The sequence below is a fragment of the Lepisma saccharinum genome, chromosome 7, assembly GCF_977018435.1.
Source record: "Lepisma saccharinum chromosome 7, izLepSacc3.1, whole genome shotgun sequence".
Lineage (NCBI taxonomy): Eukaryota > Metazoa > Arthropoda > Insecta > Zygentoma > Lepismatidae > Lepisma > Lepisma saccharinum.
The window spans coordinates 22,341,910-22,486,088 of NC_139235.1; the positions used below are offsets into that span (position 1 = coordinate 22,341,910).

At 37.4% G+C, this 144,179-nt stretch overlaps 1 protein-coding gene across 3 annotated transcripts; it reads right to left on the bottom strand.

Moving 5' to 3' along the window:
• Positions 1-4,814: 4,814 nt before the first annotated feature.
• LOC145989765 (MBT domain-containing protein 1-like) lies at positions 4,815-70,706 on the bottom strand. Of its 3 annotated transcripts, none has more exons than XM_083125075.1 (16): positions 70,585-70,706; positions 65,464-65,600; positions 52,103-52,307; positions 47,472-47,617; positions 37,586-37,798; positions 36,423-36,552; positions 32,905-33,039; positions 32,533-32,650; positions 29,372-29,496; positions 27,837-28,096; positions 25,134-25,364; positions 20,725-20,959; positions 18,034-18,213; positions 10,348-10,508; positions 9,032-9,190; positions 4,815-5,886 (listed from the first exon to the last, which is right to left on the bottom strand). In XM_083125075.1, exons 1-16 carry the CDS (start codon positions 70,655-70,657, stop codon positions 5,716-5,718), a joined length of 2,679 nt encoding a protein of 892 aa, XP_082981201.1. In that variant the 5' UTR covers positions 70,658-70,706; the 3' UTR covers positions 4,815-5,715. The 3 variants fall into 3 exon arrangements, with proteins under 3 accessions (XP_082981201.1, XP_082981200.1, XP_082981202.1); XM_083125074.1 differs by having other exon boundaries at positions 20,680-20,959; XM_083125076.1 differs by lacking the exon at positions 70,585-70,706 and adding an exon at positions 70,246-70,467 and having other exon boundaries at positions 4,816-5,886; positions 20,680-20,959.
• Between the last annotated feature and the right edge of the window lie 73,473 nt (positions 70,707-144,179).

Sequence of the window (144,179 nt, forward strand, 5' to 3'; positions counted from 1 at the left end):
AATGAGGGGAGGGGAGGGGGATGCCTGTGGGGCAATCAACATAATTTTTCCGAAGCCGAGGTGTGCACTTCCTTCAGTCCTTGTTGCATGTACTGAGAAAGATGGGCACATAATGGAGTGAGCACGTTAAGACAGTTGCAAGATGAATCCAAGAATTGGTCTTTTCAAACATGAAATTAATTTACACATGGATATTTCAGTTTGCAAAAGCAAATTTCCTGACTTTTCTAGGTATTCTTAGGGAGCTTCCAGACTGACATGGCAAGCAACATAGGCCTTTCAGTCTGTCAAAAAGTATTCACTGCACTGTGCATGCGACAGCAGACAGAGGTGAGACACTGCACAGTATTGAGAAAAACAGCCTAGTCCGGGAGACATGCAGCTTGTAGTGTTTCATTTCCAAGTGACAAGTGTCGCTAGTTGCTTGAGACTTCAGTCTGAAAGCTTCCTTATGCAACAATTGTAATACATGTAGACTAGCATAAGCGCAAAATCATGTGAAGCCAGTTGCAGCTCGGTTGGTTAAGCCCGAGGCTTCAGTTCGAGACTGTAACTTCTCACCATGTTTCAATTTATTTAAACCATAATCAAGGTTCACACACAAACTCTAAAACAGACAGAAAATAGTAATTATAAAAGATCACACATGACATTTTTCTTATAGTTCTGGTACATACTTTTGTTTTTGTACAAAGTGTGTCATCATTAAGGCTCAACTGGATCATTAACCGATGCCAATGAAGTAGTTTTCAAAATTTCCCCATCTCTCAAACAACTGCTATGATATTCCAAAATCTAAAAAAATTACTTCTGCTTAGAATTCCTTGTAGAGCATTCACGTGAATCTTTTCTTGGTTTGCTTTAACTATCGTCTATATATTTGCAATAGTTTCATGGTTACATATGCCTTTCAAATTATTAAAAAAAATCTTAACAGCGAAAGCAAGCCATATGAAGATTCATGGAATTCTAAGGATGTGTAATTTTTATGAATTTGGAATATCAGTGAATTTTTGAAAGGAGGAAATTTCCAAAACAGCTTTGCTCACGGCAGCTGAAGGTCCAGCTGAGCCTTAAGGTGTGGATTTTTACCTTTTTAACTTCTTTTGCAATAAAATATATGCTCAAACATTTTACATTCTTTTAATGTTGTTTCAACATAAATAATAAAACAAGTTTTCCGTGCCTATACAGTCGTACCCTGATTTTGTGTTCCTGAATTTTACACTTTCCTGCATTATACGTGGGTTGGAAATTTAATAGCAGCAACTATTTATTCTCAAATGATACAAAAGAGATACCTCTGTGAAACTTTTTCAGCACTTCCATCTAGTCACCAGCATTGTGTCCAACCGTTGCTAGCGCTGTAGCAGTGCCTGTTTTGTTGAAGGTTTGAATGGAGATGTCTATTGCCTGAAGAATCTCTGGAACAGTTAGGAAGATTCATCTTAGGGATCAAATCAAAGTCACAGGGGTTGGTAGAGCATCTGCCAGCCCCATCGAGCTTACCAATCAGCCACAGGTTGCGCTACATCCGCCTGAGCATTGTCCTGCAAAATCATGTGAGGATTCAGCAGAAAGTGTCCCCTCTTCTTTCGCAACGCAGGTCGCAGGTTATGTTAAAAAAATGAACAGTAATACTGCACATTGACGGTCTGTCCTGGAGGTACGGCGAGAATCACCAGAACTCTCACATTAGTGGTGCTCTGACTGCACAACTTTAGACCGCCAACTCCCAACGATACTCTATTCCTCTAGTCACTGCGCATGCACCTAGTGTTGGAAGGAAGAGTCCATTTACTGGGCGGTAGCTTAGGTATTAAACTAACATGTGATATAAGTGAGAAGCACCGGTTCCGTTTCATGGCATATATACAGCAGTGTTGCCACTATTAGATTTCCAACCCACATACATTTAATCTTCATGGTCCTAATACAGCAAAATATCGTAACATTTATAGTTTTTTTAAAATTTTAATTTCTGTAATTTCCCCCCTTTGATACCACCCAAAATGTAGATGGACTAGGGTGGAAGGGTAACCACAGTTAACTAGGGCTTGATGTAAGTGTAGGTTGTAGTTGTCACAGAAAGGTGGGTGAAGTGTTGAGGCATTTGACCTCTGAGAATCGGGAAGAAAGGAATTGCTATCTTGGGGTGGAACGGGTTCTCTCAAAACAAATATCCTGAGCTGCCACATATACTCACACCAACCCTACTGAACTTGTCACCCAATATGACCCCACCTTAACAATATCAGGCACGGCTTACATTCTCTCCTCCCCATTTCCCACAGCAATCTCAACACCAAAAACTATTTCCTGACAAGCCCACAGTTGTTCTTCAACATCCTTCCAAACTGGTCCATAATACCCCTCCAGATTCACACTGCCACTGGCAAATTCACTGTCCACCCTAAAGGGACCTGCCACATGTCAAACCTCATCCCTATGTGCAACATCTGTGGTGGCTTTTACTTGGGGGAAACATACACAGTCCTCAACCTCAGGATCAACAACCAGCGCTCCTCCACCCAAAACCTGTACTTCACTGTTACCATCCACACCAAAAGTCACGACTGCTTACAGCCCTTAGCCTACTCAACTAACACCTCAGTACGGAAAAGATGGGAGGTTCCAGTGCAACTACACCCCTGGTCTGAAAAAAACCACTCGGTAAGTTTCCAAACTAAACCCATCTTCACCCCCAACCCTCTCTTTTCTTAACTTACAAATCCAAACCACCCTACTCCCCCCACCTTAGTTTTTCTACAAGTCTGGTGAGAGAACAAAGTTTTCCTGTACCAACTACGTCTTTTCTCTAGACCTGGTAACTCTGCACGTTGAACACTCGCTTGTTTCCACCATCTTTTTTGCTATTACTGACGATGCAGCTTGTGGCTACCAGATTCTGGTGTTTTTTTATGTTTGTACCAGAACTACAATAAAAGACTGATTAACTGCAGTCATCCAAAACAGAGAAGGCTTGAAGAACCAAGAAAAGTACCAGCTTGGAACCTGAGTGCATTTAGAGATGATTTGAGATCTTGCTTCTGATGGTTCTGGGTCCAATTCCTGGCCTTTTTGTTCCTTTCTAAGTGTCCCTCCAATAATTGAATCTAACAATCCTTCATCCTAATTGTGGTTAGCCAAAAGCAGCAGAAGAGCAACTCAAAATAGAAAAGAACAGATGAGCACATTGGTTGTAACAGGTGGAAGGTGTCATATCGCAAAAGACAGAAAAAGTGGAGTTGAGGCAATACTGATGCTGGTGCCAATATATGAACTGGCTAAGCATGATAAGCACATCAGAGATAGTGTCGAGGATGAATGTTTCCAAACATATTTTCATGCAGTGAAGCCCTTTTGCTTTTGCACTGCAAACTGATTGCAAAGGTGTGACATTTATTAGTCACAGCAGTTAGGAAACATTGATTGATTTGGTGTTTTAAGTCCACTTTATACACAGTAAGGCTAGTCGGGACTGGGAATACAGTTTAAAGTAGGATTTGAACCACTATGTGCCTCCACCGGGTATGGAACCCAGGACCCCTTGATTACAAGGCCACGATGGAACCACTGCACCATCGGGGATGCCCTGCAGTTAGGAAACAGAAAGATGATGTGTACCATACATCAACGTAAAGACTAGATTTTGGAGAATATCTGGATACTTTTACTCATTCCTCACAGATAAGGTTAGTGAAGAAATAACATTAGAAAATCAAGTAGTTTTTCAAGAAACACGTCAACAATTTACTACAGGAACATCAATATAATCTTTACACTGATATATGATAGACATCAGTATTTTGTTTCCTAACTTATGTCACAATAACAAATGATAACTTTCTACGATCAATTTTCACCACGTAAAATATCTTCATATTTTTTTAAAATATGGACAAAACTTATAATGCACCAAAAGCTTAAATTTGTCATGAGTTTCCTAAAAAATACCTGATTTTCTTATGTTATTTTTTAAATTAACCCCTCATCTGTAAGTAAATTGTAAAATATCTATATATTCACCAGAATCAAATCTTTACACTTGATGTGCAATACACTTCTCTATTTCACTTGCTAACTGCTGTCACTGTTAACAAAAGTTATCACTTTCCAATACACTTTCAATGCAAAAGCATAGGAGGAACTAGGTTGAAAGTTTTGTTTTGAAACATACATCCAGGACATCGGCTGCTAGTGATTGACTAGTATTGACCGGTATCGATACATCGATATCAATATCTGCTTGGCTCCAATAACTATAAAATAATTCTATACCTTTTGAAAGAAAAAACAAAAACTAATGGTCTTCAGTGACCTGGCAAAATTGATAGGTGAATGAAATAATTTTTCACAAAAGACATGGAATTATCATCTATTTGTGCTGCAATTTTAATATTCCAATTACCTCTTACGTAGTTCACCAAATATTTTAAAGCAAAACTCTGGTCTGCTTCACTGGCACAGGCTAACAACCCAGTGTGGCGATAATAATCCTCCTGGTTTCAATACAACACAATATTAAGTTGTTGTTTTTTTCAAGAATTTTAAGTAAATCCCTGTAGCGTTAATTTTTTATCGGCTCAAATTCAACTATTCCTACTTATTTTTAATTTAGATGATGGAAATTGACAAACAACACTTGCAAAGGAACACGATACCCAGGCTGGTCTGGGACTTCCAAACCTTCAATGGCAAGATCATGATTGGCCACTGAAAGAAGCATGTGATAAACTGAACCATTACCAACACATTCAGGAAAACATAGTCAAACCTATTTTATAAGGAAACTTATTACTGACCAAAGAGTACACTTTTTCAGTTCTTAGCAATAGAAAGACCTTACATTTCTGTGAAATGTAAAAGGCTGTAGAATGGTAAAAAAAAATTAAACATTTTACATATGGGGCTTCAAAATTTTTAATGCTATAGTACTTTGATACTTAATGACATGAGAATATCATCGCGTAAATCATTATGCAAAATGAACTTCCAATATACATTTACCAATTAAGTCACAGACTTCTTATAAAAACATTCTGCACTGTAATAAAAATATTAGACAACTCTTGTCTAAAAATCCATTTTTCTGGTTGCAGAATACTCATGGCTGATATTTATAGATTTGCAATTAATTGCAGAAAAATTTCAAACATTTTATGTAATGTTTTCTAAATATATAATAAAAGTGTCAAACTCTTATCATCACTCAATTACAAAAAAAAAAAGAAAAGAAAAATGCATTACAGAAATGCAACTCACCTTGTCACATCTAGCAAATCCCTAGCAGTAAATACAAAACCAAACTTATTATGCACATTATAGTGTTCTACATTTTCAACAATGTAAATCCACTATAACAATAATAATAAAAAAAAAGTCTTGGACTTAGCATTACGTAAGGTTATGTAAAACAGCTGTAGTGGTACGAAGTTGACACAGTCACAACACAAATAATTATTATAATTATCCTCACGAATACTTTACAAATGTGAAGAATTATATATATATATATATCGCTCCAATAAAAATTATCTCACTGTATCGTACAAATACAAGAAAGGATACCATCGCTAGCACATTATGCCAAATGGCATTCTACATGGGTAGCTTTACATATATGTAATCACTACGTACTCATTCACACAAACTTTCATACTGAAAAATACATACACGTACACTCAGAAAAGAACCACACACATTCTATAGGAATCAAGATAGAATCTTCTTCAAGTTAGCTTTCAATCTTTCTTGAGCAGGATTTACTTTGATCTTCAATTGTTGAATGAGATCGTATATTTTCAACGAGGGGCCAACCTTCATGCCCGTTAAGTCTATTATCTGGTCTTTGGATAGAGTGAGGAGAGTTTTCCCATCTATTTTCTGGAAGAAAAAAAATAAACATTATTTATATTCATAGCACAACAAAGTTAAATTCTTATATACATATGCAATTACATGTACGTCACGCTCAAATGTGTGTTTATACCAAATTTTGACCAATACTGATAAAGTACCGATACTAATTACCGATATTCTACCGATCCAAAATAAACTTCTAAATGGTCCTCGAAGAACCTGAGAAGTTAATTGACCTAATTAATAAACGTTTGTTTCCAGGTGACTGCAGTGCAAAAGAAGTTGCATATTTAGACATTTACTTTTTCAAAAAGTAGGGAATTGAGATTATTCATAAAAATTATAACAAAATGGCAGAATTTTGCACTAAATTATAAGATATTTATAGATATATCAGATTGGTAAAAAGATCGGTAATTTTACCGATACATCGATATGCCTATATGCAGAGCTTGAAAAATCCCAGTCGTCAGGTCGCCATGGCGACTAAAAATTTCAGCCTGGCGACTGTGATGTTTTGCTGTAATATGTATGAAATTTTGATGATTCTAAGTTCAAATTGCAGTACAGCGTAAGTTAGCAAATGATTATTTCTTTTATCAACGTTGTGAACATTCCGCAGAGTCAGTAACAATTTCTTACCACTTGTCCCCCAACACCCCATTTCCTGCTTTCTCAAATAATTTAGCGATGTTTTGAATACCGTGATGCTCAGCATCTTATACAGAGTGTTTCAAAAGTCGGACAACACAAACTTTGGAAATGTATATCATGAAAACCGTAAGAGATATTTACACCGGGTTTTCTGCATTATAAAGCTTCGTCCATTGAGATATTATTTAATGCTTAAAATTATCAGTTCACAGAAAGCAGCATTCACATTTTTCCAGAAATGAACTTCTGAGTAAGAAAAATATGTAAGAAATTATCGAAGGGTCATAATTAGCCATTTGATGACTGATGCCATGTCAGTCTGTGTTTTGCGACCAATGTTGGTCATGTGCAACATTTGATGAATTTTTAACTGGCGATTTTATGGGTTGAGTGAAAAGTGCCATTTTTGGGACATATCTCCAAATATGGCAACACTAGAAGGTCGAAATATTGCCAACAGTCACATGCAACATGTGTCTAAGTATTGGCTATACATCTACGTGAAAAATCAAGATTTTGTGCAGAAATTGGACTCTTGAGAGAATACTAGGCTGCCCCTGGTTACATTGAATTCTCTTCGGTCACTTTTACCGCTACTGTGCCTGTTTTTTAATTGAGTCAGCATGGCATATTCATTGGAGCAGTGCGTGTGCATTGCTGAAGAGTGTTTTACTACTCATTCTTACACTCATGTGCAAGAGGTATTCCAAGAAAAATGCCCTGCTTCTGCTGTACCTCACAAAGCAACGGTTTTACAACCAGTCAACCACCAACAAATGATCCCACAAATTGTTCAAGAGTTGGTATTTATTGTTGAAAATCAGTTCTCAAGATGTTTTCAGCAAATTAACAATGTATTTGAAAGTAATGTAATTGCTTTTATTTAGATAGATGCTAACATAAATTTATGAACCCACTGATAGCCTACAGGATTATTTTAGTGCATAAAACCCGGTGTAAATATCTCTTACGATTTTCATGATATACATTTTCAAAGTTAAGATTGCACAACTTTTGGAACATACTGTAGTATGCATAATAGCTAGTAGGTGGTTTCCTGGTGCCTGACTTTGAGAAAATTTTTCGAGCACTGCCTATATGTATAGGTGATATACATATAGAGTACCGATTAATCTGTCCAATCCCTTGTTTATACACATTATAAAACGTGAGAATAGTCCAAATCAAGTGAAATGAAAGCATATAATGTTTCCCCAAGGAAAAAATCATGCATGCATGTAAAAATCTGCCCCTATTTATTAGACAACACGTGATATCAGCACACAGATCAAGTGAACAGTGCAAGTGGCAGTCAGGCTTCTGAAATAGGTGTTTCTCAGGATGTGGCCTGAGGAAATTACAAAATTTCATCAGATCAAGTGGTTGACAACTAACTTAAACTTAATTTTATACTTGTCAACAAGTCTAGACATAATCAAACTAGAGTGGAACCTCAATTTTACGTTTTTCAGGGGACCAAGCCGGAAAACTTACAATGCGGGAAAATATAAAATCAAGGTAAATTTTCTAGCATTCTGTTATGTCGGGACCATCAAGATTGAATGTATAATGCAGGAAAATGTATAATCGGGAACAAAAAATCAGGGTTCCACTGTATTACCTTTGATGATTATGTCATAATTTATTTATTAATATTTAATTTCACATTAGACATTAATTAATGAATGAACTTAAATACATTAGAAAGGTATTTACTAGTAATAACTGTTGGGATCAGGGTATAGACTTTTAGGAAATGAATTTACCAGGCTGTGGTGGTCACATGAAGGTTGAAAACTACTGATCTATGCAATTTCAACCATGGCATGATAGTCAGCAGGTGACACCAGCTATTACTTTCACCATCATCGGGTTTTGGAGGCTTAGTATTTCACGATTGCACTGTGAATGGGTTAATGGAAGCCTCCAGGGATGACTGATGTAGTGTGCAAGCAAGCAGGACACCCATAAGGGTACGAATCGTCATATGAAAACCCAAGGGGTATACCTCCAATTTATCAAATTTACAGGAGAGGAAATAATGTATCCTTAGGAATAGCTATGTTATACTCTAAAAAAAATAGTAGATACTGTAAATTGGCGATACATGACTCCACCTTACTGTTAAGGATTAGAAGTAGATATATGTCAATCTGACTCCAAAAAGAGTTCGTCAGAGGAGATTATTTAAATGAAACTGAAAACAGCATTTCCCTTGGTCATCCTGAACCGCACGTCACAACTCATCATTTGTCAAACGTTATAGGAATGGAATATCTATCCCATTAACATCCTACCAGATATTGGTTGCTGTGCCTAAAAAAGTAGATGACCAGGGTGACCTAATTCATCTGATATGAGCAACCAAGTGTATTATTTTCACATTCTCCCAATGAAGTGTGATTCCGGGATTTCCAGAAACAACTTCTAACATTTTGATATCCTACCATAATCCAATTATATCCATAGTCAAAAGATAAACAAAGTAAATATCAAAATTTATTCTATAACTTACCCGTCGACTAAAACTGTCACAGTACGCAGCACAGTCATTGACACGAAGAAACTGAGCTACGTCAAATACATTCCAAGCCAGCGGAACTATTTCTCCAGTTTCAGAGCTTCCCGTGGCATCTATCAGTCTAGGAATGAACTTTCCTGTAGTGTTTGTACTCTGCAACACAAAAAAGGTACATGGTTTACAAAAAGTGTCTGTGGTTTACACATGTTTCAAAATTAACATTTAAAATTTCCGTTGCTTACCCACCCAGATTTTCATAATGAATAATTGCTGTAATTAGTTAATTACTTACCATTCCTTGAATGTTCGCACAACCGCTATTAAATTTACTGCAGCATTTTTAATGTTTTAAACTCCATAAAAGGTAAGTATGGTTTGACTTTATTTGTTTATGCAGTTAATTTAGTTTATCAGCAATGATATGCACATAAATTCATTTATACATTTACCCACTGTTTTAAATTGAAAATAATAATAATAATAATGATAGAATTATTTCTCTTGTAGTTTGTGGTTGTTACAGCATGTAAATTCATAAACCAATTCATTGTTGTAACATTTCGGGAGAATACTCTATCCATCAGACATTTATTTTTAGTTTGATTAATCAATATTCTGCCAAAACATTACGACAAAAATTGCGTTTATATTTTTTTTCTTGTATGTACGCATTGCTTGCATTATAGAATTATTTTCCTGTAGTTTACGGTTATTACAAGCATAAGAAAACAGTTTTTCTTTGTGACGTTTCAGGAGAACACACGCTCCTTTCATCAGACATTTATTTTCATTTTGACTTTTTTTTGTCTGATGAAAGGAGCGTGTGTTTTCCTGAAACGTCACAAAGAAAAACTTTTCTTATGCTTGTAATAACCGTAAACTACAGGAAAATAATTGTTTATATGCTTGTAACAATTTAAACTACAAGAAAAATACAGTAGCGTACAAATTAATTTGAACAAGATACACATTTTGTCATTTAATGCAATTGCTGAAATATACATAACTATACATGTATTTAGAAATAATACCCTTAGTACTTTAGGTGACCTTCCTTGTTCGTAATCACATCTTTTACACGTTTCGGCATGGATGACACTAAATTTGCACAAATGTTTTTAATTTCTTCATCATGGTACCACACGTTAACAAGGGCACAAAGCATTTTCTCCTTGGTTGAACAATCCACTTTTGACATCCTTCTCTTGCAGATTTACGTCAGGTGAGTTTCCTGGCCAGGAGAGTACTTGTACATTGTTATTATCAAAGAACTCATTGACAGAAATACCTACTTAGAATCTTGTACTTACATTAATGTAAGATGTGGCAGTTCGCTCACGAGGTAGACTAGGAGGTGGGGGAGGCTGGTTTGGCTCTGAAGGAACTGGCAGGGACTGATCCGGACCAGCCGGTTCCTGTCCCATTTCTGGTTCTCTGCTCGGAACTCCGTTTCCTTCAGGCAAAGACTCTCCTACAAGAGAAATTGTTATTAGGAACAAATTAACATCACTTTCTCACTATTCCTTTAATAGATGGTAAAATAATCGTAGCCAGACAACCCCAATCTTAAGATCTCAACATGGTCTATTTCTATTAAAAATGGTGTATAGGACTGACCAATACTGGTCATCAACTAGTAACGGCTAGGAACATGATACTTTCTGTTATCAGAACACGGCATGATAGATTAGACAATAAGTTGTTAACGGCATGGAATAAATTTTCATGAACACAAAATAGTGAAATTGATAGCTTGTTACAAAGAAGTGTAGAACTATGGTAAGTTATTAAGGATAGATTATTTTCCCCATAGGTTATTTCTTTACCACGGTGTCTACAATTTTGTAAAAAAAAATAATAATAATAAAAAAAAAAGAAATCCCTAACTCTTCCAAGTACAGGAAAACCTCGTTAATACGATATTGGTTAATACGAAGTACCCTTTAATCCGAAGTTCTTTCCATTCCCCAGCCGATAAGATAGGATTTATAATGTATTTCAGTACGGATAAATCGAAATACGGATAATTTTTAACACGAAGTTGTTTACAAGACCCTTCCGCAAAACTGGTTTCGCTTAATTCGAAGTAGACACCTGCGTAAGTCGACAAGAGAAGATCGAATGTGGAGAGAGCTTGGATGTTATTTTAACTTGACCTTGACATGTTTCCTTGTCCTAAGAGCTGCTGACAACTCTAGGGAAGCAGCCCGAAATGCCTGCTGGACATTGACATTCTTTGTCAATGTGTATGGCAGGTCAAGCTCTTTCCCCGCTGAATGCGCCACCTTGGAAATATTCACCAGTGCTAGATGAGAAATGCGAGATAAGATCGCACAAATGTTCCAAAATACAAGACGCATGACGCCTGGAAGTCTCACCCATCTGTCTACCTCTGAGCTCAAGATACAGCAATTTCCCGTGAGCGAGCAACTTTTGGCCTGGTAGCCGACAACTTCCGGTAACCACTTTAATTAAAAGCGTGGTCTTTGTGCCCTGTAGAACTTCATTAAAAAAAGGGAAACTGTTACAGATAATCAAAGCCGTATAGACAAACTAGAGATCGTCAACCCGCTTAATGCCTTGTCAACTAGGTTTCCCGCAAAAGTTGACGTCGATCTTACGTATGTTGCAACTCCCGTTTCCCGCTTCATACGTTTCCCAACTGTGCCGGTCATAAAATTTGCCAAAACAGTGTTTTGTTGTCTGAGTGACTTCTCCCCTTTATCAGCAAACCAAGGGGGGGGGTTCCATTGCTAATTGTTTCGGCCACGATTTTCTTGCTCGTGTGCACACACGGGCTCCTTTCCTTTGGCGTCTAAAGAAAATTTCCTTTGGCGTCTAAAGAAAAGCAAACAGTTCTGAATACCTTCTTTAAAACGAACAAAAACTGCATGATAAGTACAATAAATGTGACCCCCTTCCTTCCCCTACAACAGCTCATTATCCGCCACTGGTGTGCATGGTAATGTGATAATTTGCTGATAAAAGTTCCGTCTGCCTTATCTTTAAAATGACGATGATTTCCCTTCAGCCACCTGCTGCTCTAACTTCCAGCCGGTCTCATTGTGTTTAGGCTGCAGCTGGCGCCAGTGTTTAGTCTAGCGTCTGGAAAGCTCTCACTTGCCGATAACTGCAATGACTCATCTAGTGCGAAGGAATAAGCGTCATTGTTTTGAATCTCGCAAAGCCATATAATCCCCGCTTTTCTTCAGAACCATTAGCGTGCTGCTGTTAAAAAAAAAAACCCGCAATGCTCAATGTAGGAATACAGGAAAAGTTTTGGCGGAGCGAGTGTTTGACCTCCAGAATACTCCTGAAACCTACAATAAATTGTCGATTAATCTGAAAATACGCAAGTTTCGTAAAGCTTGTTTTTAGTTCTTTTTATGCTGATGAGCTAAGCGGGACTAAATATACAGTTTAAAGTGGGATCCAAACCAGAGTGATTATCGAGTGCGGCACTGTTTAATGTGTCCTAGGATACACATTCGGTGCAAACAGATCGCAAGTTGTGTGTTTACTTTTTCAGCGTGGATTACAATGCAAGTTGAGGAAGAGTTTGAACTGATCCCTGCAAAAGGGGAGGGGGGGGGGCGAATATGAAGTTAACTGAAGAAAAGAATACGTGACTTTTTTTTACGATGTGTTTTAGACAGCCGAACCAGAATGAAATTTACAGCCCCGATTTTTTTGTTTTGTTTTGTGCCAGGGAAAGGTTGTGTTCTCTCCCAAGAGAATCTTCTCATACCAGTTAATCCTGTAACGGACAATGTTAAATCCAATATTCATTCTGTCCGATTATCTCCCGTCTCTTGCTCGCGCCAGTGTGACTACTGTCAAGATTCTTCCGAGTTTCACTTCTTGCAATAAACGAGATTGTTTTCCTTTCCGTAGGTCTCCGTGCAAACGGGTTTCATATGAACTAAAATTGTACGAATTTCGGGGAAGAGCAATGACTTTGCACAATTAAAAGAAAATACCGTTTTTTATAAGACTTTTTGCCAGGACATGCATCCTGTGCATAACCGGTTGTATAACTAGGCAGGATAAATGGTGTTAACCGTCTCCTTGGAATCTTTGTGTCCGTGTTAAGCTCCGTGTTCTCATTTTGTGTAACATTTGTTACACTTTCTTTAAAATGTACAATATTATTATATAGTACATATAAAGCTTATTTTCTGAGCTACCACCAAGTATAAAACATCATTTGTGGGGGTAATTTATACTCTACTTTATTTACACCTGAAAACAGGTGCCACCTTGAAAAGTTTGGATAACTCGAAGTCGTTTAATACGAAGTTGACATTTTTTGGTCCCTTGAACTTCGTATTAACGAGGTTTTCCTGTATTCCAAACCATAAGCAAAAACTTTGTGGCCAGATAACTGGGTATCAATGTTCTTAAAAGTCTGCATAAGCAGTGTTGTAAATACAGGAAATGTTACTGTAAACATGCTCTATTATTCTTGTGTTGACTTTTCAAAACCTGAAATGGAAACGTTCAAACTTAACAAAATTAATCAGTGAAGGTATTATTTACATGCTTTAAAACAATTAAAATTCGGACTGATGAAACAATTTTGATTGTGGGTATTTTTTACCCAGCATGCATCCTTATGTCCTAGGGAAGAGCACACATCCTGCCAGGTTAACGCAGAGATTTTCTGTGTATTTGTAGCAGTGTCCCGACAAAATGTACCACTTGGTTTTCACGATGAAACATACCACCTGGGTTTTCGTGATGAAACGTACCACTTGGGTTTTTGTGACAAAACGTACCACTCAGATCCATTAAATAACTTCAAAATATTTACTCCGCGACAAAAAGTACTTCAAGGAAAAAGCTTGAAATTGCCCTTGACATGTCAGACATTACAACACGGTGCGCTATCCAGCACCCAGTTAGGTTATTCGTTTTACCTCATTAGTCATTACGACTATGATCTCTTAGGTTAGGTTAGGTTCGCTCCAGTACCGGGAGAATGAGGAAATCCATTTGAATATACGGATGGATGTGTGCCACTCTGGCCTTCTTAAAAATGGAGGAAGTTTATGATGAATGGCTGGAAATACACTCTCAAGCCCCAGAATCAGCGAAGCTATAACTCTTTTCTTAGATTACTTCGTGAATAGTTGGTTGCAAAATGCGGAAATTCCAATAACAGGGTGGAACTGTCTAAAGCCTAGATAAAGTGTGATGGAAATCAGGAAAACTAGGTAAAATCGTAATTTCAGTAAATGATTTTTGATGCCGTCCCATCAAGTGGTACGTTTTGTCGCATCGCAAATATTTTAAGACTCATTAGAAGACCCTTCGCAGGTAGCCACTCAGGTGGTAGGTACGTTTTGTCGCCTATTCATTTGTAGCCCATCTCGGTCTGGGGGGGGATTTTCTCTTAATTTACGCTGGGTGTGAACACCCGATGATTTACTTCATGTTATGCCACTGAATGTATGTATAATTATAATAATAATAATAATATAATAACCCATGGCTCAGCCCTCAAAGGGCTTTGGCCTATCTCCCGACTGCCAGTCTCCCTCCCACAATCCTACCTAAAGGTGTGGAGTTCTTCGACCAGTAATGAGGTGACACGGAGTCAGCACGTCAAACCACCAGCCGTTATATGAAATTCTTATGACCGGGTTACTCTACTCACTCATAGCTCCCCAATTTCCTCACGATGGTGGGTTGCCACCGGTCCTATACACAAGCCGAGAACCCAGGCGGACTCACACCAAAGCCCATGATCCAACAGGGTGTCCAAAAAGTCACTCAACCGAGACTGAACGTATGTAACATTTGTACAAAAAGTAACAGATATGAAACTTACACTGGGTATTAACTCTGTGTGGATATTTTTGAAACATTAAAAAGAAAAAAATCATGCTCAGCATGTGAAAAAAGATACTAAGATGTAAAAGTTTTGTACGAAGTAAAAACAAAATAAGAAGCTGTGGAGTCCCTTGCAATAATTTTCAATGCGTATTGATGATCTCTGTGGATATTCATCTAACTGATGAAAGAACAATAAATTTTTACACATTTGTGCGCTTATGACACACAAAAAAGTAGGCTTTTTCTTTTAGATTATGAGGTGTGCTGGCAATATTGGTCATGCCAGAGGGCATTACCAGGTGTGCCCAACACCTGGCTACGTTATTCAATCAATGTACAGATGAAATAAAAAGTCGAAATATTGTACAAAAACTAGCCTACTTACTGTACAAAAACTTAACCGACCTGTCTCTTTGTACGATTGAAAAATATAGCCAGATTTTGGGCACCTGGTACTGCCCTCTAACATGACCAATGCTGCCAGTACACGTCATCTCAAAAAAACACACCTTTTCATGAATATGTCATAATTAACTGCATACATTTTCTAATACATAAAATGCATAAAAAAATAGTTTTTTCATCAGTTTGATATACAGACCATTCCCTGACTTGGCGGCAAGTGGCCCAGTGTCACCGCTTGTCTTTCCCGGTGAAAGAGGTCCGCGACAGTCGCACGCTACAGTCTGTTTTTTTCGCTCTCCCTGCCTTCGCTCTCTTTCCCTTTCTGTTGACGTTGCAGACTGATGCCAGTATAATCCTCCCTCGGAAGTTGTGTTGTGTCATGTCCGTGTTTTGAAGATTGTGGCTTAATATGGCACCACAAACTTTTACATTACAACAAAGGATTTATCTCGTGTTACTTCGGAAAGCGGAATTGTGGAGAAGTGGGATGACGTTTTGCAACGAAATTTCCTGTAGTTTACGGTTATTACAAGCATAAGAAAACAATGTAACATTGACAACATCCATTATATAACAGATTATTTTTGTTTAAAAATTTACTAACCATTGTTATAACTGTATCTTTAGTCAAAATGAAAATAAATGTCTGATGAAAGGAGCGTGTGTTCTCCTGAAACGTCACAAAGAAAAACTGTTTTCTTATGCTTGTAATAACCGTAAACTACAGGAAAATAATTCTATAATGCAAGCAATGCGTACATACAAGAAAAACTAAAAAATAAAGTATACAAAGACAATCCGCACACCATCTGTCAGTTTAAAGAGAGTATTGTACGAGAAATCGGGAGAATTACAGTAGACGAACTTGCACTTGTAAATGCCAATTTCCTTGGGAGATGCCAGGAATGTGTTGCAGCAGAGGGACATCATTTTCAACACCTTCTGTAGTCAAGGTTAGTACACAATAATTTCAATAGCCGACTCTAGAGACTGTTGCGGACCCGTTCACCGACAAGCGCTGATGCCGGGCCGCTTGACGCCGAGTCTCGTAGCGAATGTCAGGGAATGCTCTGTATATATACAAACACACACAGACCATCAATACACATTTAAAATTATTGCAAGCGACTCCACACCGGTTTTTTTTATTCATGTTTGTTTTTACTTTGTACAAAAACTTCACACCTTAGTACTTTTTTCCGCATACTGAATGTTCAGAGTATAATTTTCTTACTTTCGTGAAATTTAGAAGATTTCGCACTTCCGCATTGCATGGCGTACCATTTTGTGAATGAATACAGTGGATCTTCGAAATTAATAGGATTGAACCATTAAATTGTGCAATGCGGAAGTGCGAAATCTTCTAAATTTCACGTAAGTAATTTTAAACCACGTTTACCGCAACCATCATGAATAATTTTCTTGTTTTATGTTTTAAAAACATCCAGATAGGCAAAGTTAATAACCAATGTTAGTTTCATGTCTCTATTGCTTCTTGTACAAAAGTTACATTCGTTCGAAGTCTTGGTTGCATAACTTGTTGGACACACTGTATATTATGACTACAGACAAAAAGACTTAACTCTCTCGCTGCGGTCGTCGCATTTATGCACAGCACGCCACGTGCCTTGCTCTGCGGAAGTCGCATTATTGCGAGTTCATACTTCCACTCGCTGCGGGTGTCGCATTTCTGAAGTACATCGCTTTTAGTAGCCTTCAGACATCTGTAGATACTATTTGGAACTATTTGAACTTGTAGTTTTGTTTATATCCGTATGATGTCCCTAATTACGCCCCCGTTTAGAATACGAGCGTTGAGTGCTCTGACATGTCAGTTTCAAATGCATGTTCGTATGTAAACAACATGGTTTCGTCAAGTCGTCAACACTTGTCTGATAATTATATTACTCAACAGTTGAATCAGAAGGTGAATTAAATTGTGACGATAATAGCGACAGTTTTTATGAGACTTCAATTGGTGACAGTGATTGTGTAGTGTCTGATGAAGAATTTGTACTGCCGTCCGTAACATAATGGAGCAAACTGCAAAGCAGCATTGATCTAGGTGCGGGAAGTTCGACACAGGCAAGTGCTAAGTTACTTGGTGACAGTACAGTATTTAGCACACCATTTTCTTGTTTTAGCAAATATTTCCCGCGCTCAGTATTTGAACACAAAGCAGAACAAACTGAAGTTTTCACCACCCAGTATCTTGATACTACTTACGAATTTCCACGCCGCTCCACCACTCTGTGTCATCCCGTGTTTTGAGAAATACCTTACCATCAGGGACTACAGAATGGTTTGCCAGTGCAAGGAATGACTTTTGTAATTTCTCTATAACATATTTTGCAATGTAATTTTTTAAAATCATTCTTTCTAAAAAAATTTTTTCAAAATTTCAAAATATTTCAAAATATCATACCACCAGGGACTACAGAATGGTATTCCAGTGCAAGAATGAATTTTGTAAGTTCTCTCTCATATATAACGCAATGTAATTGTGAAAACTATTTGTTTATAAAAAAAATATTTTTTCAAATGTAATTACGCAGCCAAGGGATATTGTGTGCCAGAGAATTCCGCAGCGAAAGAGTTAATGAATGGTTGAAGCTAAATGTGTCAGGCTGAAAACTTTCCAGTTACAATACTGGTTACTTGCAATCTCACAGCGATTAATTTCAGTTTAAAGAAATTCTTGCACGTATTTTGGCTAGCATTGTGTACAATTACATGAATTTGTCCACACTCACCTCCATGAAATTCCACTGAGAGTTTAGTTGCCTGTGGTGGGTCTCGGAGGATTCTGTCCGCAACTTTGACACTCCCAACACCGACACCTTTCTTCTTCAATAAAATTCCTACTCCTGCTACTTTCCCCTTTTTATGTCTTCTTCGAGGCTTTTTCTTTATTTTCTTCGCAGGTGCCATAGCTGTAAGGAAAAAATTTCATTCATTCTTTGGTATATACTTTTTTCATTTCTATGCATGCTCAAATTGAATGACAAATTTATATATATTGCAATTTTTTGTTTAACTTTACCCTTTGTACAAAAAAAAAATAATTAAATACAACAAACTTTATGGTGCAACAGCCCTCTGAAGGTCAGACCTGCCAAGCAGTTTTTCATTAGGTGATGCATGATGAGTGCACAGAGCATAGAGGTCATTGCCGATGTTATCTGCTTTTCTAGACTGGCGTCAGCTACTTCTTTTTAAGTAGCTCACAAAATGTTGTCGCAATGTTGGCTTAACACTGATATTTTTGGGCTCCCGCTGGGGATCAAACATGGCACCACTTATGATAAAGGAGCACTACACAGGAGCTCTACCCTTTCTACAGCACAGTGATATTCTCAAAATCTGGTTCAATCTTATAGGTTATTCATTGTGCCACGAATAAGTGTCCTTACCCCATCCCTCTCCATACGTAACACCACAAAGCATGCCATGGCTGATGGTCGAAAGCATTGCCACATCTACTTCCCTCTTCTCGCCTATCAGCAGCCAGCCATCCTCTGGGTACGGCCACTGCTCAAGGGAGCAAGGGAAGATTATCCATTCATGTTACTCTCTCCCTGTCTTGTTTTGGTGGAGGGGGTGGCAAGATGCTTGGCCACTCTGAACTATCATCTCTTTGTTGGTGTGTAATGCACACCTAGATTTATGGCTGTGGTTTTGTCTCCGATTGGGGGAACAGAGGACGTTTAAGAAGGCCAAATACAGCAAGAAGCTTAGAACATAGAACACATGTTGGTGCAGATAAAATTAGCAACAGTACATAAATGACACCATTCTACTACTTCTATTCATTCAAGTTATGTGGAAATTCAAGTAACAAAAATCTTATCTGCATTCTACAAACTGGCCATGAGCGACTATTGATTTGTTGTTTTAAGTCCACTTTATGCACAGGAAGGCTAATCAAGACTGGACCTACAGTTTAAAGTGGGACCCGAACCACTGTGCCATGTGCCTCCACCGGGTATCGAACCTGGGACCCCTTGATTACAAGGCGACGATGTTACCACTACGCCATCAGGGAGGATACCATGAGCGACTATAAATCCACTCCAATCAACCTACAGTTCCATGCAGTTTTTGTTTGCAATCAATTTCACCATCGGTCTGCTAGCTTCTTCAGACATGTACAAGCCAGTGCATGATGGCAAAGCTACCAGACAGGTGGCGAAATCGATCGTGAACAAAAAGTGTGCAGAAAAATTAAGCAAAGTTGATTGGAATGAATTAACTCTATCTGCATAACTGATATAGTTTAGATACTATATATTTTTCGGTATGTCTAAATTAGGTTTCTAACAATTGGTACAATGATTACTAGGGCTGAGCTGATATAATAATGAATATATTCTGATGCGTTTACAGATTTCCATACCGGGCCTCCCCCATGGCGAAGTGTCTTTGCCTTGTAATCAAGGGGTCCCGGGTTCGATACCCGGTGGAGGCACAAGTGGTTCGGATCCCACTTTAAACTGTAGGTCGTCCCGATTAGCCTTACTGTGCATAAAGTGGACTTAAAACAGCAACTCAAACCAAACAGATTCCATACCAAAGATTGGAACAATTTAGAGAAGTTTACAATACTTAGTTATTAATACAAGGGCTGCGTTAATACTGATACATCAATATCGGCAAATACCAGTGGTATTGGTGTCAAAGTATTGGTTGGAATTATTCACCAATATCGGCAGCTCATGTGTGAGTGTTTCATGGGGCAAATAACAGTTTTGCAGAATGCAATTGTCCTGGAAATTTTACGAAATTTTAAATTTAATTTATTTTGCACCAGCATTGGGTGAAAAAAATGCATTTTGTGGTAAAATGGCAGATATTTTATATTTTCCAATGTAATTCCTTGGATGTTTTAAAAGAAACTCTGGTAAATTGTTCCATATAATTTTCCGTGGAATACTTACTTATTAGTATTGATCAATATTTTGAATAACTTTATTCTTACAATCTTAACCAAGTGGTATGGATGAGAATCTAAGAGTATTGTCATTGGTATCCGTATTGGTTCAATCCTAGTTAATACATAAGCATTCCATTGCATCTACAGTGGAACCTTGATTTTACATTTTCCAGAGGACCAAGGAAGGGGGAAAAATACTTAAAACGTGGGAAAATGTAAAAATCAGGTTTCACTCTTAATAGTATCATCTCTGCTATACAGTCAAAATGCTACAATACTGTTCAATAACCAAATACAAATTCAAAACAAAAGAGTTACAAATCCCGAACCACACTACCTGTACGATGACAACCGCAAATTCCTCTTCCAACGTTCTACGATGCTCCAAATGACTACTTTCAGACTCAAGAAAAAAAAAGAACGAACTATGAAAACCGAACTACTGAAACATAGTCCCTACACTCACAAACACATTTGCCGATATTAGTGCGCTCCTGTCTTCTGAGCCCACCTGCACTCCGCGGACCTTCCAGTTTGTGTCCCACAAGGTGGCACCATCCGACCGGATACATGTCGGGACTTTCGCAGTCGAGCCACTGGTCGTACTCTTCCTCCCAGCCATCGAAGTGGATCTTGAGCAGCCGGCCGATCACCCTAGATACGGTCCCGACGCACACCAATCTTGGGTCCATGAGATCAGCTGCTTCCAACCGCATGCCTACTCGGAAACCATGAGGTGGGATATCCTGTAAGATAGAAGAGAAACAAGACTGAATATGTATATTGCAAAGGTACCAGTGTAGCTTCTATTGAATTAATCTGCTTACCTAGTCTTCTAATTAATATGCTCAAGTGTTAAATTATTGTAACTGATAGTAATTTTAGCATTTGGTATTATTAGGATTCAAGTTGATTATTTTGAACCGATACCAATGGTGATACCCTGAGATAGGGATGGGACAGATCAATCAGTACTCTATTGGTATCGACCAATAGGCAAATTTTTATACTGGTAATTATTACCGAAAATTTTACAGATTCAATATATCTATAATATCTTACAATTTAGTGCAATACCATTTTGTTTATATATATATATACTAATGATGAAGGAGACAGTAAACACTTACCACACGAAGAGAAATTATATTTCGCGATCTGAGTTGCATTTTCAAGTTAGGAGGAGAAAGATTGGCGTTACTTGGAGAAGAGGCACAGAATACTGACCGTAGCGTCTCTATGATCAGTGTTGCCAGAAACAGTTGATAGATGACGAGAAGTGCTTTAACCAGTGTTTACTGTAAGGTGGGTGGGTAATTTTGGGGAGGAGAGGAAAGGGTTCCTGGTTGGCTAGGTTGAGCCTGGGAGTATAGTGGCATGCATGCCTGTTATATAGGCCCTTTCCCATCGCCTGCGGAAAGATGTGTCAGAGCGGGGGGGGGGGGGGGGTAAAAGATGGATGATGGCAACACGGAAGCAGTTATTGAAGGTGGTGTTATGGCTGTTGGTGTGGAGGGTATGTCTGATTTTCGTAATGTGGGGGTGGTATTGGGTGATCTGAGCTGGAGGGTTGGTTTTGGGTTGTTTGGTGCAGTTGTGGGAGGTGGCTCTAGTGATCTGTTTGTTGATGAGGGTGGAGGGGTAGTCACGATTAGTTAGGGCTTGGTGCAGGCGTAGGTTGTAGTTTTGGTGGGATGAGGGGGATGATTTGAGGCGCTGGCCTCCGAGAGCTAGGGAAAATGGGATGGCTTTTTTGGTATGGTATGGGTGTGAGCTGGAGTAGTGGAGATACTGGAGGTGATTGGTCGGTTTGATGTGTATGGAGGTTTCCAAGTGGTCACCCGCAATGTGGATGTCCACATCTAGGAAGGTCACTTGGTCTGGAGTGGAACCAGGTGAATTTGAGGGTAGTGAAGTCGTTCAGTTGGTTTAGGAATGTAGTGAGGGACGGTTCGCCATGTGTCCAGAGGAGAAAATGTCCTCTATGAATCTTAGCCAGAGGAGTGGCTTCAGTTGCTGGGAGTCGAGGAATTCCTGTTCCAGCCTGCCCATAAGGTTGGCATAAGAGGGGGCCATGCGGGTACTCATAGCTATGCCACGTATCTGCAGGTAATGTTGGTCACCGAAGCAGAAGTTGTTGCAGGTAAGTACAAGGTTGGCTAGTTGAATCAAGAAGTGAGTGCTGGGATTGTGGGGTTTGGGTCGGCTATTAAGGAATGATTCCGTGGCATGGAGGCCATGGGCATGGAAAATACTGGTGTAGAGGGATGTGACCAACTGTTGTGAGGACAGTGTTTGGTGGTAGAGATGGTAAGTTGTGGTGTCACGGAGGTAGGAGAGCAGGGCTTGGAGGTGAGAGTCTGAAAGGCTAATATGCATTCAGTGGGTGAATTGTAGCTGGACACAATGGGTCTTCCGGGATTGTTCGGTTTGTGAATTTTCGGGAGGTAGAAAGTGGGAGTGCAGGGGTTGTCAGGTATGAGTGAGGAGATGGTGGAGTTGGATAGACCTTCAGTGGGTCCTTAGTAGACAAAATCCCGAATTTTATCCAGGTGTGTGGTGGATGAATCAACCGTGGTGGGCTTGTAGGTGGATGAATCGGATATAAACGTATCTTACCTCTTATTCCACATATTCTAAATGTCTCAAAATATGCAGCTTCTTTTACGCTGCAAAAGCTTGGTTCATATGGTAACATACGTTTATTAAGGTCGTCCAAGAACCAGTTGGAATTTTATATCAAATCAGTAAAATATCAGTTATTGGTAAATTTTATTTTGGTGCTTTATCGGTATTAACCAAAAATTCATATCAGTCCATCCTTACTCTTAGTGATTCCTACTGATACCAACACTTCAAAATTGTAACAATTCAAAGCAGTTCTGAATAAGTATAAATTTTAATATAAAAGTTTCTAATTGGAACTTTACACACCACAGTTCTACTTTAAAATATTCATAATTTTAAACGAGATGATAATTTAATCATAAAATCCATCTCTCTCTCCACAATGATTATGAAAAATAAGGAAAATTATGCCTTTTGCATAATTTCCACACTGAAAATGTTGAGTGACATTTTTGCAGACTCTCTGAGACTGACATGTATGGGTTACATGTTAACCAATACTTAAAAAAGACAGATGGTATCTTCTAAGCCCTAGTATTAATGGGTAGACTATGTTTAAATTAGCATAGACATTTTAACCTAAGCCTGGATTCCTATACTCACAAAAAAACTGTCCAAATAGGCATGCAAAAAGTGCACAATAATAAGCCTTAAAAATAAAGAAGCAAATAACAGACACTAAACTGCAACACTTAAATAACTAAGAGCCAAAATTTCAAATATTTCACTTCCATAACCATGATTTGAAAGTGTTGGCACAAAATTGCATAATTTTTGTATTACTAAACAAAAATTGTTTATTGGTTTCAAAACAGAACCCTTAAATCTCTGCTGTGTAATCTTCTGCAATAACAGAAGAGTTATTAAAACAACTGCTCAACATGCATGGAATGAACCACACTGAATCCAGTGGAACAATGTAACAGTATTACACAAACAACTAACCTGGAAAAGTCAAAACTCTATAAGTCATCCCAGTGTTGAAGTGAAGCAAAGATGACCCCCTCCCCTCAAAAATTAGAAATACCAGCACAAGTGGAGCAAAAATTAGCAGTTGGATAGCACCCTGGATTTGTAGTAAAACCACAGGTCTTTCAGTTTGATCCTCACCACAGATAAAAACAAATTTGTTCACCTGAAGACAAGAGAAAAGGTGATCTCTCAAAACATATGAGGGGGCGAGTCAAAAGTTAGTTCGTTTTTGCACAAGGACATTGAGACGGGAGACATAAGGCGTAACATTCGACTTATTCGGCAAAGTATAGATGATTCTGTTGTATGGTTTTCTGCCAACATTCAGTGAGAGCCACGATCCCACGACGATACCATTTGGCTGGTTTCCAGGCTGAAAACTCATGCACCTCTGTTTCCACAGCATCCAATGTGTCGTACTGTCATCCTTGCAGGAAATGCACGAGAGAGCGAAACAAATGGTAATAGGATTGCACGAGATCAGGGCTGCATGGGGGATGGGGCAACACATTAATTCCCTTCAAGTCCTGCAGTTTCTGGATAACATTTCGTGACCGGTGACATGGGTCGTTATTCACCTGAAACAATGCTCTCTTCTGATCAATCAATTTTGGATACTTCTGGAGCATAGCATCATGGACCCGCTGCAGTTGCACAGGGTAAAGGTTCCCATCAACAGCACGACTGTCTGGTACAAGTTCCCAGAACAATGGACCAACGATATTCCACCATATGCACAACATGACCTTCTTTCCAAACCATTCCCTTTGAACAAGTGGCATTGTTTCTTGCCATGGCCGCAACCACTGTTTACCACTGGCAGAATATCGTAGAAAGATCCACTTTTTGTCACCTGTGCACGTCACGTGCCCACCCCAAGGTGCTCGTTTGGCTTTCCAGGCTTTTTCTCCAGATTTACTGCTTCCCACATGAAAAGATGAACGAACTTTTGACTCAACCTGGTATTGTTTGAATAGGTATAGTTAAAAGCACTAAACATAAACAATGGATAATATCCAATTAACATTGCATGCTAAATTTAAATGTCTGCACTTCACTTGCTTATAATGAAGAAAGATAAAACTATTTTCTTTATTTTACCACCTGTTTTTATTTTGGTTATTTATGTTCTTTACCTCTTGGGTTAATTGTGATGAGGATAAATGATGAACTGGTGAAACCAGGGTTCAACCATGGGACCTTGACCTCTGGCTTCATATTAAGTTATGCTGACCACTCAAACTACATAATTCATTCTGACCATTGAATGCCTTGAAGGAGACATCAAATAGAAAAAAACAAGTACAAGCTCCTTCTTACCCTGTTGAACAAAGTGATGGGTGCCGTTATGGCACTCGTCTCCTGCAGGTACTTATTCCACTCAAAATCTACTTCATATCCTTTCGGGGGAGTCAGCGGGATGCTGTTGAGTTCGCAGAAGCCAGCTGGGAACACGCATGGAGACGAGGCATGGTAGCAGAACCAGTCTGATCCAGTCTCATCGGAGTCATAGCCGTCAATTCGGATCATGATGTAGCCATCACTCAGCACCTGGAATGTACGTAGTTCTTTGAGTTGAGTAATTACAATGAAAGGCAATAACTAAGTCTGATAGGTTAACATTTAAAAGTAGAGCTGAGCTGTTAAGACTGTTACTGGTTGTGATTTAATCACCGATGCCTGCCAATACTTTCCACAGTCTGGATGTCTTGGGGTCTGCAAAATTTATACATATTCTGAATTAATTTGAATTGTTACAATTTTCAACGATTGGTGTAATGCTATAGGCTCAGCTTTACTTAAAAGTATAAAAATCTCATATTTTTTATTGTTTTATTCTGTCTCTTTATACAATCAAATTTGGCAACTTGGTGTTAAAAATGTTCTGTCCTTATCTTAATTGTTAGGGACATTACAGATGCTAATGTATCATTATTGATTGATACCAGTGGTGTTGATATCGAAAATATACAGAGTTTCCAAGAATTAATGGTGAGGTTTGGTGAGGTTTCAGCAACTGAAAACAGTTTCCACAGTAAGAAAAGAGATGATTTAGGAACTAAAATGAATTCAGCACTAACTGAACAGTCTGTTGGCCATAAAGATTGTTCCTGACATCTAAATGGCTTTGCATCAGAATCACAGACTTGAGTTCCACCAACCACAGGACACAAGCAGCTTTATCTTGTATGTTCTATGTACATCCTGCTGTTATTCCGCTTTCTGTCCTCACTTCCCCCTTGTGCTGCTACTTCCAACCAGGGCGTCGGACTTTTCCAGGTTTTCCAGACTAAAGCCATTAGGGCAATTCATGTATTTAAACATGTCACTATATTTTAGCTAACTAGCTAACACCATACTTAGAACCAAGCTTTTAGAATATTCACTTCATATGTAAACTTGATAAGCAGTGACACTGAAGAGAAATTTACTGTTGGGAAGGGATATCTGAGGTGAGTTTTCATGTAATACTTGGCACATATTAACTTATCGTTAACAAATATTTTTTTTTTATGAAAATAGTAAACAATTATGGCATAAAAAATATAATTAAAATATCATTGCTAATAGATCAGCTTCCATAGTCTATTATCCCAGCAAAACTCTTGTCCTGTGGTTCTTAAAAAAATAAATAAATAAATAATGAAAAAAAAAAAACATTTAGTTGAAGAGGGTTTCATAAATATGTTCCTTAATAAGATTTTGCAGGTTCTTTGAACATGCTTTCAAATAAAGGAAACCTTAAGTCTCTACCATCTTTGGTTTTTGATTTATAGTGGTTTAAAAATTGCATAATTTTCCTTGCATAAATTTTTTTACCAAATAGTTTATTTCTTTGTGAGCTTGTAACACTAACAAATCAACATAAAAGGAAAATATTTCATTTTTGGACATGTCATGTGTTCCTTTAACATATATTTTTCCAGCTGCTTTTGTAATTCTAAGGTGACACATTTATTACTTACCTGTATGATTTGAGATGAAATGACCCATTTGTTGAGGCACATATTTTTGGTAAATGAAAAAGAAAAATTTTGGTACAAAACAGTCAATTTTGGGTTCAAAAGTGCTAGATAAAATAACATTTTGGTTTGAAAATTGTGAATATAATCCTAAATTTGATTTAAAAACTGCACTTATTACACAAAATAAACATAACCCTTCTAACAGCACATTTATGTAGTTAACAGAGTATTAAATTTATTCCTGTATAAAGGGTTCCATTTTTGCTTCTCAAATATTTACAGCAAAATTAATCAATATTCTGTGAATTGTATACCTTGCAGGATAATTCAAAATTCAGAAAGTGTCACATTGATAAGCACTAAATTTCGTATTTAAGAGTCTATTTTGCATATTGCGATTATTTCGCATTATTTCATGACAAAAGAGGGTAGAAAAATGAACCTCACACCTTTCTGAAACATTAAAAATTAACATTACAATGTGTTATTTCACATTTCATGTTTTCGTCAAAAACAAAATATCCATGCCTCTGCCCATTTGTATTAATAATAACATCTACTAAACACAACACAAAAATGTAAAAAGAAAGAGGAAATTCCAATAGCCACCTATTTTAGTAGATCCTACTGTAACTGCTGGTAATACTCAGTGTTAATGAAACTGAAGTATAGTTTGTCAACAATAAGTTTTATATTTCTTGCTAGTAATTTCTTTCTTTCATTGTTCAAAAAACCTACTTCCAGTACATTACTGCAAAAATGTTCATTTTTCAGAATAAGAGTAAATTTCCCTGACTTTTCCCGAATTTCCAAGTTCTCTAGATGGGTAGACCCCCTGAGACCACGTATTACAGGTGAGGTGTAGAATCTGAGCTGCTGAACATAATAAAACAAATGTGTAATGTATCCTTCAAAATAACCTCACAAAACATCCGCATTTAATTCTCGTTAACCCTGTATATAGGAAGTAGTTCCAAAAATAATTGACGAATACACTGGAACCAGTCAATTACCTAGAAACGAGAGCCACGCAAGACACCCAAGCCTTCCCACTAACCTTCATAATTGTAGCAACACATATCGCAGAGAGATTGAGGGGGTCGATGGCCTCCAGCTTCATTCCCTTCTTGAACTCCACGCCAGGCGGAAAATTCAGGGGTTTTGACTGAGCAAACAGTTCAGGCGTGGCGTCATCTTTGTCGTAAACATGGAGGCTGCACCTCTCCAAGTACTCCTCAGATGCTACGATATTATGGCCGACTTGAGTGGCCCACCCCACGGGGTGGATGAGAGGAGAATCCTCATGGCACCAAAATCCTGGAGAAGAAATCGTTCTAAGTTAACACTATCATTCCACACCAAGATATACTGTTCTGTTTGTGTATCAACTGGTGTCGATAAGTAGAAAGAGCTGTGAAACATTATTGAAAATCTGATAAATGGTAGCTTGGCACTGTATATGTAGTACGATTAACACTCAGAATTTTATGTACCAAAAACATGCAAAATGTACGCAGAACTAAGTTTCAATCACTGAAATACGTACAAAAATATACTATAAGTGTATACAGGGTGTCTGAGAAGTCCCTGTACCCCTAAATTATATTACATAGTGCATATTCTCACTTGATATATATAGATAGAAATGTGTGATATTACCTCAATATATATATAACATAAAATATCCCAATGTGTCATATTTTGCAATGTAAATGAGCTATAAAATTGTAACGTGTAATTCCATGATGTAATATAATGAGGGAAAATCATTCAACTGTTAAATGTTCACCATCCATTTTAGGCATGAAATTTTAAATGAAGTAGGCTATTAGTTTAAAAAAAAAAGGATGGAAGAGGATTCTTTTTTTACAAAAGACAACTTCAATATTGCTTTCGTTTTTAACTAATTAGACAAAACTGCATTGTTATATCTATGATTATTGATTGATTGATTTAGTTTATTTTACTTCGGGTTTTGTGCCTCTTGGCTAATTTGCGAAGATGGGGGATGAGTGATGAAATTGATGAATGGACATTCACAAACAACCAAGCCCAAGCGGGATTCGAACCTGGGAATCTATGATTATTATTTGTTGAGATTGATGATAACCACAGATGGAAAAATGCTTTTATATTTACATCAAAGTTCACTATATGAGTACTGCGGCCAATCACAAAGAATTTTTAACAGTTTGTAGTTTCATAGTACTTAGTGGGCAATGATAAATTATCCCCACACTGAAACAATGAGCAAGTGGATAACTACTACTTTATTATGGTTGCTTGTATGACAAGGTACAACCCTTAATCTTCACCATGGGAAACAAATGCTAAATAAATAAATACAAGCCCTTTCGGAACATGAAAACAATGGAGTTTGGGGAAAGGAAAAAAAGATTATTACAGCCTGTCAGATGACACATCATAACAATGAAAATCCATTACATATTTTGAAATTAACTAGTGAAATATGACAAAAACACCCAGGGCAAAGGGATATAGTGGGTTTGCATATTTATGTATCTACTTGTTTGGTACAAGTAACAGCTTAAAACTATCATAAAAGGAAATATTATACAAACATTTACTTACCATTGTCTTCAGGAATTGCATTATGATACCTGACGTGAAGCCTTTTGCCTACAATCTTCTGAACAGTGGCCACTTTAACCTGAGATATCCTATTCTTGTCCACAACCTCCAAATTCAGGCCACATCTGCAAAAAAGCCAGATACACAATAGCAGAAATGATGGATATATCAACAGTGATAGAGAGCTTCTGATTACAAAATTAATGATTAATGCCTGAGCAGATAGCAATGTACTGACATCAGGAGGGTAAATATTATGGATACTGTGCAAATTTTGCAATTCACATTCATTTTGCACCGGTATTGATAAAAGATAAAAACTAACTTTTTGGCCGATCCAAGCGATATTTTAAATAGATGGAAGAACTACTTTAATGACCTCTTAAATGTTCATGTAGGAGATAACTCAGAAGTAAATGAAGTACACATAGCAGAACCATTAGTTCCAGAACCTAACTTGACTGAAGTTAAAGATGCTATTAAAAGGCTAAAGAATAACAAAGCACCTGGCATTGATTTAATACCAGCTGAGTTAATTAAATATGGTGGAAATTCATTAATATGTCAAATTCATAAATTAATTTGTTTAATATGGAATAAAGAAGAGATCCCTCAACAGTGGAAAGAATCCATAATTGTTCCTGTGTTTAAAAAAGGTGATAAAATGAACTGCAATAATTACAGTGGAATTTCTCTATTCTCAACAACATATAAAATATTATCTAACATTCTTTAACAAGACTAACCCTATATGCTAATGAAATTATAGGTGATTATCAATGTGGATTTAAACGTAACAGATCAACTACAGATCAAATTTTTCTCATCAGACAGACACTTGAGAAAAAGCGGGAATATAATCAAAGTGTCCATCAGCTATTAATTGATTTCAAAATAGCGTATGATTCAGTCAAAAGAGATAAATTATATAATATATTAGTAGAGTTTGGAATACCTAAGAAGATTGTTACTATGATACAAGTATGCACCAGTGAAACAGAAAGTAAAATTCGTGTAGGTATTAATGTGCCTGACAAATATACAATTCATGATGGGTTAAAACAAGGAGATGCATTATCTCCATTGCTCTTTAATTTTGCCTTAGAATATGCTGTTAGGAAGGTAAAAGAAACTAACGAAGGACTAAAATTAAACGGTGTGACTCAGTTGTTAGGATATGCAGATGATGTAGACTTATTAGGGGATGATATAAATACAATTAAGAATAATGCTAAAATATTTTTCAAAACTGCTAAAGAGATAGGTTTGGAAGTTAACAAAGAGAAAACTAAATATATGCTTACAGGCCGAAACCAAGTGTTAGGTAATAATCAAAATCTAATTATTGATAACAACTCGTTTGAACCAGTTTCCAAATTCAAATACTTAGGAGTAATATTAACAAGTGAAAATTATATTAAAGAGGAAAAAAAATTAGGCTTAATTCAGGAAATGCATGTTACTTCTCTCTTCATAAACTTTTGTCTTCTCGTTTATTATCTAAGAAGCTAAAAGTTAAAATATACAAAACAGTAATTCCAGATATTATTAGAATGATTAAATCAAGAAGACTTAGGCCATGTGGCACGAATGGGAGAGGAAAGAGGAGTTTACAGGATTCTTGTTGGGAAACCTGATGGTAAGACACCTGTACGAAGGCCAAGATGAAGATGGAGGGATAACGTTGAGATGGACCTAAAGGAAATTGGTAGGGATGGAAAAGAGTACGAGTATATAGATCTTGCTCAGGATAGGGACAGATGGAAGGCCATTGTTGCTGCAGCCATGAACCTTCGGATTTGAGAAAGTTAGAGAGTTATAGTGCGCGTCAAATCTCCTGCATATGGCGATAGCCAATAGCAGCGCACTGCAGCGGTGCCATGTCGAAATCTCACACGGAAAAGAGACAGCGTGGTTGAGCGAAACGCCTTGTCACGGAGAGCACGGAACATTAGATAATATAACATATAATAAACTCAATGGGAGAAAAGAACATACCTGATTATGCCAGAGGGACTGCATAATTGTTTCAATATTCTCAAGGTGGAAGTTGTACAGCCTTTGTAAGATATTTTGTCCCGTAAAGAGTACGTTATCTTTTTGGCAGTAGAAAATTCGCCACAATCGTAAATTTCAAAGACGGTTCTACGAACTACGTCTTTTTCAAAGTTATCTAAGTTTGTCGTTCTTTTTTGGTACGTTAATGTGCTTTCTAGGTGATTGAAACATTGGAGCAGGCCCCGATCCACACTGTTTTGCCCCCGATCATATCCGAGAAACGGTAGCTTGATTCACCACACGCTCGAGCTGTTAGAGCCGGGCACTTCTTAAAGTCAATTTTCCTGCTCTCTTCTTCACTCGAACATTTTTTTTTTTTTAATTGTACACCTGAAAAATCACCTGTCGTGCCTGGCTTCGTACAACACTGTATTGTTCTCTCTTCTCTCGCTATCACTACCACTTGGTTTACTCAACGACATGCTGCACACACACACACACACACTAAAAACGTGGGAAAAACGAACAGTGACGGTATCCTCTTCGTCAATTTCTCCTTCTACCATCACTGGGAACGAACCTGCCCTGTTCCCTTCGCTAATCGGAAAGTTTCGGAATGCAACAGGAACGAAGGGAGAACAAAAACGATACAATGCAAATACGTTTATAATAACATTGCTTCTACAGAGGGAACGGTATAAGCTACAATCACGCTTGTTTTTCGTACATACTCGCAAATTCATTATCTTTCCATCTGTTGAACTACTGACACTTGAAATAATATATTTATATCCGAGCGCCAGGTACACGATTTAGTAGCGAGGTGAAACAGGTTCTGAACTAGGCAACGCCGCACGTCTGTGATTCGCTGGTGCTGTTCAGCACTTCAAGGCCATATGCAGGAGATTTGACGCGCACTTTAGTTAGTTAGATGGTTGCTTATTTTTGTATGTACAAGCAAGACCATGCAGACACCATTTGGAGACTTTTTGCTGAAAAAGAGGATGCAATGGAAGATAATACAAAGGATGATGTCATCTTTCATAATGAGAACAGGAAGTACCTAGAGAAAAGATGCAAATTCTCATCGAAAAGTAAAAAACCTCTGAACACCTCATTAAAATTACTTAAGTACTTACAAATGCAATGATGGTAGGACTTACCTGAATCTAGATTTCATGCTATCATGGACCTTACTATAGAAATTGGAAGGTAGTGTTCTTGCTCCTGTTAACCTTTTCACAAGAAATTCTTTCCAATCGCTATATTTATTTTGGATTGCTGGAAAGAGATACGTGCTTAATAAGAATGTGTAAGAAAGCAATTGTAGTGTAGTACATTAGCAACATACAACATTAATAAAACAGGAAAACATGATATTAGGGGAGGATTGATATGGAATTTTAAGCAATATTAAATTAGGAATATTGCATGAACAAACTTTTTTGATGGACTTTTGACACATTCTCGTAACGAATGTAATGAAAGAAATGCCAGTTTGAATCTAAAATAATGTATTCTCAATGTAAACTTACTCTTTGGCGGAATGAGAGGTTTTCCCCGAGTGGCACACCAACCAACAGGATGAACGGTCGATGAGCAGAGATTGACCCAAAAATCTTTGCTGCTGTCTTGACCAAATCCTTCATACCGCAGAAGGGTTTTATATCCTGAAAAAGAACATAATCTGTGATAAAGAGCATGTTCTGGTCAGAATAGAACATGAAACATGAAAAAAAAAAAAATGCTCAAATGATTCCTCACTTCAAATCTATTTTCCCTTTATAAAAGCATATGCACACTTTTTAATTCAATTTTTTTTAAGAAATGCATTACTAATAATTTATGGTTTTTCATGCAACTATGTGGTTAGTACTTTGTGCATATTGCCTGCATCTATGAACATTGTTTTGGACTGCTAGTGTTACTAACCAAGATTAAATCCAACTGGAATGCAATTTTGCCATGAACAAGTGCTGTACATGATCTCTGTTGGTGGAGGTCGCAAACATTGAACTATGACCCTGTAATGAATTGTCGTCCTTTCTTCTTGTTCACCCTTCTGTGTTTAAACCCTTAAGTTATGATATTGTTAGGAAACACATTTTTAAAGGGAGTGAATTTTTAAGTTCTGAAATTGCCATTCTGGGTAAAAAAATGTACTCTCAATTGAGCAAGTACAGTGGATTCTTTTTAATTTGAACGTGAATAATTCGAATTATTTGATAATTCAAAAGAAGTTTATTCCCCATGAAATTCCTATTGAAACCAATGTTAAAAATTCACATGTAATTCAAATTTTTGAACCTTTTATTTGATAATTCAAAGGCACCTATCCTGAGACAGCAATAGGGAGGAGAAAGTTTCTGCTTGCAGCTTCCGCTCTATCCTCAATAATGTGGGATTGCCACCCTTTTTGTGTGCAGGTGTTTGTCCTTGAACCCCTACTAGCCAATGATTTCTGAAAGTGTTCTTATCTGCCCCTAGTTGTGACTGGTCAAAGTACTTTGTTCGCAGTATCGAAGTGTGATGCATACACTAGCTTAACATTAGAGGAAAAAGTAGAAGTTCAAACAGAAGTGGAAAGAGGTGTGAGGAAGAAAAGTGACATCACTAAAGAGTACGGGATACTGCTGAACAAATTATCAACCTACATTAAAAATAATGTTGTTAGACATGTATGTGATTTTGCATGTTGATACAGTTAAACGTGTGTTCCACATTACTATTGCGAGAGGAATTGTTTTTGGTTTGGTTTGAGTTGCTGTTTTAAGTCCACTTATACACAGTAAGGCTAATCGGGACTGGACCTACAGTTTAAAGTGGGATCCGAACCACTTGTGCCTCCACCAGGTATCGAACCCGGGACCCCTTGATTACAAGGCAATGACGCTACCACTGCGCCATGGGGGAGGCCCAGGAATTGTTTTTGGCTTGCGCTAGTACCATGTACAAAATACCAGGGTGGCCACTCTAGGTCCATGATAAAATTCAAAGAATAATTCCCAGTTTTCAAGGCAAACTTTCCAAAAATTCAAGGCCACAAACACATATATTTGAAATATATAATTTAAGATGCACAATTTACATTTGCCATTTCACATACTCAGATTCGAAATACATCTACAAACACAGATCACAAATGTTACGGGATAAAATAATTACAAAAAAAATAGTTAATTGTATAAGAATTTCAAACTCACATTTACCTAATCAACTTCAAGATATCTTAGTTTGCATTAATTTTCAGTCGGTTAGGTATCGTAGATTGCTCTGCAAAGAACACTAACAAAGTCAAGGAATTGAGAGAGTTCGGTTTCATTTTCAACACAGCTTTCTTTTCTTTTTCTTCCTCGATAAAAATAATGGCTATACTGTAAACAACTTGCTTCATAAATATGTATAAATTTAATGGGACTCTGAATAATAATAAAAGTTACAATTTTTCACTTCTATTATTCACGCATAATTGATGCATAATTTCCAGAGTCAATAATTCAACAATAATTCCTGGAATTTCCGGTGGGTAGCTACCCTGAATATGGCAATTTTTGTGGTAAGGTTCAATGCATGTTTATTACTTTTTCTACATACTTTTTCTTGTATACTGTAGTACAGTACTTTTATTAATTTTTCTTCTTGCATGTTTTTGTTAATTTGAATTTTGGATAATTCCATTTTTTTTGTGTTCCCTTGGAGTTGGAATTAAAAAGAGTTCACTGTAATTCATTTTTAGAACAGGGTGGCTACTGTAGGACCATGATAAAATTCAAGTATAATTCCCAGTTTTCAAGGCTGACTTTCCAATGATTATTATTGATTCGTTTTATTTTACTTTGCTTTTTGTGCCATGTTCGGCTACTTTTCGAAGATAGGGATGAGTGATATAATGGAATTGATGAATGGACAGCCACAAACAGCAGCAGCAGGAGTAGTAGTAGTAGTAGTAGAAGAAGTAGTAGACATTATTATCCTCGTAAATTATGCAAAAAGGGGGGTAGAAGTTGTTGCTAAAGCATTTGTGTTCGAACAACGATTTCAATTATTTTTTTCAACACATGACACAGTAGTTTGGATCCCACTTTAAACTGTAGGTCCAGTCCCGATTAGCTTTTCTGTCCATAAAGTGGACTTTAAACCACAAATCAAATCAATTTTACAACTTCTTTTCATTTAGATAGTTCGGCACCCAGATACGACTCCCGCCGCCCCCTAGCTATTGTTATAAACTTAATAAGACTAACAAAAGCAGGAATTGCGAGCGAAGCGATCCAGAAAATTTTACGAAAATAATTTTTATTTGCATAAGATGTGAATAGGATTTGGATTTAAAAAGTTGTAATTTTTCACGTCTACGGAGAAAAATTCAAGTAGGATTCACACATAATTCCTGGAGCCAATAATTCACGCATAATTCCCAGAATTCAAGGAATTCCCGGTGAGTAGCCACCCTGTAGAATTGCCTGCATGGAATGAACGGAAAATCAAGTATTTAAAAATATTAAAGCTGACCTGATGCCTCCTTGACCCAATACAAATTCCAATGCTGATACTCCTAAACTAAAACAGTGAAAAGTACTTAAAAAAATATTAAAATTATAAATATGGTTGGCTTTAAAATTGTCACAACTCACACAAGATGTCCTGCACCATGGCCGTGAGGTCTAGGGCATCATGCTTTGGGTTCCGACTAAGGGACGCATGCATATTTGAGTCTTCTGGGGAAAGTGTAACTAACAACATTTCTCTTGAGATTTCAGCCGGTGTATGGGACCAGTGGTCACGCACCATTGTGAGAAAACTGGGGAGTTACGAATGAGTAGCATAACCCAGTCACGGAAACCTACAACAAGGACTGGGGTACATCCTACTGACCATACGTCATCCCATAACTGTTTGGATGATCTCCTACCTCGGCAAGTGGGAGTGAAGTCGGCAATCAGCAGGTAGACCTTGGTCATGGGTTATTTATGTAAGATGCTGTTGCCAAAATAATGAACATTGCCTATTCTTAATAATTTACACTTCGGACAACTTTGGAAAGGAGTCATACCTGCAATTTTCAACACCGTTGCAACCCAAAATGAGTCGGGGAAGGCTTCGGAGAAATTCTCACAGTCTGTATTCTCTACTTCCACTTTCATGCCTACTATTATGTTTTCCCAGCAGTCTGAAAGCGGAGCCTGGAAGAAAAAAAGATATTTTGTGTACATCTAATGAGAATGAAGACAAAATTCAAGTACAGTTTCAAATTTTAAAAATAAATTTCCACATTTCAATAATACAATTTATATAAAAAAAGGTTGGTTGTCCAATTGCTTCAATCAATATTATCTTTTCTTCTCTCAGGGCTCAAAAGGTTATGATTTTAAATAAATTTTATCCATGATTTTTCCAGCACTTAGGAAGAATAGAGTTAAAAAAGAAAGGTTTTTACATATTCTGACAGTTGTCTTCATTATTTTTACGTTACACTTTGTATTGTACACATACACACATACAAAATCCCTGAATACTCTTATAACCAACATAGTACAAATACTAAATTCATGAAGTTCTAATTATTTTAAGTTTGTGAATTTAAATCTAATTAGTAAGTTAATTGCAAAAAGCTTTACACACAGTAGGCTAAAAAGGTCTCTGAAAAAAATAAAGAGTTTACAAGTTAATTGGGCAGCAGATCACCATATTTACTTGATTACCTAACAGCTTAAAAAATGCTACATATATTTATTTTGGAACAAAGGAATAAAATTGGGAAAAAAGGTTTTTCTATACAAACACCTATTTTGTCTTTTATTTACTAGTGTCATATGGCACTTCAAATTAAACTTAAGACTGATCTGTATTGTTGATTAGCAAAAGAAGAAAAAAATGCTTCTTACGTAAAGTTATCACAAATTCATGTACAACTTTATCCTATGTTAAGACCGGAGGGAACTGAGCAGGGACCATGTTTCTTTGTCTGTTTCAAGACAAACAGGAATCTGAATTGCCACAATATAAGAAAGAAAGAAGGGGGGGGGGGAGGGAGGGAGGGAGCGAGAGAGAGAGCGAGAGCGAGAGAGAGAGTGAGTGAGTGAGTGAGTGAGTGAGTGAGTGAGTGAGTGAGTGAGTGAGTGAGAGTGAGAGTGAGAGTGAGAGTGAGAGTGAGAGTGTGTGCGCGTGCGCTTTTTTTTAAATCAAGAAACGAAACAAAGAATAAAAAATGCTTACGTGATTAAAGCATGATACTGGCGTTGCGATGAAGCCAGGTTCAGAGAGCTGAGCTATCCATTCGTATGTATTTGCCAGTTCTGCTCTGTTCCTCTTGACGACCACTGGGGGCTCATCCAACGGAAGTGGATGAAGAAGGGACTCTGAGGAATTGGAATGTAGCTCCTCTTCGCACATAGTCTCCTTGGTTTCCTTCGTGGCCTGGTAAAAATGCTGGAGGTGAAAAGAAGAAACAATAAACACTACCAGGAAAATACAAAGCAGTTGACAAATTATTACTAAGATATAAGCCAAAACCAAACAGTATTTTGCAAATGGTGGTAGTGAGTCTCTGAAATCAATGAGCAATTTTTTTTTCTGTAAAGTAACAGGATTATTGTCTATTCATGAGAGATGTGAACTACAATTAGGGTTGGGTCAATGATACAGGGTTGCTACAAATGATTTGTCAGATTTCAAAACACTATTTTCCAAAGTACAGGGTTTTCCTAAAGTCCATCCCACATTTAAATTCACTATAACTTTGTAACGAACAGAGATATTTCAGTGAAATAAAGTTTTTACTGCACAGCAGTCTTTAAAGTTTTACCTGGCAAAATTGCACGTTGAGAGGATCATATGACTGCGAGCGATCAGGTGATTCCAAGATGGCGTCGATTCAGAAAAGTCAGTGCATTTTGTGGTATGCAGAGCTGAAATCGTGCGTTCTGGTGTGCGAATTCCAAACCTACAAGAGGGATAGCCCAAACTTGAATGTGTGTGCACGCTGTCGACAGATCACCTAATCGAGCCTTTCTTCTCAGAGGAATATATCATGACGGGCGCTACCGACCTCAATATGCTGCAGACATTCTTACTTCCCCAGCTGGTTGCACTTGGTATCAAGGATGACGTGCACTTCCAGCAAGACAGGACCTTTCCCCATTTTGTTCTTGCAGTCAGAAACTTCTTGGATCAAGAATACAGAGGCAGATGGATTGGCTGCAGAGTACCCACTAGGAATGGCCAAAAAAATCCGGAATCCAGATTTGGAAAATATACTATCCGGATTTCGGAGGCAATCTGGATTTCGGAGCGAGAAGATTTACAGAGGCAAGACAGGTTCTGGAAGGATAACGGATTACAGAGGGAAAGTGGATTTTGGAGGGAAAATGGATTTCGATCCATATTTTTAATAATTGTCTCATGAATTTAACAATAAACTCTAATCTATCAACCCAATGTCAGACTGTCTTCCACGTAGTATGCCCTAGACTGCATTTAGCAGACTAACGAGACTATGGCGTCTGGACTCACAACCAGTACAATCCTACGTGGAGCTTTTTTATGGTTCTGTGATCTGACCATGTGTGTTTGTGATTGTCCCTTCGTCTGCTTCATCTCATCACATTTCATCCTCACCTTCATGATTAGCCAAAAGTGGAAGAAAAGCGAAGTTAAATACAACAAATAAATCAAATTAATTAATGTAATATATCGTTCAACTAATAAAGTATGGGCTATGATAAATTTCTTCTTCATTTAAAGGGATAAGACAAAATATCCTCTGTACAGTCACGGACACTTCTGGGTTATAACAATTCAATTAACTTTCAATGGAATCGTTACAACCCACAAGTGTCCATGACTGTACAAAGCGAAGTACATACTGAGCAATTGAAGGGCATCAGAGAAAGGACACATAAATTAGAGAAGTAGGAAGGCCATATCAAGATTCACACAGGAAAGATAGATAGATTGAGTTGGTGTTTTTGCACAGTAAGGCTAATCGGGACTGGACCTACAGTTTAAAGTGGGATCCGACAGGAAAGATATGAAAGGTTAGCGAAGAGGCTTTACAACAGGTGGCGACATCGGTTACTTTCGCTACTTTTTTCTAGACTGGAGGGGATAGAGAGAATTTTAATAGAAGATTTTGTGAATGGATTACCCATGCATGCAGATGTGTCTTTTAAAGCACAGAGAAAGGGGGAGGGAGTAATACAAGCAGAGAAGGGAAAAATAAAATGTACAACAGCAATGAGAAAAGATGAAATAAATACAAAGGAATTTGGGAGAGGGCGAGGGAACATCTGTGTGTGAAACTCAAACTTTATATCTGCCAACCCTAATTTATTAGTATTTGGCTCCTGCCCAGCCGGTCAAAATTTTCTGGCACTGCGCATGAAAGAAGCAGACTCTGCATAGTAATATAGTAATTTCCTTTCTTTTATGAAATGATTGCACTACTTTGTTTTCATTTTTGACCATAAAATAATTGGTACAGGTTAACAAAAAGTTGGTACATGAGATCAGTTCCGCAACAATCAGATGTAATCAGAATATTTTTTTGTACGAATGATACGAGAGCAGCAGCGGTGGCAATATTAATCATGTAGGTGTGCTCAGGGGGCACGGAATGAAATTTTGGGGGTGTAATGTTGAAAATAAAGAAAACATGCATTATTTAGCCATTACATCAAATACCAATGAACATTTAATAGGTTTTATGAAAATATGCCAATGAAACTGAAGACTAGTAGTGTCTTGTTTCAGTTTTGTTTGTTTTGGCCACTACAAGCACATGTTTTGTAATTTTAAATGAACAAAGCTTGTTTATGCAGGCCAATGACCAATTTACTGTCTTAAGAAATAAAAATAAATATTTAACAAAAAAAATAATAATAATGGTGGAAGAAAGACAACAGTCCCTAATAATTGTAGAGACCCCCCCCCCAACAGCAAATGCGGGTTCTCTTTCAGATTGGGGTCAATGTCTGTTGTCTACAAAGACAGTGGTGTTACTCCAATGTAACGACAAAGTTTTAGTAAGTCATACATAACGCAACATGGCAGATGCAAATGAAAATTAAGGGGTGTTGAAAAACCCCTTTGCACCTTCTTCCCTATGTCACCCATGCATGAGAGCAAGAAAAGTTTGGTCGAAAGCAGAAAGAAATATATATGACATTTTGTGTTTTATATGATTTCATTGTTTAAGCTCCGAAGCATGTATTCTCAGGAAGCAGATGCAAATGATTATATACTTTCGGCGTCAGAAAGTGCTTGCGCATTAAACTGAAGCGCGAACTTGTCCAATCTATCAAAATATTGCTCTTGTGCAACTGCTACGACAGATAAGGAGCCATCCAGCAATGTGGTCATGTTTGGCCGAAACCAAGAACTGTTGTACAATACTACTGCAACAACACTGATCACATTGCTTTTCAGTTAGCCAACTATTCCTCTTTCTCAGTTTGGGATTAGCTGCAAACATATTCAGTAGACTTGGTTATGTGTTATTTAAACATTTAAAATAAGTTTGAGCCAGGATGGATTGAATTCGAAATCTGGATTCCCTCCGAAATCTGGATTCCAGATTTTAAAAAAAAATCCGGATTTGGCCATCCCTAGTACCCACATCATGGCCTGCAAGGTCACCATACCTGTTTCTATGTGACTTTTGGCTATGGGGATATGTTAAGAGAAAGTGTACGCGGAAGAGCCAAGATACCTGGATGAGCTCAGAGCAAAAATATCTGCAGTCATCACAGGACATTTCGGATGAGCAGCACCAGAAAGCCATTCTGGGTTTCAGGATGAGATTGCAGGAATGGTGCCCTTTTAGAGGTGGGGCGATGAGGACAACAGGTATGCAGTGTTGCCAGCTAAAATTTTAAAGACTGCTGTGAAGTACAAACTTTATTTCACTGAAATATCTCTTAGTTACAAAGTTATAGCAAATTTAAATGTGGGAAGGACTTTAGGAAAACCCTGTATTGCACATATAATAATGATTGATGTATGAAAAGAACAGGAAACTCACCAAGTTTTTACGTGACACACATCAGGTAGCAGCATGAGTGCAGTGCTGTTACAAATTGGCGACAATGCAGGAAAAAAGAGTTTTTGTGCTTTAGAATATGTGCGGTGTTCATCTGTTACTGCAGTGCATAGTGCATTCAGAAGAGAATACCAAAGAGAACCACCACCAGAGCATTCGGACATGCTATTGGCAGTTTAAGGAAACTGGTTGTGTGTGTGTAAATGGAAGAGAACAGGACGAAACAGGTATGGTCCGAATTTGGCTACAGCTTGCAACGTGTGTCATGTGACATACGGTGCACATCTAGAACATTTGTAGTGTCTTATAGCGAATAAAAACTACGTGAAAAAAATTAAATGTGAACTCATTAGAATGAATTAACAACAATATGACAAAACTTTCAACTAAATTACATATTATTTATAAAAATATCAGTTCGGTAAAATTTTATCTGTAATTTTACTGATACACCAGTATTCCAATATCAACAGATACTGATAGAGAAAGGATTAATCTGTCCCATCCTATTTAAAGGTAAAAACTATTGCAGACACCAACTTAAGGGGAAGAGTGACAATTTCGCACCAGTTGTGCATTTATTTCAATATCGTCCGAATGGGCAATGCTACTGAGGGAAAACGCCAGTGTTGAATAGAGTAAGAATTTCTCCACATGTTTCAAATGAAAGCGTTTTTTCAAGTTGATTATTAAGCTAGATACGATGTTTGAAAAACATGATGAATAAGAATTCCATGTATTTCTTACTGGAAATCAACTTCAAGTTATGGCTAATCAAATGGAAATTTCGACTTTTCTGCTTGTCAATTATTACTTCAGTCTGTCCTTTTTCCGTTGATATCTTTTTCTATACCATCGGAAGTTTGATATTACAAGGTGTAGTTGCTGCATGAAATTAAGGCACATGACAAGCCGAAAAGACAGTAATTTGCCATTGATATTCTGCACGAGATTGATGTTACCCCTCTAGACTTCTTTCTTTGGGGTACATCAAATACCGTGCTGTGCATCAATTTCCTTGCGGGGCAGAGAGATCGGGAGAAGTGTGGCGGGCAGCGCTAGCGGAGATGCCGACATTTTCGACCAGTAACGTCCCGCTTAAGTTTACCCTCGAAAGAGTTTTGCTTCGCTCAGAATCGTTTGGAGGTTTCAAATGTGCAACGCTGTATCAAGATTACGATGCAGACTAAACCTTAAAAGTCAATGGTTCTTGTGAGCATTGTTTGCAATCTGAAAGCTCCGAGCTTGAGTTGTTCTTTCCTTCGCAACTACAGGTGCCCTGGACAGAGCTGTGAATGGAGTGAGGAACAGACCTTGAAGCAAGACAATTCCTTGGTGTTTCACCTCCAGGTAGAGACACGGTTAGACGTGTTGTCATTAAATTATGAGAAACTGGATTGTTAAATTTTAGAACCCCTAAGTAAAAACGACGGATTCTAACCGAAGAAAAACTAGACAAAATTGGGACACCGTTAGAATGCTCTCCAAACAAACATCTGCGAAGTGTTACACAGGAGATGGGTGTGTCAAAATCATCAGCACATACAGTATCGACGAACTAAAAGACAATATAAGGGTAGAACTGATGCCAGGAATGTGTGAATGTAGGTGGACATCACTTTGAACAACTCTTATAACACAGGTTAGTGCTAGTTTTGCCATCAATATCTGCATGCTAAAGATATGTCCATAAAAATAAGCGGGATGTTACTGGTCGAAAATGTCAGCATCTCTGCTAGCACCGCCCGCCACACTTCTGATCTCTCGACCTCGCAAGGAATGGACGCACAGTATATGGTGTATTCTGGCTAAAAGATTGATGATCTACAAGAATTGCAGAACCACATTCAGAATGCTCCTGCTTCTTTAACCCATCAGATGCTACATAACACGTGGATGGAGATTGATACAGGCTGGACATTCTCAATGTAACAAATGGAGCTCATGTAGAGCTATACTGAGCTGTAAGTGCTTCCAATGAAACTTGGGTGAGTTTGTCTTCAAAATGTGTTTTTGTTTGTAGCTACTCCTTATCATATTAAAATAACACACTTCACTTATAAACGGTGTCGGTCCTACTTCGGACATCCAATATTATGCAAATATTAAAACTATAGTAGTTTTCATGTTCAGAAGATACAATGGACTCTTATAGGCAATGCTTTTCTTATGGGAAATATGAACGCGCTGTTGTGAAATTTCTGGATTTACAAATTTAGCTTAAGTAAAATCGGTACCTGCAGTTTTGCAGGAAATTTTGTAGAGAATGCAATGGTGAACACAAAAAACTGGTAACTTGCTTACATAATTTTAGATAAATTAAAAAAGCAAATTTTCTGTGAAAACACAATTTTTACATTGTTTTCATTCCTAACGTTGAAACATGCCGTAAAATTGAAGCATTCATTATTAAAAAAATTGACACTGTTTTTTAATTGTTATAGGTAGGGGCATGCATATTTCGTTTTTGACGAAAAAACGAAATTTGAAAAAACACATTGTACTGTTAATTTTTCATGTTTTTGAAAGGTGTGAGATGCATTTTGTGACCATGTTTTGTCACGAAATAATGCGAAATGAACTGCAAAAAGCGAAATTAACTCTTAAACACGAAATTTAGTGTTTATTCACCGACGCGGCACCTTCTGAGGTCTGAATTATCCTGAGAGTTTTGCAATTTCCGGAAAATTGATTAATTCTGCTGTTAATATTGGAGAAGCAAAAATGGACTCCTTTTCACAGAAATAAACTTAATACTCGGATAACTACATAAATGAGCTATTAGAAGTGAAATGTTAATTCTGTGGAATAAGTGTAGTTTTTAAATCAAATTTAGGATTATATTCACAATTTTGAAACCAATATGTCTTTTTATATACCACTTTTGATCCAATTTTTCACCGCTATAACACCGATATTTTATTTTATTTACCGCTTTTGAACCCGAAATTGACTCAGTTTTTATACCGAAATTTTGCTTTTTTATTTACCAAAAATATGTGCCTCTAGTTATAGGTGACGGTGGTACTCAGAATTTATCAATACTTTAAAGCATATTTGCATTAAAAAATATTCAAATAAAGTATGTGGAGATTTTTTATATTCATGCAGTAGAAAATGTCGTCGCTGGCCAATTTTTGTTCTGTAATTCCAAGTAAAAACTTCCAGCGACAAAGTTGTGGAGAAAATAATGAAATTATTTTTTATAACCACTCAAAGGTTCCCAGAAATATTACTTCCATGCATTTGGAGTTTCTTTTTAACCCGAACCGCGCGCGAAGTAAGGAGACGTTGTCTGGCCATCTTGAGCTGGCTCACCGCAGCATTCCGGCTAATCACCACCAAGTTTTCGAGTTGTTATTTTATTTCCATTCAGTAAAAATATTAACTTCATGCAGTTTGTTATAATAGAATTGAAATTACTTAAATTTAATAATTGACAATAATTGCAATGCTGCTGTTGTGAGCAACATTAGTGCTGTCACAAATACACGTTTTTGTTTACGTTACTGTCCACAAAATACTGAAATGAAGATCACCTTTCAGTTTCCAAGGTGCACATAAATTCATAGACACCATATTAACCTTTGAAAGGCTTTCCAACACGTGACAAAATATGGGGCTTCAAGATAGAAATATGAAATGCCTTGCTTGAGTCATTCACGTCTTATCAGTTCACGTGAGCCATAACTCATTTGTTTGTTTGGGTTGCAACTTGAATCTAACCCATGTGCCAGGTTCCCCTTACTTGAGTGAGAGATCTGCTTTGGTCTGTTTAGACTCTTTTCCTCTCTCGAAAAAGTGTTTTCAGTTGTGTGAGCTCTAAGTGATTTTTACTTTTTTAAGTGATTTCTGAAGTGTCATATTCGTGCATTACAGTCGCGTGTGTAGTGATCGCAATGGATCATAGTAAAAAGGGTAACTGTAACGTTCACAGTATAATATTAATATTTACATATAATTATCATTATATATACAAAATACGTAACACCTCCATTGTGAAGGAAGGTCATCATTTCCCGGGAACATGAGCTAGCGCTGTATTGGCAACACTGTGCGGTTTCTCCATAAGCGCCGTTGTGTCTTCTGAACGTGAAAACTACTATAGCTTTTAACCCCAAATTTTAGTAAATTATGTACAGAACTTAGACCAGTTTATGCACGCTACTGATCATCACACCCTTCTGATGGACCATACTTTCGCCCTGATTTTACATGAAGAGGGTGAGGGAAACAAAGATAAAGTGAGCAGGTGGATATTTAAAAAAAACAACAGCCTGCCACCTCTAAAAACAGCGTTGGTGGGAGAAAACTGCTTGTTTCTTTGTGTTTCTGTCCCACGCTTGGCAGAGGCAGTGTTGCTACACGAAGGGACATTTCCCTTGGTAAAGGGAAATCTACGTCCAATTGTTGGTGAAAAGGGAAATTTTTATTTTATGGACAATATCAAAATTGCCGGAAAATTTGAAGTTGTTGGACTCCTGTACTTGTTTTACTTCAATTAAATCTAAATCATCTAACTGGGGGAAAGTATATACAAGAATTGTTGCGGTAAACCAGGTAAAATTTTCAATATGTCACTGTAACCCAGGGGCGATTCCTCCATGTAGGAAGTGAGGAATTTGCTACAGTTTATTTATACTTATTTCCAGTTCTCTACTTTTTAGGAGTTTCATAATAATGTGCATTATAAAATTATTAACGCATTACGTACAATTGACCAGGTTAGCTACTGTCAAGAGTAGACTGCTGTCGCTCGCTCAAGCCGCAGCCCAAAGACGATGGACACACATGCTTTGCTGCCCCGACTGACGAACCTCGCTGGGAGCACTACAAACAGATGGGTGAGGAGTGGAAGGTGCATTTTTTAAAGACCCAGCGAGGATGCACCAAGAGATCCTCAATCAGTGATTCTAACCCCAGCAGAATGGTACTAAACCTAGCACAGTTTGATCTTTGTGGCACATGTCATTCTGCTTTTTGCATAACGGTAAAATCTAGCATAATCTGCAAAGTGAGTATCTGGGAGTGGAAATCTAATTCAAAGGATATGTTTTCAGGAAATATAAATCAAAATTATGTCCAAATCTTATTCCTACTTCACCAGCGGACATGTTTCAATTCAAATAAAAGAGAGTGTACCTACACAGCGACAAGTTTTTTACAACCATGGTATGATACCATTCTCTATCTTTTCTTTATCATGTCCGAATTTGTTCGTGAGGAAATTGTATGGCACGAAATTGGTAGAAGGTTGGGGGTAAACACACAATTTCCTCAAAACCGTTTCAAGTTCTAGGCTGAGCCCATTTCGTTTGTTGAACCATTGTACACAATTTTGTGGGAAAATTAACAATATTACAATAGTGAATAATAAGTTACACATAATTGAACTTAAAACTACAGATATCCGAAAAAATAATTAATAATGAATCCTAGCACAATTTAGAAGCATTTATAATACAATTTTAGAGTTCAAGGAGCACTTTTTATTACCCTCAATTCACACAACGACAAGGAGGGGGACAAAATCTAAATTCTTGCAAAATCTAAAATATCGTCAATGCTATTTTCATAGGTTTTTAATGGTTCACATTAAAATATTTCATAGTTCAAGAGGGGCAAGGACCCCTTGTCCTACCTTGTGCATGGGTCTGCAGCTATATGTGTGGCATTAATTGAACACATTTTTTTAAACCTTCCTCGGTTTACCATAACTTCTTCCTACACCACAAAAAAGCCACGAGTCGCCACTGCTGTAACCTACACAGACGTTTCAAGTGCTACACTTGATTCCTATGTAACAGAATCAAGTTTATCCAGGACTGTTTAAAATACATGAACAAAAATATTTTTATGCATAATGTTTTTCATCAAGATGTCAATACATGAAAAGAGTGCAATTTATATTCATTGTCAGTTATAGACAACTACAAACACTTGATTTTGTCAGACTTCTCCAAGATTTCCAGGATTTCAGTCTGCAGAGCTGAGTAACATCTCACAATATTTTCTTAGCACTATGCATAACTAGTACAGGCTGTTTCAAAACAATATACTTACATTATTTATCGGTTCTAGCTTTGGCAAAGAGTGGTGAACTGGTTCTAAATCACTGTAGCCCCTGGCACAGGCAAGGCTGCAGAATTTCCTCTCCCTTGTGTAGAAAGCATGCTTCACCCCTATTGCTCCACACTTCTCGCAGACAGCTGGAAATATATGGATCAACGCTTACAATCTCTACAAAACATTGTATACCACTTAATGCTGAACTTACGTAGCTCAATTTCCACTAATACAGTGTGTTCATCATGAGACTCCAACATTTTGAAAGTTTGTTTCGTTTTCATTTCAGGCCATGCTGTTGTGATTCTAATAAGAGCAGAAGCAGGAACGTAAAAAATTTACGTGATAATGTTGTAGTTCACGCTAGAACGACAGTGGTGCTAAAACAACAAATTGTTTCTAAAATAGAGTTTTCCAAATGAGTGTGCACAAGTTTGTGTGGTGGTATGCAGAAAAAAAATCCATTACTCAAGTGCAACAAAACTTTTGCTGTGTGTTTTAAGAGAGATGCCATACACTATGTCACAGTAGACATGCTGATCAACACATGGTGTAAAATTGACTGCAGGTTAGATATTCTTCATGTCACCAAAGGCACCCATGTGCAAATGAACTGAACTGCATTTTGTGTTACATTATCATTTTCAAGTATAGTAATGATGGTATACAAATATTCCTTTCCACTATATTTGTTTAAAATGTTGGTCTCATGGTGGACACCCTGTATAACTGAAGAATCAAAGATGGGAGGTGGGGGTGTGGTTTCCTTCATGACGTGTGGACAGCCAAATGGGGATGGATTTATGTGGCCTGGTGTCAGATTAAAACCAGAATTTTACATGGACATTTACAGAATATTAAGTTTTAAAATAAACTAGGAACATGTTAGGAGTGTATGAGACCAGAAATGGTGGTATCGGGAACTTGATTTAATGAGATGTTTTCCAATATTCAGGACAATTAACACTTACGAAATTTGGAATGGTTGTGTCTCACAATAACATAAGTCCTGAAGTTCATTCAGAAAAACAGAAAAACAACCATATTCGTAAGAAATAGTTTTTAGAATTAAATATATTTAAAATTATGAGAAATCCTAAGTACTTAAGATATGAAGGAATTGTAGACAATATGGTGGAGAAATAGTGTACACTTGTTATACATGACTGACGGATCATGTAAACATGTCTAGGAAATACATCCTCCAGTTTTTTTACTATGTCTACAGAGTTTATTTTGGCAGATTAAAAACATAGAATTCATCTGCATTAGTAAATACACAGTATTTCTTTTTCAAAGCAAAACCCATTGAAATCCCATGGTAACATACATTGAAGAGGTTAATGAACCACGTAGGCTCTTCATGGAACACTTGTAACTCTATACTGAATCAACAGAATATCACTCATCAGTAAATTTTACATGGGGGTGTGCTATTATTACAATTAACTTTAAAGTGATGACAATTTGTATTCTATTTTCACCATATAGACCTGGCAGTATCACCCAACTCAATAATCCACCAATGCTCACATGACTGATTGATTGAGTTGGTGTTTTAAGTCCACTTTATGCGCAGTAAGGCTAATTGGGACTAGACCTACAGTTTAAAGTGGGATCTGAACCACTATGTGCCTCCACCGGGTATCAAGGGATCCCTTGATTACAAAGTGTTGATGCTCCCACTGCACCATCGGGGAGGCCCTACCAATGCTCACATGAAATTGAAAATAAAGGATTCCCGGATAACAATATTATGTCATCTTCACGTCAGCCACAGAGCTATAAAAAGTAACTGGAGAGATAAGAGGGAGTTGAGTGAAATAAAACATTATCACCTGCAAAATGTATATTCATGGCAAAAGTTGGTCTAGGGGGCGGGTACTCCAGTTCACAGCTTAATTTTGAATACTTGCATTCATATTGACATGTAAATAACATTAGGCATCTTGACGCAATTTACGTTAAGAGGTAAAAGAACTACGTAAAATAGCCAAAGCACATGCAAAGTCCGTTACTTAAAGCTGAAGCCCTTTGTTAGAGCTTACCTCCCTACAACAAAGAGCTCCATAAGGCACCCATCTGATATGTAACATGATCCTTACTTTGTAAGCTCACCGCTCTGAACGGTGTTAGTTATCATAAAGCATATACTGTGGAAACAAATTTATTAACAGGGCTAGATTTGGAGCTAAAGCTCATTGGAGCATTTCCAAATTTTAGAAGCCAAATGAGTGCACGAAAAAAACAGATCTGGCTCCAAAAGAGCTAAATTGGCAACAGTTCTCAGCAGCCAGCCACGGAAGGGAGAACCTCGTGTCTGAAATATGAAACCTTTCATACATACCCTTAAGAAGTCAGTTCCTAATAAACAAGTACCTTGTATACCTGGTAAGGTTGGTGATGAAAGGGGGGGGGGCAACATTGATGGACAAGGTGGCTGAAGTGTGGTGTTGATCACATCACCTCGACAAACGGCTGAGATTGTGAATATGTGGGGTCCTACCTCTACATCCAATACATGCCTTTACGACATGTTGCAGAGGGAACCAACACTTTACTTTTTTGCCAGCACTGTGTGATACCTACTTTAATATTTTTAAAGTATAACTCTGGGATATTGATATGGTGTATTTCAAATTGAACACCCTATATATTAACACTTATAGCTTCAAAGAAGCATCAGCTCAGCTCTAATACCACTACATTAAAAAAAGAGAGATGGACTTAATCTATTTTTAGTACAGTGAAACAGGTATGACAATTACGCATGCAGTGATCAAAGCAGTACTAGAAATTACAATTACAACCATGCTAAGCCGAGACCTCACACAATTCAAGACAATACACAATTGTACAGACAAGAGAATATAGCATTATTAACCTCGGAAAGGCCACATGAATTTTGTTTACTGAAAGATCCCAACACATTCTTCACGACTGAGAAGTAAATTACAAATCAAAAAGAAATAAACATGTAACATTTTTTTCCATCTTACGATACTGTAATGTAACTTTGCGAGCTGCCAAAATATAGTCAGCAAGACACGTGACTGGCATGCAAGAGACACAGGTCCAACTCAGTTGGGAATTTTCCCCTCAACACTTGGGACTAAAGGTGGCTTGAGCATGATGCTCATCACATCACCTGCAGTTTGAGCTAGATAGAGAATGTGTGAGGGCCCACCTCTACACATCGTATGTGCTTTAAAGGCATGGTACAGGGAATAGATTTATTTCCTACATATTGTTTTAGTTGGTTTCAAAGGGGTTGTTATGATGAGAAACTTCGTTACTTCATGTTGCTGTTCCACCCAACATCTTATTTCCAACAAGTTAAGACAACGAACTTTTAAATTTGTATGCAACTCAGAGTAACACCAAGTATTTTTATGCAAATAGTTTTATTGATGTCACCCCAAAACTTTACTTGAATATTGTATGTACCCAAAACTGACACTTTACTTAAATACAGCAAATACTATAAACATTTTCCTTCTCTCCCTTACTGTCAACAACGCTTCTCACTTTTCTTCTTCTTTTGAATTCATGCAGCGTATGAGATTGCATGGTGTGAAAATCTTCATAGAAAACATTTGTGGGAAAGGTTGATTGATTGACTTTGAATGGGTGCATCAGCACTTAGGCTATTTTGCCCCCATCACATTATATGGGGTCCAGCCCCTTACCAGAACTAAAATATAACTACAAGGGTTGCTCAAGGTTGATCAAGACTTTCGTGCATAAAATATTAATGAATCAATGTAGGGCTGCAGGCAGGACAGACCATGATTCCTTGTGAGTAACCATGATCCTTTCCGATGCATTTGGCGCATGAGCAGTAGTGCAAACAAATATGGCGGCAAGGTTGCTGTGGAACAGTGGTGTATAATGAAATTTCTTGTGAAGGAGAAGGTGAAACCTGCTGAAATATGGCGCAGACTGCAAGCACAGTATGGTGAACAAACACTGTCACGGGCAAGAGTGTATGAATGCATGGGCGTCCGGAAAGGGAGGCTGAGGACCCTCCCTGGAAACCGAAAGTCAACTAAAAATAACATATTTCACACATATAATTTAATTTCAGCCACAATAATGTGTGCTAATTATTGCACGAACATGATAAATTCAAATTTAAGCAATGTCTTTTGAGGGATGAACACTATTATTGGGGAACATTTGCCATGTTACCCCCCCTGGAAAAAAATACCTTCCTTGCCCCTCCCTGGAAAAAATCCTGCTGACGTCCATGTATGAATGGTGTCAACAGTTCAGTGAAGGGCGGGAGTTGGTAGCAGAAAAAAGCAAAGTGCTGCCGTCTGCCGGTAAGATTTTGGGAACTGTCTTCTGGGACATGAAAGGTGTTATCCATGTGTATTTTTTGGAGAAGGGTGCGACAATTAATACCCAGTATTTCATCCTGGTCGTTGCACCTAGCCCATGGTCAGACATCTCTTACGTTAAAGAATCATCACAAGACACGCTAAAATTGATTGATTTATCATTAGCAGACAGAGAACCCACAAATAAAGCTAAAAACCAACGGGTAAAGTAGGAACTGCAGGTGTAGTAAACCAACCCTACATGGCACAAACACAGACAGAATAGAAGAAAAAACCAATACTCACCCATTCCTTCAGGCTTTATGGGAATGACACTCAAATCAGAATCCCTCTGGTAGGCTATTGGGGTCTTGAGTATGAGTCCAGGATGTCTAATAGGCTTGATTTTCTTTGACGGTTGACTTGCTGTCTGGGTAGCAGTACTTGACATGAACTTAGGTTTGACATCGTACGAGTCATACTCGTCCAGCATCATGAAACTTTCCATCCCCTAAGAGACAAATTTACGCAAATTAACGCAAGTGGATCTGATTGATTCTTTTTAAATGGGGGAAAAAAATACCACCATTACAATTTCTTCCTCGCTTTTCTCTTTAACTCTTGTCACCAGCCTGTCTTTGTGTACGCAACCTGTTACAAACCAACCGGGTGTGAGTGCACCCACATGCAACAAGCTAAAAAAAAAAAAAAATGCCAAGTAACACCACGACAGCATGACAACCCACTAGCTTAGGGGAGGTAAGCCTGTCCAGCAATAAAAAAAGTGAACATAGAAGCATTGGAGCTGAAAAGGTTTCGCATTTTGAGCTGCGCACATGTAACAAGCAGGATAAACAACACAAATGACATGAAGCAGGTAAGTGCTTTATTTGGCAGTCAACAAGTTTTCAACTTTCCATTTTTCTTTCAGCAATTACTATATTATACAGGGCTCCACACTAGAACTAATTATATTTTTATCACTAAATATAAATGAGTAGGGACAAACAAATCTACAGGGTGTCCCCATACCCCTAGGTTATGTTACATAGTACATATTACCCCAAGATATATGACATATTTACTTATTATAACATATGTATCTATTTATTTACATTATAGCACTTGCAAACTTTACAATATACAGGGTGTTCCAAAATGAATATCGGGGTTTCAATGAAGTGTATCTTCTATTACATATACATTACAGAAATGAAACATACCTTAAAAGGAAAGGTAACTCAAACAGTTTTTGTTTCTACTTCGCAGGTGATGTTTCGTAACTCCGCCGCAGCACGGCGCTAGTAGTAAAGATGGAGATGACTTCTGAGCGTAAAGCCTTTGTCTCTTGGAATTCGCAAGGTGTAACTCGGCAATTGGAGCGCAACGTACTTTTCGGCGGGAATATGGATGTGATCCCCCATCGGATAACAACATCCGAAGATGGTACAACCAATTTAAGAATACGGGATGCCTGTGCGAAGGGAAGAGCTCCGGAACACCACGTCTACCAGATGAGCAAGTGGAACAGGTCAGAGCAACTTTCGGTCGGAGTCCCAGAAAATCTGTAAAGCGGGCGAGTCGAGAACTGTCAATGCCATCCACCACTGTTTGGAGGGTGTTACGAAAGAGATTGCACATGAGGCCGTACCGTCTACATCTGTTACAGGCCCTAAAGCCTGAAGATAATGTGACCCGTGCCAACTTCTGCGAAAATGTACAGGACATGGAAGATGATTTTCTTACAAGTGTGATCTCTAGTGATGAAGTCTCATTTCATCTTAGTGGACGAGTGAATACGCATAATGTGCGTATTTGGGGGTCTGAAAATCCACACCAAACAGTGCAGCACATGAGGGATTCGCCAAAAGTGAATGTCTTTTGTGCTCTATCCAAAAAACAAGTGTCTGGGCCTTTCTTCTTTGTGGAAAACACTATCACTGGTACTGCGTATTTGGACATGCTCCAGCAATGGTTCTACCCTCAACTGGATCGTTGGCAAAAAAGAAACATCATCTGGCATCCGCCCCCACACTTTCATCGTGAAGTACGGAATTGGTTGAATGCTGTTTTTCCCCAACGATGGATCTGTCGTCATTGTGAGGATACCGTGGCTCTTCTGCAATGGCCCCCAAGATCTCCCGACCTCACCCCCTGCGATTTCTTTTTGTTGGGGTATGTAAAGGATAGTGTATAAGTGCCACCACTACCTGCCAACCTCCCTGAATTGCAACGCGAGATTGATGCAGCTGTGGAGTCTGTTACAACAGACATGCTAGCTTCAGTGTGGGAAGAAATTGCCTACAGACTAGATGTGTGCCGTGTCACAAGGGGCTCCCACATTGAACACTTGTAACTTGTGACAAAAAACTGTTTGAGTTACCCTTCCTTTTAAGGTATGTTTCATTTCTGTAATGTATATGTAATAGAATATACACTTAATTAAAACCCCGATATTCATTTTGGAACACGGTGTATTAAAGTACACCCTTTCCTGTCGTGCATTGCCCTTCGTGTACCCATGCACGCATCAGTAATCGTCAGGGTTGTTACAGGTCCAGGAATTTTAAATAAATTCAATTCCAGTCCAGGAGAGAAAATCAGCAAGCCTAAATGAATTCTGGACCGTAAGGAACCTTTTTATCTGTAAAGTATTTCAATTCGGTCCAGGAACCTTTTCTTTCCAGATCAATTTAAATATGGTCCAGGAACCAAGTTTCGTACTGAAATGAAACAACACGCAACTTGGACCGAATTTGAATTGTGTGAGAAAAAAGGTTCCGGTCCTCTTGCGGAACCCATTAGAATCTATGGTTTCCTGGACCTTTAACAACCCTTCTAGCCATTCCTCAGCAATGTAACTATGTCCGCTCACATCAGCCATGGTGCAACAACTGACATAGGAATTCGAGTAAGCGTTCCATGTGATCTTCAGAGCAGGGGTGCCACCCACGTAAACTAAATCATTCCCAAGCAATCGAATACCTGCCAATTTTCAACATGTTTGCAACAGGCTACATGCAAGTAGGAGAAGGGGGAATTCTCGGTTACCCTGTAGATGAAAATTACATGCGGATAATGTTTAGATGATGATTTTAGAAATCCAGATAATTAAACATTGTGATTTACTGGCCACCCCTAGTTTTGACAATGCAAAAAGGTAACATGCAGGGTGATTATAAAGTTTCGATCCACTTCTGTAAAAAACAGATATTAGAATCAAACCAATAATGAGAATGGAAAACCTAACACTTAGTAACACATAATCTATGACAACTTCTACAGATAATGTAAACCCAACCTCAGAGTAACACATAATCCATCACAGGTTGCACTTAGCCTTATTCCATATGACCACTCTCACGTCCACACAAAACTCCCAGCGACGCATCGCTGTACAATGCTAGAAAACGTGATTCGTAGGGGCATGCATATTTCGTTTTTGACGAAAAAACGAAATTTGAAAAAACACATTGTAGTGTTAATTTTTCATGTTTTTGAAAGGTGTGAGGTGCATTTTGTGACCATATTTTGTCACGAAATAATGCGAAATGAACTGTAAAAAGCGAAATTAACTCAAACACGAAATTCAGGGTTTATTCACCGATGCGACCCCTTCTGAGGTCTGAATTATCCTGAGAGTGCAATTCCCGGAAAATTGATTAATTCTGCTGTTAATATTGGAGAAGCAAAATTGGACTCCTTTACACAGAAATAAACTTAATACTCTGATAATGTGCTATTAGAAGTGAAATGTTAATTCTGTGGAATAAGTGTAGTTTTTAAATCAAATTTAAGATTATTTTCACAATTTTAAAACCAGTATGTCTTTTTATATACCACTTTTCATCCATTTTTTCACCGCTATAACACCGATATTTTATTTTATTTACTGCTTTTGAACCCGAAATTGACTCAGTTTTTGTACCGAAATTTTGATTTTCTATTTACCAAAAATACGTGCCTCTAGTGATTCGTGCACCGGTGCGTCGCTGGGAGTTGTGTGGACGTGCAGGGTGCAACCTGTGATGGATTATGTTTTACTAAGTGTTATGTTTTCCATTCTCATTGTTGGTTTGATTCTAATATCGGTTTCTCACAGAAATGGATCAAAACTTTATAATCACACTGTATAATACAAACTAAACTAACTATATGGCCCAACAAGCCCTCTGAGGGCCAGGGTCTCCCAAACAGCTATTCATTTGAGTGAAGGTTGGTCAGTGCATCAAGCCCTATCGCCTCTGTTTACTGACTTTCAAGACCACAAGCTTTAACACACAAAAAAATGATTTTCATAGGATGGAACCTGGGAAGGAAACAAATTCTTCATATTTTAATTGAGCACAGTTACTGGCCAAGGTTATATGTTGTGTTTATCTTGGTAGTGTAAACTTGAAAAAAATTCTGGGGAACCAGAATGCAACTTCACTACAAGATTTAAAAAAAACAAATATCTATATCTATCTATCTATATATATATGTGGCTTTTTTGAACGACTGTAGACCCGAAACTAAGCACCAACGAGAAAAATGTTACTGAGAAAAGTTGTTTGTTTTGATGTCCTGTATACGAATCTGTGGTCCGTGGGCGCCATTAAAATGACACATAAATGGATGTGTTTGTGTATATGTGTGTGGTTTGCTTGTTCAGCAATAACTCTCGAACACCTGGAGCGATTTTAACCAAACTTGGTACACTTATCACTTGCAACCTGGAAATAAATACTGTGGGGGTAAGACCCCCTGGCACCCTAGGGGTGGGGTGGGAAGTGAAGGGATGACATGTAAAAATAATCGAGAACCACCAATATTATATTCCACACAAACAGACAACCGTCACTGTATGCAATCTGCACGACAATAGTGTTTCTTGGGTTGTCGAACATTCAGGCTGTGTTGCAAATGGAATCCAGTTTTCGTGACACTCCCAATGCGGTTCAACTCAAGTTCATCGGCATGGGTGGTGAGAGGGGGTGAAAAATAAAATGCCACAAATGACCTACATTAGTGTCAAATCAATAGTTTTCGAAGTCGCTATGCTAATTGGTGATATTCACAATCACATTTAAAATTAGTTACATTTTACACTATAGTTAGAATTCATTATTTTCCTGTCTAATACAAGATTGGGATAAATAAATACCTGGGCAACGTCGGGTTATCAGGTAGTAAATAAATAAAAGAGCATGCAGTGGGGAGTGTAGGAAGATGGAAAGGCTTCACTGCTATTCGCACTCAGTCAAGGACTGAGTATAAGGACAATGCACACATTGCTGTCGCATGTCTTGTATTCAAGTTCAGAAAAATATATTACCAGTCATTAAAAGTATAATATTTTAACACTATGGATTATTGTAACATTTTTGGCAATCCAGAGCATTTATAAATGTTAGGATATAAATACGTTTCATTGCTGCTTACCAAGCCGAACTGCAACTTTTACTTAAAATCATGCACACTTAAAGTTGTCATCTTTATTGCAACCTCACTTTACTTCAAAGAAAGTTCCAAGAGATCAGTTTTCCCTCAAACAACCACATGTCAAGTCCACGTGGAGTCCAGTAAATCGTCCCCTCATACCTTTCCCACCAATAGTATCAGTCCAAGGAATGACAGCTCTTGTCAAGTCCACGTGGAGTAAATGAGATGATGCCAATTCAGTTTCTTTAGATATCTCTGAACGTGAGGTTGTGATTGCATTATCTTTCCAAGGTTGTGTTATTGTGGTGTGCAATTTTTTTAATACAATATAAATACCATGGGAGTATAATGTCGCAGTGAATGAATGGATGTCTAAACACTGCAGGCAAAAGTGGCAACATTGCTATTCCGAAAAACAGGTGGTGGCTCGAAACCAGATACGTGTCCGGTTGGCTTCCTCTGTGGTTGTGTCAAAGATACCAAACTGGTGATGCTTAGAAGACTAGCACTAAACTACACTCACCCATTCTAGCTACAGATTCTTCGTACAGAATCCACAATAAATCTTTGGTTTAAGTAATTCATAGTATATCAGATTATTATTCACAGTGAATCAATATGCAAGATCAATTCTTTAATGTAAGGAATGTATACTATGTACCTAGAAAGATGTTAGAAATCTACACTATATACAAGACCTCAGAAAACAGGTTGTGTTAGTATGTTTCTAGTTTTTTGTCACTTTTTCTGCCACTAAGAAAGGTACAACCATGCACAGACCAGGACATAAATCTGGAATATTACTAGAGTTGCAAGAAAGCCAGCTTTTTTCCGATAAAAAGCAGGCTTTTTTGGAAGAAAAAAATGGATTTTTTGGCATTTTATCAATTACAGCTAACCTATTTCGCTTGAAGTTACTGTTATGAGTTTACAGGTTTGTAGTGACATATTTTACAACTAGCTAAAAGAAATTGACATGATGTAGCAGTCAAGAGACAGATATTGGCCAATCCCAGGAGACACAAATTGCATGATGGTTCAGGTAGCTTACCAAGGGGGAGGAGAGGCTTGCAGGACGACCACCTCTATTTTTTAGATTTTTCAACTGTTTGAAAATAAAATTACATTGTTTCCTAGGGTGTTCCCAATATTTCTTTATTACTTTTGTTCATAAAAACAAATGTAACGTAATTAGGAGGCAAAGTGCACTTGGTGCGCATATCAGTAAGTAATTAAGTATTGAATTATCTTTCTCGCATATCAATCGTGCTTTGCTTAAATTCTTCCTCATTTCCACCTCCTTGTAGCCATTCTTTCTACCCACGTTCTTTATCCATTCAATCTCTTTCCTAAATTTCTCTTTAGAGTTACATAATTTTATTGCACGTGTTAGTCCTGTTTGCATGTGCGGATTCCCGGTTGATATACATTTCTCCTGACAAAGGCTTATGATATACGCCTGTACAAATTTTCTTGTCTGTTTGGCAAATCTCAAGATCTAAGAAACTTATCCTATTATAATTTCATTTCTTCTTTTGTGAATTTGATTCTTTCTTCTTGCTCCCCCAGTGCAATGAATAAACTTTCTAATCTCTCCTTCTTCCCAATAACCAGAATATCGTCGATATATCTCCCATAGAATTTAACCTCATTTCCTATTATGCTCAAGGCTGTATTTTCAATATAGTGAAGGAATATACTTGATGCTATCCCTGATATGGGGTTCCCCATGGCTAATCCCTCTTTTTGAACAAAGATTTTCCCATTACAGCAAAAGTAATTGTACCCTGTATATATATTAAACCATCTTACGTACTCCCAAGCGGTCACTACATCAATTCCATTCCCCATCAATCACCTCTGTAAACAATCGGCAACCTTTTCAATTGGTACGCTGGGGTACAAGTTGACATCAAAACTCTATATCATATCCGTACTATTAATTTCCAATTCTTATATTTCCCTCTTTACATTCTATGAATTTTTAACACTATATTCCGTGTTATCTCAGACTCCTTTGATTTTCGCAACCAGAGTTTTTGCCAAATTGTACCCCTGGTGCATATACATGGGTATGATTGGCCATAGCGGTGTCCCTTCTTTATGCGTTTTTGGTATTGAAAAGCCAATGGGATGATCCCCTTTTACAGTTTTTGATTAGCCTTTTTTTTCTCTCTATCCTACTTAACGTGATACTGTTCTCAATCCCCCTTCTTGTTTCCCTTCATATTTTATTGATCGGATCCTTGTCTACCTCAATGAAGTCGTTACTTAAGAAACATTCTTCTAACTTTCTTTTGTAATCCCCTTTGTCTATGACAACCATTTTATTCTGTTTGTTGGACCATATTAGAAATATGTCATTTTCTTTGACCCATTTCTTTACGTTACCTAACTTCTTTTTAAACCTCGTATTCCTTTATTTTTCCTCTCCTTTATCATACCCCTTTTTATTTTCCTTCCTAATTTGTTGTTCGATGATATAATGTATCTTAATCTTGACTTCCCTATCACTTTTGTCATCCAAGATGGCTCCTATCCCTTCTGCTGCAATGATAATTTTTTTTTTTTCAATTTCACCCCTACCAATTGCGAACTTTTGACCATTTCCCACAGTTCATTCGTTGTCAGGTTAAGCACAATATCCTTCCTTTCATTTTCCTCCCCCCTCCAGTCTTCCTTTGTTCTGTTGCCATCTTTCACATTTCCTCTTATCCTAGCCAATTTATTCTGAATTTTTATTCTATGTTCATTCTTAGCCGGTTCAACATATTTATGATGCCTCTCCTCTATTCTACTCCAGGTCACCCCGTCCATAATAGAGCTTAGCTCCAAATATAGCTTTAAACACTCATTGTTAAGTTTATTCACTTTGCTATATGCTTCTCTTATGCAGTTACCTAACATTCCCATTTGATATTTCTTATCTTGATCTTCCCCCTTAATGCTTAACGGTTGAAACCCCCTTTTGAGAAATTTCGGCACCACCCACAACCTCCTACATTCTATAAGAAACCATATTTTGTTAATAGTAGAATTTCACCTAATCCTGGACCTCTGAAACTCTCGCACTTTTCTTCCCGTACAGACTATTGAATTCATATTTCAGATTTGTGCAACTTAGTCACTTTTATATATTATTATTTCGTATTTCTAAAAATTAAAAATACAAAGAGATAGATACTCATTTTATGTTAAGTATAAAATATTTTTGTATTTAGAAAATTAGGTTCGTAGGAATCCCATATTTTAGAGGAGTGTCAGAGAATGTGGAAAAAATAGTAAAGGGGTATGGTATCAAATGTGGGATGAAAGCGTCTAGATCCTTGGAGAAATATTTTACAAATTACAAAAGGAAGGGAATGGAAAAATAAGATAATGAAGAAAAGAAGAAAGGGGTGTATAACATTAAATGCCAATGCAGTAGAGAGTATATAGGACAAACAGGTGGAACCATGAGCATACGTTGGAAGGAACATGATAAAGACATAAGGGAGGGGGTTCCCCGAACCGGACTATCAGAGCACATTATAGATGAAGGACACCACATAGAAGTACGAGAAATAATAAGGGAAGAGGAAAAATTGCTTAGGAGGAACGTGCCTTGTACATTTGTAAAAACAGAGAGAGTAAACTTAACAGAGAAGATGGTAATATACACAAACTATGGATTGAAATGCTCAAAAAATGAGAGAAACGGGAATACGAGAAAATTGGATTCCAGGTCACCTCTGACGGAGAAGACTGTGTATCTTGTCATCTGTGACTTCAGTCTGAAAGCTCCTTCATTGGCATGCATCATGTAACCTCGGTCTTGATTGTGCTGTGTGGTGGATGTTTGCTTAGACTGAAGGGGGCCCTTGTCTCTTCAATGTGACACCTTCCACTGTCATGTGTTGCTTCGTTCTGAATGTTCTCTATACTTAACAAGATTGTTAGCTACTTCATCAGAGATTAAGATCTAATTTAGCCTGTATAAATCACAAGAGAACAAATTGCAAGTATATAACAGATTATTTTGAGGACTGATTATTTCTTCCGAGAAGAAGGAGGATAGAGAGATTAACACCCCTCGAGCAAAATGAACTGTCCTTAATATGCATTGTGTAAAGGGACAAAGAAAAACGCGGTGAGTTGAGTGAAAGGCCACGTTGCTTCGTGCGTTGACTGCAGAAGTTTACATGCAGCAGTTGGTGTCGACATCTCTGGGTATGGAGAATTTGCGAATTTGATAGTGCTATCGGCAGCAAGTTGCAGTTAGATATTCGTGGACTGTTTTTGTAGATGTCGTTTGCCTAGTGGGCAGTTAACAGTGACCTGTGTTCCGGACATTTGAATGATTGATTCACGTGATTGGGAAAAGAGCGCGCGGAATTTTATTTAAATACAGACTGTTTTCTCGTGGCAAATTTTATAGCGCGAGAAGTGAAAAGAACACTGCAAGTGTGTAGTTGTGAACTGAGAATTGCTAATCGAGGTGACAACGTTGATACCAAGTTCGACCTTTGAACTATGAATGCGGCGGTGAATTACTTCGAGGGATAGACGTCGAAGATCTTCGAGGGAAAGAAGAAGCGGCGGAAAGAAGACATCAAGGAGCTTCTGCCAATAGTGTTCCCCCCTTGTGTCGACAGCTCTCGAGATGTGTACTTTTATATCGGAAGTGTTGATTGCAGTGAAAGTGAAAACGCAGCGCTGAGTAAATTTCGTAAGTAGGTCGACCATATTCTTTTAATTGAGGTTAAAGTGTTTATTTTCTGTTTATTAATCTATGTTACTAACCTAAGATTAATCTAAGGCAACTGGAGGTAATTTTTGTATTAGTTTTAACTATGTAAAACAAAGCCCTCCAGCTTTCCAGGGCAAATTAAAAATTTATTAACCGCTAGTTTATTTTAGAAGTTTGTAATAAAAAAACAGTAAAGAATCCTTGAGTTTTCTTAAGCAGTTTTAAAGTGTAAATTAGAAATCTAAATTCAAAAATATGTTCTAGCGTAAACGAAACTGCGACACAAAAAGTCCAAAAACAACTTTTATCGTTATAAGTACTGTTGATGGAAAAGGGCCGACGTTGACAGAAGGATCCTTATATAATCACGAATGACCCCCTGGAGTGGAATAAAGTAATGCTGTTGCCTTGTAATAAGAGGTCTGAGGTTGAATTCTCTGTGGAGGCAGAGTGCTTTGGATCTCATTTCAAACTTTGGGTCCAGTCCACATATCTTTAATAGATTATTTTTCGCCATCTTATTTGATTCTACTTCAGTCTTAGTGCCAGTGTGCAACGGACCGTTTTTTAAATCTATTTTTATATTTGACAGCAAGTCTATACATAATTGAACTATGATTATGCCATACTTGATATATTAATATTAATTAAGGTTGCATATTAATATTCATATAAACTTTATCAGGGCATCGACATGTAAGAAATAAATTTACTGGGCTGTGGTCTCACAAAGTTGAGAACCACTGCAACAAGCAATCAAAATACATCACTAGTTGCTCCTCCGTCACTAGGTATAGCCGCCATTTAACCAAATTATACATGTTGTACTGGAAAGCCAGAACACAAATATATATTTTACTGAACACAAAATTTAGTGTAAAGAGATTTGATACTAGTTTTTCAAAAGGTAGAGCAGTATTTCCTTTTTTGCTTCATGTACATGTTCGTATAACAAAAATCAAACATTGAAAATCATATCATATACTGTTAGGTTCAATTAAAAACACACACAAAACTACTCTAGTTATGTGAATCTGTTTATATTACATAGATATATCTAATAAGCCTACCAAAATATGAAGATAACACTCTGAAAGAACCACCCATTCAAAAAAGCCAGCTTTATTGAAAACACTGTTTATGTCTAGCTACGAATTTCATATTGTAATTTGTATTTTATATTTTGAAATGAGTGTCTATTTTACAGTAGAAAGATAAAAGAAAACCAGGAAACAGGAAAAATACTGGCAACTCCTGTATTTTCATTGATTTGAGACACTTTTGTGAAAAAAGCCGCAGAAAAAACTCCCGTTTTTTCCCAAAAAAGCCATTTTTTTAGACCTCTTCCAACTCTAAATATTACATAGAGAGCTCCTGAGTTTGACTCATAACATGTTCAGCCACTGAGGTAGTTACGGTTTTGATTGTGTAATGATTTTTGCAAGTTGTACAGAAAGAAGAGGAATGCATTTAAAATCATTGAAATGGGAGAGGAAGTGAGGTCAAAAGTTCAGGGAAGCTAATTTGTGTCTTCTTAGGATCAAAATAATACTAATTTGCAATCAATTACATAATGAAAAGTGGGTTGTACAAGTACTTGTTAAGTCACCTACTAGTGTTAGCATGTAGCAATAGGATGTAAAATATTATTCTGCACAAAAAAATTGGCAACATTTTCACCTAAGCTGTAGATGCCATTGGTGTGTTGATTTGTATGTATAACAATAGTGGAATCCAAAATTTTGAATCCTCGAATTTCATTTTCCTGCATTTAATTTTTTTTTTTTTTTTTAATTTCAGTTCCCTGAAAAACGTAAAATCAAGGTTCCACTGCAATAGCTTCTTAGTTACAGTGTAACATAAAATACTATAACAATTGCCATTCATAAGGCTGTAGTATTTTAAGCGATCTGCATTGTGTATTAATGATTGGCATGGCACATTAGTTCAGGAAATATTTTGCTCAGAAACAAGTTATCAAACAATGAATTTTCTTTACTATAATGCTTCAAAATGTTTACTGGTTACTTCAGTGCAGCAACCAATTTAGACACCTGGTGCAATATACAGTAGAGTCGATGCCGATGTATCGGTATCATAAAGTATGGATTAGAATTTATTTACCAATACTGGCTGATTCTTATACTCTGTCCTGGCTACCTATGGAGGAAATGAACGATTGATTAATATGTTTTTTTTAAGTCCACTTTATGCACAGTAAGGCTAATCGGGACTGGACCTACAGTTTTTTAAAGTGGGATCAGAACCACTTGTGCTTCCACTGGGTATCGAACCTGGCACCCCTTGATTACAAGGCGACGACGCTACCACTGTGCCATCGGGGAGGCCCGGAAATGAACGAAAATAAGTCTCTGTGCAAGTAGTGAAGTGAGACGGCACCACCAATGGACATGCAAGAAGGAACGGTATTGCTTGAAAGGGGGAGGGGAGTGTGTGTACTGCTTCACTCTGCCCTATCCCTTCTCTGCCGCTATGCATGGCCTTGTTATATATATCTGACATTGTGGTCTTCTGCAGGTTCTGCAAAAATGTCATGCAACACTTTCGCAGTCTATTTATCCTGGAAATTATGCAAAATTCTGAGTTTCAATTCATTTGGTACCATTATTGTTTTAAAAACTAAATTTTGTGGTTTCATAACATATACTTTAAATAAAAACTATGATAAATAAATTGCACATACTTGAAGTGGATTACTTGCACACAAACAATAATCAATATCTTGAATAACTTTTGTTACAATTTGCATGCATCGGTACCAGCGTAAATCAATAACAGTACCGACATCGGTATGGGTAGCAACTCAGCCTATACACTTATCTCCAACATAAACCAAACCGCATGCAATGAAATAATGGACCATTTTCGTGTGATCATAGAACGACCACAAATAAAAAAACCTTCAGTCAAAGCCTTCGCGCATCTTCACTCTTTCGGTTCAGCTTGGATCATGGAGAACCCTACTCCACTCTACCCTACATGTGCGAGTATGATGCCAGACACATGGTTCTATGTAGGTTATTTTGCTTGTGGTCGCACTATAGATGCTCCAAGTTGTCTTTGTGTAAAGGCACCTATATTCAGTTGAGAAGAGAATACTCGAAAATCAATTTTTACAGGAGTAAACGTATTACATTTTTTTTAATCACATCCAAAAATATAGTACACTGACCTAACTTACTACAGTCTTTATTTCCCATAAACATTTAACTGGAGCCCTGTACATACCAAATAACAATCACACAATTAAATTACTTGACTTGTTGATTACCTCCAGATGAAAATCGTGTACATTCATCTGCAAAGCTTCTGCAGTGGTTAATTTTATTAAAATGCTAGCAGACAGAAGCAAGGACAACACAGAATGGAAGGGTGACACAGCAAGGTTTACATAAAGCACTTGTTTCAGCCTATTATGAACATGTCATCCCCTGAACATATCATTCAAGTATTTACAAAGGCTAAATGAAGGGAAAAGATACGGATCACTTACCAAGGGATCCTTATCCTGGATGTCATCGATTGCTTGAGGGCTGTCAGCGAAAAAAGGACTCTCGGTCTGAGCATCCAGCATCATATCATTCGTGTCGGTTGGAAGTAACTCGTCACCCAACCACACCATCCCCATGTCTGAAACAAAGGAATGAAACTGTTATGAGCTATCCATTGATGAAAACTAGGCAAAGGTACTTTAGTATTATACGGACTACCTAAATTTGCAATTTATGCTAATAGAACCAAACCTAACAACGTAGGCATTCCTCGACTGACATCAGAACACAAGGTAGCTATTATGTCCATAAGTGTGTTTTTTGTTTTCCCAGAAAACAGACGGTCTGAAATCAGGTAGTCCGTATAATACTAAAGTACCTAAGCAAATTAATCACACATAAAAAAAACAGATACCACATAATTTTTTAAATCCTGATGTTCTGGATGGGAAAAATTTGTGCCACACTGAAAATCTTTAATTTTGCAACTTTTTTTAAAATATTTTTTTTGCATTTATGGAATAAGAACTAACAATTTCTAAGAAGTGTCAAAAACTAACAATTTCCGAGAAGTGTCAGACACTTACAATGTAGAAAACATCGAGAATTAACCTTTTCTAAAAATGACCATTTGGAATTTCTCTCCTTCCTGAAAAGTTGAGAAATCATTCCCTGGAGTCAGGATTAGGTTGAAATATTTTTTCAGCCAATACCGGTCCCGACTTTTCAGGATGCCGCATGCCCTTACTAATCAGTGACCAATTTAATGCCAGCTCAACCACAAATTAGCATTTTGAGTTGGTGTTTTAAATATTTTTTTAACAAATATTTGTTAACATCTTGCCCTCCCCCCAAGAAAAAGCAAGACCCCAAGTTACTACATACCCATTATTTCACCACTTGACCAATTTGGTAAACAACATAGACCCTTTACAAATGAATGGAATTTACATTGCAATATTTCCATGTCATATGGTCTTACATAGTGTATAGCATTTGTTTATACATGTCAAAAACTATGATCCCATAACAAAACTTCTAAGACTTGATGTTGAAATATGTATGTTTGTTTCTATGTGTATTTTTTAAAAAAATTCAAAATATAGGTTTTTGAAAAATTCGATTTTCAAAAAAGTTTGAATGACCTTGCAATGAAAAAAACTGAAAAGTAGTCATGTGATATATCTAATTAAAGCTCATAGCAAAAGCAACAATTTGGTTCTTATCCCAACCTTCTACGTAAATTCTAGCTTGATTTATGAGTTTTTTTGTGATTGCACGAGTGCTGAAAATTGTTATTTTTTCCATATTTCAGGGGGTTCTAACTGGAGGACTACAACAGATACAAATCTGCAATTTTTCCTACCTTGGGTGGTACTTCATAACAACTAAGTATGAATAAAATCAGAGATGGTCACGTTCCAAATTGACCAAAATTTGGTTCACTTGACATGGAATGACCCGGTGGGGAAGTGTCCCCTCAGCCCCCCCCCCCCTGCAGGTGATTATGCAAGGAACACTTCCACAACTGTGCTACTAAAATTTAAAAAAAAATAACAAAAAAATTCCTTTAATGATAATTTACCACCCTTGACTAGTTGTAACACTTCCGAGAAATACTGGTATACTTGACCCTCTGTAACCCCTCAAGGGAGTGAAATATTTTGTATCGTTTATGAACGTTTTCCATTTCTTTAGGTTGTGGAAATGTGTTGTTGTGAAGTAAAGTACACGTGAAGCAGAACAGCTTGAGGGCTTTGCTCAAGTGAATATAGTAACTCGTCACACATACCAGCTGATGCCATAGTAAATGGCATAATAGTATCCGTTTCACTGTCTTTTTGAGATGACTTCTGCTTGCCATGATGAGAAATCAATGTGTTATTTATTATTGCCCAAAGCAAGGGGTAATAGACATTTGTATCTTATTACCCCATTTGCTTTTCATATTTGGGGTAAAAAGATACATGACAATAATCACACCCTATTTTTGTGTAAGAAAATTTAAAAAAATAGGACCAGAAACTCCTATCTTTTGTCCGCAGAATCCCGTAAAAAATATCAAGAATGTATAATCTGTATTTATTATAGAAAATAATATTAGTGTGAAAACGATACTTTCCGATGGAAAAGTTTCACACAACCATAAACAAATGATGGAATATTCCTAAACATAACCAAAGCATGGAAACCATGTTTGTTCAAAGTAGCGTTCACTCGTTCAGTAATCTGCATGATGTGAGGAAGATGGCGACTTTGAAGGTAAGAAATAAAGTTCTTTTTAGTAACTTTTAGTTGGGTACATAATAATAATACAAGGCATTCGTTCATATTTCGCATAGTCAATAATTTAGGACACTTGATCACGATTGTGTAGTTAAAATTTGTCGCTCAAGTGCTACGAAACTGACATTTTTTTACGGTGCCCCACAAACCATTCACGGTAGGTTAGGTTACGTTAGGTTAGGCAAACATAGTTAAAATTTTGTTCTGAAACGTAAAATATTAAAATAACCATTGTTTTCGTGGAGAAATCCAGGGTTTCTGTTCCGATCGTGGACCACTTAATTTCACTTCTTTTGCAATTTCTACACACGACCCCCAAATTTTAACTTCAAATTCGTGATTAGAAGGCCTCAATTAGTGAGTATGCGAAATATTACAAAAATCGGCAGGGGTCTGGTATTGTAAATTCGCTCCAGTTAATCAAACACGAAGGACTGTAAACTTATGAAACCAAAATAGAAGTGAAATCATTATGAATGTTACATTTATTGGTTTTTATAATTTTACGTCGTTAGGTTAGGAGTGTCAGGATTGGTGCTCATAGCAATTTTCGACGTTATTGTTAGGTTGGGAGTGCTAAGTTTAATGGTGTGTACTTTTGAACATGTTCTTTGGCTATTTGAGTGTGCATACAACTAGTTTTTAATAATAAAAAGCAGCAAAAATACTCAGAGATGGAAGGTTTTTACTTACAAGGGCCATTCTTTGGGATCAAATATCTCAGTTATTTGCATTTTCCACATACTGGAACCAATATATATTTTATGCAACATCGAAATATGTCGATTAAAAAACGTAATTCTCGAGGGGATACAGTGGGTCAATAGCCCAGAAATAGGTCCTTTACTATGTGTTAGTTCTGCCATGAGTATATTAGTTGTAGCTGTACAGCTCATAACATAAGATTTCACAATTTCTACATACCAACTATGTTGAGTGGTATGGCATTATCAAAAAAACCAATATTCCTACACAGCTGCCATTCAAACAATCAATAGGATTTCTCACAAGCAACATGTCTTTGCTTACATCAGACAGAAAGTAGACATGATTACTGCTACTAGTACTGCAATCCCAATATACACTCTGTATCAAAATAACTGCACCACTTAGTATAGCATCAAATTTCAAAGCAAGGGAAAATAATCTTAAATTAACATTATTTTGTGCAACTTGATCACATTTGTCTTATTTTTAGTGTTTTATGGGTCTAATGTCAATATGCAAATGGCCATCAGTAGTGGAGTGCAAATCATCATGTGAGAACCAGAGGGACTTAACTCCAATTTACCAAACTAATAGGGGAAGATTGTACTCTTATGATCTTCTGTTTGCATTTAAACAAAATTACTATTTTTTTAAACCTCCAACCAAGCATATGGCATGCCACTGCATAAACTTACGTAAGAATATATCAGCAAGATATGTAATATCATCACAATACAATGTACAGTGCAAGGCAGTGATAAAAATAAAGCTTTACGAACATATAAAGAGCAAGAAGCACAAAAACACCAAGACAATCCAATCAACTCTATTCTTGTGTGCATTTCTGATGGAGAAAGTAAGAAAATAATATGGCAATGTAATCAAGCCTGCCTAACCAAACTATCCTGGTTAAGAGTATGGTATTTTACAGAGAAAAAACATTCATCTCTTTGTAACATATTTGTATTCTATTTATACTCTATAAATTAGCTATCCGAGATCCGACTCTGCAATGAGTTCGGTATCATTTCAGCCAATCAAGACTTATATAATCCAGAAAGCCAAATATGCTTATGAATCCAATCCATGCGTTCTTTTTTTCTTTAAATACCTAAACATCATGTGATAACTCACTGTGCCTAATAATCCACATCAAAATCTGTTGTTTGTACATACTATACTTAGGGAAGATACCCTAATAGTTCACGCGTTATTATTAGAAATGTGTTGATAACATCAGACAAGTTCTAATCATGAAACATTATTTTTACTATGGTTTTAGTGTTGTAGACCTGGATTGAAGGAACCTGGTTTACTTAATGTTTATTCCAATAGCGCTGAAAACTGTTTAATGTGCAATTACAATAACCGTAGCAAACGTACGATGCAATCGGAAAGGAAACAACACTTGCTATTGATTACAAATATCAATATGGGGTGTTTACGAGCCTATCCTCTTGTGTATCAAGACCTTTCATCGATATCAAATGACGCTAACAGGTTATAAAAATATGAGAAATATCTTCAATCGATGACACATACGTGGAAACGCACAGTTGTGAATAGGAGACAACCAAGTATCTTTTCGATAGAGTCATCAATGATAATCAATTTGCAGTGAAGCAATTTGTATTCTTTTCCGAGTGAAGCATATGATAAAAGTTTTTCATTTAGCTTCAAATTAATGAACGAATCAACAACTGTACAAGTTTACTCAAGCACGATACATTAAATTAAACCAAACATTCGTGATTAAACAGAAAAAACAAAGCAAAATACGAGATACGTACCGTCCCCAGTCGCCATTTCCATGACAAAGGAATTAATTTTACTCCCTTAAAAAATAATAAAGCCACGTGACTTTATGTTATCTAACATCAAAAATCATCATATGCAGTTCTTGTTAGCAATAACTATATTGTTTTGCACAAAACATTATCTTCTGTTCAACAGTAGTTCGGCGTAAGACGCACAAACTTTGTGACAGCAAGATGCTTCGTCCAAGCTCGTCTCCTGCACATAACCGACTACGCTAATCAGGTGCACTACAGACAAAAATATTATGAAATGGAATTCATATGCATCGAACAAACATCCTACATATAAAATATGTAACGTTTAATGCTTACTGTATCGCAATAGCCACTCAGAATTTCCAGAATTAAGCATAGCTTGATATTGTTGGAAATTGTTGTGTATCATTTCCTTCAATCCTCAGTTCAGTTGCTCACCCGCGGAAGTTTGCTTGAAAATAAACCGAAAGAAAAAACGAAGTCTGCAGACAAGATGACAGTAGCTCGAATGTGAATTTCAATTTCAACTTTTCAAGTAAAATAAAGAACATGCATCACGAACTCTTTCTATTTAGGGAAGAGTGAATACGAATACGATAGGAAGTGGCGTGCCCAGGATTTTCGAAAAGGAGGGGGTAGTCTGCCCTAATTTTGGCATGCTTTTTTTCCCCTTTTTTTTTTAAAGGAATACTACCCCAAAGGGTCGGGTTATAATCCTCACACAAAACTCGGCTTGGGGCACGCCACTGACGTTAGGTACCGGGAGGGCTCCGAAACCAGGGACGGAGGGCCCTGGCCCTTCCAGACTTAGTTTGCCCCACATTTTACGAGCAATAAGTCGGTTCCACGATTTTTTTCACAGCAATTTATTGGTCAAACAAGACGACAATAGGTGTGCAGGAGTAGCAGTTCGTTACTTATTTTTCTACATATCCACCACCGACGGCAATGCATTTTTCCCACCGTGACACCAATTTGGATATGCCAGTGGCATAGAACGTCGTCGGCTGCTGCTGCAACCACTGCCACACAGCATGTTGCACTTCACGATCAGACGAGAAGTGCTGGCCAGACAATGCCTTCTTCATAGGGCCGAAGAGGTGGTAATCAGAGGACGACAGATCTGGACTGTATGGCGGATGTTCCATGATTTCCCAGCCGTACCGAGCGATTTTTTCCTTGACCGCCATGACGACGTGTGGCCTTGCGTTGTCGTGAAGGAGGCGGACGTGGTCACTCTGTCGCTTGTCACGCAAGGCACGGCGTAGCTTGGTATGCGTGGCAGTGTAGGACATTGCGTTGATTGTTCCGCCAGCAGGCATGAAATCCACCAGCATTACCCCCAACATGTTCCAGAAGACAGTGAACATCACCGTTCCTCGTCCGTGACACTGGTGCGACCGGCCTTGAACCGCTGACACCAATTCCCAATGGCTTTGCGGCACAGGACGTCGTCTCCATACACCAGCTTCATCCTCGCGTGAATCTCCGTCGGTGTCTTGCCTTCAGCCCAGAAGAACCGCACCACGGAACGCTGCTCCTCGACCGTCGACGATGTTAGGCGGGTAGCCATTAGTGTTGCCCACGAGACGAGACGAGACGAGACTTTGGTCTGTCTCGTCCCGTCTCGTTAAAATGCCGTCTCGTCTCGAAAATATACGTTTGTCTCGTCTCGAAGGGTTCTGTCCCGTCTCGTCTCGTCTCGTAAAAGTAATGCAGGATATTATGCCAACAAAAGTTAAAACTGGAAGACTTCACAAAATATTATTCCCGAAAGTGGGTAAAACCTTAAAATATATTGTTCACTGTATAGTGAGAATAAATAAGGTTCGTTAACCATAAGGACATTAATCTAATATATAAAAATGGGTGTATGTGTGTGTGGGGGGGGGTGCGTGCGTGCGTGTGTGTGTGTGTGTGTGTGTGTGTGTGTGTGTGTGTGTGTGTATGTTTGTTCCGGCATAACTCTCAAATGCCTGGAGCGATTCCAACCAAACTTGGTACGCGTATCAATTGAAATCTCGGAAGAAATACTGTGGGGGTAAGACAGCCCTGGAGATGGGGGTGGGGAGGGGTGACATGTAAAAATAATCGAAAACGACAGATATTAGTGTGGAATCCATAGTTTTCGGCGTCGATAAGATGAATAGGGACACTCCCAATGCCGTTCAACAACCCTGGCACCCCTAGGGGTGGGGTGGGAATGGGGTGAAATGTAAAAATAATAAAAAAAAAAGACCGATATTAGTGTGGAATCAATAGTTCTCGGGGTCGCTAAGATGAATAGTGACACTCCCAATGCCGTTCAACTCCAAGTTAATTTTACACTATAGTTAGAATTCAATGTTTTCCTGTTTAATAGAAGATTGGGATAAATAAATACCCGAGCAACGACGGGCAATCAGCTAGTACTTAATATAATGTTTGTTAATTACCAACAGGTAGAGAATGAAATATACTTTGTTGTTTTTCTGCCTTCAATCAACTCTTTTATCCATCGTACACTAAGGGAGCTTTCAGACCAAAGCAACAAGCGACAGGCGACAAGCCGCATGGGGAGTTTGCACCGAAGTTACGATCAACACGAGCTCCTTCCGTATATAGGCAAATATTCACCCCATAGTATGCACTACCAACTAGCAGACAGAGGATACGCTATGCACGATATTAAGTTTCAGCGATAGAGAACACGAACACCTTGTCGTGTTACTTCGGTTCGGGGGGTCACATTTACTGAGTGTTCGATTCCAAGCTGTTGCTTGTCGCTACTCGCCTGTCGCTTTGGTCTGCAAGCTCCCTTGAGGGAGCGTTCAGAACTAAGTGACAAGCGACATGGTAGTTCACACGTGACACAGGCAACTTCAGTTTATTAGCAAGCATTCACAGTCCGAGGCAACATGACGCACGGTATTCAGAAAACGGTCTAATCCGTTTTATATCGAATACTCGGTCAGTAAATTTTATATTGGTACTTTATGAATATCCGTTGAAAGAAATTGTGCCTACATATAGTGCCACTGCTTTTCTACTCACCACTTTCGGTTTCTCTTTGCCTGGTTTCATTTTCTCTAACTTCTTCAGCCAGTTTTGTAGTAAAGTTTCAGACATTGTTACACTAAGCAGAACGACAACACACGAACTGACATGCTACACTAAGATTGACCTATACTACTTTTCCGGATTCTCTGGAGTAGCGACGCGCAGAGGGGTAACCTTGTGGGCGGGGCCAGACTGAGTGGGGAAGGGTGCGGGATGAAAGCAACGAAGTGCTGCGCGGTATAACGTCCATAAAGCTAAACGCTTTCTGCTGCCAATTTCTTATCTTATTCTCAACAATGGCCAGTCAGGCCCGTAGTCAAAAATTTTATGTGGGGGGGGAGTTAATCCTAGAGGGGAAAAATTTTTAATATATTGTGTCGCATTGGCAGCTATAACAGGGTACACAGAGGCACTTGCCCCCTCCCCCAAAAGAGATAAGTAACAGAAACTGCAACAAACAAACAAACAAACAAACAAAAAAACTTCGAGCAACATCAAATAGCAATATTTCGATAATGACCTTTCCAGATTGCCAAAGAATTTAGAATATTGTATAAGTTTAACATAAATAAACTAATAGGGACTGTATGTACTTGATATTTACAGGTCGATAATGTTAATAGATGATTAATATGTACCAACAGCTTTGGGACTCTCTGTCTCAAAACACTCTCATGTACTGTTTTACCACCTCGTTCAAATAGGTTCTCGAACACATTCAACACTATGCGGCGCTCTTCTGAATGCAGAGTTCCCCTAGACTTCCGAGCTGACATGTTTACTACGGAACTACTGGACCAAGAATGAGCAGTCGAATCGCACCCTCCCGTGGATGCCCCTCCCCTCCGCGCGGTCATTGGACGAGGCGCACACCCTTCAACATGCGCCAAGAACGCGAACGCGTTCTCTTACTCCAGAGAATCCGGGAAAGGAATATAAGTTCTAAGGCATTTGACTGTTCTCTTCTTTACCACTCCAAAATCATCCATCTCGACTAAGTTACAGAAAATAGTGTTGCTAACCATAGTAACACAATTCACTACAAGGAGACAAACCTGTATCTTTGAATTTCTTCCCTTACTTTTAGCGTACATTTTTCACATGACGGAATGGAAAGGAAAATGCAACGCAATCTAAATTTCATTGACTTGTAGGTTGAATTTACAAATCTGTAACGTATTTAAGAAATATTTATTTAGGTATTCAAACGCTGAACTGTCAACACTTTGCGGTATGTCTCCCTGGAAGGAGGGCGAGAGGTCAGTTTGACATTTTCCAGATGGCAGTGCCCCTTCCCAAGCTGACCGAAGCCTTGTCAAGGGAGCCTGGTGTTTCCTGGAAATGACCATGGAACATTCCACCCTCCTTCTTTGAATTGGACTTCGCTTCTTGTAGCTCTACAAATGGTTCCTTTATGTTGAACTATTGTCATTCTATTGTTCATATAAAAATCCATATTTACACCCCCCATCTACAGGCAAGTGTTCCACTTTTCTGCTTGGGGGGGTGTTGGGGGGTGTTAGGGGTGTGTGGATAAATCACTGGCATTGGTGGGCACATCTCATACTCCAACAGCATTTCGCCGACCACCTGGTGTAGTTCTTAGCACAGAGCACTACGACGTCAGGGGTTTCGGGTCCGAATCCAGCCTGGATATAGGTGTTCTTTGTGAGTGCGTTCCTTGATCAATTTCATCATATCATCGATCATCCTCATCGTCACGATTAGACAAATTTGGCAGAAAAACATCGTAAAATAACCTAATTCAATCTACCTCACAGAATTTCTAATGTTCTCTTTGTTTCACATATTTGTTCCCCATTCCCCTTAAAAAGCCATGGATATCGGCCTTATTGCAACATATACAAAATAAAGAAGAAAAACAAATGCAAGACTAATATAAGTATGAAATCTTGTTAATCACTCTATTAGTAGAAAGCAATAATTAAAAATAAAATTTTACATTTTATTAAAAACATTTCAACTATTTTGTAATTTCTTTACATTTATATGTATGTATAGGGGAAAGTCTTACAGCACCGTACACCCTAAGTTTATTGGCAATAATTACAAAATGAATAGGCGGAATATAAGATACTTCAAGATATTCCTTATTAAGAAAAGGGAATCATTGCGGAAAAATGGAAACGAAAGTACAAATAAAACTGCAAACAAAAAATAGAAACATTTGAAGAAAAGAAAAAGTTGTCGTCCAGTACCGGGCAGGCAATGTGTTACCTTGTAAATTAGTCGACAATATAAAGTAAATACCGCCGTGGCAAGGCATTAGCCTACACTTCAGCATGTTCTTGCAATGTTCACAAGTAAAGTACAAGATGATTTTCTCATGTGTGCATTGGACGTGCGCCCAAGCATTACACGAGAGACATTGTACCAATTCTTCATTGAATATCTCACTACAAATTATGCATTCTGTTCAGAACCGAAGTCCAGATGTTTTGTCTTCTTCATAGGTGGCACGTAGTCTTCATCTTCCATTACTCCCCTTGTAGAAGTGCGTTATGTTTTCCCTTGTTTCATCTTTCCAACATCATGCATGTCTCGTTCATTTCGTCTCTTCTGAGTTTTCATTTTCATCTTCACAGATCAGTGAACGAGGGTCCTGGTTCATAGGCTGTGGAGTTGCTATTTCTCTGTGCTGAGTGTGTTGATGTGGCAACTGGCAGATCATTTGGCACTGGCGTTGCAGAAACATAGTCCACATTAGCCTCTGTAAAGTTCTCAGCGTGAAGGAAATCCAAATCGGCAAATACCTCTGGGTTCCTAGGAAAAACGAACGAACAGCAGATAGCTGACTGTGCAAGTTCCATTATACAGATGGAAGAGAAGGCAAACAAGCGCAACGCCATCTTTCTACATGATTGGTGTTGAACTTTTTGTCCTGTACTGTACGATCGTCACATGATAGCACCTAGTTCGATTTTACATTTCGTGCAGATGCTATCGTGAATTCTTTAACAACTATTACGAACTAGAGGCCTACATACGTATAAAACTATAACTACTGTTTATCTAGAACTGGAGGAATATCACCGTGAAAATAACTTTTCACACTCGCTTTTCCTATAACTGCTTCAACCTCTCCCCTTTCCAACGACACTCCACGCAGACTTGCGTACCCAAACTATGTTAAATTCACAAGCCGGCATTAAATGCTAAATCAGCAAACACCAGCCAAGTCCCCGGTGACGAGAGGTCGCTGGGACACTCAGAAGTTAGTGGCCGAGAGAGTCGGAAGTGAGTAGCTTAAGTGGTGCGACTCGTGGAGTGTGTCCGTGCAAAGGTTGGGCAGTGCCCAAAGTACACACCGTCAACGGACCAGATCAGGTACAGTGATGACACTAGTAATTTAAGTATCAGTGTTTAGTTGTTCAAACCCGCTCAGGCGTGTTCACCCTCTTACCTGTCCGGTCTGTACATAATAAATAGGTGAAGGACAAAGGAGCACGTTTAAACCCCTCTCGTAGCCAAGCTGTTAGGCCGGCGAACGACCTAAACGTAACATGGTGGTTAGTGCGCCGGTTTTGTCGTAGTATAGGCAAATTAGCTATCAGGTTCCCCCTTCAATAAGTAAATTAAAATAATTACGTCAATTGAAAAAAATCATTATGTTTTCTGAAATCACAAAATTTCCCAACGAGAGCTTATTAAAAAAGCGAAAGAAGTTCTCAGGGATTCGCATGCGAGAATACACGCCGCACTGGCAACTGCTGCTCTCTAGCGTCCGAAGCGAGAACTAGCGTTGTCCGGTACTGTCGGATGTCCGGAACTGTAAGACTTTCCCCTATGTATATACGCATATAAACACATTTTCAGATCTGGCCCCTCCCTCCCAAAAATCCTTTACTTTCATTTTAAATATGTTACCACTACGCTATCGGGGAGGCCCGCGTGCCCAACGAGGGGTTGGTGGGTATCATACACCTCCTTTGACGCAGTATTCCTTAAAAAAAATGAAGGCGGACTATTAAAAAAAGTATATGTAACCACCCCCCCCCCCCTTTTCGAAAACCCTGTCAGGCACTACTCCTCATGGATGTTGAAGGAAACTCTCAACTTTTCAACCCATCTTGATCTTGAAGGGGTGAATCTAAATTTAAACGTTTATGAAGAACACACACACTAACATTTCTCTGAAGTTGGCGACAAACATTTTATTTCTCCACAGTCTAGAAAGATGTTTGTAATATCCAGTTCCAGATCCAGGAAAGGGACTTGGGAGGGGCGAGTTTCCCGCTAGTCCATTTTAATCAATATTTAAGAGTTTTTTTAAAAAATAAATACAGTATAAACAATACGTTCATATAGTACTACTCCGTTGTCTACAGGGATTAATATGCAAAGGTTGAAAATAGGAATACTGGGCCCGAATCCTGGACAAAGAATGTTCTTTTTCTTACAATTACATCTTTCCATTGTCGTGATAAACATAACGATATAAAAATATGAAGAAGTTTCGGGAAACGAAAAAGAAGGACCTATCCCAGTGGCGACTCGTGGCTTCTTTTTTTTTTTTAAAAAAAAGAAAGGAAAAACCCCGCCCCCAACGGGCTCGCGGGAGTGAGTGGCGCCCGACCTGAGTCAACAGGCAACTACCCCTTTCCAGCTTTTAACCTCGCCTAGTGCCTCAACTTTGCCTCGTCTAGGGTTACCAGATGTCCGGATTTTCCCGGACATGTCCTACATTTTAGCATTATGTCCGGCGTCCGGGAGGAATTTGAAAAATATCATAAATGTCTTACATTTTGATAGTTACATAATATTAATTATGAAAATAGGTAACAGAAGAAAATCATGCAAGTTACAAGTCTATGGACTGCGCTTCCAAACTCAATGGTGAAATTTATGTTGATTCAGTCATTGAACAAAAAGAAAAAAGTTTGTCCTGCTATTAAACAAACGGGAAAACGGATGAAATTAATGATCAAAGTTTTGGGACCACTTTCTGATAACGTAACTGTTCAATGCCTGAGCAGAATCTCTTGCCTTACGGCTTATTCTGATGGAACAAGGTGTTGCACATTCTTATTCAATATAATTTGATTGTAAAGCAGTGCATAGAGAACAAAGTTATCCAGGGTGTCTTCCAGTCAAGAAAGTCATGGTAGTCAAGAAAAAGTAAAGAAATCAACAAGTAGGTCAAGAAGTCAATACAAAGGCAATAAATTAGTATTTTTGCGGTCAATAATTTTTGCTATCATAATGACTAATTGGTTGATCTAGTTTATTTTACTTCACTTTTTTCTGTCCTTTTGGCTAATCGCGAAGATGAAGATGAATGGTGGTAACATAAGATGGATGAAGGGACAGTCACAAACATATAGGGACAACCGACACAAACCCCACATAAGATTATACTGGCTTGAGTCCAGACGCCAAAGCCTCGCTTGCTGCCAAACACAGTTCAGGATGCATTAATACAAGAAAGCAGATCTAATTCTCTTCTTAAATTCAGCTTCAGTTTTCATCTTAACTAGTATGGGTTTTCAATAAATAAATATTTATTTTCTTAATTACTAATTTCCAATTTTACCAAGTAGGCGTCGGATAAATAAACGTTAAGAAAGACGGGGAAAAGGTCTAGAAAAGTCCAGAAAAAGTCAAGAATTCTGGATGTGTTATTTTGGTAGACACCCTGTTATTGAACTAAAAACTACCCAAGATAAAACTTCACAAACCATTTTAAATTACGGTAATTGCTGAACATTTGTTTGCCATTACAGGTCATAATTCAAATGTTGAGAGAGTACTTTCATTACCATCAGCACAACAAACTCACGAGAGAAATTATTTTTTCATAAAGTCTGTAAAATGTTCGTTTGGTACTGGTCCATAATTTCAAATTGACTGTCCACTCTAACATAAATATAGTTTGACTAAACCTGAGATTTTGATAAAAATTGTCTCCTCTGAGGTGTACAAATTAAATCATGTAGTAAGAGGTACATTGATTAGTGTGATTGCAAATTTTGAAATTTTGCATTTAAAAATTCATTAAGAATGCATTTTTTTAAACTGAAAAGTGTCATTTTTCAACTACTTTCTAACGTGTTCTATAGAAATATGTACTATTATTTATTGAGAATGTTTTGTGTCCTACATTTTGACTTAATGTCCTACATTTTGGGACAGCATGTCCTACAATTCCCTTACAGCGATCTGGTAACCCTACTCGTGCCTGATGGAGCCGACCGGGTTTGGTTGTAGGCAGGTAGCCATCCTCTGACAAGGGAGGTTATCTAAGTGTCCCCCTCCGATTTCCATGAAACTTGGCAGGTGTCGTAGAGGTGTCCAAAGGAAGAAATACGTGTTTTTGTGTTTCGGCTAAAAAACGGTTTTAGGGGGCAAACTCCCCTCTCAAATGTCAAGGTGAGGACAAATTGAAGTGGGGGTCTGACCTCAAAACCACGTAAATATGACATAGGAATAACACGCACATATTATTGGAACACACACAGCACAGAACTGTAGGATTGTCAGTACCAAACGCAAGTGCTATCGTGAAGAACGATGTCGGTTGAAGTTCTGTGCTAATAGTACTGGCAGATACACAAGTGAGACACTTGAGATATGAAGTGCATATCACTGGCAAACACAGCTCTGTGCTGTGTGTGTTCGAATTATATTTGCGTGTTCTTCCTATGCTATATTTACGTGGTTTCGGGGTCAGATCCCCACTTCAATTTGTCCTCATCTGGACTTTGCCCACTAAAACAGTTTTTTTTAGCTGAAACACAAAATACGTATTTCTTCTTTTGGGACCCTCTATACACCTGCCAAGTTTCATGGAAATCTGAGGGGGACACAGGGGTCAGATCCCCACTTCAATTTGTCCTCATTTTGACATTTGAGAGGGAGTTTTGCCCCCTAAAACAGTTTTTTAGCCGAAACCAAAAAACGCGTATTTGGGGCCTTCTATACACCTGCCAAGTTTCATGGAAATCGGAGGAGGACACAGGGGTCAGATCCTCACTTCAATTTGTACTCATCTTGACATTTGAGGGGTGGTTTGCCCCCTAAATCCTTTTTTAGCCGGAACAAAAAGAACATGTATTTTTTCCTTTGGGTCCCTGTATACACCTGCCAAGTTTCATGGAAATCGGAGGGGAACACAGGGGTCAGATCCCCACTTCAATTTGTCCTCATCTTTACATTTGAGAGGGGGTTTTGCCCCCTAAAACAGTTTTTTAGCCGAAACAAAAAAAACATGTATTTCTTCCTTTGGGCCCCTCTATACACATGCAAAGTTTCATGGAAATCGAAGGGGGTAGTGTTGCCCACGAGACGAGACGAGACTAGACTTTGGTCTGTCTCGTCTCGTCTCGTGTCTCGTCTCGAAAATATTAGTTTGTCCCGTCTCGTGTCTCGTCTCGAAGGGTTCTGTCTCGTCTCGTCCCGTGAAAGTAATCCAGGATATTATCCCAACAAAAGTTATAACTGGGAGACATCACAAATATTATTCTCGAAAATTGGTGAAACCTGTAATCACTTTGCTCACTGTAGCTATAGTGAGAATAAATATGATTCCTTAATCATAAGAACATGAGTATATCAAATAAAGTTTGTTGATTATCAATAGCTAGATAATGTATACAATCGGCCTTCCTTTTCTAGCTCCCATCCACTCTATATTCATCGTACACGCAGGGAGCTTTCAGACAGAAGGAACACGCGACAGGCGACAAGCCACACGGCGGTTTACACCGAAGTGACAAACGACAGGATCCCCTTCTGTTCCGTCTATGATAAAAGTATTCACCGTACGGGCAGTACCAACAGATCGAGGCGATTCTACGCTCGATATTAAGAAAACGACCCAATTTAAGCGACAAGCAAGCGACAAGAGACACGAGGTGCTTCCGTTCGGAAGGTTACGTTTACTGAGGGTTCGTATACAAGCGAAACATGTTGCTTGTCGCTTCTCTCCTGTGACTTGTTCAATGTGACAAGCGACACGGAAGTATCACACTGAAGCAACGAACGACAGAGACACTTCCGTTTATAAGCAAGCATTCATCGCACATGCGCGGATAACAACCCTCGCGACTATACTGTCTATACGGTATCCAGAAAACGGCCTAAGCAGAACAACAAGCAAGCGACAAACGAGACGTGCAGCTTCGGTTCGAAGAGTTTGCTGTGAGCAAGATTTCTTCACACCAAAGTTACAGACGACAAGCGACACGAGTCGCTTGGAAGCGAACTTTCAGTTGTCAATGCAACCTTTCGAACAGAAGACACACTAAAAGCTGCACGTGTCTCTTGTAGCCTCGGTCCGTTGTTGACGGATGCGGGGTGAATGTTTTCCTTCAGACTGAAGAGGATTGTGTCGCTTGTCGCTTCGGTGTGAATTGGGTGTGGGTGTGAATTATACGTGTCGCTTGTCGCTTCGGTGTGAAATTTCAACAAGATAGCTTTCAGGTTGAAGCGACAGGCGACAAGCGACACAGAGTTTTCGCACCAAAGCAACAAGCGACAAGCGACAAGCTCCTTTAGGGAGATTTCAGACCGGAGCGACAAGCGACACGCGACACATGTTGCTTTGGAACGAGCCAATCAAGCAACGTTTCACAGCGTAGGAGCATGGCAGGCAGCACAAACCTGCGTTCGATTGGTGAAATCCTGAAGCGACACGTGTTACGGGTCGCGTGTCGCTGCGATGTGAACTCTCCCTTAGTCTATAAGCAAGCTTTCACTGTGAATTCACTACCAACACACAGAGGCGACACAATGCAAGCTATTAAAAAACGGCCCAGTCCGAACGGCACGCAAGCGACAAAGCAACACGTGCCGCTTGCCGGTCTAGTCGCTTCCGTTCGGAAGGTTGCATTTATTACTGTGGGTTCATTTCCAAGCGACACTTGTTCCTGTAATAGAAGCTCTTTTGGGTTTCCAAGGAAAATGACTTATTCCGAATAAATAAATATTTGCAATTGATTAGTTATTTTGTTTATATTTTTTCGAGACTTTCGAGACGAGACGAGACTTTTCAGGAGCCGTCTCGTCCCGTCTCGTGTCTCGTCTCGAAAACGAGACGAGACGGGACATGTCTCGTCTCGTGGGCAACACTAGACGGGGGACACTTAGATAACCTCCCTTGTGAGAGTCAAATCCAGATTTGCCCGACCCTGTGGCCGAGCGGTTAGCACATCGCGCTGCGACGCCAAGGGTCCCGGGTTCGAATCCTGGTCGGGCTTGGTTGTTTGTGAATGTCCATTCATCAATTTCATCCTTTCATCACTCATCCTCATCTTCGCAAATTAGCCAAGAGGCACAAAACGCGAAGTAAAATAAACTAAATCAATCAATCAATCAATCAATCAAATCCAGATTTGGCTGGATGTGGCACCTTTGAGGAGGCCTCCATACATGCAGGCATGCACTAGTTAGTAGCTAACTACCTACAGCTTATGGGGGTTTTGGGGTTTATTGGTCACGATTATCTCGATAACCAGTCGACAAAAAAAAATCAAATTTTAAGTGAACACTGAGAAAGGATGTTTCTAGAGAACCACTGATCAATATTTTCATTTTCTGCATCAACGTCCCGAAAATTAATTAATTCATTTTACTCTATTTTCACTTTTCTTGACAAAACTACCCTGCAGAGAGCCTAGTCGGCTCGTCACGGACCCTCGTTCAACACTAATGGGCCGAGAGGAGGGGAGGGAGACGCGAGGAAAGATCACCAGATGTTTTAGAGCTGAAGAAACCGGCTTTGGGTATAAGGGTATAATGCCCGGGGAGGAAAGCTCTGTGAAGATCGAACTGGGTATTTTTGAAATTATAGGGCTACATTGAAAATGGACAGAAGAAAGTGTTCAGGAATGCGAATAGAATCAGCACAGATATACTTGTATATTCACTTAGTTTGGGGTATGACATTTCTGGAAGAACCGGAATGGTGAAAGTATGCTGTAAAGCATTGCTGTTCTCAAGGAGGGGTTGAGGGCGGCTTTTCCCCAGTATCTCAGATATCAAGAAGAGAAATTAATTACATAAGTGTCCATTTCAAAAATATTTCGGCAATGAAATAAAATATTGATATTCTGTGATGACAAAAAAAGTAAAATATCTGTCTTATCACTGGCGTACGCAGAGGGAGAGCTCAAGGGCTACAGCTCCTCCCGAAATTTTGAGAAAATCAAATAAATCGCAGGTTAAATAGTTCATAAATATCTGGATAATGAATTTCTAACAATTGTCCAGATCATCCTCCCCCCATGGTCAATTGGGCGTACCCCCCAAGATAATGCCATAATTCCCATAAAGTATTTTATTACGACACTGTCCAATTACTGAAAGTCATTCTTTTTAGCTTTACTGAACAATTTACTTGATCTGGCCCTACTCCAAATTATTCCTTTTCTTCATCTAGCGGATTAAATATAAATTCACAGAACATGAACAGCAACTGTTACATTCGTTCCAAGGACGTATTTAGAGGGGAGTCCAGGGGGTACGGACCCCCCGAAAGATTTATCAAGTTTTAAAATTAAATAATGAAAGAAATATTCGTTTGGCCGTTGTTATATAATTTCCTTTGAACTTATTGTAAGACAAGAATTTAATTGGGATCATACGGCTTTGAAGGACACGAAGGACATATTTCGGAGGTCCGGACCCCCCCTACCCGAAAGACTTATTAGGTACGAAAATCAAATAATGAAAATATACTCGTCGTATAGCATTTGTTGTATAATTTCCCCTGAACATATTGTAAGACAAGAATTATATTGGGATCATACAGCTTTGAAGAACGGAAAGGACGTATTTAGGGGGTCCGGACTCCGCCTCCCCACCCGAAAGACTTATTAAATATGAAAATTAAATAATTAAAATATACACGTTTAGCATTTGTTGTATAATTTCCTCTGCACTTTTTAGAAGGCAAGGATTATATTATGATCATACGGCTTTGAATGACATTAGAAAGAAGATTTATGTACACTACTACTCAAAATAATATGCATAAAATATTAATGAGAAACTTACTTTTGTCCAACTACAGTACATGTAACATCATTTTTTGTTATTCGATAAATATTCAATTATTCATCTATTTGACATTGATTCATTGCCAGGGCACTTGTTTTTATGTAAATTAGTCCGATCTTAACTACAGGTAAGCTACGTAATGAATATGAGCTGTTATATCTATATTGTTATACAGTCTTTTTACCTATTCGTGTAATAATAATATACTATTAATTTATGTATTGTAATTAGTATTAACTTGATTTAATATAATTATTTTAATTTAAACATTATTATTATTATTATTATTGTTGTTGTTGTTATTGTTCGTTCGGAACGCCCCCCCCCCCCCTTTCCGAAACATATTTCTAGATACGTGCCTGATTCGTTCATCTTGTTTATGAGCAGAAGCTGCAAGTATTTAGAAACTTCTCTAGATTTTAGAAAGTTCTTCCATATGGAAACTTCTTTATCTGTACCTTCCTTGCCCCTGGTGCGAATTCCCATTTAGACAAACATCTGTGACATCATCATTCTCATTCCTTCCACATCTGTACTCTTATTGAATATTATGCATTTTGCTTGTATGATATAAATATCTGTATCATCAAAAGCAGTATGGAATGTGTGGTAAGGAACGATGTCAGTAGCAATCAATTAACACTTCAAGAGATGTTATAGAAGATATAGAAAAAAACTGTAGTATTTGTATATTTCTAAATGTTATGTTTATAATAATTTAATGACACACCCACACACAAATTACCTTTGTTATTGTTAAACTTTTGAAAATGGACTTGGTTTACAAAGCCCCCTTTTCCCCGGAGATCAATTCTAACTTTGAGCCCTGATAAGTGGAAATAGATCGGCACGTATGTTTAACATAAGGGATTCTTGGCACACCCCTCGGACAAAATTTTGTATACTGCCTTGCCTTCCGAAGGTAAACATGTCCAAATGTGAAGATAGGAAGCTGTGACATTCCCACCTCGTTCTACATTTTGTTCAATTCAAACACTGCCTGGTAGCATATTTTCTCTCGTTTCCACTTTTCCTGTTTATTGGATAGATGGTTTTACGTGGCAATAACGCTCGTCAGTAACACAGTACACTAGAAATTACGGTGTATATATGCCAGAACATTCACGCTATTTTTAGAAGTTTTATTTGCCAAAGGCAGAAGAAATGAGAATTTATTTCCTGTGTCTGTTGATTCTCGAGATGTCCCATGGCTGAAGTCATCCGTCGAGGTTCACGAATAGTTACGAATTTCTCCGAACGTCAGACCACCCCTCTGAGACTTCCAAACGTTTGGACAGCACACGGCGAAACATGATTTCGGGGGCTCTCCTTGGAATTTGACCACAGCTGACCCAACCCACTTCGAGTTTCTTCCTCCACGGCTGAAAACCGGGCTAGCGATCTGGTAGCAGGAGGGCAAAATGTCAGAAATGAACAATAATAGCTGTGGAAAACAGGTGGACGCAGGACGTTGTTACTGGATTTCTAATGTTTTATAGTGTAAGAACCGCGGTGGTCTAATTTGTCGACCCCCTTGGTAAGTGTGGAGTGCAGTGTGCTATGAAGTCAGGGATATTGGGTTCGAATCCCGGTTCGGACATGGATGTTTGTGATTGTCTGTCCTCAATGAACAAGTTGAGATTAATTGAGATGAGGTTTGTGTTGGAAAGCTGCCGCTTAGGGACTTCCCTTTGAAAGAAAGGTCGGTATGGGGTGTGACTGCCACACGAGAGATCCGGGTTCGAATCCCGTGGTGGGTAATCTAATGTCGGAATTCCCTGGCCTTGTATCCGCATAATGCGGATCTGCGGCTAACCCAGTCGAAAATCAATCGGCACCTGGGGTGCAACGGCGGCCGGAGCGCGATACTGATCACGTCACCTCCAAAAGGGCAGAGATCAAGAATGTCTGGGACCCTACCTTCAAATCCTCTAACTGTGCCTTCATGGCACGGTCCTACATGCACGGGGAACTTTACCTTTTTATAGTGTTTACAATTAAATTGAAATATATATTGGCATAAATACTTGTATTTTGTGCCTGAAATGCTTCATTGCATTACTGATACGAGTTTTCCAAATGATTGATTTAATATGTTAATTGGTCTCTTATTATGTAAAATTCATACATCCACAATCCGAAATCGGGACACTTGGGCCGAACTGTGTGCGATGTGCTTAGCATAGCGTGCTAAATGCCGGGTGCTGTGGGTTCGAAACCAGGCTACGGTATAGGAGTTCTTTGTAAGTGGCCGTTCAACAATTTCATCTAATCCCCATTCTTCATCATTGTCACAATTATCCAAATGTAGCAGAAAGCGACGAATAATAACTAAATTAAACAGTCAATCAATCGACACTCGGTTCTAGGATCCAGATCCAGGTACCCAGTTCTGTTTGTCCCGAACTTTATATTGTTGGCCATCCTTAGTATATATGTATTTATATGAGGACCTTCCAGTTGCCGTAGTGGTATAACGTCATCGCCTTGTAATCAAGGAGTCCCGAGGTCGATACCCGGTAGAGGCACATTGTGGTTCGGACCCCACTTTAAACTGTATCCTATCTGTGCATAAAACTATTTTGTTTAAAAAAAAAACGTGTTATTTATACGTATAAAGTATGACCCGTATCTACATTCATATGGGAAGAATCGGCAATAGTGTATTTTACATTAACAATAATAATGCCACAATCAGCCCTGTTACGAGAACGCCACTGCTTTAGAAACATAATAATTCACCCTCGCAGTAAGTTGACGCATATTCTCGCATCACATCCCAACTTCACATTTTCATGGGTTCGGAACACACTTCACCAATTTAATTTCACCATTTCCAGTCTACAATTTAAAAGCTACCCAGTTAGAAGTTCAAGAGACATGTTGCTTTCTGTTCATCTTCTAAACCTGTTGTGTGTTGGGTTGAAACCACCCGCCATGTTCCAACCCTCTTTCTACAAGGTCGTTAGGCGACTGCGACCGCGAGCACCTGCAGTAAGCTCGCCGGCCGGCAGCAGTGTTGCCCTGTCAAGAAAAGTGAAAAAAATGCGAATAAAAATGAATTAATTAATTTTTGGGACGTTGATGCAGAAAATGAAAATATTAATCAGTGGATCTCTAGAAACATCCTTTCTCGATGTTCAGTTAAAATTTGAATTTCTTTTGTCGACTGGTTCTCGAGATAATCGTGACCAAAATTACCCCCATAAGCTTACATGGAAAATGCTCAAACTCTTCACCGGAGTAGGACATCGCCTTAAAGAAGATTTTTACCAAGTGTCGAAATTAGAAAAATATGTTGAAAAAACTAGAAGAGATAGAGAAGGGAAGCTCCGAGGATAAAAGCCGGCAAGCCAGCAAAAACCTCTGCTCGAAGTGTAGGAACAAGATATGGCAAACCTATTAGAAAGATTTGAAAAATTTATCCAATTACGTTCACACGTATTGCCTGTAATATCCTTTGCATTTAGAATGTTAGCTGCAGGCCTATGCCCAAGGTATGACTTGCTCCTCACTTTAAACTATGAAATATTTAAATGTGAACCTATAAAAACCGACTAAAAGAATATTGACGATATTTCAGAGTTTGCAAGAATTTAGATTTTCTTCTCCCTCCCTGTCGTCGTGTGGATTGACGATAATAAAAAGTGCTGCTTAAACTATGAAATTATGCTAGGATTTATTATTATTATTTTCGGATAACTGTAATTCTGCTTCTACTTTTCTAAAGTTTTGAACTTGCGTTACTTTTTAATAAGAGTTATGTAATAATGTAAATTTTCTCACAAAATTGTTTACAATGGCGCAACAAACAAAATGGGCTCAACATAGAAGTTGAGAAGACATATTCCTTTGAATTCGATTTCCCTCTCAGGGACTGACGTTTGCAGGTTATGCTAGATTTTCATTATGCCAAAAGCAGGGTGCTAAGTGCCAATAAAGATCAAACTGTGCTTGGTTTAGTACCATTTTGCTGGGGTTGGCATCGCTGATTGAATAAACTCTAGCAGGTTCTTCGGCCCTCACCGATCTTCGCAACCTCAGCCCCCTTCCCTTCACTGCCCCTTCCAGTGGCGCAGGAACGTTTTTCATTTGGGGGTGTACAAAATTCAGCCTCCCATATATATATATATATAATAATAATAATAACCCATAGCTCTACAGCCCGAGGAGGGCCTTGGCTTACCTACCGACTGCTGGTCTCCCTCCCACACTTTTCCTCCGTCACCTGTTGTAGCGTGGAGATCTTAGACCAGTATTGGAGTGTCGGGGGATCAGCCCGACGAGCCCCCAGCCGTTGCAGGTCTTCTCGATCGGGTTACGCTCACTCACTCGGAGCTTCCCAATTTCCTCACGATGGTGGGTTGCCACCGGCCCTATACGTAGGCCGAATAAATTCCGACCAGAGCCGGATTCGAACCTACGCCGTCCCGCAGCGAGCGATCTCAAGACGAGTGAACGCCTTAACCCGCTCGACTACGGAGGAGGATCACATATATATATATATATATATATATATATATATATATATATATATATATATATATATATATATATATATATATATATATATATGTATATATATATATATATATATATATATATATATATATATATATAAACACAAATACTACTGCACCATTTCGGGGTCCAACCAAGTTTTGATTTTTTTTTATTTGATTTAGTTTATTTTACTTCGCGTTTTGTGCCTCTTGGCTAATTTGCGAAGATGAGGATGAGTGATGAAATGATGAAATTGATGAATCGACATTCACAAACAACCAAGCCCGACCAGGATTCGAACCCGGGACCCTTAGCGTCGCAGCGCGATGTGGTCCAACCAAGTGTTGCAATAATAATAATAATAATAATAATAATAATAATAATAAATATAATTATAATAATTATATTTAATTTAATTAAAATATTAATTAAATATGTAAGTTAATTAATATTGTATTGTTGTTTTTACATGAATAGGTAAAAGATAGTAAAACAATAGATATAAAAGCATATATTCATTTTCTAGCTTACGTGTAGTTAAGATCGCCAAGATTTGCATAAAAACAACTGCCCTGGCAAGGAATTTAATGTCAAATAGAAAAATTATTGAATAACAAACAAGAAGTTAGATCCAATTAACGAAAAGTAAAGTTTCTGATTAATAATTTATGGATATTCTCATTAGTTGTGTGCATAAATCTTTTGGCACCTTTCAAACCCCTCCTTGCCTTCCAATACGTTCAGCGGAAATAACCATCGATTATATAACAAATGCTAAACAATTATATTTTGATTATTTACTTTTATTTCTTGGTAAGTCTTTCGGGGGAGTGTCCGGACCCCCTCCTAAATACGTCCTTGATAGTTAGGTATAATGTGAAGGCATGGGAAATATTCTATTTTAGAACAGCACACACGAATGTCCTGTTATTTAATGCAAAATTTGCATAACTATTTTTTCTTTGTTTTTCTTAGAATGTTTTTTAAACAGATTTTAAAACCAGATAACAATTCTGAAACATGTAAAGCTCTGGACTTCGTTCTGGCCTTATTTCAATTTAACGGAACGGAAAATCAGGAGTTCGAAATGTGAAAATTGCGAACAAAGATACATCTATTCATTTTAAAGTAGGTTGAGATTAAAGGGGGTGAGGAGGATCTTGAGCCACCCCAACCAGGAATAATCATCTCCCAGCCACTGACTATAGAAACCATATCATTGAACATATCATAGTTATAGATTTCCACTTCAGTTCAGTTCATTCTAATTTTAAATTCCCATAGCTACGCATAAAAATATCTTTAAACAATTTATGGCAGATGTGTACCACATCCAATGTCTTTTAGAAGCCATGTATTTGGTATTTACTCGGACATCTGTAAGGCGTTGTATTAAAAAAAAAAAAAAAAAAAAAAAAACTGAGTTGAGATAGTTCCCGATCAACTCGTATAGAAGTCTAACTTTGAAATATTTGTGAAACATTTGACCAGTGGCGTACGCAAGGGGGGGGTTACGGGGTTTAAACCCCCCCCTTGAGCTTGTGAAATAATATTATGAAAAATGCTGTGGAAAAAATTTTAAATGGCCAATTTACCACAGTCAAAGATCTGGGACAATACTATTACTATTACTACATCTACTACTACTACTACCACTAATAATAATAATAATAATTTGAATTATTATTTCCATGTAGCATGGAGAAAAGCACAGCATTCCAAGCACAAGCGTCTTTCAGAGTGATGCCTTGCACAAGTTCTTGAAAGTGAAATATGAGGGTAACTATGATTTAAAAGAGAAATAAAATGTTTTGTATTTCAGTTGCAACAATGTTCAATACTCTGGCGTACGCAGTTTTTTTTTTGGGAGGGGAGGGGCCGGTATAGTAAATGTGGATAACACACGGCTTCGTTTTGGAGGGCAGGATGCATAATAAAATATTTCGTATTTTTGGAGCTTTTCAGTCTATTAAAATTGTATTCAAAGACAAAAATGGTAATCGGGACTCACTTTAAAAGAGGTTTCGTATTTACACATTTTGATTTTTTAAAGTTCTCAACGGATTTTTATTTGAAAATTCTGATTTTCTCAAAATTTTGGTAGGGGCTGTAACATCATCGGTAGAGGCATGCATATTTCGTTTTTGACAAAAAGAAAACGAAATTTGAAACAACACATTGCAATGTTAATTTTTAAGGTTTCTGAAAGGTGTGAGGTGCATTTTCCTACCCTGTTTTGTCACGAAATGATGCAAAATGAACTGCAAAATGCGAAATAGACTCTTAAACACGAAATTGACCGTTTATATACCTACGCGACACTTTCTGAAGCCTGAAGTATCCTGTGTGTTATGCAATTCACGGAAAATTGATTAATTTTGCTGTAAATATTTGAAAAGCAAAAATGGACTCCTCTATACAGGAATAAACTTAATATTCTGGTAATGATTTAATGTGCTATTAGAAGGGATATGTTTATTTTGTGTAATAGTGCAGTTTTTAAATCGGGATTATATTCACATTTTTAAAACCAAAATGTAATTTTATATACCGCTTTTATACCGCTATAACAGCGAAATTTCATTTTATTTACAGCTTTTGAACCCGAAATTGACTCTGTTTTTATACTGAAATTTTGCTTTTTTATTTATCAAAAGTATGTGCGTCTAACCATCGGCCATGCCTCTACGTACGCCAGTGTTCAACGAACATGTCTTTTTTTGCGTGAACAATGAGAATTAACTAAAGAAAGTTCTTGGTTCGTTGTTAGAGGCTAATGTATAGACAAAGGCTAGGCGGACAAAAATACAGTCACCAGTCTGCCTTCCCATTGTATTATTTACCGCAGCACGTTTGAATGTCTCTCTTCAAAATGTCTCACCTTGTTGACTAGACAATTATTCAAACGACAATAAGCTTAACTATTGGAAAATGTTTTGTTGGTAAGAACAGTGAGACAATCCAGATGTGAATTATCGGGGGCATTTATGCGGGGAAGAAGCCGGAAAAATTCCAACCAATTTCGGGAATTGAATCCGGATCTCCCGCATAATTGTCAGATGCTCTACCGACCAGACCACCGCAGCTTCTTGGATGAGTTCCATACTTTAATTATTTTAATTTATTTTAATATATTTTCTTGTTTTATGGATTTTCTTCACCCTTAAAATGTCTCACCTCCTTGACCAGACAAAAAACAAAAACAAAAAAATGCTCCCAGGATTTGATAAAAATTGAATGATTAGAAAGTAATTTCTTTCTATTGTTTTCATAAATGGTATATTTATGTAGCTCTACTACATAATAGTAGTAGTGGTATTAGTAGTATTATTAGTAGTAATTCAGCTAATTAATTAACTATAAGTATTATTCATTAATTGTGATTATTATTATTTAATTAAAGTATAATAAATCAAAGGTAATGTGAATTTGGAGAAAGTTTTAGAAATAACCCCCCCCTTGACGAAATCCTGCGTACGCTACTGCATTTGACAAAGCATTTATTTGTTATATAATTAGCTGTACCTGATAACACTCTTCAAAAACTGAAAGTAGGACAAAACCGAAATACTTCAGATGTCAGAGGAAGCAAGGAAAGGCATACGCTCAAAATGTTTTTGTTTTTCGTTTCAATCTTTGGTGGACAATATGAAGAACCGCCCAAGGTTTCCTTTCGTATGTAGTAGTATTAAATGGAGATACATGCGTGTGTTTTAGGGTGACATGTCAATTTCTCGTTTATGTGAAAAGGTAAACTTTAATGTCACAGTTAAAGATTTTCGCATCTACAAAGAAAATCCAAAACACATTCCCACCTCGGCGGCCTCCGTGGCGGAGGGGTTGGCATAGGGCGCTTTGACGCCAGAGGTACCAGGTTGGGCATGTGAGTGTTCATCAATTTATCATCGCCCATCCTCATCTTTGCGATTAGCCAAAACTGGCAGAAATGCGAAGAAAAATAAACTAAATAAATCAATCAAACATTCTCATCTCACTCAAAGACCTTGCGAATCCAATCCAAAATCTAACAATAGAACCTGTAGTGAGTTTCATTTATCTCGTGCATTCATCTGACTAATGTAATTTTCTTACAGATTGACTTTAGGGTTTATCTTAAAATGGCGTTGTGTTTGTGTTGCATTCTAATACGTAGGTAAAAATAATTCCGCCCCTCTGATAATATCGCAAATTGCACCTTGTTTAAATGTCTAGGAAAAAATTCATTTCATGTAGGAATGATATCGCGATGAAATGAGTCAAAAATTGTCACAGCCTCATCTCGTCTCCTGCGTGGCGAGGTCCTTCTCGTTCTTGTTTGTGTTAATTTTTGTTTCGGTTCCCATTCGGAAGTCATTAAAACTTATTCTAGATTCACTTCATACTCAGATAGGATAATCGGGAATCTATTTTCAACATATCTTAATATATAGGTTTAAGTATAGTTTTCCGAACACCCCCTTACAAAGTTATGAAAAATATGGGTGAAGTACAGCAGTACATTGTACCCCCCCCCCCCCCCAAGTTGGTCTGTAGTATCTCGTCTCGATCGTGTAAGTATTTCGTTTTGGAAAATTCAATTTTAAATATTCAAAAGAAAATGGGATCAGTCATATACCCTTCGAATCGACGCGACCATTTCTTTAGAAAAGTGTACCCACCCCCCCGACCTTACGCATCATCTGCAGCCATGGACGTCCGAAGGATTTTTTCCAGGGAGGGGCAAGCAAGGTAATTTTTTTTCCAGGGGGGCCAAAGGACACATATTTTCCTCCAAAATAGTAATACCCCCCTCAAAAAACACTGTTTCAGTCTGAAATTATCATGTTTCTTCAACGAATTTATAATAATTAACATAAATTACTGTGATTGAAATGAAATTATGTGTGAATTATATAATTTTTAGGTATACATTCATTTTCCAGGGGGGCCGTGGCCCCCTTGCCCCCTCCTTCCGGACGCCCATGTCTGCAGCGTGATTTTCTGAGAGCAAATCAGATTCCATCGTTCCACACACATTTTAAACAATGTTCATCTCCTTAAAGAGGTTTCCAAGAACTTAGGTCCCGCGACTCCTGTGCACCGTAGTCCCGCGAAGAGGGGAGGAGGAGAGTGGACCATGCTTCCTTATGGCCCGAGCCGAACGGAAGAAGGGAAAGCTGCGCGGGGACTTTTCGTCCAAGGTTTTGCCTTGTGGTCTCTCAATAGTAGAATAAGTTTAGAATGGTTTGAATTTCTGTGGTAAGGAAGATAATGTTTATAAGTTATAAACAATATACACTTTTTTATTGGGCGAACTGAAAATAGGTTCTTTTAACAGTAGCACCTTGCGTCTGCTGTCAAATTACCAAGAGGGGGGGGTACTGGGGGTACAACTCGATTTACAGATTTGGGGGGTACAGTACCCCCTTCAAAAATTTAGGGGGGTACAATGTACATCTGTACCCCCCCGTTCCTGCGCCACTGGCCCCTTCCACTCAGGGGTGCCCACAGGGGGGTTTCATGACGCGGCTGCGTCATGGAAATTTTTTGGGGGGACAAAATTTTATACCAATTCTATATATATCTTGACATAAAAATGGGGGGGATCGTATCGTTTGATTGACTTGTATTGATTTTTAGTTTTGGTTATTATGTTTAGTTTTCTACCTACCTGTGGGTGATCACGGCGATAGGGTTGAAATGAAACACCACCTCTTATGCCTTTGGAGGGGGACGTGGTATTCGCATTAATACAAAGGTTAGTCGAGCAGACAAACTGTGAAGAATAAGGTTGACTAACAATGGCAGTGAGCCTAAAGTATCTAAAGTAAACATATATTGCTGAAATATGTCTGTATTATGCAGTGACGCAACCACAGGGGGGCAGGGTGTCATTGCCCCCCCCCCCCCCAACCTTCGACGGAAGTCAATTCTATGGTAGGAAAGGGGACAAACATTGACGGTCCAGGGCACCTGCAGGGAGGGCTAGAGGAGCAATTACCCCTTCGATTTCAAATATTATGCAAATAAAAATTCATTTTGTAAAATTTTCTTGCTTACTTCGCTCGCGTAATCTGCTTTTCTCGTTTTCGTCAAGTTCAGAGCTGTAGCTAGGAGCGGTGGGAGTCTGTCATGGGTGCCGAATGATCTAAATGAAAAAAAAAAGTTGTGAAAGAGAGAATGCCTTGGCGCCCCGTGATATTATTTACGCCTTATTAGGGGCAAATAGGGAGAGGCAAACCTTGACGGCCTAGGGCACATGTAGGGGGCACAAAGGAACAATTACCCCCTTCGATTTCAAATTTTATGCAAAAAAAAATACATTTTGTAAAATTACCTTGCTCGCTTCGCTCGCATTCTACTTGTTTTCTGTAATGTATTCAAATAAAATGTGTTCTATATTTGTGTTGAATAAGCTTTAAATACGTACACAATTTAGTGTTAGCTTGTTGCATACGTATTTTATATTTTATGTCGCTCCATGTTGCATATGTGTAAAACATATGTTAAGTTACACATGTATCTTCGGAATGCATTTATCATTCATTTTCTGCCATTCAAAAATACAGTTTGTGTGCTTGATTTCCATTATTAACTAATGTGAAATTGACGGTGTTGACAAAAAAAAATTCAAATCGTTTGTTCCAAACAAATGCTCTAGCACAGACTTCTACCCATTTTTGCGTAATTTATGAAGATATTAACGTACTACTACTACTACTACATAATAAAGCCATTATTAATATTATTATTATTATTGGTACGTTTATCCTGGTACTTGCCCCCCCCGACAAAAATTCGTGGTTGCATCTCTGGTATTATATTTTTCCGCAAATTATGTCTGACAAAAATAGTTTGAGTAATTAATTCGGCATAAACGGGGGGGGGGGGGATGTTCTACCTTCTGGGGTGGGAGTGCGTCATGGGCCATGGGGGAGCATCCCTGCTTCCACTCCTCACCCATCTGTCTGTAGGATGACCGCCGATGTTCCTCAGACGTGGCAGCAAAGCCTGTGTGTCCATCAGGCTCGTAACCAGGGGATGGGGCAAGGGGACCATGCCCAACCCCTCGAGCCATGAAATATTTTGATACAAACCCACAAAAATAACGGATAATTTTAAAAATTTTGCAAGAATTTAGATTTTCTTCTTGTATAAATGAATGGGTTGTCTCTGGAGAGCAAGACTCCAGGAAGTCTGCAGTCTACTATATTTAGTAATTTTAGTTTTATAACAATTTATGCGAAGCTCTTAAATGTTCCAATTTGGTTGGGACAGTTCACCATATTTACTCCTAGTTTCGACTTTTTTCGAACTGCAGTCTTGATGAGAAAATGTCCTATTTTTGTGGTTAATTCACATTCAGACATGTTCTTCATTATAGACGGTGTTAAAGGCGGAGCTACAGAGGAGCATGCGCACTCGTCCGGTTCCCCTCGAACATCCGGTTATGCTGACGGTGCTATCTTACCTCCATGGGTGCTATGGGCGTTAATATGAAACGGCGTAAAGGAGATTCTTTTACAAGGGAAAAACTTTTCATAAAGAATTAGAACTTTTATTTATTTAATTAATTTTGATTTAAAATATAGAAGCAGGAACGAAAAATGATATTAATAATAATAACACAATAACAAATAATCGATATTACAATATTTAGAGAATATCCATACTATCATCCATAGCGCTTTACACCAATAAATTAAAGGATAACTTACATATACAATACCGAGATACAAGCAAAATACAGATTGAATCTATAATGTATACAAAAAATTTCGGAGGGGCCATTGCCCCTCTCGCCCTTCCCGTGGATCCGCGCCTAGTTTTCAGGAAATATGTGTTGAGCTTTGAAGGCTTACAGAAAATGTCGTTCTTACGTCCCGTATACAAAATAGACAAGAGAAATAACAATAACCACGCTAATAATAAAAATAACAGTCATTGTTAAGTTCTTGTCGGAAAAGTTATTATATCAACATATATTTACATCACATTACGTATCTTAGAATTTTAGTCCATTGTTAAGTGTTTCGTTTCGCAGTAACAGATGTACAACAAAACAATTTCGAATTTATTGAGTTCGTCGTAGGCCGTTTTGCCAATTGTGAACCTTGCAGCTGAGGAGAACAGTCCAAGAGGCAGGAGAGAGGAAAAGAACCCTGGCCAATGCGTGAGTTTTGGTAGTAGATGAGTAGACACGTAAAAACACGTAAAGTTGAAGTTTTCTAGTATTTTGTGACTTTCCTTTTTTTTAAATAAATCTTTCAATGCCTTGACATTTTAGAATTGCTACTTTGTCTGCTAATTCAGTCAAATAGCACTATAATGAAAATTCGTGCACATTAGTTTCCTAATCTTCAAGCAGTTAGCCCTATTTAGAGCGAATACTAAACGAGCTACAGATCTATTGATTGACTGATTGATTTGGTATATTTTACTTTGCTTTTCTGCCCCTTTTCGCTAATCGTGAGTGATATGATGAAATTCATGAAGAGACACTCACATAGACCACCCATGCCCAGTTCGGGATTCGAACCAGAGACCCCTGGCATCATAGTGCGCTGTGATAACCACTCCGCCACGAAGATCCGCTGTAAATCTTTTAAGCAGGTGATAAAAATAAGATGTATAAATCGAACATGAATAGTTCAAAACTAGATTGGTGACTTTCTATTAATTTAGTCATGTACAGTCACCAGCAGTAAAAACGGGACACCTAGATCCTAGAGGCGTCTCGTGAACGCATGCATCAATTGTGGGAAAAAGGACAGCTTGCTCTGCGATGACATTAATGAGCATTTCTACATTCTAATTTCTACATATAGGAGAAGTTTTATTTTACACGAGAGCGCTCAACTAAGCTTATATTACATTTCTTGGATCTGAAGTGAAAGGAAGTAATAATTCTTTTCCCACAATTGACGCATGCGTCACTTCAGATCCAAGAAATGTAATATAAGCTTAGTTCAGCGCTCTCGTGTAAAATAAATACTTCTCCTATACATAGGCGTAGCTACGGGGTGTGCCGGGTGTGCCTAGGCACACCCTAATGGGCTGCTTTATGAAAGAGAATTAAAGACAGATATTTCAATAAGAGAGAAAATAAGCGGCAGTTTGTAAGAAGTTGAAAATGTAATTACTTGGTATAAACGTGTGCATTATCGCTGATGAAACGAGTGTCTATAGATTTTCGATTTTTTGATGTCATTGGAGAAAGAAGATATTTACTGCATTCTACTCTGTACTGCAGCACTTTTCTTCTATACCTGTCACAAGCTGCACGTGTGTGTGTGTGTGTGAGAGAGAGAGAGAGAGAGAGAGAGAGAGAGAGAGAGAGCTTTCTCCAAGCTTACCAAAGTTCAAACTAAATGAAGAGCAACACAGAAGCAGGATAGATTGGAAGCCATACTCTTGCTATTTGTGGAACAGGAAAAAGCTTAGTCTATTGATGTAAATGAAGTTATTGATGAGTTTGAGAACATTGTACATTTTGACAGACGTCTCTTGTTTTGGTGTATTTTTTTGCATTTATGAACATTTTGTGTGTGTGTAATTTCTATGCAATTTGATTTTTTCTACTACATATATTCAGAAATTTTCAACACTGTCATTTAGTGAATATATATTCCTTTACAAACATCAGTGCAGTTAAAGAGTCAAGTGATTTGTGTTGCAAAATATGATTGTGCTAAAAAGGTACAAGACCTCATTTTTTTTCTTTGTGCACACCCAAATATAAAGTTCTAGCTACGCCTATGATATGAAAAATTAGAATGTAGAAATGCTTATGAATGTCGTCGCAGAGCAAGCTGTCCTTTTTCCCACAATTGACGCATGTGCAGCATGCGTTCACGAGACGCCTCTGCTAGATCCTGAAATAGTCGCTTCCCTGCAAGGTGTTACACGTGTTGCCTAAATCTACGGCGGTTGTGAAGTTGCCATAGAAAATTTGCTATTAAAATCCACTTATCGCCGTAGAGTTAGGCAAGAAACACAAATCCTTGCAGGGAAGCGAATATTTCAGGATCTAGGTGTCCCAATTTTACTGCCGGGGACTGTTACAGACGAAAAAACTAGTCGAAATGATCTCATGTTAAATTAGGGTCTGTAGGTCACAGGCGTTCATTCGGGCAATGCTCCAGGTGCCATTTCATCACCAATTCTACAGTGTTTTCTCCTCTTAGAAAGAGAGGCAGTTGTTTGAGTGTATTTTATTTTACGCCGACGTTCTGCCTCTGTAGAATAATCGCGACGATGAAGATGATTACATGAAAAAGATGAAGGGGGCACTCACATGTATGGTGGTGAGATCGTGAATAGGACTACTCAACACACAAGTCCATCGAGGCAGTTATTTTCCATCATTTTTTCTGACTAGTCGCGACGATGAGGATGATATAATAAAATTGATAAAGGGACACTCATGCCCAGGCTGGAATTCAAACCCTGGCGCCATAACGCGGTGTGCTAACCATCCGCCACGGAGGCGGATTATGGAACTTGCATTGGACCAATCGCATTGGGATATTGCTGCCACATAGTAGAGACAGGCTCAATTCCTGGGATGAAATTTTATTCGAACTGCATAAAAGCGGCTCCGGGATTCCACCAGCTACTCATTAATAGGATCCTGTGTTCACCCTGGTGGGTTAAGGACCGTGGTGCTGATCACATATATTCGAGTATGACATAAAAATAATATATGCGACTATACGTCTATGTGTCTTCCTGACATGGTAAACTAGACAGGTACCATTTATTATTATGGTCCTTTAAATTTACCTAACGTGTATTTCTACAGTGTACTGTAGAAAACATGCTTGAAATGAAGGTTTATTGATCAAAGACACAAATTATTTACAAATTCTTGTCATAATAAATATTTTATTTGCAGACATAAATTAATTGACAAAACTTTATGTTACGTTGCCTACGCCAAAGTCTTCAGCAAGCTGATCTTCATACAGGAGAATTTGACGAAGCAATATTTTTAAAATTAGTTTGAAAATCTTTTATTTTTGCTATACGGTGGTGCTTCCATCAAATTAAGGATTCCCAATGATAATTCAACGTAAGTCAATGCATAGATAGGTAACTAAAATAAAAAACTTATGTAATTATATTATTCAGAAAATATGTGCATATTGTGCACAAGGCCAGATTCGAAGTGATGTCTCTTTGAGACATAAAATTAGCAAACATTAATTATCGAACTGGTCGACTTACAATCTCACCACTGAAATTAATTGGTTCAGCCGCAAACAGGGTATGGGTGTTATTTGTGAATGTCCCTTATCAGCTTCATCTAATCATCACTTATTCTTGTCACGATTAGCCAAAAGTGGCAGAAAAGTAAAGTAAAATAAAAAATAGAAATGTATATATTCCCAAAAATATCCACATGAACTCGAGGTGGGTTGGCTGGAAAAATATCCAAACAATGGAAATTAAACTGTAAATGATATATGTCCTTTAGCTTAAGACTTCTACATGAACTGAGAAATTCATTGCTATGTCTACTATAAACACAAGAACTGGTAAATTAATTGCCAGATGTGAACCACACTTTACAAGATATAGTAAAAAAAATGACAAAGTCACATGTAATAGAGGAAAATACAAATTCACCGTGTTTACATGTGCTGTGGTGGACGATTTTCAAGTTGTAGTCACTGTATCCATTCTAATAGGTTTCTTTCAAGTGGACTCATACATTTTCATTAGCAGACAACTTTTGAAACAATGTTGAGATTCCACCATTAACTTCGTTGACATAAAAGAATATGAAAGTAAATCTTAACACATGGAACTTGCAAAATGTCATCCCCATCATTTAACATTACACTTGATGCTGTGAGTGCATCGGCAGGCATGTTGAAAAAGCATCTTCCGGAGATCCAGCTGCAGCAGAGTTACACCTGCTGTGGTGGATGGTTTTCAAGGTGTACTCACAGTATAATACATTCTCATTGGATTCTTTCAAGTGGATTCACACATTCCCATAATAAGATAACTTTCTAAAAAAATTTAAGGTTCACTTTTAGGAATTTGTAAAATGTCATCCCATGATTTCAGATTGCCCCTTATGCTGCAAGTGAATCAGCAGAGATCTGACAAGTATCTTGCTTGAGGATATCCAGCTGTAGCTGTAGTGGGTTTACACTTGCTGTGGTTTGATATTCAAGATGTAGTCACAGTATGATCTTTTCTCATATGTTTCTTTCAAGTGAATACACACATTCCTATAATCAGACAACTTTCGAAAGAATGATGAGATTCACTGGTCCCACTATTAACTTTGTTGATGACAAAACAACTTTTAATATAATTGTAACTCACAAAATGACAACCTATTCTTTAACACTCCACTTGATTCTGTGAGTGCATCGGCAGGGATCTTAAATGCATCTTGCTGGAGATACAGCTCAAATGGGGTTACAATCACTGTGGTGAAAGATATCCAAGGTGTAGTCACAATATAATCCATCTTCGTGGGATTCTTTCAAGTGGATTCACACATTTCCATGATCAGATAACCTTCGAAAGAATTTTGAGGTTCACTGATGTCCCACTATTAACTTTCTTGACTGGAAAGTGATTTAAAGAATACCTGTTGTAGAATATCACCCAATTCTTAACCTTTTAACACTCCACTTAATGCTGTGAGTGCATCAACAAAAATCTAACAAGCATCTCGTTTGAAGGAATCCAGCTGTAGTGGGGTTACACTAGCTGCTGTGGGTGATTCCCAAGGTATAATCAGAGAGTAATGGGTTCCTTGCAAATAGAGTCATATCTTTCCTTAATCAGACAACTTTCCAAAGAATGTTGAGGTTCATTGATGTCACACTTCAAACTTTGTTGATGGGAAATGAATGCAACTTGCAAGAAATGTCACCCATTCATTTCACATTCCACTTGATGGTGTGAGTGCATCGTCAGGCATCTAAGAAAAGCATCCTGTGGAAATACAGCTGTAGCAGAGTTAAATTTGTTACGGTGAATGGTTTCCAAGGTGTAGTCACAGTATATTCCAATCTCATTGGTTTCCTTCAAGTGGATTCATTCACTTTCATAATCAGATACATCGGAGGAATGTATACACTAAAAGTAGCTCTTAAAGAAGAATGTGGACACTAAAAGTAGCTCTCAAATAATGCAATATTTAAAAAGCATCCATCACTTAACGTTCCACTTGATGCTGTGAGTGCATCAGCAGGCATCTAAGAAAAGCATCCTGTGGGAATACAGCTGTAGCAGAGTTACATTTGCTACGGTGAATGGTTTCCAAGGTGTAGTCACATTATATTCCAATCTCTTTGGTTTCCTTCAAGTGGATTCACTCACCTCCATAATCATATACATTGGAGGAATGTATACACTAAACGTAGCTCTTATAGAAGAATGTGGACACTAAAAGTAGCTCTTAAATAATGCAATATTTAAAATGCATCCATCACTTAACGTTCCACTTGATGCTGTGAGTGCATCGGCAGGCATCTAAGAAAAGCATCCTGTGGAAATACAGCTGTAGCAGAGTTACATTTGCTACGGTGAATGGTTTCCAAGGTGTAGTCACAGTATATTCAAATCTCATTGGTTTCCTTCAAGTGGATTCACTCACTTCCATAATCATATACATTGGAGGAATGTATACACTAAAAGTATCTCTTAAAGAAGAATGTGGACACTAAAAGTAGCTCATAAATAATACAATATTCAAAATGCATCTATTGACACTTGACACTATGATTGCATCGGAAGGCATCTAAGAAGAGCATCCTGTGAAAATACAGCTGTAGCAGAGTTACATTTGCTACGGTGAATGGTTTCCAAGGTGTAGTCAGAGTACATTCCAATCTCATTGGTTTCCTTCAAGTGCATTCACTCACTTCCATAATCAGATACATCCGAAAAATGTATACACTAAAAGTAGCTCTTAAAGAAGAATGTGGACATTAAAAGTAGCTCTTATTAATAGAATATTTAAAATGCATCCATCACTTAATGTTCCACATGATGCTGTGAGTGCATCCGCAGGTATCTAAGAAAAGCATCCTGTGGAAATACAGCTGTAGCAGTTACATTTGCTACGGTGAATGGCTTCCAAGGTGTAGTCACAGTATATTCCAATCTCATTGGTTTCCTTCAAGTGGATTCACTCACTTCCATAATCAGATACATCGGAGGAATGTATACACTAAAAGTAGCTCTTAAAGAAGAATGTGGACACTAAAAGTACCTCTTAAACAATGCAATATTAAAAATGCATTCATCACTTAACGTTCCACTTGATGCTGTGAGTGCATCGGCAGGCATCTAAGAAAAGCGACCTGTGGAAATCCAGTTGTAGCAGAGTTACATTTGCTATGGTGAATGGTTTCCAAGGTGTAGTCACAGTATATTCCAATCTCATTGGTTTCCTTCAAGTGGATTCACACATTTCCATAATCAGATACAGTGGAGGAATGTATACACGAAAAGTAGCTCTTAAAGAAGAATGTGGACACTAAAAGTAGCTCTCAAATAATGCAATATTTAAAATGCATCTATCACTTGACGTTCCACTTGATGCTGTGAGTGCATCGGCAGGCATCTAAGAAAAGCATCCTGTGGAAATACTGCTGTAGCAGAGTTACATTTGCTACGGCGAATAGTTTACAATGTGTATTCACAGTATATTCTAATCTCATTGGTTCCCTTCAAGTGAATTCACTCACTTCCATAATCAGATACATCGGAAGAATGTATACACTAAAAGAAGCTCTTAAAGAAGAATGTGGACACTAAAAGTAGCTGTTAAATAATGCAATATTTAAAATGCATCCATCACTTAACATTCCACTTGATGCTGTGAGTGCATCGGCAGGCATTTAAGAAGAACATCCTATGGAAATACAGCTGTAGCAGAGTTACATTTGCTACGGTGAATGGTTTCCAAAGTGTAGTCACAGTATATTCCATTATCATTGGTTTCCTTCAAGTGTATTAACTCACTTCCATAATCAGATACATCAGAGGAATGTACACACTAAAAGTAACTCTTAAGGAAGAATGTGGACACTAAAATTAGCTCTTAAATAATGCAATATTTAAAATGCATCCATCACTTAACGTTCCACTTGATGCTCTTAGTGCATCGGCAGGCATCTAAGAAAAGCATCCTGTGGAAATACAGCTGTGACAGAGTTACATTTCTTGCAGTGAATGGTTTCCAAGGTGTAGTCACAGTATATTCCAATCTCATTGGTTGCCTTCAAGTGGATTCACTCACTTCCATAATCAAATACATCGGAGGAATGTACACATCAAAAGTAGCTCTTAAAGAAGAATGTGGACACTAAAAGTAGCTCTTAAACAATGCAATATTTAAATGCATCTATCACTTAACCTTCCACTTGTTGCTGTGAGTGCATCGGCAGGCATCTAAGAAAAGCATCCTGTGGAAATACAGGTGTAGCAGAGTTACATTTGGTACGGTGAATGGTTTCCAAGGTGTAGTCACAGTATATTCCATTCTCAGTGTTTTCCTTCAAGTGGATTCACTCACTTCCATAATCAGATACATTGAAGGAATGTATACACTAAAAGTAGCTCTTAAATAATGCAATATTTAAAATGCATCTATCACTTAACGTTCCACTTGATGCTGTGAGTGCATCGGCAGACATCTAAGAAAAGCATCCTGTGGAAATACAGCTGTAGCAGAGTTACATTTGTTTCGGTGAATGGTTTCCAAGGTGCAGTCACAGTATATTCCATTCTCATTGGTTTCCTTCAAGTGGATTCACTCACTTCCATAATCAGATACATCGGAGGAATCTACATACGAAAAGTAGCTCTTAAAGAAGAATGTAGACACTAAAAGTAGCTCTTAAACAATGCAATATTTAAAATGCATCTATCACTTAACGTTCCACTTGATGCTGTGAGTGCATCGGCAGGCATCTAAGAAAAGCATCCTGTGGAAATACAGCTGTAGCAGAGTTACATTTGCTACAATGAATGGTTTCCAAGGTGTAGTCACAGTATATTCCAATCTCAGTGGTTTGCTTCAAGTGGATTCACTCACTTCCATAATCAGATACATCCGAGGAATGTATACACTAAAAGTAGCTTTTAAAGAAGAATGTGGACACTAAAAATAGCTGTTAATTAATGCAATATTTAAAATGCACCCATCATTGAAAGTTCCACTTGATGCTTTGAGTGCATTGGCAGGCATATTTATGAAAATCATCTTGTGGTGGTCCAGTTGTAGCATTACTATGCTTGCTGAGGTGGATGGTTTCCAAGGTATAGTCACAGTATAATCCTTTCTCGTTGGATTCTTTCAAGCGAATTCATGCATTTCCCACTTCCATAATCAGATAACCTTTGAAGGAATGTTGAGGTTCATTGATGTGACAATATTAACTTTGTTGATGGTAAAGTAACTTTTAATTAATGCAAGTTCGAAATGTTACTCAATCTTTTAAAACTCCATTTGAAGCTGTGCCAACATCCACAGATAAAAGAAGCATCTTCACAGAGATCCAGCTGGTGGACACTTGCTATGGTGATGTATCCAAGGTGTAGTCACAGTATAATCCATTCGTGATGTATATCCAAGGTATAGTAACAGTATAATAGATTCTCATGGGATTCTTTCAAGTGGATTCACACATTTCCATAATGAACCATAATGAGCATATTTAGTTTCATATTAAATTATTATTATTCTTTATTTTTTGTTACTGGAAAGTGGCTTTTAAAACTCATGGAATTTTGGCCGACATCAGCCAAGTTGTTTCTGAAATTTCCTCTCTTTTACCAAAATTGCTATGATATTCAAAATTCTGAAAAATTAAATCTGCTTAAAATCCATTCATGTGAATCTTTGTGTAGCGTGTTTTCACTGCTATCTATATATTTTGAATAATTTCATAGCTAATAGGCATATTAAATTATTGTGAATATCTAGGCAATGGAAAAAGCAAAACACACCAAAATTCACTTGAATTCTTTATGTTTAGAATGTTACACCATTATTGAACATTCCACTTGATGTTTCGAGTACACTGGTTTATATCTAAGAAGCATTATGTGGGGTCCAGCTTGGAGTGAGTATATACAACTTGTGGTGGACGATTTGCAAGGTGCAGTATGGAAATGATTTGTGATCAACTTGTAAGCTTAAAAATTATGAATGCTTTTGAATTCGAGGAATAAAATACATTTTTTAAATTTCAGTGTAGATGGGTGGGCTGGATGGATGTTTTTCCTATTTCTGTGAATTTTCCAGAAAATTTATGACTTGCCTTTAGATTAAGAGAGAAGTGAATCGTTACAGTTTAATTCTGGTAACACACCAACCTTACGCTGATCACTTCTCATAGGAAAACCCAAACAAAAACTTTGGCTCGTTAGTCCTGGGTTTCCATCGCGTTCCACACCAGCTGCAGTGGGGTTACACTCACTGTGGTGAAAGATATCCAAGGTGTAGTCACAATATAATCCATATTCATGGAATTCTTTCAAGTGGATTCACACATTTCCATGATCAGATAATGTTCGAAAGAATTTTGAGGTTCACTGATGTCCCACTATTAACTTTCTTGACTGGAAAGTGATTTAAAGAATACCTGTTGTAGAATATCACCCAATTCTTAACCATTTCACATTCCACTTGATGGTGTGAGTGCATAGTCAGGCATCTAAGAAAATAATCCTGTGGAAATACAGCTGTAGCAGAGTTGCACGACCTGTGGTGGATGGTTTCCAAGATGTAGTCACAGTATATTTATTTCTCATTGGTTTCCTATAAATAGGATTCACTCATTTTCATAATCAGATACCATTGGAGAAATGTATACACTAAAAGTAGCTCTTAAAGAATGTAGACACTAAAAGTAGCTATTAAAGAAGAATGTGGACACTAAAAGTATCTCTTAAATAATGGAATATTTAAAATGCTTCAATCATTTAACGTTCCACTTGATGCTGTGAGTGCATCGGCAGGCATCTAAAAAAAACATCCTGTGGAAATACTGCTGTAGCAGAGTTACATTTGCTACGGTGAATGGTTTCCAAGGTGTAGTCAGAGTATATTCCATTCTCATTGGTTTCCTTCAAGTGGATTCACTCACTTCCATAATCAGATACATCGAAGGAATGTATACACTAAAAGTAGATCTTAAAGAAAAATCTGGATACTAAAAGTAGCTCTTAAATAATGCAATATTTAAAATGCTTCCATGATTTAACGTTCCACTTGATGCTGTGAGTGCATCGGCAGGCATCTAAGAAAAGCATCCTGTGGAAATACAGCTGTAGCAGAGATACATTTGCTACGGTGAATGGTTTCCAAGGTGTAGTCACAGTATATTCCATTCTCATTGGTTTCCTTCAAGTGGATTCACTCACTTCCATAATCAGATACATCGAAGGAATGTATACACTAAAAGTAGCTCTTAAAGAAGAATGTGGACACTAAAAGTAGCTCTTAAATAATGCAATATTTAAAATGCATCCATCACTTAATGTTCCACTTGATGCTGTGAGAGCATCGGTAAGCATCTAAGAAAAGCATCCTGTGGAAATACAGATGTAGCAGAGTTACATTTGCTACGGTGAATGGTTTCCAAGGTGTAGTCACAGTATATTCCATTCTCATTGCTTTCCTTCAAGTGGATTCACTCACTTCCTTAATCAGATACATCGGAGGTTTGTATACACTAAAAGTAGCTCTTAAAAAAGAATGTGGACACTAAAAGTAGCTCTTAAATAATGCAATATTTAGAATGCTTCCATCATTTAACGTTCCACTTGATGCTGTGAGAGCATCGGCAGGCATCTAAGAAAACCATCCTGTGTAAATACAGCTGTAGCAGAGTTACATTTGGTACGGTGAATGGTTTCCAAGGTGTAGTCAGAGTATATTCCATTCTCATTTGTTTCCTTCAAGTGGGTTCACTCACTTCCATAATCAGATACATCGAAGGAATGTATACACTAAAAGTAGCTCTTAAAGAAGAATGTGGACACTAAACGTAGCTCTTAAAGAAGAATGTGGACACTAAACGTAGCTCTTAACAAATGGAATATTTAAAATGCATCTATCACATGACGTTCCACTTGATGCTGTGAGTGCATAGTCAGGCATCTAAGAAAAATATCCTGTGGAAATACAGCTGTAGCAGAGTTACATTTGCTACGGTGAATGGTTTCCAAGGAGTAGTCACAGTATATTCCATTCTCATTGCTTTCCTTCAAGTGGATTCACTCACTTCCATAATCAGATACATTGAAGGAATGTATACACTAAAAGTAGCTCTTAAATAATGCAATATTTAAAATGCATCCATCACTTAACGTTCCACTTGATGCTGTGAGTGCATCGGCAGACATCTAAGAAAAGCATCCTGTGGAAATACAGCTGTAGCAGAGTTACATTTGTTTCGGTGAATGGTTTCCAAGGTGTAGTCACAGTATATTCCATTCTCATTGGTTTCCTTCAAGTGGATTCACTCACTTCCATAATCAGATACATCGGAGGAATGTACATACGAAAGTGTAGCTCTTAAAGAAGAATGTGGACACTAAAAATAGCTGTTAATTAATGCAATATTTAAAATGCACCCATCATTGAAAGTTCCACTTGATGCTGTGAGTGCATTGGCAGGCATATTTATGAAAATCATCTTGTGGTGGTCCAGTTGTAGCATTACTATGCTTGCTGAGGTGGATGGTTTCCAAGGTATAGTCACAGTATAAACCTTTCTCGTTGGATTCTTTCAAGCGAATTCATGAATTTCCCACTTCCATAATCAGATAACCTTTGAAGGAATGTTGAGGTTCATTGATGTGACACTATTAACTTTGTTGATGGTAAAGTAACTTTTAATTAATGCAAGTTCGAAATGTTACTCAATCTTTTAAAACTCCATTTGAAGCTGTGCCAACATCCACAGATAAAAGAAGCATCATCACAGAGATCCAGCTGGTGGACACTTGCTATGGTGATGTATCCAAGGTGTAGTCACAGTATAATCCATTCGTGATGTATATCCAAGGTATAGTAACAGTATAATAGATTCTCATGGGATTCTTTCAAGTGGATTCACACATTTCCATAATGAACCATAATGAGCATATTTAGTTTCATATTAAATTATTATTATTCTTTATTTTTTGTTACTGGAAAGTGGCTTTTAAAACTCATGGAATTTTGGCCGACATCAGCCAAGTTGTTTCTGAAATTTCCTCTCTTTTACCAAAATTGCTATGATATTCAAAATTCTGAAAAATTAAATCTGCTTAAAATCCATTCATGTGAATCTTTGTGTAGCGTGTTTTCACTGCTATCTATATATTTTGAATAATTTCATAGCTAATAGGCATATTAAATTATTGTGAATATCTAGGCAATGGAAAAAGCAAAACACACCAAAATTCACTTGAATTCTTTATGTTTAGAATGTTACACCATTATTGAACATTCCACTTGATGTTTCGAGTACACTGGTTTATATCTAAGAAGCATTATGTGGGGTCCAGCTTGGAGTGAGTATATACAACTTGTGGTGGACGATTTGCAAGGTGCAGTATGGAAATGATTTGTGATCAACTTGTAAGCTTAAAAATTATGAATGCTTTTGAATTCGAGGAATAAAATACATTTTTTAAATTTCAGTGTAGATGGGTGGGCTGGATGGATGTTTTTCCTATTTCTGTGAATTTTCCAGAAAATTTATGACTTGCCTTTAGATTAAGAGAGAAGTGAGTCGTTACAGTTTAATTCTGGTAACACACCAACCTTATGCTGATCACTTCTCATAGGAAAACCCAAACAAAAACTTTGGCTCGTTAGTCCTGGGTTTCCATCGCATTCCACACCAGCTGCAGTGGGGTTACACTCACTGTGGTGAAAGATATCCAAGGTGTAGTCACAATATAATCCATATTCATGGAATTCTTTCAAGTGGATTCGCACATTTCCATGATCAGATAATCTTCGAAAGAATTTTGAGGTTCACTGATGTCCCACTATTAACTTTCTTGACTGGAAAGTGATTTAAAGAATACCTGTTGTAGAATATCACCCAATTCTTAACCATTTCACATTCCACTTGATGGTGTGAGTGCACAGTCAGTCATCTAAGAAAAGAATCCTGTGGAAATACAGCTGTAGCAGAGTTGCACGACCAGTGGTGGATGGTTTCCAAGATGTAGTCACAGTATATTTATTTCTCATTGGTTTCCTAGAAATAGGATTCACTCATTTTCATAATCAGATACCATTGGAGAAATGTATACACTAAAAGTAGCTCTTAAAGAATATAGACACTAAAAGTAGCTATTAAAGAAGAATGTGGACACTAAAAGTATCTCTTAAATAATGGAATATTTAAAATGCACCCCTCATTTAACATTCCACTTGACATGCTGTGCGTGCATCGGCAGGCATCTAAGAAAAGCATCCTGTCGAAATACTGCTGTAGCAGAGTTACATTTGCTACGGCGAATAGTTTACAATGTGTATTCACAGTATATTCTAATCTCATTGGTTCCCTTCAAGTGAATTCACTCACTTCCATAATCAGATACATCGGAAGAATGTATACACTAAAAGAAGCTCTTAAAGTAGAATGTGGACACTAAAAGTAGCTGTTAAATAATGCAATATTTAAAATGCATCCATCACTTAACATTCCACTTGATGCTGTGAGTGCATCGGCAGGCATTTAAGAAGAACATCCTATGGAAATACAGCTGTAGCAGAGTTACATTTGCTACGGTGAATGGTTTCCAATGTGTAGTCACAGTATATTCCATTATCATTGGTTCCCTTCAAGTGTATTAACTCACTTCCATAATCAGATACATCAGAGGAATGTACACACTAAAAGTAACTCTTAAGGAAGAATGTGGACACTAAAATTAGCTCTTAAATAATGCAATATTTAAAATGCATCCATCACTTAACGTTCCACTTGATGCTCTTAGTGCATCGGCAGGCATCTAAGAAAAGCATCCTGTGGAAATACAGCTGTGACAGAGTTACATTTCTTGCAGTGAATGGTTTCCAAGGTGTAGTCACAGTATATTCCAATCTCATTGGTTGCCTTCAAGTGGATTCACTCACTTCCATAATCAAATACATCGGAGGAATGTACACATCAAAAGTAGCTCTTAAAGAAGAATGTGGACACTAAAAGTAGCTCTTAAACAATGCAATATTTAAATGCATCTATCACTTAACCTTCCACTTGTTGCTGTGAGTGCATCGGCAGGCATCTAAGAAAAGCATCCTGTGGAAATACAGGTGTAGCAGAGTTACATTTGGTACGGTGAATGGTTTCCAAGGTGTAGTCACAGTATATTCCATTCTCAGTGTTTTCCTTCAAGTGGATTCACTCACTTCCATAATCAGATACATTGAAGGAATGTATACACTAAAAGTAGCTCTTAAATAATGCAATATTTAAAATGCATCTATCACTTAACGTTCCACTTGATGCTGTGAGTGCATCGGCAGACATCTAAGAAAAGCATCCTGTGGAAATACAGCTGTAGCAGAGTTACATTTGTTTCGGTGAATGGTTTCCAAGGTGCAGTCACAGTATATTCCATTCTCATTGGTTTCCTTCAAGTGGATTCACTCACTTCCATAATCAGATACATCGGAGGAATCTACATACGAAAAGTAGCTCTTAAAGAAGAATGTAGACACTAAAAGTAGCTCTTAAACAATGCAATATTTAAAATGCATCTATCACTTAACGTTCCACTTGATGCTGTGAGTGCATCGGCAGGCATCTAAGAAAAGCATCCTGTGGAAATACAGCTGTAGCAGAGTTACATTTGCTACAATGAATGGTTTCCAAGGTGTAGTCACAGTATATTCCAATCTCAGTGGTTTGCTTCAAGTGGATTCACTCACTTCCATAATCAGATACATCCGAGGAATGTATACACTAAAAGTAGCTTTTAAAGAAGAATGTGGACACTAAAAATAGCTGTTAATTAATGCAATATTTAAAATGCACCCATCATTGAAAGTTCCACTTGATGCTTTGAGTGCATTGGCAGGCATATTTATGAAAATCATCTTGTGGTGGTCCAGTTGTAGCATTACTATGCTTGCTGAGGTGGATGGTTTCCAAGGTATAGTCACAGTATAATCCTTTCTCGTTGGATTCTTTCAAGCGAATTCATGCATTTCCCACTTCCATAATCAGATAACCTTTGAAGGAATGTTGAGGTTCATTGATGTGACAATATTAACTTTGTTGATGGTAAAGTAACTTTTAATTAATGCAAGTTCGAAATGTTACTCAATCTTTTAAAACTCCATTTGAAGCTGTGCCAACATCCACAGATAAAAGAAGCATCTTCACAGAGATCCAGCTGGTGGACACTTGCTATGGTGATGTATCCAAGGTGTAGTCACAGTATAATCCATTCGTGATGTATATCCAAGGTATAGTAACAGTATAATAGATTCTCATGGGATTCTTTCAAGTGGATTCACACATTTCCATAATGAACCATAATGAGCATATTTAGTTTCATATTAAATTATTATTATTCTTTATTTTTTGTTACTGGAAAGTGGCTTTTAAAACTCATGGAATTTTGGCCGACATCAGCCAATTTGTTTCTGAAATTTCCTCTCTTTTACCAAAATTGCTATGATACTCAAAATTCTGAAAAATTAAATCTGCTTAAAATCCATTCATGTGAATCTTTGTGTAGCGTGTTTTCACTGCTATCTATATATTTTGAATAATTTCATAGCTAATAGGCATATTAAATTATTGTGAATATCTAGGCAATGGAAAAAGCAAAACACACCAAAATTCACTTGAATTCTTTATGTTTAGAATGTTACACCATTATTGAACATTCCACTTGATGTTTCGAGTACACTGGTTTATATCTAAGAAGCATTATGTGGGGTCCAGCTTGGAGTGAGTATATACAACTTGTGGTGGACGATTTGCAAGGTGCAGTATGGAAATGATTTGTGATCAACTTGTAAGCTTAAAAATTATGAATGCTTTTGAATTCGAGGAATAAAATACATTTTTTAAATTTCAGTGTAGATGGGTGGGCTGGATGGATGTTTTTCCTATTTCTGTGAATTTTCCAGAAAATTTATGACTTGCCTTTAGATTAAGAGAGAAGTGAATCGTTACAGTTTAATTCTGGTAACACACCAACCTTACGCTGATCACTTCTCATAGGAAAACCCAAACAAAAACTTTGGCTCGTTAGTCCTGGGTTTCCATCGCGTTCCACACCAGCTGCAGTGGGGTTACACTCACTGTGGTGAAAGATATCCAAGGTGTAGTCACAATATAATCCATATTCATGGAATTCTTTCAAGTGGATTCACACATTTCCATGATCAGATAATGTTCGAAAGAATTTTGAGGTTCACTGATGTCCCACTATTAACTTTCTTGACTGGAAAGTGATTTAAAGAATACCTGTTGTAGAATATCACCCAATTCTTAACCATTTCACATTCCACTTGATGGTGTGAGTGCATAGTCAGGCATCTAAGAAAATAATCCTGTGGAAATACAGCTGTAGCAGAGTTGCACGACCTGTGGTGGATGGTTTCCAAGATGTAGTCACAGTATATTTATTTCTCATTGGTTTCCTAGAAATAGGATTCACTCATTTTCATAATCAGATACCATTGGAGAAATGTATACACTAAAAGTAGCTCTTAAAGAATGTAGACACTAAAAGTAGCTATTAAAGAAGAATGTGGACACTAAACGTAGCTCTTAAAGAAGAATGTGGACACTAAACGTAGCTCTTAACAAATGGAATATTTAAAATGCATCTATCACATGACGTTCCACTTGATGCTGTGAGTGCATAGTCAGGCATCTAAGAAAAACATCCTGTGGAAATACAGCTGTAGCAGAGTTACATTTGCTACGGTGAATGGTTTCCAAGGAGTAGTCACAGTATATTCCATTCTCATTGCTTTCCTTCAAGTGTATTCACTCACTTCCATAATCAGATATTTTGAAGGAATGTATACACTAAAAGTAGCTCTTAAATAATGCAATATTTAAAATGCATCCATCACTTAACGTTCCACTTGATGCTGTGAGTGCATCGGCAGACATCTAAGAAAAGCATCCTGTGGAAATACAGCTGTAGCAGAGTTACATTTGTTTCGGTGAATGGTTTCCAAGGTGTAGTCACAGTATATTCCATTCTCATTGGTTTCCTTCAAGTGGATTCACTCACTTCCATAATCAGATACATCGGAGGAATGTACATACGAAAGTGTAGCTTTTAAAGAAGAATGTGGACACTAAAAATAGCTGTTAATTAATGCAATATTTAAAATGCACCCATCATTGAAAGTTCCACTTGATGCTGTGAGTGCATTGGCAGGCATATTTATGAAAATCATCTTGTGGTGGTCCAGTTGTAGCATTACTATGCTTGCTGAGGTGGATGGTTTCCAAGGTATAGTCACAGTATAAACCTTTCTCGTTGGATTCTTTCAAGCGAATTCATGCATTTCCCACTTCCATAATCAGATAACCTTTGAAGGAATGTTGAGGTTCATTGATGTGACACTATTAACTTTGTTGATGGTAAAGTAACTTTTAATTAATGCAAGTTCGAAATGTTACTCAATCTTTTAAAACTCCATTTGAAGCTGTGCCAACATCCACAGATAAAAGAAGCATCATCACAGAGATCCAGCTGGTGGACACTTGCTATGGTGATGTATCCAAGGTGTAGTCACAGTATAATCCATTCGTGATGTATATCCAAGGTATAGTAACAGTATAATAGATTCTCATGGGATTCTTTCAAGTGGATTCACACATTTCCATAATGAACCATAATGAGCATATTTAGTTTCATATTAAATTATTATTATTCTTTATTTTTTGTTACTGGAAAGTGGCTTTTAAAACTCATGGAATTTTGGCCGACATCAGCCAAGTTGTTTCTGAAATTTCCTCTCTTTTACCAAAATTGCTATGATACTCAAAATTCTGAAAAATTAAATCTGCTTAAAATCCATTCATGTGAATCTTTGTGTAGCGTGTTTTCACTGCTATCTATATATTTTGAATAATTTCATAGCTAATAGGCATATTAAATTATTGTGAATATCTAGGCAATGGAAAAAGCAAAACACACCAAAATTCACTTGAATTCTTTATGTTTAGAATGTTACACCATTATTGAACATTCCACTTGATGTTTCGAGTACACTGGTTTATATCTAAGAAGCATTATGTGGGGTCCAGCTTGGAGTGAGTATATACAACTTGTGGTGGACGATTTGCAAGGTGCAGTATGGAAATGATTTGTGATCAACTTGTAAGCTTAAAAATTATGAATGCTTTTGAATTCGAGGAATAAAATATATTTTTTAAATTTCAGTGTAGATGGGTGGGCTGGATGGATGTTTTTCCTATTTCTGTGAATTTTCCAGAAAATTTATGACTTGCCTTTAGATTAAGAGAGAAGTGAGTCGTTACAGTTTAATTCTGGTAACACACCAACCTTATGCTGATCACTTCTCATAGGAAAACCCAAACAAAAACTTTGGCTCGTTAGTCCTGGGTTTCCATCGCATTCCACACCAGCTGCAGTGGGGTTACACTCACTGTGGTGAAAGATATCCAAGGTGTAGTCACAATATAATCCATATTCATGGAATTCTTTCAAGTGGATTCACACATTTCCATGATCAGATAATCTTCGAAAGAATTTTGAGGTTCACTGATGTCCCACTATTAACTTTCTTGACTGGAAAGTGATTTAAAGAATACCTGTTGTAGAATATCACCCAATTCTTAACCATTTCACATTCCACTTGATGGTGTGAGTGCACAGTCAGTCATCTAAGAAAATAATCCTGTGGAAATACAGCTGTAGCAGAGTTGCACGACCAGTGGTGGATGGTTTCCAAGATGTAGTCACAGTATATTTATTTCTCATTGGTTTCCTAGAAATAGGATTCACTCATTTTCATAATCAGATACCATTGGAGAAATGTATACACTAAAAGTAGCTCTTAAAGAATATAGACACTAAAAGTAGCTATTAAAGAAGAATGTGGACACTAAAAGTATCTCTTAAATAATGGAATATTTAAAATGCACCCCTCATTTATCATTCCACTTGACATGCTGTGCGTGCATCGGCAGGCATCTAAGAAAAGCATCCTGTCGAAATACTGCTGAAGCAGAGTTACATTTGCTACGGTGAATGGTTTCCAAGGTGTAGTCACAGTATATTCCAATCTCATTGGTTTCCTTCAAGTGGATTCACTCACTTCCATAATCAAATACATCGGAGGAATGTACACATCAAAAGTAGCTCTTAAAGAAGAATGTGGACACTAAAAGTAGCTCTTAAACAATGCAATATTTAAATGCATCTATCACTTAACCTTCCACTTGTTGCTTTGAGTGCATCGGCAGGCATCTAAGAAAAGCATCCTGTGGAAATACAGGTGTAGCAGAGTTACATTTGGTACGGTGAATGGTTTCCAAGGTGTAGTCACAGTATATTCCATTCTCAGTGTTTTCCTTCAAGTGGATTCACTCACTTCCATAATCAGATACATTGAAGGAATGTATACACTAAAAGTAGCTCTTAAATAATGCAATATTTAAAATGCATCTATCACTTAACGTTCCACTTGATGCTGTGAGTGCATCGGCAGACATCTAAGAAAAGCATCCTGTGGAAATACAGCTGTAGCAGAGTTACATTTGTTTCGGTGAATGGTTTCCAAAGTGCAGTCACAGTATATTCCATTCTCATTGGTTTCCTTCAAGTGGATTCACTCACTTCCATAATCAGATACATCGGAGGAATGTACATACGAAAAGTAGCTCTTAAAGAAGAATGTAGACACTAAAACTAGCTCTTAAACAATGCAATATTTAAAATGCATCTATCACTTAACGTTCCACTTGATGCTGTGAGTGCATCGGCAGGCATCTAAGAAAAGCATCCTGTGGAAATACAGCTGTAGCAGAGTTATATTTGCTACAATGAATGGTTTCCAAGGTGTAGTCACAGTATATTCCAATCTCAGTGGTGTGCTTCAAGTGGATTCACTCACTTCCATAATCAGATACATCCGAGGAATGTATACACTAAAAGTAGCTTTTAAAGAAGAATGTGGACACTAAAAATAGCTGTTAATTAATGCAATATTTAAAATGCACCCATCATTGAAAGTTCCACTTGATGCTGTGAGTGCATTGGCAGGCATATTTATGAAAATCATCTTGTGGTGGTCCAGTTGTAGCATTACTATGCTTGCTGAGGTGGATGGTTTCCAAGGTATAGTCACAGTATAATCCTTTCTCGTTGGATTCTTTCAAGCGAATTCATGCATTTCCCACTTCCATAATCAGATAACCTTTGAAGGAATGTTGAGGTTCATTGATGTGACAATATTAACTTTGTTGATGGTAAAGTAACTTTTAATTAATGCAAGTTCGAAATGTTACTCAATCTTTTAAAACTCCATTTGAAGCTGTGCCAACATCCACAGATAAAAGAAGCATCATCACAGAGATCCAGCTGGTGGACACTTGCTATGGTGATGTATCCAAGGTGTAGTCACAGTATAATCCATTCGTGATGTATATCCAAGGTATAGTAACAGTATAATAGATTCTCATGGGATTCTTTCAAGTGGATTCACACATTTCCATAATGAACCATAATGAGCATATTTAGTTTCATATTAAATTATTATTATTCTTTATTTTTTGTTACTGGAAAGTGGCTTTTAAAACTCATGGAATTTTGGCCGACATCAGCCAAGTTGTTTCTGAAATTTCCTCTCTTTTACCAAAATTGCTATGATACTCAAAATTCTGAAAAATTAAATCTGCTTAAAATCCATTCATGTGAATCTTTGTGTAGCGTGTTTTCACTGCTATCTATATATTTTGAATAATTTCATAGCTAATAGGCATATTAAATTATTGTGAATATCTAGGCAATGGAAAAAGCAAAACACACCAAAATTCACTTGAATTCTTTATGTTTAGAATGTTACACCATTATTGAACATTCCACTTGATGTTTCGAGTACACTGGTTTATATCTAAGAAGCATTATGTGGGGTCCAGCTTGGAGTGAGTATATACAACTTGTGGTGGACGATTTGCAAGGTGCAGTATGGAAATGATTTGTGATCAACTTGTAAGCTTAAAAATTATGAATGCTTTTGAATTCGAGGAATAAAATACATTTTTTAAATTTCAGTGTAGATGGGTGGGCTGGATGGATGTTTTTCCTATTTCTGTGAATTTTCCAGAAAATTTATGACTTGCCTTTAGATTAAGAGAGAAGTGAGTCGTTACAGTTTAATTCTGGTAACACACCAACCTTACGCTGATCACTTCTCATAGGAAAAACCAAACAAAAACTTTGGCTCGTTAGTCCTGGGTTTCCATCGCGTTCCACACCAGCTGCAGTGGGGTTACACTCACTGTGGTGAAAGATATCCAAGGTGTAGTCACAATATAATCCATATTCATGGAATTCTTTCAAGTGGATTCACACATTTCCATGATCAGATAATCTTCGAAAGAATTTTGAGGTTCACTGATGTCCCACTATTAACTTTCTTGACTGGAAAGTGATTTAAAGAATACCTGTTGTAGAATATCACCCAATTCTTAACCATTTCACATTCCACTTGATGGTGTGAGTGCATAGTCAGGCATCTAAGAAAAGAATCCTGTGGAAATACAGCTGTAGCAGAGTTGCACGACCTGTGGTGGATGGTTTCCAAGATGTAGTCACAGTATATTTATTTCTCATTGGTTTCCTAGAAATAGGATTCACTCATTTTCATTGGAGAAATGTATACACTAAAAGTAGCTCTTAAAGAATGTAGACACTAAAAGTAGCTATTAAAGAAGAATGTGGACACTAAAAGTATCTCTTAAATAATGGAATATTTAAAATGCTTCAATCATTTAACGTTCCACTTGATGCTGTGAGTGCATCGGCAGGCATCTAAGAAAAGCATCCTGTGGAAATACAGCTGTAGCAGAGTTACATTTGCTACGGTGAATGGTTTCCAAGGTGTACTCAGAGTATATTCCATTCTCATTGGTTTCCTTCAAGTGGATTCACTCACTTCCATAATCAGATACATCGAAGGAATGTATACACTAAAAGTAGATCTTAAAGAAAAATCTGGATACTAAAAGTAGCTCTTAAATAATGCAATATTTAAAATGCTTCCATGATTTAACGTTCCACTTGATGCTGTGAGTGCATCGGCAGGCATCTAAGAAAAGCATCCTGTGGAAATACAGCTGTAGCAGAGATACATTTGCTACGGTGAATGGTTTCCAAGGTGTAGTCACAGTATATTCCATTCTCATTGGTTTCCTTCAAGTGGATTCGCTCACTTCCATAATCAGATACATCGGAGGTTTGTATACACTAAAAGTAGCTCTTAAAAAGGAATGTGGACACTAAAAGTAGCTCTTAAATAATACAATATTTAAAATGCTTCCATCATTTAACGTTCCACTTGATGCTGTGAGTGCATCGGCAGACATCTAAGAAAAGCATCCTGTGGAAATACAGCTGTAGCAGAGTTACATTTGCTACGGTGAATGGTTTCCAAGGTGTAGTCACAGTATATTCCATTCACATTGGTTTCCTTCAAGTGGATTCACTCACTTCCATAATCAGATACATCGGAGGAATGTACATACGAAAGTGTAGCTCTTAAAGAAGAATGTGGACACTAAAAATAGCTGTTAATTAATGCAATATTTAAAATGCACCCATCATTGAAAGTTCCACTTGATGCTGTGAGTGCATTGGCAGGCATATTTATGAAAATCATCTTGTGGTGGTCCAGTTGTAGCATTACTATGCTTGCTGAGGTGGATGGTTTCCAAGGTATAGTCACAGTATAAACCTTTCTCGTTGGATTCTTTCAAGCGAATTCATGCATTTCCCACTTCCATAATCAGATAACCTTTGAAGGAATGTTGAGGTTCATTGATGTGACAATATTAACTTTGTTGATGGTAAAGTAACTTTTAATTAATGCAAGTTCGAAATGTTACTCAATCTTTTAAAACTCCATTTGAAGCTGTGCCAACATCCACAGATAAAAGAAGCATCATCACAGAGATCCAGCTGGTGGACACTTGCTATGGTGATGTATCCAAGGTGTAGTCACAGTATAATCCATTCGTGATGTATATCCAAGGTATAGTAACAGTATAATAGATTCTCATGGGATTCTTTCAAGTGGATTCACACATTTCCATAATGAACCATAATGAGCATATTTAGTTTCATATTAAATTATTATTATTCTTTATTTTTTGTTACTGGAAAGTGGCTTTTAAAACTCATGGAATTTTGGCCGACATCAGCCAAGTTGTTTCTGAAATTTCCTCTCTTTTACCAAAATTGCTATGATACTCAAAATTCTGAAAAATTAAATCTGCTTAAAATCCATTCATGTGAATCTTTGTGTAGCGTGTTTTCACTGCTACCTATATATTTTGAATAATTTCATAGCTAATAGGCATATTAAATTATTGTGAATATCTAGGCAATGGAAAAAGCAAAGCACACCAAAATTCACTTGAATTCTTTATGTTTAGAATGTTACACCATTATTGAACATTCCACTTGATGTTTCGAGTACACTGGTTTATATCTAAGAAGCATTATGTGGGGTCCAGCTTGGAGTGAGTATATACAACTTGTGGTGGACGATTTGCAAGGTGCAGTATGGAAATGATTTGTGATCAACTTGTAAGCTTAAAAATTATGAATGCTTTTGAATTCGAGGAATAAAATACATTTTTTAAATTTCAGTGTAGATGGGTGGGCTGGATGGATGTTTTTCCTATTTCCGTGAATTTTCCAGAAAATTTATGACTTGCCTTTAGATTAAGAGAGAAGTGAGTCGTTACAGTTTAATTCTGGTAACACACCAACCTTATGCTGATCACTTCTCATAGGAAAACCCAAACAAAAACTTTGGCTCGTTAGTCCTGGGTTTCCATCGCATTCCACACCAGCTGCAGTGGGGTTACACTCACTGTGGTGAAAGATATCCAAGGTGTAGTCACAATATAATCCATATTCATGGAATTCTTTCAAGAGGATTCACACATTTCCATGATCAGATAATCTTCGAAAGAATTTTGAGGTTCACTGATGTCCCACTATTAACTTTCTTGACTGGAAAGTGATTTAAAGAATACCTGTTGTAGAATATCACCCAATTCTTAACCATTTCACATTCCACTTGATGGTGTGAGTGCATAGTCAGTCATCTAAGAAAAGAATCCTGTGGAAATACAGCTGCAGCAGAGTTGCACGACCAGTGGTGGATGGTTTCCAAGATGTAGTCACAGTATATTTATTTCTCATTGGTTTCCTAGAAATAGGATTCACTCATTTTCATAATCAGATACCATTGGAGAAATGTATACACTAAAAGAAGCTCTTAAAGAATATAGACACTAAAAGTAGCTATTAAAGAAGAATGTGGACACTAAAAGTATCTCTTAAATAATGGAATATTTAAAAAGCACCCCTCATTTAACATTCCACTTGACATGCTGTGCGTGCATCGGCAGGCATCTAAGAAAAGCATCCTGTCGAAATACTGCTGAAGCAGAGTTACATTTGCTACGGTGAATGGTTTCCAAGGTGTAGTCACAGTATATTCCAATCTCATTGGTTTCCTTCAAGTGGATTCACTCACTTCCATAATCAGATACATCGGAAAAATGTATACACTAAAAGTAGCTCTTAAAGAAGAATGTGGACACTAAAAGTAGCTCTTAAATTATGCAACATTTAAAATGCTTCCATCATTTAACGTTCCACTTGATGCTGTGAGTGCATCGGCAGGCATCTAAGAAAAGCATCCTGTGGAAATACAGCTGTAGCAGAGATACATTTGCTAAGGTGAATGGTTTCCAAGGTGTAGTCACAGTATATTCCATTCTCATTGGTTTCCTTCAAGTGGATTCACTCACTTCCATAATCAGATACATCGAAGGAATGTATACACTAAAAGTAGCTCTTAAAGAAGAATGTGGACACTAAAAGTAGCTTTTAAATAATGGAATATTTAAAATGCATCTATCACATGACGTTCCACCTGATGCTGTGAGTGCATAGTCAGGCATCTAAGAAAAACATCCTGTGGAAATACAGCTTTAGCAGAGTTACATTTGTTACGGTGAATGGTTTCCAAGGAGTAGTCACAGTATATTCCATTCTCATTGCTTTCCTTCAAGTGGATTCACTCACTTCCATAATCAGATACATCGGAGGTTTGTATACACTAAAAGTAGCTCTTAAAAAAGAACGTGGACACTAAAAGTAGCTCTTAAATAATACAATATTTAAAATGCTTCCATCATTTAACGTTCCACTTGATGCTGTGAGTGCATCGGCAGGCATCTAAGAAAAGCATCCTGTGGAAATACAGCTGTAGCAGAGTTACATTCGCTACGAAGAATGGTTTCCACGGTGTAGTCACAGTATATTCCATTCTCATTGGTTTCCTTCAAGTGGATTCACTCACTTCCATAATCAGATACATCGAAAGAATGTATACACTAAAAGTAGCTCTTAAAAAAGAATGTGGACACTAAAAGTAGCTCTTAAATAATGCAATATTTAAAATGCATCCATCACTTAACGTTCCACTTGATGCTGTGAGAGCATCGGTAGGCATCTAAGAAAAGCATCCTGTGGAAATACAGCTGTAGCAGAGTTACATTTGCTATGGTGAATGGTTTCCAAGGTGTAGTCACAGTATATTCCATTCTCATTGCTTTCCTTCAAGTGGATTCACTCACTTCCATAATCAGATACATCGGAGGATTGTATACACTAAAAGTAGGTCTTAAAGAAGAATGTGGACACTAAAAGTAGCTCTTGAACAATGCAATATTTAAAATGCATCCATGACTTAACATTCCACTTGATGCTGTGAGTGCATCGGCAGGCTTCTAAGAAAAGCATCATGTGGAAATACAGCTATAGCAGAGATACATTTGCTACTGTGAATGGTTTCCAAGGTGTAGTCACAGTATATTCCATTCTCAGTGTTTTCCTTCAAGCGGATTTACTCACTTCCATAATCAGATACATTGGAGGAATGTATACACTAAAAGTAGCTCTTAAAGAATGCAATATTTAAAATGCATCCATCACTTAACATTCCACTTGATGGTGTGAGTGCATAGTCAGGCATCTATGAAAAGAATCCTGTGGAAATACAGCTGTAGCAGAGTTGCACGACCTGTGGTGGATGGTTTCCAAGATGGAGTCACAGTATATTTATTTCTCAATGGTTTCCTAGAAATAGGATTCACTCATTTTCATAATCAGATACCATTCGAGGAATGTATACACCAAAAAAAAGCTCTTAAAGAATGTAGATACTAAAAGTAGCTATTAAAGATTGTGGACACTAAAAGTATCTCTTAAATAATGGAATATTTAAAATGCTTCCATCATTTAACGTTCCACTTGATGCTGTGAATGCATCGGCAGGCATCTAAGAAAAGCATCCTGTGGAAATACAGCTGTAGCAGAGATACATTTGCTACGGTGAATGGTTTCCAAGGTGTAGTCACAGTATATTCCATTCTCATTGGTTTCCTTCAAGTGGATTCACTCACTTCCATAATCAGATACATCGAAGGAATGTATACACTAAAAGTAGCTCTTAAAGAAGAATGTGGACACTAAAAGTAGCTCTTAAATAATGGAATATTTAAAATGCATCTATCACATGACGTTCCACTTGATGCTGTGAGTGCATAGTCAGGCATCTAAGAAAAACATCCTGTAGAAATACAGCTGTAGCAGAGTCACATTTGCTACGGCGAATGGTTTCCAAGGAGTAGTCACAGTATATTCCATTCTCATTGGTTTCCTTCAAGTGGATTCGCTCACTTCCATAATCAGATACATCGGAGGTTTGTATACACTAAAAGTAGCTCTTAAAAAGGAATGTGGACACTAAAAGTAGCTCTTAAATAATACAATATTTAAAATGCTTCCATCATTTAACGTTCCACTTGATGCTGTGAGTGCATCGGCAGACATCTAAGAAAAGCATCCTGTGGAAATACAGCTGTAGCAGAGTTACATTTGCTACGGTGAATGGTTTCCAAGGTGTAGTCACAGTATATTCCATTCACATTGGTTTCCTTCAAGTGGATTCACTCACTTCCATAATCAGATACATCGGAGGAATGTACATACGAAAGTGTAGCTCTTAAAGAAGAATGTGGACACTAAAAATAGCTGTTAATTAATGCAATATTTAAAATGCACCCATCATTGAAAGTTCCACTTGATGCTGTGAGTGCATTGGCAGGCATATTTATGAAAATCATCTTGTGGTGGTCCAGTTGTAGCATTACTATGCTTGCTGAGGTGGATGGTTTCCAAGGTATAGTCACAGTATAAACCTTTCTCGTTGGATTCTTTCAAGCGAATTCATGCATTTCCCACTTCCATAATCAGATAACCTTTGAAGGAATGTTGAGGTTCATTGATGTGACAATATTAACTTTGTTGATGGTAAAGTAACTTTTAATTAATGCAAGTTCGAAATGTTACTCAATCTTTTAAAACTCCATTTGAAGCTGTGCCAACATCCACAGATAAAAGAAGCATCATCACAGAGATCCAGCTGGTGGACACTTGCTATGGTGATGTATCCAAGGTGTAGTCACAGTATAATCCATTCGTGATGTATATCCAAGGTATAGTAACAGTATAATAGATTCTCATGGGATTCTTTCAAGTGGATTCACACATTTCCATAATGAACCATAATGAGCATATTTAGTTTCATATTAAATTATTATTATTCTTTATTTTTTGTTACTGGAAAGTGGCTTTTAAAACTCATGGAATTTTGGCCGACATCAGCCAAGTTGTTTCTGAAATTTCCTCTCTTTTACCAAAATTGCTATGATACTCAAAATTCTGAAAAATTAAATCTGCTTAAAATCCATTCATGTGAATCTTTGTGTAGCGTGTTTTCACTGCTACCTATATATTTTGAATAATTTCATAGCTAATAGGCATATTAAATTATTGTGAATATCTAGGCAATGGAAAAAGCAAAGCACACCAAAATTCACTTGAATTCTTTATGTTTAGAATGTTACACCATTATTGAACATTCCACTTGATGTTTCGAGTACACTGGTTTATATCTAAGAAGCATTATGTGGGGTCCAGCTTGGAGTGAGTATATACAACTTGTGGTGGACGATTTGCAAGGTGCAGTATGGAAATGATTTGTGATCAACTTGTAAGCTTAAAAATTATGAATGCTTTTGAATTCGAGGAATAAAATACATTTTTTAAATTTCAGTGTAGATGGGTGGGCTGGATGGATGTTTTTCCTATTTCCGTGAATTTTCCAGAAAATTTATGACTTGCCTTTAGATTAAGAGAGAAGTGAGTCGTTACAGTTTAATTCTGGTAACACACCAACCTTATGCTGATCACTTCTCATAGGAAAACCCAAACAAAAACTTTGGCTCGTTAGTCCTGGGTTTCCATCGCATTCCACACCAGCTGCAGTGGGGTTACACTCACTGTGGTGAAAGATATCCAAGGTGTAGTCACAATATAATCCATATTCATGGAATTCTTTCAAGAGGATTCACACATTTCCATGATCAGATAATCTTCGAAAGAATTTTGAGGTTCACTGATGTCCCACTATTAACTTTCTTGACTGGAAAGTGATTTAAAGAATACCTGTTGTAGAATATCACCCAATTCTTAACCATTTCACATTCCACTTGATGGTGTGAGTGCATAGTCAGTCATCTAAGAAAAGAATCCTGTGGAAATACAGCTGCAGCAGAGTTGCACGACCAGTGGTGGATGGTTTCCAAGATGTAGTCACAGTATATTTATTTCTCATTGGTTTCCTAGAAATAGGATTCACTCATTTTCATAATCAGATACCATTGGAGAAATGTATACACTAAAAGAAGCTCTTAAAGAATATAGACACTAAAAGTAGCTATTAAAGAAGAATGTGGACACTAAAAGTATCTCTTAAATAATGGAATATTTAAAAAGCACCCCTCATTTAACATTCCACTTGACATGCTGTGCGTGCATCGGCAGGCATCTAAGAAAAGCATCCTGTCGAAATACTGCTGAAGCAGAGTTACATTTGCTACGGTGAATGGTTTCCAAGGTGTAGTCACAGTATATTCCAATCTCATTGGTTTCCTTCAAGTGGATTCACTCACTTCCATAATCAGATACATCGGAAAAATGTATACACTAAAAGTAGCTCTTAAAGAAGAATGTGGACACTAAAAGTAGCTCTTAAATTATGCAACATTTAAAATGCTTCCATCATTTAACGTTCCACTTGATGCTGTGAGTGCATCGGCAGGCATCTAAGAAAAGCATCCTGTGGAAATACAGCTGTAGCAGAGATACATTTGCTAAGGTGAATGGTTTCCAAGGTGTAGTCACAGTATATTCCATTCTCATTGGTTTCCTTCAAGTGGATTCACTCACTTCCATAATCAGATACATCGAAGGAATGTATACACTAAAAGTAGCTCTTAAAGAAGAATGTGGACACTAAAAGTAGCTTTTAAATAATGGAATATTTAAAATGCATCTATCACATGACGTTCCACCTGATGCTGTGAGTGCATAGTCAGGCATCTAAGAAAAACATCCTGTGGAAATACAGCTTTAGCAGAGTTACATTTGTTACGGTGAATGGTTTCCAAGGAGTAGTCACAGTATATTCCATTCTCATTGCTTTCCTTCAAGTGGATTCACTCACTTCCATAATCAGATACATCGGAGGTTTGTATACACTAAAAGTAGCTCTTAAAAAAGAACGTGGACACTAAAAGTAGCTCTTAAATAATACAATATTTAAAATGCTTCCATCATTTAACGTTCCACTTGATGCTGTGAGTGCATCGGCAGGCATCTAAGAAAAGCAACCTGTGGAAATACAGCTGTAGCAGAGTTACATTCGCTACGAAGAATGGTTTCCACGGTGTAGTCACAGTATATTCCATTCTCATTGGTTTCCTTCAAGTGGATTCACTCACTTCCATAATCAGATACATCGAAAGAATGTATACACTAAAAGTAGCTCTTAAAAAAGAATGTGGACACTAAAAGTAGCTCTTAAATAATGCAATATTTAAAATGCATCCATCACTTAACGTTCCACTTGATGCTGTGAGAGCATCGGTAGGCATCTAAGAAAAGCATCCTGTGGAAATACAGCTGTAGCAGAGTTACATTTGCTATGGTGAATGGTTTCCAAGGTGTAGTCACAGTATATTCCATTCTCATTGCTTTCCTTCAAGTGGATTCACTCACTTCCATAATCAGATACATCGGAGGTTTGTATACACTAAAAGTAGGTCTTAAAGAAGAATGTGGACACTAAAAGTAGCTCTTGAACAATGCAATATTTAAAATGCATCCATGACTTAACATTCCACTTGATGCTGTGAGTGCATCGGCAGGCTTCTAAGAAAAGCATCATGTGGAAATACAGCTATAGCAGAGATACATTTGCTACTGTGAATGGTTTCCAAGGTGTAGTCACAGTATATTCCATTCTCAGTGTTTTCCTTCAAGCGGATTTACTCACTTCCATAATCAGATACATTGGAGGAATGTATACACTAAAAGTAGCTCTTAAAGAATGCAATATTTAAAATGCATCCATCACTTAACATTCCACTTGATGGTGTGAGTGCATAGTCAGGCATCTATGAAAAGAATCCTGTGGAAATACAGCTGTAGCAGAGTTGCACGACCTGTGGTGGATGGTTTCCAAGATGGAGTCACAGTATATTTATTTCTCAATGGTTTCCTAGAAATAGGATTCACTCATTTTCATAATCAGATACCATTCGAGGAATGTATACACCAAAAAAAAGCTCTTAAAGAATGTAGATACTAAAAGTAGCTATTAAAGAATGTGGACACTAAAAGTATCTCTTAAATAATGGAATATTTAAAATGCTTCCATCATTTAACGTTCCACTTGATGCTGTGAATGCATCGGCAGGCATCTAAGAAAAGCATCCTGTGGAAATACAGCTGTAGCAGAGATACATTTGCTACGGTGAATGGTTTCCAAGGTGTAGTCACAGTATATTCCATTCTCATTGGTTTCCTTCAAGTGGATTCACTCACTTCCATAATCAGATACATCGAAGGAATGTATACACTAAAAGTAGCTCTTAAAGAAGAATGTGGACACTAAAAGTAGCTCTTAAATAATGGAATATTTAAAATGCATCTATCACATGACGTTCCACTTGATGCTGTGAGTGCATAGTCAGGCATCTAAGAAAAACATCCTGTAGAAATACAGCTGTAGCAGAGTCACATTTGCTACGGCGAATGGTTTCCAAGGAGTAGTCACAGTATATTCCATTCTCATTGGTTTCCTTCAAGTGGATTCACTCACTTCCATAATCAGATACATCGGAGGTTTGTATACACTAAAAGTAGCTCTTAAAAAAGAATGTGGACACTAAAAGTAGCTCTTAAATTATGCAATATTTAAAATGCTTCCATCATTTAACGTTCCACTTGATGCTGTGAGTGCATCGGCAGGCATCTAAGAAAAGCATCCTGTAGAAATACAGCTGTAGCAGAGTTACATTTGCTACGGTGAATGGTTTCCAAGGTGTAGTCAGAGTATATTCCATTCTCATTGGTTTCCTTCAAGTGGATTCACTCACTTCCATAATCAGATACATCGAAGGAATGTATACACTAAAAGTAGATCTTAAAGAAAAATCTGGATACTAAAAGTAGCTTTTAAATAATGCAATATTTAAAATGCTTCCATCATTTAACGTTCCACTTGATGCTGTGAGTGCATCGGCAGGCATCTAAGAAAAGCATCCTGTGGAGATACAGCTGTAGCAGAGTTACATTTGCTACGGTGAATGGTTTCCAAGGAGTAGTCACAGTATATTCCATTCTCATTGCTCTCCTTCAAGTGGATTCACTCACTTCCATAATCAGATACATCGGAGGTTTGTATACACTAAAAGTAGCTCTTAAAAAAGAATGTGGACACTAAAAGTAGCTCTTAAATAATACAATATTTAAAATGCTTCCATCATTTAACGTTCCACTTGATGCTGTGAGTGCATCGGCAGGCATCTAAGAAGAGCATCCTGTGGAAATACAGCTGTAGCAGAGTTACATTAGCTACGGTGAATGGTTTCCAAGGTGTAGTCACAGTATATTCCATTCTCATTGGGTTCCTTCAAGTGGATTCACTCACTTCCATAATCAGATACATCGAAGGAGTGTATACACTAAAAGTAGCTCTTAAAGAAGAATGTGGACACTAAAAGTAGCTCTTAGAGAAGAATGTGGACACTAAAAGTAGCTCTTAAATAATGCAATATTTAAAATGCATCCATCACTTAACGTTCCACTTGATGCTGTGAGAGCATCGGTAGGCATGTAAGAAAAGCATCCTGTGGAAATACAGATGTAGCAGAGTTACATTTGCTACGGGGAATGGTTTCCAAGGTGTAGTCACAGTATATTCCATTCTCATTGGTTTCCTTCAAGTGGATTCACTCACTTCCATAATCAGATACATCGGAGGTTTGTATACACTAAAAGTAGCTCTTAAAAAAGAATGTGGACACTAAAAGTAGCTCTTGAATAATGCAATATTTAGAATGCTTCCATCATTTAACGTTCCACTTGATGCTGTGAGAGCATCGGCAGGCATCTAAGAAAAGCATCCTGTGGAAATACAGTTGTAGCAGAGTTACATTTGGTACGGTGAATGGTTTCCAAGGTGTAGTCAGAGTATATTCCATTCTCATTGGTTTCTTCAAGTGGATTCACTCACTTCCATAATCAGATACATCGAAGGAATGTATACACTAAAAGTAGCTCTTAGAGAAGAATGTGGACACTAAACGTAGCTCTTAAGAAATGGAATATTTAAAATGCATCTATCACATGACGTTCCACTAGATGCTGTGAGTGCATAGTCAGGCATCTAAGAAAAACATCCTGTCGAAATACAGCTGTAGCAGAGTTACATTTGCTACGGTGAATGGTTTCCAAGGAGTAGTCACAGTATATTCCATTCTCATTGCTTTCCTTCAAGTGGAGTCACTCACTTCCATAATCAGATACATCGGAGATTTGTATACACTAAAAGTAGCTCTTAAAAAAGAATGTGGACACTAAAAGTAGCTCTTAAATAATGCAATATTTAAAATGCTTCCATCATTTAACGTTCCACTTCATGCTGTGAGTGCATTGGCAGGCATCTAAGAAAAGCATCCTGTGGAAATTCAGCTGTAGCAGAGTTACATTTGCTACGGTGAATGGTTTCCAAGGTGTAGTCACAGTATATTCCATTCTCAGTGTTTTGCTTCAAGTGGATTCACTCACTTCCATAATCAGATACATTGGAGGAATGTATACACTAAAAGTAGCTCTTAAATAATGCAATATTTAAAATGCATCCATCACTTAACGTTTCACTTGATGTTGTGAGAGCATCGGTAGGCATCTAAGAAAAGCATCCTGTGGAAATACAGATGTAGCAGAGTTACATTTGCTACTGTGAATGGTTTCCAAGGTGTAGTCACAGTATATTCCATTCTCATTGCTTTCCTTCAAGTGGATTCACTCACTTCCATAATCAGATACATCGGAAGTTTGTATACAGTAAAAGTAGCTCTTAAAAAAGAATGTGGACACTAAAAGTAGCTCTTAAATAATGCAATATTTAGAATGCTTCCATCATTTAACATTCCACTTGATGCTGTGAGAGCATCGGCAGGCATCTAAGAAAAGCATCCTGTGGAAATATCGCTGTAGCAGAGTTACATTTGGTATGGTGAATGGTTTCCAAGGTGTAGTCACAGTATATTCCATTCTCATTGGTTTCCTTCAAGTGGATTCACTCACTTCCATAATCAGATACATCGAAGGAATGTATACACTAAAAGTAGCTCTTAATGAAGAATGTGGATACTAAAAGTAGCTCTTAAATAATGCAATATTTAAAATGCTTCCATCATTTAACGTTCCACTTGATGCTGTGAGTGCATCGGCAGGCATCTAAGAAAAGCATCCTGTGGAAATACAGCTGTAGCAGAGATAAATTTGCTATGGTGAATGGTTTCCAAAGTGTAGTCACAGTATATTCCATTCTCATTGGTTTCCTTCAAGTGGATTCACTCACTTCCATAATCAGATACATCTGAGGAATGTATACACTAAAAGTAGCTCTTAAAGAAGAATGTGGACACTAAAAGTAGCTCTTAAATAATGGAATATTTAAAATGCATCTATCACATGACGTTCCACTTGATGCTGTGAGTGCATAGTCAGGCATCTAAGAAAAACATCCTGTGGAAATACAGCTGTAGCAGAGTTACATTTGCTACAGTGAATGGTTTCCAAGGAGTAGTCACAGTATATTCCATTCTCGTTGCTTTCCTTCAAGTGGATTCACTCACTTCCATAATCAGATACATCGGAGGTTTGTATACACTAAAATTAGCTCTTAAAAAAGAATGTGGACACTAAAAGTAGCTCTTAAATAATACAATATTTAAAATGCTTCCATCATTTAGCGTTCCACTTGATGCTGTGAGTGCATCGGCAGGCATCTAAGAAAAGCATCCTGTGGAAATACAGCTGTAGCAGAGTTACATTTGCTACGGTGAATGGTTTCCAAGGTGTAGTCACACTATATTCCATTCTCTTTTGGTTTCCTTCAAGTGGATTCACTCACTTCCATAATCTGATACATCGGAGGTTTGTATACACTAAAAGTAGCTCTTAAAAAAGAATGTGGACACTAAAAGTAGCTCTTAAACTATGCAATATTTAAAATGCTTCCATCATTTAACGTTCCACTTGATGCTGTGAGTGCATCGGCAGGCATCTAAGAAAAGCATCCTGTAGAAATACAGCTGTAGCAGAGTTACATTTGGTACGGTGAATGGTTTCCAAGGTGTAGTCAGAGTATATTCCATTCTCATTGGTTTCCTTCAACTGGATTCACTCACTTCCATAATCAGATACATCGAAAGAATGTATACACTAAAAGTAGATCTTAAAGAAAAATCTGGATACTAAAAGTAGCTCTTAAATAATGCAATATTTAAAATGCTTCCATCATTTAAGGTTCCACTTGATGCTGTGAGTGCATCGGCAGGCATCTAAGAAAAGCATCCTGTGGAAATACAACTGTAGCAGAGTTACATTTGCTACGGTGAATGGTTTCCAAGGAGTAGTCACAGTATATTCCATTCTCATTGCTCTCCTTCAAGTGGATTCACTCACTTCCATAATCAGATACATCGGAGGTTTGTATACAATAAAAGTAGCTGTTAAAAAAGAATGTGGACACTAAAAGTAGCTCTTAAATAATACAATATTTAAAATACTTCCATCATTTAACGTTCCACTTGATGCTGTGAGTGCATCGGCAGGCATCTAAGAAAAGCATCCTGTGGAAATACAGCTGTAGCAGAGTTACATTAGCTACGGTGAATGGTTTCCAAGGTGTAGTCACAGTATATTCCATTCTCATTGGGTTCCTTCAAGTGGATTCACTCACTTCCATAATCAGATACATCGAAGGAATGTATACACTAAAAGTAGCTCTTAAAGAAGAATGTGGACACTAAAAGTAGCTCTTAAAGAAGAATGTGGACACTAAAAGTAGCTCTTAAATAATGCAATATTTAAAATGCATCCATCACTTAACGTTCCACTTGATGCTGTGAGAGCATCAGTAGGCATCTAAGAAAAGCATCCTGTGAAAATACAGATGTAGCAGAGTTACATTTGCTACGGCGAATGGTTTCCAAGGTGTAGTCACAGTATATTCCATTCTCATTGCTTTCCTTCAAGTGGATTCACTCACTTCCATAATCAGATACATCGGAGGTTTGTATACACTAAAAGTAGCTCTTAAAAAAGAATGTGGACACTAAAAGTAGCTCTTAAATAATGCAATATTTAGAATGCTTCCATCATTTAACGTTCCACTTGATGCTGTGAGAGCATCGGCAAGCATCTAAGAAAAGCATCCTGTGGAAATACAGCTGTAGCAGAGTTACATTTGGTACGGTGAATGGTTTCCAAGGTGTAGTCAGAGTATGTTCCATTCTCATTGGTTTCCTTCAAGTGGATTCACTCACTTCCATAATCAGATACATCGAAGGAATGTATACACTAAAAGTAGCTCTTAGAGAAGAATGTGGACACTAAACGTAGCTCTTAAGAAATGGAATATTTAAAATGCATCTATCACATGACGTTCCACTTGATGCTGTGAGTGCATAGTCAGGCATCTAAGAAAAACATCCTGTCGAAATACAGCTGTAGCAGAGTTACATTTGCTACGGTGAATGGTTTCCAAGGAGTAGTCACAGTATATTCCATTCTCATTGCTTTCCTTCAAGTGGAGTCACTCACTTCCATAATCAGATACATCGGAGATTTGTATACACTAAAAGTAGCTCTTAAAAAAGAATGTGGACACTAAAAGTAGCTCTTAAATAATGCAATATTTAAAATGCTTTTGTCTTGCGTGGTAGTTGTGCTGTCTAATTGTGTTTATCTTGGGTAGTAGTTGTGGTGTGTAGTTTGTTTATGTTTATATTGTGTAGTAGTTGTGGTGTGTTTGTGGTTATATTGTGTTATAGTTGTGATGTGTTTGTGTGTGTCTTGTGTAGTAGTTGTGCTGTCTAATGTGTTCGTGTAGTAATTGTGCTGTCTAATGTGTTTATGTTTGTCTTGTGTAGTAGCTCCTCCATTCATATTGGGGGTTAGGCGTAGAGCTGACAACTCTGCACTGTAAAAAGAAATGTCAAGAATCAGCCATATAAGGCCATGGATGTTCCCAAGGTAAAATATTCCGGAGGTAAAATAGTCCCCCGTTCGGATCTCCGGGTGGGGACTACTTTGGGAGGTCCCTGGACTAAGGATAAGATCTACGTTAGGAATAAGGATATTAAATTAGGCACCTGGAATGTTCTGAGCCTTTACCGGCCTGGTGCATTTCAGTGTACAGTTAATGAGATAGTTAAGTATAAATTAGATGTAGTAGCTGTCCAGGAAGTTAGGTGGCCAGGAGAAGGGAATTGTAAATCTAAAAATTATGCTTTTTTCTATGGTGGTACTAAAAATCGTAATTTTGGAACAAGCTTTTTCATAAATAATAGAATTATCTCGGCTCTTAAAACAGTAGAATTTATTAATGATAGGATATCATATGCAGTTTTACAGGGTAGGTGGTGTAAAATTATTTTAATAAACATGCATGCACCAAGGGAAGATAAAGATGATAATACTAAAGATGATTTTTATACAGAGTTAGAACAGGTGTTTGATAACTTTTCTCAGTATGATATGAAAATTCTGTTAGGTGACTGTAATGCACAGATTGGCAAAGAAGAGACATTTAAACCCACGATTGGTAAAGAAAGTCTTCATGAATTAAGTAATGATAATGGTATAAGATTGATTACTTTTGCAACCTCAAAGAATTTAATTGTGAAAAGTACCACTTTTAAACATAAAGATATCCATAAATATACATGGTCTTCTCCAGATGGTAAAACTCATAATCAGATAGATCATATTCTCATTGATAAGAGAAGGCATACTAGTATAATTGACGTTCATACACATAGAGGTGCTGACTGTGCCAGTGACCATTATTTAGTAATTGCTAAATTAAGAGAAAGACTCTCAGTGATAAATCATAAGCAACAAAATCTAAAAGTTCTAAAATTTGATACAGGAAAGTTTACTGATGAAAGAATTAAGAAAGATTACCAAATTAAACTGTCAAATAGATTTGATGTTTTGCAGGATTTAAATGATGATGAAAATATAAATGAAACAGACGTAAATAAGAATTGGGAGCACATACGTAATGCAATAGAATCAGCAGCTAAAGAAAGTATAGGATACCATAAACCGAGAAAAAGTAAGCCATGGTTTGATAATGAATGTCATAATCTAATAGAAATAAGAAATCAGGCTAGACTTAGGTGGTTAAATAACTCTGATGATACAAATCTAAACAATTATAATAGAATAAAGCGAGAAGTTAACCGCACGTTTAGAAGTAAAAGAAGAGATTACTTGAAAAACAAAATTAACGAAATTGAAACAAACAGCAAAAATAAAAATATCAGAGATTTATATAAAGGTGTAAATGAGTTTAGAAAGGGGTGGCAACCTAAAGTAAACTTGATAAAAGATAAAGACGGTGAATTTCTAGCTGACCCAAGCGATATTCTAAATAGATGGAAGAACTACTTTAATGACCTTTTAAATGTCCATGTAGGAGATAAATCAGAAGTGAATGAAGTACACACAGCAGAACCTTTAGTTCCAGAACCTAACTTGACTGAAGTTAAAGATGCTATTAAAAGGCTAAAAAATAACAAAGCACCTGGCATTGATTTAATACCAGCTGAGTTAATTAAATATGGTGGAAATTCATTAATATGTCAAATTCATAAATTAATTTGTTTAATATGGAATAAAGAAGAAATCCCTCAACAGTGGAAAGAATCCATAATTGTTCCTGTGTTTAAAAAAGGTGATAAGATGAACTGCAATAATTACCGTGGAATTTTTCTACTCTCAACAACATATAAAATATTATCTAACATTCTTTTAACAAGACTAACCCCATATGCTAATGAAATTATAGGTGATTATCAATGTGGATTTAAACGTAACAGATCAACTACAGATCAAATTTTTCACATCAGACAGACACTTGAAAAAAAGTGGGAATATAATCAAAATGTCCATCAACTATTCATTGATTTCAAAAAAGCATATGATTCGGTCAAAAGAGATAAATTATATAATATATTAGTAGAGTTTGGAATACCTAAGAAGCTTGTTAGTATGATAAAAATATGCACCACTGAAACAGAAAGTAAAATTCGTGTGGGTATTAATATGTCTGACAAATTTGCAATTCATGATGGATTAAAACAAGGAGATGCATTATCTCCAGTGCTCTTTAATTTTGCCTTAGAATATGCTGTTAGGAAGGTAAAATAATCTAAAGAAGGACTAAAATTAAATGGTGTGACTCAGTTGTTAGCATATGCAGATGATGTAGACTTACTGGGGGATGATGTGAATACAATTAAGAATAATGCTAAAATACTTTTCAAAACTGCTAAAGAGATAGGTTTGGAAGTTAACAAAGAGAAAACTAAATATATGATTACAGGCCGAAACCAAGTGTTAGGTAATAATCAAAATCTAATTATTGATAACAACTCGTTTGAACCAGTTTCCAAATTCAAATACTTAGGAGTAATATTAACAAATGAAAATTATATTAAAGAGGAAATAAAAAGTAGGCTTAATTCAGGAAATGCATGTTACTTCTCTCTTCATAAACTTTTGTCTTCTCGTTTAATATCTAAGAAACTAAAAGTTAAAATATACAAAACAGTAATTTTGCCTGTAGTATTATATGGATGTGAAACTTGGTCCCTTACATTGAAAGAGGAACATAAATTGAGAGTATTTGAAAATAAGATCCTTAGGAAAATATTTGGACCTAAAAGGGATGAGGAGACAGGTGAGTGGAGAAGGTTACATAATTTAGAACTACATAATTTGTATTCATGTCCAGATATTGTTAGAATGATTAAATCAAGAAGACTTAGGTGGGCAGGCCATGTGGCACGAATGGGAGAGGAAAGAGGAGTTTACAGGATTCTTGTTGGGAAACCTGATGGTAAGAGACCTGTAGGAAGGCCAAGACGAAGATGGAGGGACAACGTTGAGATGGACCTAAGGGAAATTGGTAGGGATGGAAAAGAGTATATAGAACTTGCTCAAGATAGGGAAAGATGGAAGGCCTGTGTTGCTGCAGCCATGAACCTTCGGGTTTAAGAAGGCTAGAGAGTTAGAGTTAGTTAGTTTTTTTAAAATTCTTCCATCATTTAACGTTCCACTTCATGCTGTGAGTGCATTGGCAGGCATCTAAGAAAAGCATCATGTGGAAATTCAGCTGTAGCAGAGTTAAATTTGCTACGGTGAATGGTTTCCAAGGTGTAGTCACAGTATATTCCATTCTCAGTGTTTTGCTTCAAGTGGATTCACTCACTTCCATAATCAGATACATTGGAGGAATGTATACACTAAAAGTAGCTCTTAAATAATGCAATATTTAAAATGCATCCATCACTTAACGTTTCACTTGATGTTGTGAGAGCATCGGTAGGCATCTAAGAAAAGCATCCTGTGGAAATACAGATGTAGCAGAGTTACATTTGCTACGGTGAATGGTTTCCAAGGTGTAGTCACAGTATATTCCATTCTCATTGCTTTCCTTCAAGTGGATTCACTCACTTCCATAATCAGATACATCGGTGGAATGTATACACTAAAAGTAGCTCTTAAAAAAGAATGTGGACACTAAAAGTAGCTCTTAAATAATGCAATATTTAGAATGCTTCCATCATTTAACATTCCACTTGATGCTGTGAGAGCATCGGCAGGCATCTAAGAAAAGCATCCTGTGGAAATACAGCTGTAGCAGAGTTACATTTGGTATGGTGAATGGTTTCCAAGGTGTAGTCACAGTATATTCCATTCTCATTGGTTTCCTTCAAGTGGATTCACTCACTTCCATAATCAGATACATCGAAGGAATGTATACACTAAAAGTAGCTCTTAAAGAAGAATCTGGATACTAAAAGTAGCTCTTAAATAATGCAATATTTAAAATGCTTCCATCATTTAACGTTCCACTTGATGCTGTGAGTGCATCGGCAGGCATCTAAGAAAAGCATCCTGTGGAAATACAGCTGTAGCAGAGATACATTTGCTACGGTGAATGGTTTCCAAGGTGTAGTCACAGTATATTCCATTCTCATTGGTTTCCTTCAAGTGGATTCACTCACTTCCATAATCAGATACATCGAAGGAATGTATACACTAAAAGTAGCTCTTAAAAAAGAATGTGGACACTAAAAGTAGCTCTTAAATAATGGAATATTTAAAATGCATCTATCACATGACGTTCACTTGATGCTGTGAGTGCATAGTCAGGCATCTAAGAAAAACATCCTGTGGAAATACAGCTGTAGCAGAGTTACATTTGCTACGGTGAATGGTTTCCAAGGAGTAGTCACAGTATATTCCATTCTCATTGCTTTCCTTCAAGTGGATTCACTCACTTCCATAATCAGATACATCGGAGGTTTGTATACACTAAAAGTAGCTCTTAAAAAAGAATGTGGACACTAAAAGTAGCTCTTAAATAATACAATATTTAAAATGTTTCCATCATTTAACGTTCCACTTGATGCTGTGAGTGCATCGGCAGGCATCTAAGAAAAGCATCCTGTGGAAATACAGCTGTAGCAGAGTTACATTTGCTACGGTGAATGGTTTCCAAGGTGTAGTCACACTATATTCCATTCTCATTGGTTTCCTTCAAGTGGATTCACTCACTTCCATAATCAGATACATCGAAGGAATGTATACACTAAAAGTAGCTCTTTAAGAAGAATGTGGACAATAAAAGTAGCTCTTAAATAATGCAATATTTAAAATGCATCTGTCACGAACCCTGACTCGAACCATAGACTTCCAAGTCTACCACTGGGCTACCTCAGAGTCCGTGGGACATATGTTTGCCGGGGCTCACCAGGGATCTCACAGCCACTGCGCTCACCTGACACAGAACTAGGTTCTTGGGCTGTACACTCTTTTCTCATCTGTACTCCCGGCAGAAGAGTACAAGATACAAAGAGAAAAGGGCAATATATATGGGGGTTCCACCACTTAACTTCTAAGAGTTAAGAATTTAAAGCAACTGACATTCACCATTACCATTTCCGTAGAGATTAGACACTACTTCTATATCTATGACTCTTGGAAAGAAACTTGTATGCATTACCTTCTGAAATCAAGATGAATAAAAGAGAAACACAAATATAAACTTAATAAACATATATTCTTTAGTAAATGTTACAATATCGGGCTTTATACAGACTCTAATGTATTCACTCGCTATGAGTGATCGTTCGAAGTGTACATATCGATCTGCTTGATCGAACCTCCTTTCCTTTGGAGTTTTACGATGAACATTCAAGTTACATGGGCCCGTTAGGCCTAATGGTATACAAAAATATATAAAAACACATACATTACCTTGCAGCTATGCTTCTAGTGAAGTTGGCTTCATAGCTCAGGCTTAGGACCTGGCTTAATTCTACTCTCTCTGACTGAACTAAATGAATGAACTGAATGAATCTTCTGCTCTCTCTCTGTCTCACACTGACATTTGAGGCAAAACCTAAGCTTTTATACGACTGAAAAAGGCTTGTCACTGGGTGGGGTTATCTACTGGCGCCCTCTGATTGACGTGTTATTCTTTGAACTCTGACTTATGTTAAAACTAAGAAATAACAAGTTTCTAAAGAATTGGGAAAGTTCCTATTACCATGTATGAAAGGTTAATGTTTTTGGCTCTTTGGGCTTGAAAGGTTGGATAAGGAAATCATGGTAATTGATCATTCACTCGAGCATATGAGTGGCGTGATCTTATCAACTCTACAAACAAACAGGAAGCTCATTATTCCTTTCTGCGGCTTGGCTGGGATAACCCTTGACAAAGCGTGCTTCCCTCCGGAAGACAAACAATGCAGATTATCAACCAATGCGGGCAGACCTCTGACATATGAGATAAACTGTATCCTGTTGTGGCTTCTTGCCAAGTTGATAAACAAGTATTTTCCTTGTCGAAAGAGCTCTTCTAAGCCTCTTAAAAACTTACCATTGCTGAGTAATGAATAACATAAAGGAGAGTCATGGTTGAAGGAATATGGTAGTCAGAATAAAGTTACTGAGTTCGATTCTGGTGGGTGACTAAAATTCTAGGTGTGACAATACCCTCCACCTGAGATTGAAATATCTCCCGATGTTTCCTTTTCTCTGGTGCTTCTGTGTTAACTTTTGGTGAAATAAAATCTGTCTTGTTGACATTTACAAGGCTTTATGCTGCAATAGCTTCTATATTTATTCCTGGAGTTTCTTTCAGACTTTATCACAAACAAATGGGTAACTAATATCATTACTTATGCAGATTATACTGGATTATATTGTCGAAGATACACTATGTGCCCAATAGCTAAATCGGCTATTGGTTCGACACTTGAGAAGCTAACTTCACTGGAGCTTACAAATAAAGTGCTGCACATTCAAAAAGAGTAAACAGTTATATGCATAACCTGAACAAACAAAAAAAAATGAAAAAGATCTATATAATCAATCCAAATTATAGATTGGAATGATGAATATATATATATATATATAGAAATATTCTCTATACCTCTTTTTTCTTTGTAATACCTAAACCTAAGCTATATACCTAATGATATTAATGAAAAATGAAATTGATTAAAATACTAGACATTAAGGTTTTCATTTATCACTCATATTCAGGAATACAACCTGACCAAAAAGCTAAGTGATACTAATTCCATAGCATCATACATGTTTTTCCTTGAATGAAAATGATCAAAGGGATCTAATGAGATCCTTACACTATTTTCTGTAAGAAGAGCTCTAAGCAGACTAGGCTTAGACTCTGTTTCTGATACATGAGAATAGGCTATCAATGTAGGGAAGGGTTTTTCTTCCGTACATAACAAAGTAAAGGTATTAAACACACTAGATTCTTTTGGTACAATAATTTCATGATACTCTTCTATTACTCTGAATATACATTTGAGAACATGTTGGTGTAACAAATTCTGTTCTCGTGTTCTTTTACATTTACTTAAGGCAAAACACATAAACTCTTTTAAGTTTGTCTTAAAAGGTTGACAAATTGGTTCGATTTCTCCGTATCGATAGAAAATATTTGCTCTATCGTAGGCATATCGAATAAATTTGTCCAGTACTAAGATTGGATTTTGCATTATATATGCTGTGAACAATTTGTGTTCTCTTCGATTCTTAGCATTTCTTACTTGTTTATTTATATGCCACTTGACATATGGATCATTTTCAACTAACATGAGCTGTATGAGAGCTTGAGAATCTATGCCTGGAATACTCATGATTTCGTTATTTCTTTCCCTTGGACGAGAAATAACTATCATCTCACAACCTTACCAATTGCATAATTGCACAAAAAAAAACATAAAGTAATTAAACTTAATTACTTATAAGTATATGACAATATAACATATTTGTTGTTAATAATAGACGGTTAACATATATATGGTATGATATAGATAATTGATTAATATGTAGTTAAGTGATTATACTGATTATATTGGATTACATGAATATGTAAGTATGTATATGTATATATATATCTTTTGACGATTTGCTTGATTATAATATGTAAAAGATATTCGTAACATTATTTTCATATAAGTTCATGGGTAAAAATAATGTTTACACTATTTTCTGTCTTTATAACACAGTTCAAATTTCACTATATTTTCAATATAGGTTCACTTATTTCTGTAGTTAACACCTTGAAAAATTTGTTTGTGTTAGAACGATTAAATCGTAGCACTACACTGCGTAACATAAACTGTGCAGAGTCCTTGTGAGATTTCACTGGTTAATTAATAGTGACATGTTCCATTCCTCTATAAAGGAATATACACACAATATATTAATATATATCTACTTTATAACATGGTGTTGTACTGTTACACAATTGACAACCTAATGTCCTTAAGATTTACACGTTATGTAGCCTATTGGATTGTTCAACAGTTATATACTCTGATTCGTTTGGATCTATTTGATTTACTACATGAATTGGTTCTTCATAATTTCTGTCAGATTCATAGCGAATGACAGGAGGGGAAGGTAATGGTCTTGAAATATTCATATTTCTTACTCTTAACCTTCTATTATGAGACCGTGGTCTCTTACACTCACATGTGTTTATATACACTTTCCATATTATATAAAATATGAGTAGATATGTTTGTAAAGTTAGTATTGTTAACCATAAAATAATAGATATTTCATATCTAGTATCTTTTAAGTTTAGGTGACATTCCTCTTTATGACATAAGTAGGGTATGGTTAAATTCTTGTTATTTATATCTATCCATGTTAATGGAATTAAACGACTTATACTAGCGGTAGTATCTGTAGGTAATATACAAGGAAAAGTACTTCTAATATGAAGTCTTTCATCATACTTAATATAACATGAGCAACCTAAATGAATTAAAGTAACACCATATTGAAATTCTACTTGAAAATTGATTTCAATATCTTTGCATACAATGCGTAAAGTACGATTATATTCATTGTTTCCAACAAAAGCTTGGGTAGAAACGTTAAATTTATAAAACTCTAGATCATTGTTATTCTTAGTGCATGTCATATTGCAATAGTTATACATCTCATGCACATTCTTTGTTATAGTAACTATTATACATCTCTCAAAGTTACTCAAAAATCCATGTTTCGGGTGAACGAAACATAAAGTATCTTTAACAATATCACATTCAGTTGTCAATAAACTCTTAGAGTTATCATCGTAAGCTATGTTTATATCTTCATTGTACACACTACAAATTTCTGTTTGTTTCCTGAAGTAGATTTGTTTTACAGAAAAACTACGTAAACGTTTCTGGTTTGAAATAATTGGAACTTTTATAGCAAACAATACTTTGCTTTTTGATATTACACATTCAACTAAAGGTACATTGTAGAATTGTCCTAAATTCGTAACGTCTATACTGATAGAATGATTAGTCTTCACAAACTTTTGTTGTACATCTAACAAATCTTGCTGAAGCTTAGCAAATGATATTAACTTTGGATTTATGACTTTTTGTTGACAAGAATCTATTAATAACATCAAATTTTCATTCGTACATACTGATAATGTTTTAAAGTTTAACCATGATAAAGCTGGTGAATCATAAATTTTACTTCTTATAATGTCATAACCTTTTCTATCTACAAAAAGTGTTTTAACATGCACTTTTCAATTCTAAAGTACTGCCAACCATATGTAAGAGGATCAGCGTTAAAGGTATGATTACCAACGCGTGAAATTATATTCTCCCAATCAATTACATGTGGTTGTTGTATTGAAATGGTTATTTCATATATAATAGGCAAAGATGTTTCATAATATATAGGAGAGCTTAACTCTTCTAGTTGCAATCCCGAATGTATGTAATTAGGTATTTGTAAAGCTGACAATAATGAAAAATTTATAAGAAGTACAAATGTAGATAGTCAGGATGAAGGTGTTCTATTTAATGTAGCATATTGGGGTTCCATCGTAGGATTAGCGCTAGTTTCAAATGATACGCAACTAGGCCTTCCTTCAAAATTTGGACTATGAAATCTTATTTTTGTTTCATCGAGACTTGATCTTACGTTTGCTCTTCATAATGTACTATCCCGGAATTCTCTAATCTCTTTACAAGTTGTCATCCATATCAAATAAACTGTAACTACGATGACTAAAAATGCTATCACTACACATATGTAAACAGCAATTTCTTCAATAGTGGTTAATTCACAAGCATGAGCTTATACTTGACTTATTGGTATAGCACTCATAGGTATAGCAACATTTTGTACTAATCGATTAGTGCGATTTAATTTAAAAATACACCATAATAATAGAATGCTAATTATTCCATTCCAAAGATAAAATACTAAATTATCTGTGGTATCTGAAGGTATTAATTCACTTCCTATATCTGTGACCATATTTTCAACTTCATCTAACAATTCTTTTCTATCGTTAACAGATTGGTTTTCAGTTGTGGGTTTAATATAGATATGAGGTAGTTTCTGTGTCCAATTACTATCTAAACAATCTTGGAATGATTTGAACTCTAACATTTCTTGTCTCGTTTTCATATCTGTGACTTTTAATGTAGGTATGTGAGACCAACTGGCGGGGATAACTCTAGATATTTGAAAGTTCGTTTCAGCATTGTCTGAACATGGAAAAGTTTGAGGGATGAATACATCATCACTAATCTTAGCAGAACATGTGCAAGGCAAATTTAACTCACTAGCTCCTGGCTGATTGCCATGAGTAGGAAATTTACGCTTGTTTCCATTACATGCTACTTCAATTTCATCTAACGCATTTGTTATTACATATTTGTCTGGCGATATTTCAGTGATAACTATAGGATTTCCTTGAGTACATTGAAATGTACAAACTTTAGCTAACTCTTCTATAGTAGCTCCTTCTCTTATCTTCTGTGGGCAACCGGTGCCTATTACAGCATCGTGTCCATAAC

Bases quoted from the DNA above. Each gene is read 5' to 3' on its own strand.
- LOC145989765 (XM_083125074.1), bottom strand. From the start codon at position 70,657: ATGATACACAACAATTTCCAACAATATCAAGCTATGCTTAATTCTGGA. The intron at 36,553-37,585 runs GTAAGCATTTTT...TTTTTCTTCCAG, and splicing joins CAGTATCATGCTTTAATCAC to GCTCCGCTTTCAGACTGCTG. The intron at 33,040-36,422 runs GTATGACTCCTT...GTTCTTTTTCAG, and splicing joins AACGGTGTTGAAAATTGCAG to GATATAAAACCCTTCTGCGG.